Source organism: Oncorhynchus mykiss, chromosome 4, assembly GCF_013265735.2.
Source record: "Oncorhynchus mykiss isolate Arlee chromosome 4, USDA_OmykA_1.1, whole genome shotgun sequence".
Classification (NCBI taxonomy): Eukaryota; Metazoa; Chordata; class Actinopteri; order Salmoniformes; family Salmonidae; genus Oncorhynchus; species Oncorhynchus mykiss.
The window spans coordinates 10874474-11007500 of record NC_048568.1 but is presented as its reverse complement, the minus strand read 5'-3'; the positions used below and the strand labels follow the sequence as shown (position 1 = coordinate 11007500).

At 43.7% G+C, this 133027-nt stretch overlaps 2 protein-coding genes across 12 annotated transcripts; one reads left to right on the top strand and one right to left on the bottom strand.

Moving 5' to 3' along the window:
* Window positions 1-11343: 11343 nt before the first annotated feature.
* Window positions 11344-122015, top strand: arid1b (AT rich interactive domain 1B (SWI1-like)). Of its 11 annotated transcripts, none has more exons than XM_036975621.1 (23): window positions 11344-11550; window positions 11683-11768; window positions 28345-28548; window positions 39614-39769; window positions 60679-60789; window positions 89949-90192; window positions 91102-91191; window positions 94725-94904; window positions 98881-99250; window positions 99609-100124; window positions 103138-103304; window positions 103532-103653; window positions 105143-105307; window positions 105879-106088; window positions 106397-106610; window positions 111700-111838; window positions 111996-112171; window positions 112627-112783; window positions 113048-113164; window positions 113275-113368; window positions 116263-117070; window positions 117570-117700; window positions 118248-122015. In XM_036975621.1, the coding sequence occupies exons 2-23, from the start codon at window positions 11766-11768 to the stop codon at window positions 120009-120011; spliced, it is 6138 nt and encodes a 2045-aa protein (XP_036831516.1). In that variant the 5' UTR covers window positions 11344-11550; window positions 11683-11765; the 3' UTR covers window positions 120012-122015. The 11 variants fall into 11 exon arrangements, with proteins under 11 accessions (XP_036831516.1, XP_036831515.1, XP_036831517.1 ...); XM_036975620.1 differs by having other exon boundaries at window positions 11679-11768; XM_036975613.1 differs by having other exon boundaries at window positions 11345-11550; window positions 11683-13033.
* Window positions 122016-122231: 216 nt separating this feature from the next.
* Window positions 122232-129693, bottom strand: tmem242 (transmembrane protein 242). The gene is made up of 4 exons (XM_021600152.2): window positions 129359-129693; window positions 129049-129149; window positions 123349-123486; window positions 122232-123199 (listed from the first exon to the last, which is right to left on the bottom strand). The coding sequence occupies exons 1-4, from the start codon at window positions 129441-129443 to the stop codon at window positions 123074-123076; spliced, it is 450 nt and encodes a 149-aa protein (XP_021455827.2). The 5' UTR covers window positions 129444-129693; the 3' UTR covers window positions 122232-123073.
* Window positions 129694-133027: the final 3334 nt, after the last annotated feature.

Here is a 133027-nt window from a genome sequence, read left to right as displayed (position 1 = left end):
AAGGCACTGAGGGATGCCTCAGCAGGGGTGAACATGATGATCATAACTGATGAGATGTGCCAGATATTCAATCAGGAAGTTGGCTATAATATGTGTTTATACTCATGCTATAATAGGTGTCTAATTTGTTGTTTGTTCTAATTAGATAAATGGGATCATTGCTGATGGCATAAGTAGTTGCATGGTCAAAAGCCATTTGTTTCCGTCTTTATTCTACAACATTTGTTTTGGGTTGGTAATCAAGGAATCTGAAGTGAATGTAGCATAAACAGATGCTACATTCAGGATTGTCATGCAAATTGTTAAAGGGATTTAGAGAATTACATCATAGTAATATGATTGTTCTTTGATGTTTATGTGAACAACACAATGTACATGCATGGTATGGTAATTACATTTAATTATAAAAAAACATGAAAATGGCCTCCCAAGTGGCCGTGACTGGGAGACCCATGAGGCGGCGCACAATTGGTCCAGCATCGTCTGGGTTAGGGGAGGGTTTGCCCGGATGGGATTTCCTTGTGCCATCGAGCTCTAGCGACTCCTTGTGGCGGGCCCGGATGCCTGCAAGCTGACCTCGGTCTGCAGTTTTACTGTGTTTCCTCCGACACATTGGTGCGGCTGACTTCTGGGTTAAGCGACCAGTGTGTCAAGAAGCAGTGTGGCTTGGCAGGGTCGTGTTTCGGAGGGGGCGTGGCTCTCGACCTTCGCCTCTCCCGAGTCCGTACGGGAGTTGCAGCGATGGCACAAGACTGTAACTACGAATTGAATACCATGAAATTGGGGAGAAAAAATCAACAACAAAAAACATGAAAGCAAACCTAACGAAGTCTTGTCTTTAACAACCATATTTATATAATTTCAGCCATTTAGCAGATGCTTTTATCCAAAGCGACTTAAAGTCATGCGTGCATACATTTTACATATGGGTTGTCCCGGGAATCGAACCCATAACCCTGGTGGTGCATGCACCATGCTCTCCCAACTGAGCCACATTTAGTGTATGAAAAGGTTGAAGATCAAAGTAGCTCACACCACCCTTAATGAACGCTTCCATTTAGGTTGCTCCATAGAAATGTTATTACGTTGCTGTGTAATTAAGACTAACTTAGTTTCAGCCATTGTTAGTGGCTGCTGCTCAAGGTTGATATTTCTGCTAAATTCTTACTTGTTTTGTGTTTGACTGATGGAAACCCATTAGGTACCATCGTCTTTTCTTTTGTGGAATACATGACCTTACCCAGATGAGGACCCCATTCCATTCTTAGCCACGCTAGCACATCTCAACTACTGACCTGCCTTTTTGTTTGTCTCTGGTTTGGTCCGACTGCGCTCTGAGCTGTGCCTGGTGACGGATGCTAAGCACTCGGCCAACATGACGGCGCTGACTCTCTGCCGCCTCTACAGCCTGTCCATCCAGGCCTACTGGACCGCGCTGCAGAGGTTCCCTAAACTGGAGGCCCTCATCAGCCACGTGGCCCTCCAGCACCCCACATCCTGCTCCAACCTTCTCTGTGACAGTCACTAAGTCCTCCGTCTGTCCACACTGCAGCATCTGGTCTTTGTATACACAGCTGACACAATGGAAAACTCTTCTGTTTCGTACATTTCAAGGTGTATTTTGTTCTGCACATTTCCTCATAAATTGGTGTCTTGATCTGTTCACACTGCAGCACACACACACACTTTTTTCATAGCAGGTGATGGTGATGATTTTGGTTCAATACTGAACAACTGTCACTGTCCAGGCTTCCTTTTAATCAGTCCAAAATCGAAGTTGGTGTAAGGTTGGCAAAAAAAAAACGTGGTCTTTTGCTCCTGTGTATCTTTTTGGTATATATACGCATAGGTTGCACTTGGATTACTGATACAGTGTTATGTGGGTTGCTAACTGGATTCGTCCTGTGATTTTTGTATTTTGTTTGCTTTTGATTATTACTTGTGTACTTGTTTGATATTTTTGCTGCATTGTTAGGAGCTAGTAAGATGAGCATTTCGCTGTACCCGCGATAACAACCGTGTGCGCAACCAATCAACTTTGATTTGTTCTGTTCTTGTTGCGTTGTCTCTCTCTTAGTTGGTGACACAGAGCCTGCTGTTTCTACCTCCACCGACACTGAACCATCTGCGGAATTCAAAGGTCCATCCTCAGGCCCTTTAAGGGTGCATCACCCATCACTATCCTGCACTAACTGCCTACTACACTACTGCACTAGAGGCATCACAGACATCCTGTGGCCAGGCCACAAACACCCAGAGAGACTATCCTCTAAGCCTTTTTCTCTTTGAAAATGTGGTTTAATTGTGCTAATAAAGGCACAGCAAATAGGAGTCCAGGGAAAACAGAGTGGAACACTTCGAATTAAAAATGTCTAAATGACTGGCAGGGCAGGGAAATGCAAGCATAAATGTCAGATGTTAAATGTGAGTTGTACATAGCTAACAACATTCACAGTTTGTTTAATGGAAATGTTTGAGTTGTTGAGTAGTTTTATACAGCTTTCAGACGAGAAACACTAATACGCTTGCGTCCAAGAGTAGACTGACTCAAGTGACTCAGGCAATTTCCATTGTTTTTTATGAAAATATGTATTTTTTTTGTTACACACAATAAATCGTTTTTTTATAAATACATTCTTGCTTAAAAACTAATAGTCCACCGATCTGTTAGTGGAAGTGTGCCATTATATACAATGTTTTACCTTATTGTATTTATACTAATTTAATACCACCATTTTTTTTTTACACATTTACCTACTGAGATGGGTCATTGATTTTGAACCTCCTTCCCCCCTCTGTAAACACATGCTGCTATTTTACAGCCGTACAGTCGATGTCCGTGACCCTGCGGAAATCGAATTAGCATAATTAAAAAAATACCCAGAAAAATGTGTCTGTTAAAAACTAGTGTTCAGACAGAATCTATAGATCATATCCCAGACTTAGTGAGAACAGTGTGTATAAGTCTGCGTCAATACATCCCCAAATGGCACCCTATATCCTTTATAGTGCACTATGTTTCACAAGGGCCCAAAGGGCAATGGTCAAAAGTAGTGCACTACAGGTGTTGGATCTTCATTTGGCCAGTTTCTCAAGAAGGAAAATAATCTTACAGCAACCGGAAATGTGAATTATTGTGTGGATTATAATTAGTGGACATTTTTGTAGGGGTTAGATACATTGTTTGTTAGGGCAAATCAAGTCTGACATTTTTAAGTGATAATTACAAATTTTACAAGCCTTTTTAAAACTTTGAATACACTACACATTTGCATTTCCCCCAGCAACAGTGTGATCAAATTAAGATCCTACATCTGTATATGGTGAACAGAGTGCCATTTGAGACTCAGCCTAAGGAGCGGTGAGCAGAGGGGGGGACGTCTCGTCGAGGGGTTGTTTTCCTTGCCAAGCATCCACAATCAACCACGACACGTGTATACATCTGTGGAACAGCTACATAGTACGCTACTTTTGACCAGAGTTTTATGGGCCCTGGTCAAAAGTAGTGCACTATAAAGAGAATAGGGTGCCATTTGTAATGCACAGCCCCATTTCACTGTGTGCCAGGACAAATTAACCCAGGTCTTGACTCGCCAATCTGCTGGCTAAATGATTAGTGGTGATCCCTAATGGATTGAAAGACCTGAATTGTCGGGACATAGGCTCTGTGTCTAGTGGCTCTGTGTCTAGTGTGAGAATGCTGTCCCTGACACTAAGGGTTTAGTCCCAAATGGTACCCTATTCCCTATAATGCACTGCTTCTGAAGAAAGCGCTATGGGACGTATCTTAAATTACTCTAGAATAGGGTTTCCCAACCTAGGGGTTTACAAATTTGCAGTTGTATAAACCGATCTATAACTCTGCGTTGCGTTAGGCTAGAAACAAGCTATAAAATGCCAGAGGAAGACACAACTCCTAAGCACATGGAGAAATCTGAGGCTGACCTAATGTAGTGGAGTAAAAAAAAAACAAGACTTTGCTTGGGAAGTAATCTCATACAATGTGTGACTCTGTCGCTATCATTTGATCTATTCACTTTCTGTGAAAGAGAATATGTATCATTAAATTAAGGGTTCATATGGATTATAATAAAACAATTTGGTAGCTAAATAGCATTTGGGGAAATCAGGTCTAGAGTTTACTTTCCTTCTCCATTATTATTATTGTTATGATCATTATTAAATAGCCTACCTAAAAGATGTCATGAGAATTGTAGGAAATGATCTTAAAAACAAACAAAAAATCCTAGGTCCCTCAAATTAAACAAAATCAAGCTTTTGGTAGTGTATTTAACATAGGGTATCTCAATGAACAATTCTAAAAAGGGAGGGGGTGACATTTTTCAAATGTGAAAAAGGAGGCCCTGTGAAAAACAAGGTTGGGAGCCCCTGCTGTAGATTACTAATACTATTACACACAATTGTTATATTTCCAACCTACAAAGGGAGATTATTATTATATTAAACCTGCTGGCGTCAGTAGTGTAGCCATGATGTGCTCTACTTCAGGCTGCTTTGTTCTTTGTTCTTCACTGTCTACTACAGCATGGTTGGCGTGTTTCAGAGGAAATTAAGTCACGCCTATTGTGCCTACCCTGTGGTAAAATTGAATCTCAGCAATGATTTTGCAGACCACAGCATTTTACGTTTTCACCCTATTAATCTGACTTGGATACATTTCACACACTCCCCCCACTGGGCTCACGTTTTCTGACTTATTTTGAAGGTCACATTTCTGAAAATAATGCTACATGGTCAGCTTGGTCATTTGAATGAAAGAGATTGGATTGATTCAGCCATGAATGATGTCACCCAGTGTGTAATGGTGATTGCTAGGCAACCCCTTAGTTCAGTAAGACAGCTGCCAGTAAGAAAGAACACCTTATTACTAAAGTAATTAATTACTAATGATGCAAGTAATTCCCTGATTATCTTTTTTTTCTCGGTTATGGGCTGCATTTCAAGTGATGTAAACTCAAATGGCTCTCTCTCGCTATGGTTGAATATTCTTCAATTAGAGTGTTGTTGGAAGGTAAGACTTGTTTAGAAGGGTTGGCCCACAAAATATGTGCTCTGTGGTTGCTTATCTGTACCGTATGTATAACTATGCCCCAATCATGCAATCCCTTTGGCTTGCAAACCACTGTCCCTGAGTTTCTCTGACATTGTCAGCGTGTATTTTCTTTTTGCCGTGGCCTGAGCTACGTCTAAATGCAAATGGAGGTCCAATGGAGCATAATTGCGGCCGTGTGATGATTACAACGGGGAACTAATGATTTACCTCTGCCAAGGTCAGGTGAGGTTTAATTTGGGGAAACGCAATCAGTGTCACTCGTCTCATTGTGGCTACATCCCAAATGGCACCCTATTCCATTTCTAGTGCACTGCTGTTATGTAGAGAATTGGGTGCCATTTCAGACCCAGACCCAGAGACCAATTCCTGCTTGGGTCCCTGCCAGCTCCAGCCTAAGGCACATCAGGGAAATTGTTCATTAAAAGCCAGCTGTCACATGGATGCTTTAAGTGGGGTGATAAAAGGGGTCTGGGTGGTCGAGAAGTAGCTGTGGGGTAGAGGGTCAACGTGAAAGAGTCAAGTGATGATGCTCACAGACAGTAGACCATAGAATTGGGAATTAGAATACTGGAACCTTCTTATGATGGTCCAAAGGTCAGCCATGTTGGTCAAGGAGTTGGTAAACCATGATTTGACAGTGCTGTGATAAACTCTTCACATTCATTGTTTAACACAATATCTTATCTGCAGTGTATGTGTGTTAGCTAGCTGGCCAAACAGTTTTAGAGGGATGATTCCAATTATTTTTTATTTTTTATTAACTGCCAATATGCCAACATTCCATTCAAACAATCCAAAGCCATACACTGGCTGAAATCAGTTGATGATAGGACTTCGACAACTTGTAAATGCAACTAGTACTGATATTGTATCATATAATAGCACTCATAGCATACACAATTTATGATACATCATGTCATACTTTTATTTTCTTGCAAAAGTAAAAGCTGGAAATGCCTCTACTGCCATTAATTCAAATTAGACTGGTTTTGGATTCTCCCTGACCAAAATGGGAGCCATTTTGGCCCCCTTATGGAACTTAGAGGGTTTATGACATAGTCCCCCTTTAACACTATAATAGGCTCTCTATGCAGTAGACTGGACTGTAATGGACAATGGGTGAACATTGTAATTGTGTCATGGGCTGAGTCTATTCTCTATGTAAGGCACTACTTTTGACCAGGGCTCATAAAGTAGGGCACTATATAGGGAATAGGGTGCTGTTTGGGATGCAGGTGGTGTAATTCCTTTGTTACATGGTTAGTGCTGAGTAGGCTACATCCCTGTTTCTGTTCTATGTACTTCAACCTTACATCATAATACATTTATGGACTAATTGCATGCATAGACCCTGCCTTATTATGCATTAATGGGAATGATTATGCTTTCCACTATGAACAGTCACTGTTCAGCTGCTGCTCATTAGATTTGTTCCATAGGTTTCACTGATTTGTTGATGTTTGAAGCAATCATATTATAAGCTGTTATTGCTAATGTGCAAAGCATTGAACACAAGGTTGACACAACATTTTGTTGAATCATAGTGTTATAGTGTTGGTGGAATTATGCAGTGAGAGACCTATAATGTAACATTCTATATTATGTAATTATATTCTGTACTCGCATAATTTCAGCAATGCATTGCGATTTGAGATCAATAAGTGTGATTTACTCTTATCTCTACCTCCATCCACAAAGTATTTGCTGTCAGAGGTTTGAGAAGATGCCCTTGGTTGCTTACATTTATCCAGTGAAATAGGCATGAACTTGGATGGAAAATACACAGCCTGGTCTCATAGACTAGACGTAACATAGTACATGTAAATCCAGGACACTAAAATTAGTATATGTTACATTTGGTATGGTTACATAAGACAGATGGTTACTTAAGGCGGGCGTATAACGCAAACGTCTAACAACCCAAAGACTGCGTATTCAAATCTCATCACGTACAACTTTATAATTGTAGTTAATAAGCAACTACATACTAATTGTTAGCCAATTTGAAATATCTTAGTGTGTTAGCTAACCATAACCCTTTTAGCCAACCCTTGCCCTAACCCTAAACTTAACTCCTAGCATAACTAACGTTTGCAAAAACGATTTGAATTTTGTAACATGTTATTAATTTTACAAATTCGTAACATATTGCACACTTTGCAAATTCGTAACATATTGCACACTTTGCAAATTCGTAACATATCATACAAAATGGATCAGTTTAACTTGAGGGGGTCAGTCTTCAAGACACATTTGGGAATACAGTCAGTCTTTTATACACTGCATGTTGAGAAACCTGAAGCCATCCTAGTAAACAAATCAATTGTAAAACTGTTATTTACTCCACCCTGAAATTTAACACATTGGTCTGGCCAGTGTCTGTATAGCAAGGTGTGTTTAAATTTGGCTCTTTTCATTGGGTGCGTCCCCAATGGCACCCTATTACGTATATAGTGCACTACTTTTGACCGGGCACTGGCCGAATGTAGTGCACTATCAAGGGAATATTCTTGCATTTGACTCACAATTACTGTGTTAGAGCAGCATTTTTCCTTCCTTGTACAAAAAATACAAGGCATGTGGTGTCAGTGTGTTACTGAGAGCTGTGTTGTACTGCTTTCTGGGGGTTTTCTGTCTGACCCACTTTCCCTGCTTGACTTGACTGGGCTGCTGCTGCCGTTGCTGGGGGAGGGCCCAGTCGATTCCCCTTGAACAGGCCACTGAGTCCCTCAAGTGAGTCAATCCCTCATCTGCACACAGACTAACAATTCGCTCATGTATATTCGCTCTCATTTAGGCCTACGTGGAAACACACAGACGTTCTCATATGGCCTGTTTCCTTTTCTGTTGATCCTTTTCTTTCCATTCTTGTACTTTATTAATAACATAATAGCATATAGAGGAATGAGTACCGTTACAGTCAACAATTGTCCCACATATGAAATGAATTCAATCAGACAAACTGTAAAGAAAGCAGGAAAAACAATGGCTCAATTCATCACAAAAATAGGTCTGTGCCTCTCATACTCAAACACAGGCCTATTTCTAATGAATTGAATACATCTACTGATGATTAAAGGGGTAATATGGGATTCAGCGCGTTTACCCCGCCACTTTTTTGGTAAACATTTAAATTCCACCTGGTATGATAGTGTGAAATACATTAGGATCCATTCCTTGTTTTCCAATTCAGGCATTCAAATTGTGCATTTCAGTTTCACAAAAACGACACTTAAGAACGGGAAGCATGGAAGTACCTTACATAGAACAGATCTACCGCTTCTTAGACTTGCTTTCAATGAAAATGACAGAGCTATAACATATGTTTCTATGTGAATTTGGTTGGGTCGCCAAAAAGTTACATATTGTAGCTTTAACTTGTATGTATTACCTTTGGTTGTGTTTATGCCACAATAAGTTGTTCAGATCATCAGATTCTCAAACGATCACTTGCCTTTTGGTAGGCTGTCATTGTAAATAAGAATTTGTTCTTAACTGACTCGCCTAGTTAAATAATAGTTTAATAAAATAAATCAAATGGGCTCCTTTACTAGGCTACACGTGCACATTCATCCACTCACAAAATATCTCCAGCCTCTAAACAGTGGTGAATGGAAAGAGACATCTTGTACACCAAACACCAAAAAGTGTAATGACATTTGGCGATTGGCACATTGCATTTTGGCTTGTAGGTTGGTATACCACCCGTTTAAGTCCATTTTTCATGTCTCTGACATGTGGTAATTCTAAATAAGGGTGTAATAGCTTACAGTTTTCGTGACATTTTGTTTTAATTATTGTGAAAGGCTCATGTCGAGAGCATGGTTGCATCACCGCCTGGTATGGCAACTGCTTGGCATCTGACCGTAAGGCGCTACAGAGGGTAGTGTGTACAGCCCAGTACATCACTGGGGCCAAGCTTCCTGCCATCCAGGACCTACAGTGCCTTGCGAAAGTATTCGGCCCCCTTGAACTTTGCGACCTTTTGCCACATTTCAGGCTTCAAACATAAAGATATAAAACTGTATTTTTTTTGTGAAGAATCAACAACAAGTGGGACACAATCATGAAGTGGAACGACATTTATTGGATATTTCAAACTTTTTTAACAAATCAAAAACTGAAAAATTGGGCGTGCAAAATTATTCAGCCCCCTTAAGTTAATACTTTGTAGCGCCACCTTTTGCTGCGATTACAGCTGTAAGTCGCTTGGGGTATGTCTCTATCAGTTTTGCACATCGAGAGACTGACATTTTTTCCCATTCCTCCTTGCAAAACAGCTCGAGCTCAGTGAGGTTGGATGGAGAGCATTTGTGAACAGCAGTTTTCAGTTCTTTCCACAGATTCTCGATTGGATTCAGGTCTGGACTTTGACTTGGCCATTCTAACACCTGGATATGTTTATTTTTGAACCATTCCATTGTAGATTTTGCTTTATGTTTTGGATCATTGTCTTGTTGGAAGACAAATCTCCGTCCCAGTCTCAGGTCTTTTGCAGACTCCATCAGGTTTTCTTCCAGAATGGTCCTGTATTTGGCTCCATCCATCTTCCCATCAATTTTAACCATATTCCCTGTCCCTGCTGAAGAAAAGCAGGCCCAAACCATGATGCTGCCACCACCATGTTTGACAGTGGGGATGGTGTGTTCATGGTGATGAGCTGTGTTGCTTTTACGCCAAACATAACGTTTTGTATTGTTGCCAAAAAGTTCAATTTTGGTTTCATCTGACCAGAGCACCTTCTTCCACATGTTTGGTGTGTCTCCCAGGTGGCTTGTGGCAAACTTTAAACACCACTTTTTATGGATATCTTTAAGAAATGGCTTTCTTCTTGCCACTCTTCCATAAAGGCCAGATTTGTGCAATATACGACTGATTGTTGTCCTATGGACAGAGTCTCCCACCTCAGCTGTAGATCTCTGCAGTTCATCCAGAGTGATCATGGGCCTCTTGGCTGCATCTCTGATCAGTCTTCTCCTTGTATGAGCTGAAAGTTTAGAGGGACGGCCAGGTCTTGGTAGATTTGCAGTGGTCTGATACTCCTTCCATTTCAATATTATCGCTTGAACAGTGCTCCTTGGGATGTTTAAAGCTTGGGAAATCTTTTTGTATCCAAATCCGGCTTTAAACTTCTTCACAACAGTATCTCGGACCTGCCTGGTGTGTTCCTTGTTCTTCATGATGCTCTCTGCGCTTTTAACGGACCTCTGAGACTATCACAGTACAGGTGCATTTATACGGAGACTTGATTACACACAGGTGGATTGTATTTATCATCATTAGTCATTTAGGTCAACATTGGATCATTCAGAGATCCTCACTGAACTCCTGGAGAGAGTTTGCTGCACTGAAAGTAAAGGGGCTGAATAATTTTGCACGCCCAATTTTTCAGTTTTTGATTTGTTAAAAAAGTTTGAAATATCCAATAAATGTCGTTCCACTTCATGATTGTGTCCCACTTGTTGTTGATTCTTCACAAAAAAATACAGTTTTATATCTTTATGTTTGAAGCCTGAAATGTGGCAAAAGGTCGCAAAGTTCAAGGGGGCCGAATACTTTCGCAAGGCACTGTATATAATAGGTGGTGTCAGAGGAAAGACCATAAAATTGTCAGAGACTCCAGTCACCCAAGTCATAGACTGTTTTCTCTGCTACCGCACAGCAAGCGGTACCGGAGTACCAGGTCTATGACCAAAAGGCTCCTTAACAGCTTCTACCCCAAAGCCATAAGACTGCTGAGCAATTAATCAAATGGCCACCGGAGGATTTACATTGACCCCCCTTCCATTTGTTTTGTACACTGCTGCCACTCGCTATTTAATATCAATGCATAGTCATTTCACCCCTACCTACATGGACAAATGAACTCAACTAACCTGTACCCCCGCACACTGACTCAGTACCGGTACCCCCTGTACATAGCCCCCTTATTTTATTGTGTTACTTTTTACTTTCATTTATTTGGTAAATATTTTCTTAACTCTTCTTGAACTGCACTGTTGATTAAGGGCTTGTATGTAAGTAAGCATTTCACAGTAAGGTCTACACATGTGACAAAGTTGGATTTGATTTGATGTTTTACCAGTATAGCTTACCCTGATATGTATTTTGCCTTACTTTCACCCATGTCATTACAAGACATCTCCACCCACCCGTGACACCTGGCCATGCAAACCGAACTCCACCATTGGTCTCACGTGGGAAAGCATGCTCACGCGAGAGAAGGAACACCCACTTACACAGACAGGAAGCTTGACCATTTTTTCAAACGGTAAACTGCTTGAGTAGACATCTTCATTTATCCACCATCGTTGGCTAGAGCCCTTGATTCTCAACGCTCGCTGTTTTCGCTGATGCCATGCTGGGCTAGGGGCTTCGGAGAGAAAAGGCATTTGCCTGTATCCGGGTTAGACATGGAAGGAAAAAAGTTTCATGTCTGTCTGAAAACGTATAACATGAGCTTGCTCTAACAGACGGTATTTATGCGGATATTCGATACTCTTGCGCTTTTTCATTTTACGCTAACGTCGTTTTCTTGTTAGCTAACGTTAGCTGTCTGGCTTCTTTTGTGTTCTGCTTTTCTTCCTCTCTTTTTTTTCATTAGCCAGTTAGCTTGCTAGCTCGACTGGACTTTATGCCTGAGATGTGGACTTGATCATGGCCGCACAAGTGGCAACAGCCCCAACATCAAATGGTAAGAAAAGGTCGAATTTAGCTAGTAGCTTGAGTCAAGATTTGAAATCTGGCAAGTCTGGAGTAGTTGGTGGAGCTGTGCTCGGGGTAGGAAATGGGACTAGCGTTCATGCTATGAATAATGTAGAACGCCATGAACTGAACCCGACCAGTAGAGCTCGAGCTTCTTCTGCAAACAACGATTCGAATCCACGTGAGAAGGAAAGTAGAGATTCTAGATCTGCGTCTTTTTCGACTTCAAATTCTAGCATGGAGACGGGAATGTTTGTTAATCATAAAGTGAAAAATGTTGGTGGTGAAGATACTCCATCTCTCCACCACACACCTCCTCAGCAACAGCCATTCAACCAATTCCTTCAGCACCAACAACGCCAAATTCAGAACAACAACCAGCAGTCGCTACATGGAGAAAGTGGAAACCGCCAACATGGGGAAAGTGGAAACCGCCAACATGGGGAAAGTGGAAACCGCCAACATGGAGGAAAAGGGAATGTTGTTTTAGGGAATACAGTCGAACGCCATCAGCAACAGGAAATGCTGAATAAAAATGAGGACGACCAACCGAGCAAAACGGAAGACCGGTTGGACAGCAGGTACGAGCATGCCAGTTCGGGACCAACAAATAACAACATCAACCCGGCCCAAAGTGGTACCAGCTCGGTTTCGGAGTTTAATAGTTATTATGGAAATGGTAAAGGTGGGCCTTGCTTTGATCAACATGGCGGACAACAAAGCCCTGGGTCTGGGATAATGCATTCGGTACAACAGAATATGGATCAAGTTCAACAAAACTCCCACGAAGGGTACCACAACAACCCGTACAACCACTACCCGACTTACCGACCTGGCTACGGTAATAGTGGATATGGGATGATGAGTCCCTCTCGGCAGGGGAACAACATGATGGGCCTAGGCAGCAACACGGCTGCTGCTAATCATAGCAAAGCTGCCATGGCCGCTGCCTCTTCTGGTGGTGCTAATGTTGGAGGGTTTCAGAGATTTCCAGGGCAAACTCAGCAACATCCTTCGGGGGCTACCCCAACTCTAAACCAGCTACTGACATCCCCGAGTCCTATGATGCGGGGCTATGGCGGTGGCTATCAAGATTACACTAATCCCTCTGCTCAACAACAACAATCAAGCATGGGGCTGACCAAAGACATAAACCCACAATACGGTTCAGTTACACATGTTTGGGGAGGACAACAAAGAAATCACCCTGCCATGAGCCCTGGAAACAACGGACAAGGAAGCGGCAGATCACAGGTAAAGGATACATTCATATGTCACTTTTTTTTACTAATTTGCCAAACTAACTAAGCTTTCCATGCGGTTTTGTAGTTAACTAACGTTACCCTAGCTAAATTAATGTAGCTATGGTCAGAGAGACAAGTTAGCGAACGTTATGCCAATATGTCAGTCAGTGCGGCTAGGATGAGAGATCTTCTCTGAGTCTGGCTGTATATTTGTGTAGCTACATTACAGTACCTACCATTCTACTGTATAATATATACACATGCAGGCGGAGATAACATCCACGTTGTCATTTTATGAATTCAGCAGCCATATGGGCAGTTAGCAAACTTATGTTTATGGCTGCTTGAAGTTGGCATTAAATGTGGCTTCCGGTTGGGGACAACAAAGTGATCCGTTTCAGTTAGTTTGCGTCCTAGTTTCTATAGTCTATGCTCCAACATTTTACAACCACTAGCTAGCTATACATAGTTCCAAGTAAACTTATACATTCGCGTGCTGATTTAATTTAAAAACAATATTTGCAATTTAACTTGTGGACTTACAAATAATATCGTCGACCCTTCCATCTAATGGACCATTTTAACTAGCATGGACTTGCTATCTCGCAAGGCTGGCTCTATCTAGCTAGTAGTCAGGTCAGAATGTGTGCAACTGCTGAGCTATTGAAGTATCCATTTCAAATCTCAAAAAGCATATCAACGTATGTTGAACAAGCACAATTCTTACTAGCTAACGCTAGCATTCGTTTGTTGATATCCAGCGAACTATTTATGATACACTCTAAATTGTTATATGCTAGCTATAGCATAGCCTGATAACATTTAGCATTGTAACACTAGTTTGAGGGCCTCGCGTTGGCTAGCTAGATATGCTCCGTGGCCCATATTGTGCATAAAGAGTTGCCAACGCCTTTAAGGAATATATTATGCTAGTAGCTAATCTATGTTCCCATGTTGCAATCAATTGGTTAGAGAGATTTCAATAGCTGGTGTCCAGCTAGCTCTTGATCATGACTTTCAGTTCCATTACGAAAGTCATTGGAGGAAGGCGTCTTCTGTATTAAGAGCTGTGACGCTTGGTCTGGACATTGACACGCATCGCCTGTGGGTACGGTTTTGGTAGCATAAGGACCTTTCATATGTTGACAAAGAATAATACATTAAATTGATACACACATTTTTAGGGTTAAGGTTCACACGTTCATATTTCCATGTTATAGCGCTTGTTTACAGGAAACGTAATGTGCTAATTGGCTGTCTCTGAGTCCCCGAACACCTGTGTGTAAATGGCATACATACACCACAAACGTGTTGTCAGTGGACAATACTGTCGGCTGCAAATCTGTTAAAACGGTGTATAGTATGTGTATTTTGCATTTATGAAATGATTGTGAAAGTAGAGGGATTTATGTTTCTAGAACAATACCGCAATTAAGACTCGATTCACATTTTAACTTAAGAGTATTTCGCTGTTTTGGCTTCCAGCGCCAATTCTCACTTTAAACAGAACATGTAAGGTCCTTGGACTAAGGAGTAACGTTAGGCTCCTGTAGTCCAATATTTGGCTAGTATACAGCTTGCACTTCTGAGGGCACTTTGGAAGTTTTGAGAATTGGAGTGACATTTGACAGCTACTGCCTAGTTTACATAATATTGCATCTGATTGGTTCTCGCCATCTATCAAATGTGTGTATTTCCACTGTAGATGTAAATAGAGATGTCTACTGTGTTCTTGCCTAATTTCTTAATCCCTTCAGTAATGGTGTGGGGTAGGAATCAGGATTGTGTTCTGTTTACATTGTGTAATGAAATCTCTAACACTGGCTGCTTGCTTCATTTATCTAGTGATGTGATCCTGCTTTTTGGCAGGGAGCCCATTATGTGGTCTCACCTCCCATAGTGGTTGAGCCCTGACCTTCACACATGCAGATTAGCCATGTGCCTGATCCCACCATCAGCCAGCTATTTACCTCAGCAGGAGCATGTGCACACTCGTGCGTGCACTGGTCAGGCCTGCCCTGTGACAACCTGCTCTAAAAATCTGTTTCAAAGCATCGTTGTCTTATTGTAATGTGGGCATGCTTTCTTTCTGGGAAAAAATCTAATACAATTTCTACCTCACACCAGTGTAAAAAAAATAGGTTTCAGATAGACGCTTCTTTGTGTATTTACCAGCTCATACCCGCTGTCTCCATCAGATTGAGATTCTGTCACTGACAAGCCTACAGTAAATGTCTAATTTGGAAGTTAATGATCTTCAGAGGTATTGTAATTGAATCTTAAATTAGGCTTATTAAAGAGGACGTGCCCTGTTTTTCTAGCAGCTCGCTCTCATTCGGGCTTTGAGCACACAAACTTTGGAGCTTCAGAAGAAATACGGAGGAGCGACACCAAAATAGCTTTGATGCTCGCTTTGGTCTTTGACCATGCTATCAAACGATCTAGTTATGGTATATTTTGACAAATCAATTTGGTATATTTACAGCAAAGATGCCGTTTGTGGATATAGGCCTATAGCAAGATGCTCTGCTAAATGCCGATATTTAATGCCTATAATGTGCAGGATGGTTCTATTCATGACAAGCCTGGACGTCAGTGCGTTGGCCACTTCATTGTGGGTTAGAGAGGGTTCGTCCCCATGCCTTTTGGAGTCAGACAAATCTGACATTGGGTGTTCAAAACACTTTTTACACTGCTGGCATATGTATCATAGTTTTGTCAGAATTGCACTGAATTGCACTGGTTATCTGAGTTTTGTTTTGTTTTGAAAAGGCTTTGTCTAAAATTTAGGGCTGTTCCGGACCAAAGAATGATCTTATTCAACCGAAAGTCATCTGTTCTTTCGACCAATCGGTTGGTCAAAATTCTCAAATGTGTATTTCTCCATGAAGACACACCCTATGTATTTTAATAAAATTAACTATATATGCATTGAGCTTGTCTGATGCTTTACGCGCATTGTTTAAAATAAGACATACATTACTTGAGGGAGCCAGAGATCAAGATAAACCTAACCTGACCATCCTCCTACTGGTGTTTGCAGATTCTGCGGTTACTCTCCTGAAGTTATCGGTAATAGGCTACACAAGGAGTCAGCGACCTTTATCACGTGGCATGTCAATTTATCTTACCATTTCTACCGATCTGCGTGCCAGTTATGGTTTTCATATGCACATTTTCGTGGAAAGGTTTCATTTATGATAACATCTTTTGTATCTCAATCATTGTCATGTGGCTATTAACTTGGATCTGGCCTGAAGCTCATGCTAGCGAACTTGCAACACTAAAATATTCTGTGCCCTCAGTTTCCCACACCAGTAAGCTCAGGACAGACACAGCTGTAGACTATTTGCGCAACGGATACGAAGTAATTGGGTAGGTCTATTTTATGACGTTTCCACTGGATCAGAGCATGACATTTGTCCTTTTTCACACAGTTGTTTTTCAAATACACTGTGGAACTATTGTCATTCTCAATGGATGTAAAAACAGACTTTGCTTGCTTGCGGTTTGAGGTGAAGAAAACATTACTCTGGAGGTGTGTTTGTCCTGTTGAAAAACAAATGATAGTCCCATTAAGAGCAAACCAGATGGGATGGCCTATCGCTGCAGAATGCTGTGGTAGCCATGCTGGTTAAGTGTGCCTTGAATTCTAAATAAGTCACTGACAGTGTCATCAGTAAAGCACCATCACACCACCTCCATGCTTCACGGTGGGAACCACACATACGGGGGTCATCTGTTCATCTACTCCGTGTCTCACAAAGACACGACAGTTGCAACCAAAAATCTGGACCCATCAGACCAAAGGACAGATTTCCACTGGTCTAATGTTCATTGCTTGTTTCTTGGCTCAAGCAAGTCTCTTCTTATTGGTGTCCTATAGTCGTGGTTTCTTTGCAGCAATTTGACCATGAAGGCCTGGCACACAGAACTACATGGAACTCTATTCCACATCAAGTAACTGACACAAGCGGTAAAATTTGATAAAAAAAAAACGATTTAAAAACACCTTATGGAACAGCAGGGACTGTGCAGCAACCCAAACATAGGCACAGACACATGCATGTACACACACACACACACACACACGATAACATATGCACTATACATACACATGGATTTAGTAATGTAGATATGTGGTGGAGTAGAGGCTCGAGGGCACACAGTGTGTTGTGAAATCTGTGAAATGTAATGTTTTAAAATTGTATAAACTACCTTAATTTTGCTGGACCCCAGGAAGAGTAGCTGCTGCTTTGGCAGCAGCTAATGGGGATCCATAATAAATACAAATTCACGTCGTCTCCTCTGAACAGTTGATGTTCATGTGACTTTTGAACTCTGAAGCATCTGCACCATCGAGGGCATTCTGACTGGTTGCATCACCGCCTGGTATGGCAACTGCTCGGCCTCCGACCGCAAGACACTGCAGAGGGTAGTGCGTACGGCCCAGTACATCGCTGGGGCCAAGCTTTCTGCCATCCAGGAACTCTATACCAGGTGGTGTCAGAGGAAGGTCCAAAAAATTGCCAAGGTCTCCAGCCACCCTAGTCATAGACTGTTCTCTCTGCTACCGCATGGCAGGCGGTAAAAAATAAAAATGCTTAACTGCCTCGTTCAGGGGCAGAACGACATATTTTCACCATGTCAGCTCGGAGGAACTAATCTTGCAGCCTTACAGTTAACTATGACAACGTAATAACGATCTGCCTCTCTCTCGTTGCACTCAACAAGGAGGCTGCCTGTTACGCAAATGCAGTAAGCCACGGTAAGTTGCTAGCTAGCATTAAACTTCTTATAAACAACAATCATAATCGCTAGTTAACTACACATGGTTGATGATATTACTAGATATTATCTAGCGTGTCCTGCGTTGCATATAATCTGACTAAGCATACAAGTATCTAAGTATCTGACTGAGCGGTGGTAGGCAGAAGTAGGCGCGTAAACATTCATTAAAACAGCACTTTCGTGCGTTTTGCCAGCAGCTCTTCGTTGTGCGTCAAGCATTGCGCTGTTTATGACTTCAAGCCTATCAACTCCCGAGATTAGGCTGGTGTAACCGAAGTGAAATGGCCAGCTAGTTAGCGCGCGCTAATAGCGTTTCAATCGTCACTCGCTCTGAGCCTTGCAGTGGTTGTTTCCCTTGCTCTGCATGGGTAACGCTGCTTCGAGGGTGGCTGTTGTCGTTGGGTTCCTGGTTCAAGCCCAGGGAGGAGCGAGGAGAGGGACGGAAGCTATACTTTTACACTGGCAAAACTAAAGTGCCTATAAGAACTTTCAATAGTCAAAGGTTAATGAAATACAAATGGTATAGTGGGAAATAGTCCTATAATAACTACAACCTTAAACGTCTTACCTGGGAATATTGAAGACTCGTGTTAAAAGGAACCACCAGCTTTCATATGCTCATGTTCTGAGTTAGCTTTCTTACATAGCACATATTGCACTTTTACTTTCATCTCCAACACTTTGTTTTTGCATTATTTAAACCAAATTGAACATGTTTCATTATTTACTTGTCATTATTACAATTTCTTTTATTTTCTGATGAATCGGTATTGGCTTTTTTGATCCTCCAATAATCTGTATCGGCTTTGAAAAATCATATTCGGTCGACCTCTAGTCCCCACCCCAGCCCCCATTTTTATGCTGCTGCTACTGTTTATTATCCATGCATAGTCACTTTACCTCTACATACGAGTGCATATTACCTTGACTAACCGGTGCCCCTGCACATTGACACTGTACCGGAACCTCCTGTACATGGCCTCGCCACTGTTTATTTTATTGTTGCGCCTTAATTATTTGTTCTGTTTTTTTCTTCTTAAAACTTAAAAAAAAGTGCGCCTGCACTTGAAGAATCTTTCAAAGAGAAGTGTCTTACAATAATGGACTGTTGTTTCTCTTTGCTTGTTTGAGCTATTCCTGCCATAATAGGGACTTTTACCAAATAGGGCTATCTTCTGTATACCACCCTTACCTTGTCACAAAACAACTGATTGGCTCAAACAAATTAAGAAGTAAAGAAATTCCACAAATGTACTTTTATCAAGGCACCCCTGTTAATTGAAGTGCATTCCAGGTGACTACCTCACAAAGCTGGTTGAGAGAAAGCCAAGAGTGTGCAAAGCTCTCAAGGCAAAGGGTGTCTACTTTGAAGAATCTCATAAATAAATCAAAATATATTTTAACACTTTTTTGGTTACTACATGGTTCCATATGTTATTTCAGAGTTGATGTAGAATAATAGTGAAGACAATGTAGAAAAAAGGAAAATAAAGGAAAAACATTGAGTTGGTGTGTCAATTTTTGAATGGTACTGTGCTTACGTACGTAACATAACAACCATACATAACATATACAGATGCCAGGGTATATCTGGTGTGCTTTCTGGATTAAGAGCAAGCATATGCCATGGTAGATAGGCCAATAGCGGATAAAATTAGCTTCTTTCTCTATTTCTTCGAGGTCACAATACCGACCTGTTTCAATATGCAGAGGCAATATCCCTGATCTTACCTGTGCACATGGCTATGTCTTGCTTTTAGGTAGGTAATACATAATATATCTCACACACACATGAATTCACCCTTAATCAAACAAAATGTTCTCAATTTGGGTTTATTGCATCAAGTTGTTTTCTGATAATATCAATGTCTCCCTTAATTTGGTTTTTGTACAGATGTTCAGTCACGGTTGAAAAAGGTCAGACATTTCAGTTGCCCATGCTCCCCCTATGGATAGATCCCATTGATAAACTTTATTTATTTAAGTAGGCAGGTCAGTTAAGACATTCTTATTTACAATGACAGCCTGGGAACAGTGGGTTAACTGCCTTGTTCAGGGGCAGAACAACAGATTTTTTTTTTTTACCATGTCAGCTCGGGGATTCGATCTTGCAACATTGCAGTTACTGGCCCAACACTAATCAATGAATCTGAAATGATAACTTAAAACACAAAATATAAATATCCATTAATAAACTTCTTATAGCTTATTAGATACATTTCCACTTCCTGAACACATACTACAATTAAAACATACAGCCATTTCTTAGTAAAAAGTAAAAAAATATATTTAAAAAATACAGTAGTCTTTCCACCATATAGTCAGACACATTCTACCTACCTACTAGCTATTCTGGCAGTTGGCATATCCAACAGTCTATTCCAAAGTCTCACCTCACTGGGTTATTTTGACAAATAATTTATAAACATAGCGAACAAAGTCAGTGATAAGGCGTCTCCTTGTTTTACACCTGAGGGTGTGGGAAACCAATCTATACGATATTCATTAACACGCACACAAGCAATTGGTACTTCGTAAAGAGACTGGGTTGCATGATACAATTTCCCATCAACCCCTGTCTTTAACAAACTATAAGCTAAAAGGTTACTGAAACATGCAAAAGTGGGCTTTGTGTAATCTATGTCTGATTATTGTACAGATGGAGAAGATATGATCTATAGGCTCTGGATTTACCAAAACCATTTTATTCTTCCACTAGAATATTTTGATTCTCAAAAGGCAATTAGCCTATTGTTGAGGATGGATGAATATCATTTTATAGACTATACTTCATAAACGTATGCCTCTATAATTCAGTCACATTGTTTTGAAGATTTAAGAATGGAATTAACTATAGACTTATGGATAGCAGTGTACTGTACTCAAAACAAATTTGGATTTTAAAACTTAATTAGGCAGTTCATCAATGTCAAACACTTTCCCATTTTTTTGCAGCGTCAATCACCTTAACTTCTGCCACAGAAAAGCTCCTTTAAGTATGGGTTACACACAGTGCTGTCAGTTCAGACAACATTACTTTTTCCACATTTTGTTACGTTACAGCCTTATTCTAAAATGTATTAAATATTCCCCCCCCCTCATCAATTGACATAATACCCCATAATAAAAAGCAAAAACATTCAAATATATATATATATATATTTTAGAAACTTTTATTACAAATATTAAAAAAAAAACGTACTTAGTACTTACTTCACAGCATTGAGACTTCATGGGTATGATGCTACAAGCTTGGCACACCTGTATTTGGGGAGTTTCTTCCATTCTTCTCTGCAGATCCTCTCAAGCTCTGTCGGGTTGGATGGAGAGCTTTGCTGCACAGCTACTTTCAGGTCTCTCCAGAGATGTTCGATCAGGTTCAAGTCCGGGCTCTGGCTGGGCCACCCGAGGACATTCAGAGAGTTGTCCCGAAGCCACTCCTGCATTGTCTTGGCTCTGTGCTTAGGGTCGTTGTCCTGGTGGAAGGTAAACCTGAGAGCTCTGGAGCAGGTTTTCATCAAGGATATCTCTGTTCTTTGCTCCGTTCATCTTTTGCCTCGATTTTGACTAGTCTCCCAGTCCCTGCCGCTGAAAAACATCCCCACAGCATGATGCTGCCACCACCACGCTTCCCTGTAGGGATGGTGCCAGGTTTCCTCCAGATGTGATGCTTGGCGTTCAGGCAATAGAGTTCAATCTTGGCTTCATCAGTCCAGAGAATCTTGTTTCTCATGGTATGAGATTCTTTAGATGATTTTTGGCAAGCTTCAAGCGTGCTGTCATGGGCCTTTCCCGAGGAGTGGCTTCCATCTGGCCAGGAGTGCTGCAGAGATGGTTGTCCTTTTGGAAGTTTCTCCCATCTCCACAGAGGAACTCTAGAGCTCTGTCACAGTGACCATCATGTTCTTGGTCACCTCCATGACCAAGGCCCTTCTCCCCCGATAGCTCAGTTTGGCTGGGCGTTCAGCTCTAGGGAGAGTCTTAGTGGTTCCAAACTTCTTCCATTGATTGATTGAGGCCACTGTGGTCTTGGGGACCTTCAATGCTGCAGAATGTTTTTTGCACCCTTTCCCAGATCTGTGCCTCAACACAATCCTGTCTCCGAACTCTTAACGGACAATTCCTTTGAGCTCATGGCTTGTGTTGTCATGCACTGTCAACTGTGGCACCTTACATAGATAGACAGGTGTGTGCCTTTCCAAATCATGTCCAATCAATACTAATTTACCACAGATGGACTCCAAGATGTAGAAACTTCTCAAGGCTGATCAATGGAAACAGAATACACCTGTGCTCAGTTTTGAGTGTCATAGCAAAGGGTCTGAACTTTTGTAAAGCATTTCTATTAATACATTTGTGGAAGTTTTTGCTTTGTCATTATAGTGTGTTGTGTGTAGATTGCTGAGGATTCTGATTTTATTTTTAAATCCATTTTAGAATAAGGCTGTAACGTAACAATGTGGAAAAAGTCAAGGGGTCTGAATACTTTCCGAATCCACTGTGTGTTCAGTGGTGTGAAGTACTACTTAAGTCATTTTTGTGGGTTTTTGTACTTTACTTTACTAGTACTTCACTACGTTCCTAAAGAAAATGATGTACTTTTTACTCCATACATGACAATCAAAAGTTCTGATTACAATTTGAATGCTTAGCAGTACATGGAAAAAGGTCCAGTTCACACACTTATCAAGAGAACGTCCCTGGTCATCTCTACTGCCTCTGGTGATCTGGTGGACTCACTAAACATAAACGCTTCCTTTGTAAATTGTGTTGGAGTGTGCCCTTGGCTGTCAAAAGTAATAAAAAAGGAAATTGTGCTGTCTGGTTTGTTAAATGTAATTAATTTAAGGAATTCTACTTTACTTAAGTATGAAAATGTAGTATTTTTTTCCCCACCACCACTTAAGTGCATTTCAAATCTGATACCTTTTAGCCTTTTACTTGAGTTATTTTATATTAAGAGATCTTTATTTTTACTCAAGTATGACAATTGTGTACTTTTTCCACCTCTGTGTTGATCAGAGGGTTTTAACATTGCATTTTAGTTCTCAGGGAACATATGTCTTAATACAATTCTTCCTCTAAATATGCAGGTTTAAAAATATATACTTCTGTGTATTGATTTTAAGAAAGGCATTGGTGTTTATGGTTAGGTACACGTTGGAGCAACGACAGTCCTTTTTCATGAATGCGCACTGCATCGATTATATGCAACGCAGGACATGCTAGATAAACTAGTAATATCATCAACCATGTGTAGTTATAACGAGTGATTATGATTGATTAAGTTTAATGCTAGCTTGCAACTTACCGTGGCTTCTTACTGTATTCACAGAACAGGCGGGCGGGCTCCTTGTGAGGCAGGTGGTTAGAGCGTTGGACTAGTTAACCGTAAGGTTGCAAGATTGAATCCCTGCGCTGACAAGGTACAAATCTGTCGTTCTGCCCCTGAACGAGGCAGTTCAGGCCGTCATTGAAAATAAGGATGTGTTCTTAACTGACTTGCCTAGTTAAATAAAGATTAAATAAAGGTGTAAAAAAAATAGGCAAAACCGATTTCCGATTGTTATGAAAACTTGAAATCGGCCCTAATTAATTGGCCACTCCGATTTAATCGGTCGACCTCTAATAGAAAGTCATTTGGCACTTTTCTTTAATTACATTTAAGCCTGTATCGTTTGCTCCGAATGATGCACAGTAATACCTGGCTGAGAAAGTTTGTGGCCAACCAGAAAATATCATGGATAAAAGAGTAATCAGGAAGTCTACAAAACATCTGCATTCTTCAACCATCTGTGTAGGAGAACACCTTAAATGCCAAGCAAGTTTCTAGACAGTCGTGGAAGTCCATCACAGCTTTTCCTTTGACAGATACTGTATGGATGTAAAGTTATCGCTTAACGGGCATATCCTTCCATTAATTATACAAATGTTAGTCCCGATGGAATTCTAATAGGGTTTCCCCATGATGATTAACAAAGTAATCCAAAGCAACAGGCCATGTAATATCATCACTATAATTTATATAGTCATCTAACCTCCCAATTTGTTAAGATCCCCACAAACAGTGGGGAAAACAAGTATTTGATACACTGCCGATTTTACAGGTTTTCCTACTTACAAAGCATGTAGAGGTCTGTAATTTTTTATCATAGGTACACTTCAACTGTCAGAGACGGAATCTAAAACAAAAATCCAGAAAATCGCATGATTTTTAAGTAATTAATTTGCATTTTATTGCATGACATAAGTATTTGATCACCTACCAACCAGTAAGAATTCCGGCTCTCATAGACCTGTTAGTTTTTCTTTAAGAAGCCTGTTCTCCACTCATTACCTGTATTAACTGCACCTGTTTGAACTCGTTACCTGTATAAAAGACACCTGTCCACACACTCAATCAAACAGACTCCAACCTCTCCACAATGGCCAAGACCAGAGAGCTGTGTAAAGACATCAGGGATAAAATTGTAGACCTGCACAAGGCTGGGATGGGCTACAGGACAATAGGCAAGCAGCTTGGTGAGAAGGCAACAACTGTTGGCGCAATTATTAGAAAATGGAAGAAGTTCAAGATGACGGTCCATCACCCTCGGTCTGGTGCGCCATGCAAGATCTCATGTCGTGGGGCATCAATGATCATGAGGAAGGTGAGGGATCAGCCCAGAACTACACGGCAGGACCTGGTCAATGACCTGAAGAAAGCTGGGACCACAGTCTAAAAGAAAACCATCAGTAACACACTACGCCGTCATGGATTAAAATCTTGCAGCGCACGCAAGGTCCCCCTGCGCAAGCCAGCGCATGTCCAGGCCCGTCTGAAGTTTGTCAATGACCATCTGGATGATCCAGAGGAGGAATGGGAGAAGGTCATGTGGTCTGATGAGACAAATATAGCTTTTTGGTCAAAACTCCACTCGCCGTGTTTGGAGGAAGAAGAAGGATAAGTACAACCCCAAGAACACCATCCCAACCGTGAAGCATGGAGGTGGAAACATCATTCTTTGGGGATGCTTTTCTGCAAAGGGGACAGGACGACTGCACCGTATTGAGGGGAGGATGGATGGGGCCATGTATCGCGAGATCTTGGCCAACAACCTCCTTCCCTCAGTAAGAGCATTGAAGATGGGTCGTGGCTGGGTCTTCCAGCATGACAACTACCCGAAACACACAGCCAGGGCAACTAAAGAGTGGCTCCGTAAGAAGCATCTCAAGGTCCTGGAGTGGCCTAGCCAGTCTCCAGACCTGAACCCAATAGAAAATCTTTGGAGGGAGCTGAAAGTCCGTATTGCCCAGCGACAGCCCCGAAACCTGAAGGATCTGGAGAAGGTCTGTATGGAGGAGTGGGCCAAAATCCCTGCTGCAGTCTGTGCAAACCTGGTCAAGAACTACAGGAAACGTATGAGCTCTGTAATTGCAAACACAGGTTTCTGTACCAAATATTAAGTTCTGCTTTTCTGATGTATCAAATACTTATGTCATGCATTAAAATGCTAATTAATTACTTAAAAATCCTACAATGATTTTCTGGATTTGTGTTTTAGATTCCGTCTCTCACAGTTGCAGTGTACCTATGATAAAAAATGACAGACCTCTACATGCTTTGTCAGTACGAAAACCTGCAAAATCGGTGTATCGAATACTTGTTCTCCCCACTGTATGCAAATAGCATCTGCTTCTGAATATAGGTATACTTGACTTAACAAATGACTATAGAAAAGGATGTATCTCTAACCCATGTGGACTGTTCAGGTGGAAAATAGCATGAAAACACTCAACTTTATACACATTCCCACTCCCCCAGAGCCCCAAGGGGCACTCACATTAGTTTGTCTGCTGTGTCCGTACCATACATGTCTCTCTGGTTGATCTCGTTTCACGACCCGTCTGCTTCCCATGACGAAATAGTCCTTTCCTCCTGTTATTTCCCCAGGAGCGTCTTGAAGAGCAGTTCTATAAGGCGACCGGTGTGGGACTTGGACGATCGAAGGAAGACTTTGTCATGATCAGGATGGCCTCGCAAGCTTTTGTTTTTCCCATAACAGAGCTACTTTCTCCTCCACGGACAGACACTCCACCTTCACAACCCTGGAAACCTTTACCCCTCTCCCTCATCCTCTCAACTGCAATCACCTGTTTTGCAGCCTAGGCCAAACGATATCAACTGGTTCACTTTGGAGATTAGGTCCTCTTTTTCATCAGCTGGCAGTCCTGCCACTATGATAGACACGGGACTCCAGACGTCCAACTTCAAGAGCTATGCGGTCTTGTAGCTGCTTGTTATTATTCTCCAGTTGAGTCAGGATAGCTGTATGATTATGCTGAATGGCTTTCTCCAAAGATGCATGTAAGCTGTCAACTTTACTATTCAGTCCTTTTTCAATACTCACCTTCATTTTGTCAATATTTTTTCCATCTTTGTAGCTAGGCTCCTTATCTCCATGAGATTAGCCATGCTATTGGCACTTTCTTTCTTTGATAAATTTTGTTCCATGCTTTTCTCACCACTGCGTAGATTTCTACCGGAGTCCATATGTTTTAGCTGTTAAGTGTTTCTGTTATTGCCATTCAAGGTCGATAACCAGCTAATTTTATAGCTAGGCTAGCCAAACATTCACCAACACGTCTGTCAATTGACTCTTTCACCCTCACAGGATTCAGCCTTCAGCTGCCTCCATTTACGGGCTCATCTTTGTTTTACACTTTGAAAACATTTAAATGTAAAAAAAAAAAAAAAAAAATAGTTTTGGAAGAGTTTGGTCCCATAAAGAAGCAGCAGTGTTTTTCATCATATACACCGGAAGCACCCTCGGAAGTGGGTTACATGTTTCTTTAGCTTTCGACCTCATTAGAAGTGTTGCGTACGTGTTTGGTCTAAAGTGTAGGGTTTGGGTCTTTGGGATTATGTTTAGATCATGTTTAGTAGATGTTTTTCTTTTTCAACTGTTAGCCATTTGTGTTTACCATGCTGGTTTCTGGGAAATGGAAATTTGTTTGGTGGTTGCTTTGGTCTTTTTGTTTCTTAGTCCCAACAATAATTGATTTAATTTGGACGCTGCCAGATGTACAGTAATTTTACAAAAGACAATGTTAGTGCAACATCCTCCACATGCTTTCATTGACGAGAATCCCTTCTGAGTTTTTTTAGTGTTTTTTTTTTCTTCAGAATAGGCTGTCTACCTTACCCGTGTGTGTTAACTCAGGGTGCCCAGGCATGACTGCTGACACTTAGACTGCTCGTTTAAAGTGGCCTCTCAGGCTTTCTCGATTTGCTCAGTTTCTGTAAGTGGTGCTTCAATTGGCCTGAACTTGGCAGTGACATAAAAAGATTTGCTTGAATTGCGCTCTTTTTTTTTTTTTTGGCACAGCCTGCCGAGTCTCTCGAGAATAACCTGACTCTCAAAGCACTTGACGGCACATTAGCCTGGATATCTTTACCAACCACTAGACCCATGTCTGCCATCCTCATGCCAGTTGATAGGGCTCTGCTGAAGTGATGGAGAGTGCTGATTTCATTGAGATATATATAAAAAAATATATACTTTTGTAGTTTGCAGGACATGGGGAATAGGTCTACTTCAATACTGGGCAGCTTTCATACTGGAATTTGAGTATTGATAGCCAGGATTGGACCATGTTGCTATCATTTTTCTTTGGCAAGTCCTAACAGACTTCCCCCCCAAAAATAATGTGTGTGTGTGTGTGTGTGTGTGAGAGGTGAAGAGAAAAACAGCAACACGCACCTTGTGGACCAAGGTGATGGAAGACCGATTGGTGGCACTGTGGAGAGAACATGGCTGCCTTTTCAATGGGCGAGTTTATTTTACATTGCCCGGTGCCCCGGATGGGTGGCGGTTGCTCATTTTAGACCATTCCATAAACAAAATCTCCACCCACAAGGGGCACTGGGCCTTGCAAAACGAACTCCACCAATACTACATTTGCATCCTACCATGACAGAAACCAAAAAGATGATTCCTTATTCTGCACCTCGGGGCAGCAGGTAGTCTAGTGGTTAGAGCGTTGGACTAGTAACCGAAAGGTTGCAAGATCAAATCCCCAAGGTAAAAATCTGTTGTTCTGCCCCTGAACAAGGCAGTTAACCCACTGTTCCTAGGCCGTCATTGAAAATAAGAATTTGTTCTTAACTGACTTGCCTAGTTAAATAACGGTAAAATCAATAAAACCCCCGTCTCCTTTTGTGATATTTTAGCACATAATAATCGGCACACTAATAAAGCAGATCACTGTTTGTGTCTGCATTTATTTACTACGACAACTGAGAAACCAGGGCAAGATTAATTAGGGAATGTGAGCACCCCCGTCCTGGAGTTGAGGATGGATGGAATGAAAGATTTGGGACAAGGAAATCGGGAAATGTGAGCACATCGAAGTTAAGATTTTAGAAGTTGTGTAGTGTATGCCCAGTTTAAGAGAGACATTTTAAATGTGCAAGCTATATCTTCAACTGTTAATTGTTTATAACACAAGCCCTACCATGTTCCAACTCATCCTCTCTCTCTCTGTTAGGTGCCACCCATGGATGCCATGGCCATGAAGCGCTCTCAGCTCTACGGCATGGGCAACAACCCTTACTCCCAGCAACAACAGGGCGGGGGCGGGTCTTACCCTGGCCAGCCATACGGATCGCCTTCTCCTCACCGCTATCCAATGGGAATGCACGGGAGGGGTCAGGTGGGCATGAGTGGAATGCAGTATCCTCAACAGCAGCAGGTATGTTTCATTTAGTCATTTTACCCCTACCTAAATATCTGCCCAGAGTAGGCTACTCTTCTACAGACTGGGCTACTGCCAGCATGCAGTAGTTATCACATTACACGTTAACTAGAAACATCGGGACCCCTTTCATTGGTGACAACAGTCACTGAAAGGCAGAGGGCTCGTCAATCCCCAGCCTGCTGTCCCATCACAACCGGCACAAGGCATGGGTCTGTAAAATAAGACAGTTGGAAAAACATTCCAGGTGAAGCTGGTTGAGAGAATGTCAAGCGTGTGCAAGGCTGTCAAGCAAAAGTTGGCTACTTTGAAGAATCTCCAATATAAAATATTTTGATATAACACTTTTTGCTTACTACATGATTCCAAATGTGTTATTTCATAATTTTGAGGTCTTCACTATTATTACAATGTAGAAAATGGTAAAACATTAAACCCTTGAATGAGTAGTTGTGTCAAGTTTTGACTGGTATTGTATATCTTTCATAATATTTCCCCTAATGTTATTAGCCTGCCTACCTCTTTCTCTCGCTCTTGTTACTTTATTCCTTCCTCGATTTCAACTGTTACCCTAAATGAAATAAGTTTCAATGTCCTTATTCTAATGACATGCATGGGACTCTAAGAGCTAAGAAGGCTTTTTTTAAGGAGAGATGCAAGCGGAGCACAGGTGTGTGTGAATATTGCGCAAGAGACGGAGGCTATGAGTTCGAAGCTTATTATGCATAATATGCAACCATCATTAATTAGCTAAATATAAGGCTAATACTGGATAGCATTTGTTACCTTGGAGGTAGGCTAGGACATAGATGTATATATCTCTCTATTTATATATGAATATATCTGTGTGTGTATAGGGCTATATATTAATCTAGAACAGGATGATCTATTTTGCATGGAATTGATGGAGAGAGAAAGACGGAGTGCTCACACGTACACTGATTTTAAAGCAGCTATATTCAAGTGATGGGCTGTTTTAAAACTCTACAGCTGCAATAAAAAAAATAAATGCATCTTTACAACAAAATAATTAAGTTGGCCCCCGAAAGCTAGATGGAGATGGGTCAATTAGATGCGCATTCAGTTTTTAGATTACCGTAGCATAGACTATGCTGCCGCAAATGTAGGCCTACCTGTCACGAGAAATAAAGTTACCATGACGAGAGAGGTCTACATGCATTGTGAACTGCGCTCCGTACTGAGATGGGCTGTCTGTCCCCACCCTGAGCGTTGATGAGTCATCATGCAGAGGGCGTAGAGGAGCCAGGTTTAGACGTCGCATATTTTCAGTTACATTTTCACGCTATTCTCTTCATATTAATAATTTCTTATTATCATCCCGGGAAAAGGGAGTGGTTTTAGGCAGTAAATCTCGGTAAACGGGTTCCCGCCATTCAACCCTAATCTGTAAGGGTGTCCCAAATGGGACCATATTTCCTATGGCCCTAGTCAATAGTCGTGCACTATATAGGGAATAGGGTGCTATTTGGGACACAGCCCCTGTGCAGATGGACAGGGCTGTGAGTGAATGTGAGGGAGCTGTTGACATGCAGCATGGCTGTCAGAGCGTAGGACAGGCTGGGTTGGGTCAGTCTATTCTGGGTGCGGAGTCAGACGACCCTGCTGCTATATTTAGCCCCCAGACTGCTGGGTTTGGCTCTAATGCTCCTCCAGAGATGGCCTGGCAGTGGCACTCCCATGGGACTAGGCTGCCGACGTAGCATGTGTAATGGCCGTTAATAAGGACTTGGTCTCTGCAGTAATATTTATGTGTAGTACACACAATGCGCACACACTCCCATGCGAGCTCTCACACTCTACTCTCTCTTACACACTCACAACACACTGTTTATGCTATATCATCCTTTATTTGTTAGTGTTTTGCCGATTGAAGTAAAATGCCTGGACTTAGCTGCTGTTCTGTTTCACAATGGCCCCCATTTCATTCCGTTATCGATCCAACGCCAAGTGATGGGAAAAAGTTGTAATGAAAACCCATTTTGATATTAATGGATAATAGCTTACTATGCCCTCCACTTGCGTGACGAGCGCATGCACACAGACATGCCCTCCGAGTCCGTGTGATGGTGGTGATACACCATGACATCACGAACAGTCTTACGGTGTCCATTACTGTCATCAGTCCTCATCACCATGCTAGTATCTCTGTCACTGAAGTTGTCAGAAACCACGATGACAGCAAATACAATAATTTTCCCTCTCTTAAAGGGGAATAAACCTTCTGACTTGTTGTTGGACTGTCTGTCAAAATGTGCACCTCTCTCACTCAGCAAGACTAACCTTGCTCTCCCGAACACCAGCCTCTCTACGTCTCTGACTTGAAAGTCTGGAAAGGTTGCTTTGATGTGTCAGCACGAAGCGATGATAATGAAGGGGTTGTGCCCTCAGACTTCAGCAACACCCTACACTGGTTGGATATCCCCATTTCTAATTGTATGAATCATGATCTATTGTTTTCCGCTTCCAGCCAGCCCTGCCGGCATAAGCAAGCACACACAGTAGCTAGCTAGCTAGAACAAACTTTTGTAGTTCGGACTATGTTTGCCGATTTTTAAAATCATGGATAGGGCGCAAAAATCTTCGCACACATTTTCTAAACGTTATAACGACTCTTTTACACTAGGCAACTGCAACCTGTTAAACATTATGCTCTTGTGGCTATCAAGTAGCAACAAACATTAGCTAGTACAGCTAACATTAGCTAGCTTTGTTCAGCCCAAAGACAGCCAGCCAGTTAATAAACTTTAGCTTGCTTGCTATCAACTTGAAATTGGCTAGCTAGTCAATTGTATGTTTTTTTTTTTTTGTTAGCTAATTATAGGCTGAACATTTCCTTACCCCACTGAAGTTATTCATTTTCTTTATTGGCTGTCTTCTGTATACATAGTAGGGCAACGATATGAATCACCTATGCATTCCAGCTAGCTACTACTGTACTACCCATGTTCACTTCTGTCAAGTTTCCTCCCTGCCCCCTAATTTTGCAATGAGCATGAAGTACCCTAAAAAAATAATAGTTCATAGTCTGGCCCAAAAAGATCAGAGTACAGCGAGTATGACCAACCAAACCAAAAGAGAATGTCTATCTAATGCAACATGTACAATTGTAAAGATAAAGAAAAGTGTGCATAATTAACTATTTTGCAGGATAATATAATGCATGAAGCGAACATGGAATGTCTGCATCCCCACAGACACCTGCATGGGCTTCTGTTTAGTTAAACCACCTCTACCACTACTTCTTGCAGTCCTTGAGGAACACATTGTTTCCATAAAACATTGCATAGACATTCCCTTCCTAAACCAGACTATATAGTCACGCTCGCTCGCTCTTTCTTTCTCACTTTGTGTATGTACAGTGCATTCGGAAACTATTCAGACCCCTTCCCCTTTTCCACATTTTATGTTTCAACCTTATTCTAAAATCGATTTAAATAAAAAATCCTCATCAATCTAGACACACTACCCCATAATGACAAAGTGAAAATCTTAGCAAATTTATTTTAAAAGACAAATAGCTTACTGACATAAGTATTCAGACCCTTTGCTAGGAGACAATACATTTAGCTCCGGTGCATCTGGTTTCCATTGCTCATCCTTGATGTTTCTACAACTTGATTGGAGTCCACCTGTGGTAAATTCAATTGATTGGACATGATTTGGAAAGGCGCACACCTGTATATGTAAGGTCCCACAGTTGACAGAGCTCCGTAGAGCTCCGAGACAGGATTGTGGCGAGGCACAGATCTGAGGAAAAGATTCAAAAAAATGTCTGCAGCATTGAAGGTCCCCAAGAACACAGGGGCCTCCATCATTCTTAAATGGAAGAAGTTTGTAACCACCAAGACTCTTCCTAGAGCTGGCTGCCCAGCCAAACTGAGCAATCTGGGGAGAAGGGCCTTGGTCACGGAGGTAAGCAAGAACCCGATGGTCACTCTGACAAAGCTCCAGAGTTCCTCTGGTGAGATGGTTGACCTTCTGGACGGTTCTCTCATCTCTGCAGCACTCCACCAATCAGGCCTTTATTGTAGTGGCCAGACGGAAGCCACTCCTCAGTAAAAGGCACATGGCAGACTGCTTTGAGTTGGCCAAAAGGCACCTAAAGGACTCTGACCCTGAGAAACAAGATTCTCTGTTCTGCTGATCCTTGATGAAAACCTACTCCAGAGCATTCGGGACCTCAGACTGGGGCAAAGGGTCACCTTCCAACAGGACAATGACCCTAAGTAAACAGCCAAGACAACGCAGGGATGGCCTACTTATGGCTTACATTTACTTATGTAAATGTGGTATTTCATTTTTTTTTTATAATACATTTGCAAAAATGTCAAAACCTGTTTTTGCTTTGTCATTATGGGGTATTGCGTGTAGATTTGGGGGGGGGGGGGGGGTGGTGTGTATTTAAACCATTTTAGAATACAGCTGTAACGTAACAAAATGTGGAAAAAGTCAAGGGGTCTGAATAGCTAACGAATACACTGTAGATACCTCCTGATGTCTGTCATTTTTGAACATCATGTGCTCATCTTCCCTAACATCAGTAATCTCATCTTCTTTCAAATAATGCAGTGTTCCAAGCTTGCCGAAACCTGCCTTTCGGGAGAGTTTTCATTTTGAGCCTTGACCCCTACAGAAAGATACTGTTTGTACAGTCCCGACTGTTTTAAAAAGTAGGCTATAGATTCTTAATTCTCATTCAGACTAAATGTATAATTGGTAACAATATAAGAAAAGGTTGTGCGGGGTTCTCGTAGTTTAATCCAGTAAAAGTTCACTGAACAAAAATATACATGCAACAATTTCAAAGATTTTACTGAGTAACAGTTCATATAAGGAAATCAGTCAATTGAAATATATGCTTTAGGCCCTAATCTATGGCTTTCACTTATGGAATACAGACATGCATCTGTTGGTCACAGATACTTAAATATATATATATTTTTTAAGGTAGGGGCGTGGATCAGAGAACCAGTCAGTATCTGGTGTGACCTCCATTTGCCTCATGCAGCGTGACACATCTCCTTTGCATAAAGTTGATCAGACTGTTGATTGTGGACTTGTGGAATGTTGTCCCACTCTTGGCGGGAACTGATATTGGCGGGAACTGGAACGCACTGTCATACGTGTCGACCCAGAGCATCCCAAACATGCTCAATGGGTGACATGTCTGAGTATGCAGGCTATGGAAGACCTGGGACATTTTCAGCTTCCAGGAATTGTGTACATAGCCTTGCGACATGACTGTGCATTATCATGTTGAAAACATGTGATGGCTGTGGATGAATGGTACAACAATGGGCTGCAGGATCTCATCACGCTATCTCTCTGCATTCAAATTGCCATCGATAAAATGCAATTGTGTTCGTTGTCCGTAGCTTAAGCCTACCCATACCATAACCCCACCAGTTTTTACAGAACTTCTTTGGTTGTGCAAACCCACAGCTTCATCAGCTGTCCGGGTGACTGGTCTCAGACAATCCTGCAAGTGAAGAGGCCGTATGTAGAGGTCCTGGGCCGGCGCAGGTACACGTGGTCTGTGATTTGAGACCGTTTGGACTTTTGAGGCAGCTTATGGTAGCGCAATGAACATTTAAATTCCCTGGCAACAGCTCTGGTGGACATTGTTGCCTGCCAATTGCACATTTGCTCAACTTGAGATCTGTTTCATTGTGTTATAAAACTGCACATTTTAGCGGCCTTTTATTTTCCCCAGCACTAAGTGCACCTGTGTAATGATCATGCTGTTTAGTCAGCTTTTTTATGCCACACCTGTCAAGCGGCTGGATTATCTTGGCAAAGGAGAAATGCTCACTAACAGGGATGTAAACCGTTTTGTTTTTCACAAAATGTGAGTTTTGTTGTGCTTATGGAACATTTCTGGTCTCTTACTTCAGCTCGTGAAACATGGGACCAACACTTTACATGTTGCGTTGATGTTATTGTTCAGTGTACTTTCTGTAGTGCCTCATTCAGCCCGTATGCTGCCTATCACCCAGTCGTTGATGTTATTGTTCAGTGTACTTTCTGTAGTGCCTCATTCAGCCCGTATGCTGCCTATCACCCAGTCGTTGATGATACAGTTTTATCACTTTATTTGTTTTTAGGCCTGTCTTGCAAACAACCATTGATTTACTCATTATGTTTGTGCAAATACAAAAATGTTTCAATCATTCATGTGTGACATCTATAATTTCCATTTGGACATTATGTGTATCCACCGCAGTGCCGTTCTATACCGTTGAAGTACAGTTCTAGGTCATTGTACGTACCATTTTTCGGTCGTATGGACTTCATCCATTTTTTTTGGGCGCTGTATAGGACTGAGGCTCTTGCGGTCTTCCCCAACCAGTGGCCGCATATACCCTCCCATATAGCATTCTTGTCTTCTTCCACAACCGCCACTCTGAGACCCAGGACTGTTGCCTCTCGGATTTGATCATCTGTCCGCCACAGCTTTTAGCGCAGACATGATTGTCAGAAGTGGAGGCTGTTTTCCTATCTTCTTGAAGATTAGAACTAGGTAGCTAGCTGGTAAATGAGGCTTTCCCTCAAAGACCGCCGCCATCCTGCCTTCGCACAAATTGATTGTTACTATCTCCTTTTTTAGAAAACTCTGTCAGTTTTTCTCTCCACTGTTTTAGTTAGCTAGCCTTTGGCTTGGCTTGTTTACCTCCAGTGAGGGCGTTGCAAATTGACGAGGGAGTGTGGGGGGCGTTGCGCATGCAAATGGCGTGCTTATGAGAACCAATCAAAGTCACTATTTGAGCTAACCTCCCCTTTTACAAGCCGGAGTTAACAGACCAGTGAGTCATTTTACAAGGATAAGTTCGCTGTCAGCTGGCTACTGTAAGGAAGATGAGAGAATACAACCATTTTCTCTATCATATACCATATTCATATGCTTATCCAGTGCAACTAAGTCTGTATCTGCTAAATTACCGAAAAGTAAATATTCACAACACCAGCTTTGAAAATGACAAAAATTACGTTTCCCATAGAACCGCCATCACAACGATAGTAGAAAACGACCTATTACATCGTTAGAAATCGGCAGAATTTTCCTGTTTGCACTGAAGACTCTGTCAGTGTTGTCAGCTCTGCTTGCTTTTCCATCTCCAAGAGGGATGGAGCATGTAATGACTTTTATCTGCACCGGGCCCCAGATGGCCCTGAGACACCTTCTTTATTACCTCACGGATCCCGCCTGAAATTGGATGTTTCAACTGGTCAGATACCACTGGTACCCTGCTGTGCTGTTTTATAACGATTATGTTCCCCGCTCCCGTAGAACAAGTGGCCAAACGGGGGGGGGGGGGGGGGGAAGAGGATGGCCGCCACGGAGAGAAGAGATGCAACAGAGCAGACAAGACCGTATTAGAGATGCCATTCGGAGATCAACCTTAATATTTCAAGATAATTAGGAATTGATTTTCCTCTGTCGATTATGCAGGCTGGTTTTCCTATTCAATGTGTGTCTTCCCTCATATCCTGCAGTCTTTGGTCTGTCCTAAATGGTACCATATTTCCTTATAGTGAACTACTGTACCCTATAGGACCTGGTAAAGAATAGGTGCCATATGGGACTGAGACCTGGTGTCATCAGTCCTTGCTCTTTGTGGGGGGTCTGAAGGCGTTTCAGACCGTTAAAAACCTCAGGATTAAGCATGCTGCATCTGCCAAAACTCTTGATGGCCATGCTGATTTGGTTATAGATCATACACACTTTAGCTAAGATGTCTTTGAGACTTGTGTATGGTGTGTATGGTTTGGTATTGTAATGTCTCAGTGACCAACACTTAATTTAAGCAAAGGTCTTCCTAGTGCCTTTTTTTTGTTGGTAGTTGTCAGTCTGTTCTTAGTAAATGAGCTGCATTGAGAGACTGTGGCACTGGCAGCAGCACCTGATTTTCTAAGCCTACTGAAGTGATAGCAGGATTAAGCCATGCCTCCTCCATCTTTATACATATTGGCTAATCAGCTGCAGTCTTTTAGTATTTAAACCACGAGTCGATGTCCGCGCCCTAGCTGAAATCACATGGGCTTTAAAAAAAAAAAATCCCAGTTAAAAAATCCGTTTAGGCTAGATAAGTTTTTAATAAAAAAAAAAATTAAAAAACCTTTGCGTCTAAATCCACCGCGTCCGCCGATGTCGCACCTCCAGAGCTAGAGCGGTGTTTGTCAGACCATGAGACATCCCTAAAATCTGTCTTTTCACAACATTGTCTGTAGCCTCTGAACGGTTTGGCCTACAAACTATTATGACCCCTCTATGGAAAGAGAAGACTCTCACAAACACGATGGTGTTCTCAGTTTTGCTTTATGACACCCACAAGCGTCTCAGGACTCGTCTGATCTGCCAACCTCTGTCTGTAGCGTCCGAGCAGTTTGGGCTACACACTAATATGACATCTCTATAGTAAGGTGAGACTCTCACGAACACGTACTGTACATGTCGGTTGTTTTGCCCTAGGACGCCCACAGGCCGTGACTCTTCTGAATGTCCCCCGGTCCCGGTTAAAAAAAAATGTATGGAAGTTCAGAACATATGGAGATGGTTTAATACCAAAAATAAGGGGTTAAAAAAATAAACGTTTCCTGATCTTTCTCTTAGATATAGGACAGAATAACTTCCTTAGGTTTTTTGGGGGGGACTATCTGTTATTCAATGTGTTTGTATGGGCTAATAGCAGTAAGGCCAAATACCATTTTTCATCCATTTTTGGGGGGGGGTCTTAAAAATCAAATAGTAAAATGATCCTTGGTATGACCTTTAAACAATTCCATATAGCTTAGTAGAACCCCCCCCCCCCCCCCTAGAAATCCCCCCCCCCCCCGGGCTTTTATGGGTTTAAAATATCTGATGAGGCGCACTTTGAAGATGCTAGAACAGTCCATATGAACTTTTCATCTGCAAACAAAATGAGTAATGAATAGAAAAATCTGACAACCCCATAATAGAATAGATAATCTATTTACCTTGTGTGTTCTATGCAAGATAAATATTACTCTCGAGGCACATTTACATTACGAGTGGCACAGGGAGGGAAATACGCATTCTGACATGCAGTCAATGCACAACCATTTTTGCAATCATGGGGAAAACAGATTGTGATGCCCTCTGTTAAAAAGAAAGGGTTCCCAGCTCGGAGAGGAGAGCGAGGCATGGAGAGCAGCAGCGAGCTAGGGGAGGTTGAGTTAGGCTCCTAGATATCAGTGTCTCGGTTCCAGAGTGATGAGCTCATGTGTGGAAAAACAGCCTCGCCGCCCTCAGAGCTTAAGGAGCTCCTGGCTGGTTGGGCAATGAGCATTGCATACAGCTATTGGATTGTAAGACCGCTCATTGCTGCACTACAATACATTTATTTTATATGGGCCTCCTCGTCGGTGTCCTCCCTTTCGATGCAGTCGAATAACCATGTTTCTGGGGCTGTGTCCCAAATGGCACCCTATTCCTTATATAGGGTACTTATTTTTACCATGGGCCCTGCTGAATAGTAAAACATCTCACTGTCAATGTCCACACCTCTGCGAGTCGTTTTCGAGCTATATATCTGGGAGTTTGAGGCCTCTTATCGATCTGATCTAGTGAAATGCTGTTTTTTTTAACAGAAGAAAATTATATCTACATGGTGTGGAACTTAAAGGGCAATTCCATCACTTTATAACCTCATTCATTATCTCCAGCACAATACCAGTGTCTACATAAGTGATGGCGACATGTTTCTATATTCTATATTTTGTAGTAAACCCGATGATGACATTTTAAAAACAATGATTTTCAAATACTGAGATTCATGGTGACGTAGGGAGCAACAAAATTCCCTCCCTCTGGCTAAAAACTTGTCACAGAGTAGGATTTAAGACCCTTTTCAACCACTGTTGTGCGCCGTTGTCACATATGTAGACACTGCTTTGATGCTGGAGATGATGAATGAGGAATTGCCTTTTTAAGGTCAGGAAATGGAAATAACCCAGCTATATTTCATTGATTGCTCTTATGTGTGCCCCAAATGGCACCCTATCCCTTTTTATAGGGTGCTACTTTTGACCAGGACCCATACGACTCTGGTCAAAAGTAGTGCACAATAAGGTATAGGGTGCAATTTAGGACATAGACACACATTCCTCTCAGGTTTCCTAGATCTGTGATATTTCAAATATTGACAAGGCTAGTGTTGTTGTGCTCGGCTTTTGCATTGAATCATTTTATCACCTACACAGAAATTCAAATAAACGTCTTTCAAGCTGAATTCCGCCTCTAGCATAAATGTTATGATTTATTTTTTTAAACTTATTTTCGAGATGGTATACTCTAGAATAGATATCTCTCTTGCTGTTCTGTACATTGATCAAAAACCGCATTCTCATTTTCACCGCTGATGGTTTAGGCTTATTTATTTTTTTAAATAATAAAGACTTTGACACATTGCTGCCTAATGTAAGTGACTCCAGATGAGGCAGAGAGAGGGATGAGCCAATAACAGCTGTTCCCCAAAACGTCTTACATAAGACGCAGTGAAAGGAAGGAGGGAGAGCCTGTGGGTTGCGTCCCAAATGACACCCTATTCCCTTTTATAATGCACTACTTTTGGGCCCTGGTTTAAAAGTAGTGCACTATAGGGAATACAGTGCATTTGGGATGCAGCTGCTGTGTGTATTATCGACGTCAACACAACAGTAATGTCCCAAGGCTGGAAAAGAAGAAAAACCTGAGTTCCTGCTCGTCACTTCTCTCAGTGCTATTAGTCAACCCCAGACTCAAGGTGAAGAACTTAGTTAGCGTACTTGGGACTGAGTGCAGATCTTTTAGGCTATAGGCCTACTTCACCAAGGTGATTGTGAGTGTAGTTAATCAAATTCAGTTCTGATATGAATTGAGATTGGTGTTCTTAATTGACCGCTGATTAGATGGCTTAGTGATAGTGAACTAAAGGCCATTGGTCGAGAACGACTTGCAGAGTTGTGGACATTGACAGTGAGATGTTTTAAGGAGTATTTCTATGATACCTGACTTGAGGTCTCCCTTTACTGTGTCTCTCAGCAGATGGTAGCCCAGTATGGACAGCAGCATCAGGGGCAGCAGGGTGGGTACTGCCAGCCGCAGGGCCAGTCCCCGTACTTCAGCCCTCCCCAGCAACAGCCCACCGCCCCCACACAGCCCCCCTACATGCAGCCACGCCCACCACCACCACAACAGGTAAGACTACAACCCCCCACAATACCCTGCTCGTGAGGAAGTTGAGCAGCAGTTTGTGAGGACTTGGGTTTGACAGACTTTTCGGCAGTGCTTATTGGTTAGTTCATGTCCGTGTCCTTGATACCGGTGTGGGAGAGTGTAACCAAAGTAGTGTTCACTCTATAAGCATGCATAATACACAAGTGGAGACCTTCCTTTTTGGAACGTTGGGGCTCATTGTTTAGGGTTTCAAGTTCACTAGGATCGTCTGTTTTCATTTGTTAGCTAATGGACCTGGGTGGCCCCTGTTTATTCTAGCTAAATTAAAAAACGAAAAGAGCAATACATTAAACTAATTCTGCGCTGTAGTGTTCTCCAGAGATTAGAGTGGGCCGGTATCTGTTCCATCTGCACTTCCTCTGTTCCATCCTCTCTGTACCTGCGTCCCAAATGGCATCCTATTTCCTATTGTAGTGCACGACTAGAAACCGGAGTGCGCTATATATTGAACAGGGTACCATTTGAGAGGCAGACCTTGGATCTCATACGGGGGCCAGTGGCTTTAATGAAGTCCACCCTCTCTGGTTGTTATATTGAGTCAGCGATTTGGCTGCTCATGTTTTTGAGGTGGAGGCAGCAGGTCAGCCGCAGTGCTTTGCATTCAGCGGAGCAGAGAGTTACCGTTCAGGGAGTCCTTGGATGAAGGGAAAACCCTGCCCCGTTTGTTTACCTGATTCACATAGATTTTCGGTATGTTGCCTGAAAAAAGTATTGGGCAATGTTTGTATGGTCCTCTTTCAAACAGCCAAATTTGTAACACATTCTTCTTGGAATTTGCTTTTTATAGCCATTGCTTAGCCACAACTGAGCAAGACATTCAACTTTGACCCTGTTGCAATTGTTGTCATGGTAACCTACCCTGACAGCAAGCTCTAAATTCCTCAGACAGAAATGCACTCGTTTCAATTCTTCACATTCACAACAGTAAGTTTGCAGATCGCCATAATTGTTAATAACTCTTGTAATGTGTTAAATTTTCCTGTTATGTTGAAAAAAACATTAGCCTACAGTTTAACTCAAAATGTTGTCAGATATGTTCTGGTAACTAAATGAGCTGGCTAGATGGCTAACAAGCTAGCAACAAACCGAGACATTGTCTAGAAAGTTGTTTTTAGTTACCTGGCTTGCTAGATTGACATATCCTAAATAAATGTTTAAAATGCTGTGGGTTTTTTGGTGCAAAAAAAAATAGAGCAGGTAACGTTGCTATTTGGACCAGGATGCTGCGATGTCATGCACACTACCGCTATTGTGTTTGTACTTTTTCATAATGACAAGGACAAGTTTGATGTCGTACAACAACAATGGAACGTTCATGATTTAATGCGTACCGAAGACGGTAAGATGAAAGGCGACGTTTCAGGAGCCCCTTTTTAGGTGTTGGTGGAAATAAAAGTACAGGCTTTGTCACCGGCAATACCTTTCAGATATGAAGAAAAGTTGTCGGAATGCCAAAGTTGATGGGGTTTTGTCTCATGTTTGAAAGGGATATTGATGTAATACCTGGGGCTCATTTGATGAGAGAGCGCCTCTGGGAAGAAATACAAAGCGAGCAAGGGAAGAGGGAGGGCGGGAGGGAGTGTATAGTGGTGCTGGCTGGATGGCGTAATGAGAGATTGACCTTGAGTAAAATTCTCTGGGGTTTCCAGTGTGATATCTGAGGAGAGCGGTACACGCACTGCAGCGAGCTGCTCCGTCATATTGCTAAGCTTCTTTTTTATTCCCACACCCCTAGCTGTATCATTTTCATTTTCTCTTAGATGACGGTAAGATTGCTAGAGAGAAACATTTTCAATTTCTGTCCACTCCCACTGTTTTTGACAGGGAGGATGGGGGAAATATGCAGGTGAAATGAGACTGTTGCCCTCGATTGCCACGGTTCCTGCTAAAACCACAGTCCCAAGATGGCCGCCAGCGTGCTTGTTAGACCAGTGTTTATGGTGAAACTGGGGGTTGTAATGATGAAGCTCGGCTGCTAACAACAGTGTGTGTGAACTCTGTCGGGGGGCCACCAAACAAGACGAGGGGGCGCTTCTAAGTTATCTCCTTATAGGATCCCTACACATTGTTCCAGCAGCCACAAAACCCAATCAGATTCTAGACCCTGTGCGAGTGATGAAGAGCTTATCAGTGGCAGTCTGTACTGAGCTCTGCGTGTTTCCCCCGTGACTCAGTCTCTCTCCTCCGACAGCCTTAATTAGCTTTGTGTGTGTGTGTGTGTTGCCTTCGTGAGACAATGAGTCAGCGGACACCCCGGGAAACGGGTGTGTGTTTGATACAATGAAGTCGGGAGAAAGGAAAAGAAAGAGGGGGGAGGCTCCCCTCTCGGACATGGGTTTTCATTGATGAGGAGTGAGTGTGAACGCGTCCCTAATGTTACCCTATTCCCTATAAAGTGTAGGGCTCTGGTCAGAAGTAGTGCACTCTATAGGGGATATGTTGTCATTTGGAACGCACCCTGTGTTTGGTAACTGCAGCCTGGCTGTTGTGTCTTATCTCTGTGAAAAACGGTCTCGAGTGAGGGGAGTAGGAAAAATCCTCCAAGCTAGCTGCCAGGGTCCAAGCCTTCCCCGGTATTTCACTGAGAATATTAATGCTACTCTCAGACAAGCCAAGGAGCCTTTTATCAGCTGTGATGGAGCTGGACTGGAGGTTACATTACACTCTGCAGGAAAGATGGTTTTGGCCTTAGTCGGCTTGAAAGTAGAGTAGCTTTTCTCCCTCAGCTCCATTTGACTAGATATTCAGTGCATTTGGAAAGTATTCAGACCCCTTGACCTTTTCTACATTTTGTTACGTTACAGCCTTACTCTCAAATGGATTAAATAAAAACAATTCCCTCATCCATATACACACAATACCCCATAATGACAAAGCGAAAACAGGTTTAGATTTGAATCAAATCTATAAAAAAAATGAAACGACCTTGTATACTGAAGTATTCAGACTTTGCTATGAGACTCGGAATTGAGCTCAGGTGCATCCTGTTTCATTGATCATCCTTGAGATGTTTCTACAACTTGATTGGAGTGCACCTGTGGTAAAATCAATTGATTGGACATGATTTAGAAAAGGCACACACCTGTCTATATACCCACAGTTGACAGTGCATGTCATAGCAAAAACCAAGCCATGAGGTCGAAGGAATTGTCCTTAGAGCTCCGGACAGAATTGTCTCGAGGCACAGATCTGAGGTATTGTTTGTAGAATGAGGGGAGGAGATGTAATTCATTTTAGAATAAGGCTGTAACAAAAGGTAGAAAAAGTAAAGGGGTCTGAATACTTTCTGAATGTGCTGTAGGCCTGTAGTTCACCAGAAGTCTTGAACCCGTTCAGGCAGCCCTTCTACTCTCATTGTCTGGGTCTCTATGGTAACAGCACAGCCTTGCAGACCGCTGCAACTTGACAAGTGTTTTCTTCTCAAACGATTCACTAGAATTAATTGGTGATTAAGTGTCGGCTCCTATTTTTTTTAACAAATAAAAAAATCGTATTTCAATTACCGGGGATGTAAAATGACCAGCATTCACCAGGCAGGGCAGGCACACACTGGTCAGATGAAAATCCCTTTTAAAATAGGCAAACTTTTTTTAGAGCTTTTTATTTTTTATTTTTTGGGGGGCTACTGCTTAAGAGACTGACTGCCTGGGCTTGGTAGTGCTCCAGTCCTCCCTGTCATAATAAGCAACAGAGGACATGGGGATTTTCAATAACCTAATCTATATTCCTTTAACTGTGAGGTCTGAGGGTATTGTCAGCAATAATCATATGCCCATAGAGTTTAATTCCACTGTTTGCACTGATACTGTGTGCCCTAGGAAGAAGCCCACTGTGGGTAGCCCACTCAGTACCATTGGCTCAAATGCAAATGTCACTGACATGTATGTCTTGGAACAGCCAATCAGAAAAGCACTCATAAATAAACAAGCAACCCAGAAAAAGGACAACAAAAATTCCATATTAGCATATACAGTTGAAGTCGGAAGTTTACATACACCTTAGCCAAATACATTTAAACTCAGTTGCTGACAATTCCTGACATTTAATCCTAGTAAAGATTCCTTGTCCTAGGTCATTTAGGATCACTACTTTTATTTTAAGAATGTGAAATGTCAGAATAATAGTAGGGAGAATTATTTCAGCTTTTATTTCTTTCATCACATTCCCAGTGGGTCAGAGGTTTACGTACACTCAATTAGTATTTGGTAGCATTGCCTTTAAATTGTTTCATTTGGGTCAAACGTTTCAGGTAGCCTTCCACACGCTTCCCACAATAAGTTGGGTGAATTTTGTCCCATTCCTCCTGACAGAGCTGGTGTAACTGAGTCAGGTTTGTTGGCCTCCTTGCTCACACACGCTTTTTCAGTTCTGCCCACAAATGTTCTATAGGATTGTTGTCAGGGCTTTGTGATGGCCATTCCAATATCTTGACTTTGTTGTCCTTAAGCCATTTTGCCACACCTTTGGAAGTATGCTTGGGGTCATTGTCCATTTGGAAGACCCATTGCGACCAAGCTTTAACTTCCTGACTGATGTCTTGAGATGTTGCTTCAATATATCCACATACTTTTCCTACCTCATGATGCCATCTATTTTGTGAAGTGCAGCAGTCCTTCCTGCAGCAAAGCACCCCCACAACATGATGCTGCCACCCCCGTGCTTCACGGATGGGATGGTGTTCTTCGGCTTGCAAGCCTCTCTCTCTTTCTCCAAACATAACTATGGTCATTATGGCCAAACAGTTCTGTTTTTGTTTCATCAGACCAGAGGACATTTCTCCAAAAAGTATGATCTTTGTCCCAATGTGCAGTTGCAAACCGTGGTCTGGCTTTTTTATGGCAGTTTTGAAGTGGTGGCTTCTTCCTTGCTGAGTGGCCTTTCAGGTTATGTCGATATAGGACTCGTTTTACTGTGCATAAATATACTTGTGTACCTGTTTCCTTTTTACCTAGAGCCTATTCTTGTAGGGTGTTGCTATAGACCACAGAGTGCTAAAAGTCAGTATTTTTATTATATTTGTGAAATGCTTGATAATGTATGTGATATCAACAGAGGTATATTTTCTGTGAGACCTTAATATTGACTGTTTATCATCAAGCTGTCCACTCAAAAATAATCTTCAAGCTGTGACCGATGCCTGCAATCTGGTTCAGGTTCAAGTCAACCTACTAGGGTATTTACAAACGGAACAGGAACTAAATTATCTTGACCACATATAATAGCAGTATCCACACCCATCGGATGTAGTGATCATAATATAGTAACCACATCTAGAAAAACAAAGTTCGAAAGACTAGACCTAAAATTGTGTATAAGCGTTCATGCAAGAGGTTTTGCAATGATTCCTATGTCGAAGATATGAGAGAGAAACAACCTGATGTTGCACTTGACGCATTCATTAAATAGCTTCTTCCGGTTACTGAAAGGCATGTGCCCATCAACAAATCCCCATGGGTAGATGATGACTTGAAAAATTGTATGGCTGAGAGGGATGAGGCAAAGGGAATAGCAAATAAGTCTGACAACACAGCAGATTGGCAAACATACAGTAAATTGAGAAGTCACGTAACTAAACAAAAATAAGGAACTTTACTTTGGAACGAAGATGGATAATATAAAGAATGATAGTAAAAGTCTCTGGAGTACCTTAAATGAAATTCTAGGCAAAAAAGCATTGAGGCAGATGGGTTGTTCGTAAACACTTTTTTTTTTTTTGACAAGATGACTAGCAAATTTAGGCATGACCTACAAACACAAGTACGGAGCCTTCGTATTCATGCATAACGGACCAAATAATGAAAGAAGAGCGCTGTAGTTTTGAATCCTGCAAAGCTAGCGTGGAAGAGGTGAAAGCATCTACAAATAAGGCCAAACCACCTGGTACCGACAACCTGGATGTTAAATTACTGAGGTTGGTAGTGAAATACACTGCGACTCCTGTAAGCATTTCATTGTAAGGTGCCACCTGTTGTAGCGGCGCGTGTGACAAATACAATTTGAATTGATTCCTATTTGCCACATCTTCAATTTAAGCCTTGAAGACGGTGTGTGCGCCCTCAGGCCTGGAGGGAGGCAAAGGTCGTACCGCTGCCAAAGAATAGCAAAGCACTCTTTAATTGTTCAAACAGCCAACCAATCAGCATCATACCGGTGCTTATCAAGCTGTTGGAAAAAAAATGTTTAACCAAATAGTGTTATTTTCCAGAAACCAAATGAAGACTTTCCGCATTCTTATAGGGAAGGGCACTCAACATGATTGAAGGGCACTGACACAAATGACTGATGATTGGATGAAAGAAATTGACTAAACCAGGGTGTACGCGGGTCCTTACATTCATTTATCTAAATTAAAGGCCTTAAATGTCTTATTGTCCTAAACAATGCGACCGGAGATGACTACGGTCTTTCAGCAATGTTGTGCGGCTGTTAAATTGTTGCCACCGCGGCTCAAATTATAGCCTACTCCTTTTCAAGATGCTACAGCGCTTCTCATGTAGCCTACGACTCTGTGTACAAAATGGATAGCCAAGTCTAAACATTGCTTGTAGCTCGGCTAGTTAGCTCACTCGTTAGCTAGCTAGTTAACCATTTAGCTATTGAATGATTTGGTCAAACAGCAAAGTGCATTATCTTCATAATTCCTCAAATGAAAGTGACTGCCCTGCCCATGTACCTGTTTTGCTGGGGCCTGCTGCAGTGATAATGAGCGAGACACTTTTTACTGCCTTTCCCGCTGCGCTCCTGTAGAAAGTAGGCAACTCGGGGGGGTTTGTGATATATGACTAATATTCCACGGATAAGGGCTGTGTCTAGGCAGTCCGCACTGCGTTGTGTGTAAGAACAGCCCTAAGCCGTGTTATATTGACAATATACCACATATACCACTACCTGCCAAGCGCGGGTAGATTTCGGCATTGGTGCGTAAGAAGGACTAATGTACCATCCACGATAGCGCGTGGTAACACTCTGGGCTCTACAATGTGAGCAATTAGGAAAAATAGTCAAGTATTGCCAAAAGTGAGTTGTGACTTATAGCAAAATAAATGCTGCAGTAGCTGTTTTCAAAGTATTTCTGTCGTTTTTGTTTCATATTTGAAAATGCACAAAGAAATCTGAATCCTACAGATTTGTTTTTAGAAGCAATGGACACAGGCATAAAAGTTGGTCTAATTTACTCAAGTCTACTAAAGAGACTTGTCCTCGTGTTTCTTGGCTATTTACAGTGGGGCAAAACGGTATTTAGTCAGCCACCAATTGCAAGTTCTCCCACTTAAAAAGATGAGAGGCCTGTAATTTTCATCATAAGTACACTTCAACTATGACAGACAAAATGAGAAAAAACATCCAGAAAATCACACTGTAGGATTTTTAATGAATTTATTTGCAAATTATGGTGGAAAATAAGTATTTGGTCACCTTACAAACAAGCAAGATTTCTGGCTCTCACATACCTGTAACTTCTTCTTTAAGAGGCTCCTCTGTCCTCCACTCGTTACCTGTATTAATGGCACCTGTTTGAACTTGTTGAACTTGTTATCAGTATAAAATACATACAAACTTGTATGTATACCAGCCACTGTGGCAGGTAGATTTATAAAAAAATATATATATATTAGGCCCTGGTAATAAACTCAGCAAAAAACAAAATGTCCTCTCACTGTCAAGTAAGTTTATTTTCAGCAAACTTTACGTGTAAATATTTGTATTAACATAACAAGATTCAACAACTGAGACATAAACTGAACAAGTTCCACAGACTAACAGAAATTGAATAATGTGTCCCTGAGCAAAGGGGGGGGGGGGGCGATTCAAAAGTAACAGTCAGTATCTGGTGTGGCCACCAGCTGCATTAAGTACTGCAGTGCATCTCCTCTTCATGGACTGCACCAGATTTGCCAGTTCTTGCTATGAGATGTTACCCCACTCTTCCACCAATGCACCTGCAATTTTCCGGACATTTCTGGAGGGAATGGCCCTAGCTCTCACCCTCCAATCCAACAGGTCCCAGACGAGCTCATTGGCATTGAGATCCGGGCTCTTCGCTTGCCATGGCAGAACACTGACATTTGTGTCTTGCAGGAAATCACGCACAGAACGAGTAGTATGTCTGGTGGCATTGTCATGCTGGAGGGTCATGTCAGGATGAGCCTGCAGGAAGGGTACCACATGAGGGAGGAGGATGTCTTCCCTGTAACGCACAGCTTTGAGATTGCCAACAAGCTCAGTCCGATGATGCTGTGACATACCACCCCAGACCATGATGTACCCCCTCACCTCCAAATCGATCCTGCTCCAGAGTACAGGCCTCGGTGTAATGCTCATAACTTCGACGATTAACGCGAATCCGACCATTACCCCTGGTGAGACAAAACCGTGACTCGTCAGTGAAGAGCACTTTTTTTTTGCCAGTCCTGTCTTGTCCAGCGACGGTGGGTTTGTGCCCATAGGTAAAGTTGTTGCCGGTGATGTCTGGTGAGGACCTGCCTTACAACAGGCCTACAATCCCTCAGTCCAGCTTCTCTCAGCCTTTTGCGGACAGTCTGAGCACTGATGGAGGGATTGTGCATTCCTAATGTAACTTGGGCAGTTGTTGCCGTGCTGTACCTGTCCTGCAGGTGTGATGTTCGGATGTACCGATCCTGTGCAGGTGTTGTTACACGTGGTCTGCCACTGTAAGAACGATCAGCAGTCTGTCCTGTCTCCCTGTAGCACTGTCTTAGGCGTCTCACGTACGGACATTGTAATTTATTGGCCACATCTGCAGTCCTCATGCCTCCTTGCGGCATGCCAAAGGCACGTTCGCGATGATGAGCAGGTGTTTGGTGTTTTTCAGAGTAAGTAGAAAGGCCTCTTTAGTGTCCTATGTTTTCATAACTGTGACCTTAATTGCCTACCGTCTGTAAGCTGTTAGTATCATAACGACCGTTCCACAGGTGCATGTTCATTAATTGTTTATGGTTCTTTGAAAAAGCATGGGAAACGGTGTTTATACCCTTTACAATGAAGATCTGTGATGTTATTTGGATTTTGATGAATTGTCTTTGAAAGACACGGTCCTGAAAAGGGGACATTTCTTTTTTTGCTGAGTTTACTTGTCACAGGTGAAGAGAGGATGTTCTCAGCTTTGTGCAGGTATATTTTACAACCAAGAAATTTATGGATTTGAGATATGGAGTGTGCGAAATGAGCATTTGCCATTGTGAGCGCATTGGTCTCTACGAGAACATCGGTCTCATTGACTCTCAGACTATCCCGCAGGTGAAGAAGCAGGATGTGGAGGTGTTGGTCTGCGGTTGTGAGGCCAGCTGGATGTACTGCCAAATTTTCTAAAATGCTGTTGGGAGACAGACATTCCTGCAGTCAGCATGCCAACTGCACGCTCCCTCAACTTGAGACTGTGTTGTGTGACAAAACTGCACATTTTAGAGTGGCCTTTTATTGTCCCCAGCACCTGTGTAATGATCATGCTTGTTTAGTCAGCTTCTTGATATGCCACACCTGTCAGGTGGATGGATTATCTTGGCAAAGGAGAAATGCTCACTAACAGGGATGTAAACAAATTTGTGCACACAATTTGAGAGAAATAGGCTTTTAGTGTGTATGGAACATTTCTGGTATTTATTTTTTGGGGGAACACTTTACATGTTGCGTTTTTATATTTTTGTTCAGTGTATATTTAGAGGTAGTGATCTAGCTAATGTTTTCTATAAATATGGGACTATTAGCAGGTTTGTGGCGCACACAGACCTCAATTGGTATTGAATTGCATTTCAAATGGTATTAAAGGTCTTACATCTTAAATTCTAAACCAAAATGATTTAATTTCAGGTGACTAAGACGAGACAATTATCTCTCTAAATAAATCTGACAAAGTGGACGGGACAAGAGTTTTTGGAGAGATTGAGAGCTTTTCAGTGATAAGCACAATTATTATTTGCAGCACAGATGCACAGTTCTGTTCAGCAGTGGGAAGGAAACTCCACACCTGGCACACACCGACATCAGCTAGTGAACTGCGGGGGAGCAAGCGATGAGTGTGGGCAGACAGTTTCCCCTTCCGATTAGACCCATTGCGCAGGCGACCCTTTCTTCTCCGTAGCTTACCAGTCACCACCAGCCTTCTAATTAGCTGCCCTTTACATGGTTAAGAAACACATGCTGCTATACTAAATTCAAAATAATAGCTGCATTGAGTTTATTAGTAAAACCACTGTCTCGCTATGTTTCTCTCCCCTGAGTATAGAAAAGTATGCGGTCTTTGAATTTGTAGTCTCGCTCAACCCTCCCACTTTCTGTACGGCATTTCATAGCCAGGTTCTGAAGCCAACATAGCAAAGTCTCCCTTGTTTCCTCTGTGAAGACGGCTTGATTCTAGCCCTTACCATTCAAAAGATATGACCCATAATACTGACGCGATGTTTTTTTCCCTTTTCTATCATGCATTAATAGACCGCATTTTTACATTCATGAAGCATATTGCGGGCTGTTCTAAAACTAGGCTACTTGTTCAATAATTTTACCACGCTAGCTATAGCTAACAACCTGGGGCGGGTTCAGCTGGACGCAATGATTTTGGAACATTCAGATAGAAATATGCTATGTAGAACACACGTGTGTCTCTCTGACATGTTGATTAAGGAGTGGCGTCTCTTCATGGACGTTCGAAAACGTTTTGCAACGGAACGTGGCCCTGATAACATTACCAGTATCCTATATGCAAACATTTGGTGGCACAGAAAGAAAGGAAAAGGGTTGGCAAGCAATTTATTGACAAAATCCTTCTTGCCACTACACTATATCTGACTGGGTAAATCACTTTATGTTGAGTTAATGTGGACCCAGTGACTCCGATTTGAGCACTTCGACCAGGACTCGAGCACCGGGGCATGGACTTCAGCCATAGGTAGTTACTCGTGTCTCTGACTCGGACTTGAGCACAGGGGGCTCGAGGTTGTGACTCAACTACATCACTGGGTGAAACGGTCATTACCCAGTGGGCACACACTGGTTGAATAAATGTAATTTCAATGAAATGACGTTGAACCAACGTGGAATAGGCATTGAATTGACGTCTGCCCAGTGGGTAGCTCTCGTTCAGTCATTAGACACCAATGTGGCTGCGGTGCCTGTGGAACGTTGATAACAGTGGCAATGACCGAGTGACGGAGGGGCAACCCACACTGCTTTGCTAATACTTTTTTGCTGCACCGTCTGGTGATTGTGCTACCTCTCTCTTTCGTTCACTCGTTCTGTGTGTCTGTGCAAGATCTACAGTATTTAGGCTGGTTTAGGTATTTACATGACCAGATAATTAATATATTCTTGTATATGTCATATTTCTGCTGTTGGAAAAGAATAGGATGCTATACAGAAAAATATGTTGCTAGGACAAGGCTATGTATATTTGTGTACATGGAAGTCGTTGAACATTCAGATAGCATATTTCTATGTAGAACAAACATGTGTCTCTCTCTATGTTGATTAAGGAATTACGTCTCTATTCAAAGATGGCGCCGAGAAACATGGCTGAAGTTTTTCATTCTCCCAACCAATTGTGCTATTTAGTTTTTTTTTGTAACTTGTTTTTTTAACTTATTGTGTAGATAATGTTGCTGCTCTTCTGATGAAAATAACTTCTGGATATCAGAACAGTGATTACCTGACGTGGACTGGAAGAAACTTTTTCCTTTAACGAGTCCAACGAGAAGGATATCCTGCTTTCACTGGAACAGGCCCAGATCCACACCTTTTGTGTGAAGAAAAGACGCAGGAAAAGAGGCCGCAGATCGGGCAGCCTTCTGAGAATCCGTAGGCGAGCGAGTGAACTCCCACTGCCATCTCTTATTTTTGCTAATGTGCAATCATTGGAAAATAAAATTGATGGATGACCTACGATTTAAGATTATCCTACCAATGGGACATCAAAAACTGTAACATCTTATGTTTCACCGAGACGTGGCTGAAAGACGATATGGACAATATAGAGCTAGTGGGATTTTCCATGCATCGGCAGAACAGACGCTACCTCTGGTAGACGAGGGGTGGGGGTGTGTGTCTATTTGTCAACTGCTGGTGCGCAATGTCTAATATTAAAGAAGTCTCGAGGTATTACTTGCTTGAGCTAGAATGCCGTATGATAAGCTGTAGACCACACTATCTACCAAGAGAGTTGTCATCTATATTATTCGTAGCCGTCTATTACCACCACAGAACGAAACTGGCACTAAGACCGCTCTCAATCAACTCTATAAGGCCATAAGCAAAGAAGAAAATGCTCACCCAGAAGTGGCTGGGGACCGTAATGCAGGCAGACTTAAATCAGTTTTACCAAATTTTTATCAGCATGTCACATGCAAACCAAAGGGGAAAAAAATCATAGACCATCTTTACTCCACACACAGAGATCCATACAAAGCTCTCCCCCGCCCTCCATTTGGCAAATCTGACCATAATTATATCCTCCTGATTCCTGCTTAGAAGCAAAAACTAAAGCAGGAAGTACCGGTGACTCGCTCAATATGGAAGTGGTCAGATGATGTAGGTGCTACACTACAGGACTGTTTTGCTAGCACAGACTGGACTATGTTCTGGGATTCATCCAATGACATTGAGGAATACACCATCCCAGTCATCGGCTTCATCAATAAGTGCATCGACGACGTCGTCCCCACAGTGACTACATACATATCCGAACCAGAAGCCATGGATTACAGGCAACATCCGCATCGAGCTAAAGGCTAGAGCTGCCGCTTTCAAGGAGCGGGAGATTAATCCGGACGCTTATTCGAAATCCCGCTATGCCCTCAGACGAACTATCAAACAAGCAAAGCGTCAATACAGGATTAATATTGAATCCTACTACACCAGCTCTGACGCTCGTTGAATGTGGCAGGGCTTGACAACTTTTATGGATTACAAAGGGAAACCCAGACGCGAGCTGCCCAGTGACGAAAGCCTACCAGACGAGCTAAATGCCTTTTAAATGCCTTCGAGGCAAGCAACACTGAAGCATGCACAAGAGCACCTGCTGTTCTGGATGACTGTGATAATGCTCTCTGTAGCCGATGTGAACAAAACCTTTAAACAGGTCAACATTCACAAAGCCGCTGGGCCAGACAGATTACCAGGGCGTGTACTCCGAGCATGCATGGACCAACTGGCAAGTGTCTTCACTGACATTTTCAACCTCTCCCTGATGAGTCTGTAATACCTTTGTTTCAAGCAGACCACCATAGTCCCTGTGCCCAAGGAAGCGAAGGTAACCTGCCTAAATGATCACCGCCCCGTGGCACTCATGCCGGTAGCCATGAAGTGCTTTGAAAGGCTGTTCATGGCTCACATCAACAGCCTCGTCCCGGACACCCTAGACCCACACCAATTCGCACACCGCCCCAACAGATCCACATATGACGCAATCTCAATCGCACTCCACACTGCCCATTTCTCACCTTGACAAAAGGAACACCTATGTGAGAATGCTGTTCATTGACTACAGCTCAGCGTTCAACACCATAGTGCCCACAAAGCTCATCACTAAGCTAAGGACTCTTGGACTAAACGCCTTCCTCTTCAATTGGATCCTGGACTTCCTGACGGGCCGCCCCCGGGATGGTAAGAGTAGGCAACAACACACTGATACTTAACACTGGGACCCCTCAGGGGTTTGTACTTACTCCCCTCCTGTATTCCATATTCACCCACGACTGCGTGGACAAACATGACTCCAGCACCATCCTTAAGTATGCTGATGACAACAATGGGTAGGCCTGATCACCGAAAACGATGAGACGGCCTATAGGGAGAACTAGCCAGGTGCCAGGACAACAACCTCTCACTCAATGTGAGCAAGACAAAGGAGCTTATCGTGGACTACAAGAAATGGCGGGCCAAATAGGCCCCCATTAACATTGACAGGGCTATAGCGGAGCGGGTCGAGAGTTTCAAGTTCCTTGGTGTCCACATCACCAACAAAATAACATGGTCCAAACATACCAAGACAGTTGTGAAGAAGGCACGACATAATCTCTTCCCCCTCAGGAGACTGAAAAGATTTGGCATGGGTCATCAGATCCAAATGACAGAAATGTAACTAAGACGTAACGATATTTTTGTCAAAATGACTAAGACTAGGCTAAATCTAAAGAAGTGTGGTGTACTGGCTTGAGCCATTGTTTTCTGTTTTTACTAATGACCTCCCACTGACCTTGAATAAAGCTTGTGTCTATGTACACTGACGGCTCAATAGTATACACGTCAGCTAGGACAGTAAAATAAATAACTGACACCCTTAACATAGAGCTCCAGTCAGTTTTAGAATGGGTAACTGCCAATAGGCTGGTGCTAAATATCGCAGAAACGAAAAGCATTGTTTTTGGGACAAATCACCCGCTCAACTCTAAACCTCATCTAGATATATTATTCAATAATGTGACGATTGAGAAAGTTGAGACTAAACTGCTGGGTGTAATCGTAGATAGCAAGAGGTCATGGTCAAAACATATAGACTCCATGTCTGCTAAAATGGGAATTAGGTCTGCCCATGATAAGATGTTGCTTAAGGCGACCAGTCCTACGGGCCCTAATTTTGTCGTACCTGGACTACTGCCCAGTTGTGTGGTCAGATGCTGCAAAGAAGGACATGGGAAAATTTGCAGTTGGTCTAGAACAGAGCAGCGCGTACTACACTTCGATGTACACGGGGAGCGAATGTCAGTAATATGCATGTCAATCTCTCCTGGCTCAAAGTTAAGGAGAGATTGACTGCGTCACTATTGGTCTTTTGTGTGAGCTGTTGAAGGTACCGAACTGTCTGTTCAAGCTTTTGGCACACAGTTCGGGCACTCATTGGTACCACACAGGACATGCAACCAGAGGTCTCTTCACAGTCCCCAGGTCCAGAACAGAGGCTGGGAGAAACACATTATTCAATAAAGCCATGACTAAATAGATCCCTTTGCCACCCCAGGTAACTCAAGCCAGCAATAAAACCAGATAAACGAACACAATACGGCACGACGACGATGGGGACTGTGAAGACAGACAAACGTTTATGTATTTTGCATTGTGTTATGTAGTAATATGTGATACGTGGTTGTCTCACCTGGCTATCTTGAGATGAATGCAGTAGCTGTGCGTATCTCTGCAGAATGGCTAAGTTGTAATGTAAATGTACTGCTACGTATTTTATTTGTCGAGTTTCCTATTCAGACCCCAGGAATAGTAGCTGCTGCCTCTGCAGTAGCTAATTGGAGAGCCTAATAACTACTAAATACTTCAGAAATGATCACGATTAAAGGATGAACAGGGCGCTTGCTTATGACGTATTCTTGAGCACCCAGAGGACAGTTGCTTTGGGGAATAATAGCATGTGTATTTTACACTTCTTATTGCTTATACATTTCTAATGTATGTCCCCTTTACCTCAAACGCATAAAGTGCCCGTCAGCCAGAGTTACTGCCACGTTTGGCCATGGCTCGGCATTGCCGCTTTGATGAGCTTGCATCCCAACTGGCACCCTATTCCCTACACCGTAGACTAATTTTGGCCAGAGCGTTATGGGTCCTGGTCATAAGTACTGCCTGCCCTATGTCGGGAATAGGGTGCCATTTGGGATGCAGCCATAATCTGTGATGCTGTTGCCACAGGATGAATTCTGTTTAATTCCCTTACATCATGCATCCCTCGCCGTACTTCAAACAAATTCCCTCTGAACATATTTCATTACTGTTGCAGCCAAGCCTTTCAAAAGCAAAGGAATCATCTTTCATGTGTAAGCTATGAGTAATATCGCTCTCTGCCAGTCTGCCTGGTAAAGCTAAGAGCTTGTAGAGTACTTCTATGCATTTACACAGTACGAACATCTCAAATGACCGGGAAACATTAAAATAATGGAAACAACTGACACGGCTGAATTTCATCTCTATTTTTTTCTATTACGCGTGTAAACCCCAAATCCAGCGTATGATGCATCTACAGCTGAAACCCATATTCATCCCCATATATGCAGAACTCCAGTAGACATTGGGGGTAGAGTTGGCCTCTTGCTGGCTGCATACTTTCACTATGATGCGTTTCCCGCGTGCACCCGGACACTCACTCACTCACTCACTCACTCACTCACTCACTCACTCACTCACTCACTCACTCACTCACTCACTCACTCACTCAGACACAATAACACTGCCTGCTCCTCTCCTCTGGTCTTTCCTGCCTGTTAGTGTTCTTTATCATGCCAGAGCAGCTGTTCCATACGATCGGCGTGTCAGCGAGCACACCAGAGCACTGATATCGTCAGTGTTAACACTGACCTGGCCGTGACCCAGCGATCACGGCATTCCACTTGAGTAAACCTCGCCAGCCAGCCCTCGTCTGTCTGTAAACATTTCACCTGGCTAACAGCCCCACGGCACTAGTTTGTACTTCACTTTTTCTCCGCACCCCATTTCAAACAGACTCGGATTCTCGATGAACTGGCTGTGGGTTATTGGTTAGGTGCAGTTTCAATACACACGCACATTTTCAGATGTATGCTAAGCATAGAAAGCCCCCAGTCATACTTTTCAATACATTTTCCCCCCTCCTCCTGAGTATTTGCTTACCTCAGGAAATGGTGGGCTCTCGTTTGAGGAAATCCTACAAAGTAAATTAACCGCAGAAGATTTAATATCCTCTAAGTCACTGGGTGGCAGGCCAGCTCATATTAATCTGTAGATTTACATAAACAAAAAAGTACAAATCATCCCTTCTCTGTTAAATGTTTGAGCTCTTTGGGATTGAAGGCAGTTTATTTTGGTGGGTTGTAGTCACCTTCCTGGCTGAGACCACAGTGCTTAACATTTTAACACAGCATTTACCATTTGAATCCAATATTTACTATTGATGGGGGGGGGGATCTCTACTTCCATATCGTGATCCTGTGTGGCTTAGTTGGTAGAGCATGGCGCTTGCAACGCCACGGTTGTAGGTTCGATTTCCACAGGGGCCCGCTTTGAAACAAGTAAGAATGTATGCACTCACTACAGTAAGTCGCTCTGGATAGAAGACTAAAGAGTCTCTGCTAAAAGACTCAAATGTAATAATGTGATATTTTTTAAATACCGTAATTTCCGGACTATAAGCCGCTACTACTTTCCCACGCTTTGGACCTCGCGGTTTATACAATGACGCGGCTAATTTCTGGATTTTTCCCGCTTTCAAAAGATTCATGCCGCCAAAAAACTGAGCACCGTCACATAATGTGACGTAAATCGAGCGCGCTCAAACTTCCCATCATTCTGATTACGGTAGTCATTTTGTCACCCTCATCATGGCAAAGACACGGAGAAATGCATATGATGCAGCTTTCAAGTTGAAGGCGATCGATCTGGCTTTTGGAAAAGGAAATAGAGCTGCTGACAGCGTGGAGCATTGTCAAAAAATCCACTATCATCAACGGGTTTCGAAAGGCTGGACTGCTGCGTGTTGAAGAGGGCAGCGATCCAACATCGGATGAAGCAATTCTGAGGCTATTCAACTCCGACACCGAAGGAGATGACTTCAGTGGTTTCAGTGTACAGGAGGAGGAAGATGGTGACCAATGACTTTCTTGGAAGGCTACTGTTTACTGCTATTTAAAAAAAAAATGTTTTGTTACAAGCCGTGTTTCGTTTAAAAGCCTATTTATTTTTTGTTACAAGCCGTGTTTCGTTTAAAGGCTGTGTAAAGTTCATTTGTTTCAATGTACCGGTAGGCACCTGCGGCTTATAGACATGTGCGGCTTATTTATGTACAAAATACTTTTTTTTTTTTTAATTCAGTGGGTGCGGTTTATATTCAGGTGCGCTTAATAGTCCAGAAATTACGGTATATTTCCATGGCTGATCCAAACTGGTTTTCTCATGGCTGTTTCCTGTCCCTCTGCAGCAGACGTATGGGTGAGCTATATGTTTCCCAAATAAAATCCCAGTATCAAATGGCAATACAGTGCCTACAGAAAGTATTCACACCCCTTAACTTTTCCCACATTTTGTTGTGTTCCAGCCTGAATTTAAAATGGATTGCATTTAAGATGTATCACTGACCTACACACAATACCCCATAATGTCAAAGTGTAATGTTTTATAGATTTTCTTCTCTCAAAATAATACAAAATGAAATGCTGAAATCTCTTGTCATTAAGTATTCAACCCCTTTTGTTATGGTAAGCCTAAATACTGTTCAGGAGCAAACATTTGCTGAACAAGTCACATAAGTTGCATGGACTCTGTGTACAATAATGGTGTTTTAAACATGTATTTTTTAATGACTACCTCATCTGTTCCCCACACATACAATTACAGTATCTGTAAGGTCCCTCAGTTGAGCAGTGAATTTCAAACACCGGTTTTCCAAAGCCTCGCAAACAAGGGCACCTATTGGTGGCTGGGTAAAAAAAGGAAACATTGACTAGACCATGGTGAAGTTATTAATCACACTTTGGATGGTGTATCAATGCACCCAGTCACTACAAAGATACAGGCGTCCTTCCTACCTCCGTTGCCAGAGAGGGAAAGCTGACAGCTGACATGTCCTTCCACATTTAACCCCAACCCTTCTGAATCAGAGGAAGGAAACCCCCTCAGGGATTTCATCATGAGGCCAATGGTGACTTTAAAACAGAGTTTCATGCCTGTGATAGAATTGAGGATGGATCAACAACATTGTAGTTTCTCCACTATAGTAACCTAGTTGACAGTGAAATGGACGACGCCTGTACAGAATAAAGATATTTTGAAAACATGCATCCTGTTTGCAACAAGGCACTAAAGTAATAATGCTAAAAAGTGGCAAAGCAATTAACTTTGTCCTGAATACAATGTTATGTTTGGGGCAAATCCAATACAACAGAGTACCACTCAGTTTTTTTTCAAACATAGTGGCTGCTGCATCATGTTATGGGTATGCTTTGTAATTGTTAAGGACTGAGGAGTTTTTCAGGATAAAAAAATAAACTGCATGGTGCTAAGCACAGGCAAAATCTTAGAGGAAAACCTGGTTGTCTTTTTTCCACCAGACACTGGGAGATGAATTCACCTTCCAGCAGGACAATAACCTGAAACACAAGGCCAAATCTACACTGGAGTTGCTTACCAAAAAGACAGTGACTGTTCCTGTGTGGCCGAGTTAGTTTTGACTTAAATCTAAGACTAGAAAATGGTTGTCTGGCAATGATCAACAACCTGTTTGACACACGTTTTGAAAATAACGAGTAAATATTTCTCAATCCAGGTGTGCTTAGACTTACCCAGTAAAGTCTCACAGCTGTAATCACTGCCGAAGGTGCATCTACAAAGTATTTACTCGGTGTGAAAAATTTGACATTTTGTTTTTCATTTTCAGTAAATTTGCAAACATTTCTAAAAACATGTTTCACTTTGTCATTATGGAGTGTATATTGTGTGTAGATGGTTTAGAGGGGAAAATACATGTTTAATCCATTTTGAATTCAGGCTGTAAAACAACTAAATGTGGAATAAGTTGATGGGAATGAATACTTTCTGAAGGCACTGTACATATACACCGAACAAAAATATAAATGCAACATGAAAAGTGTTGGTCCCATGTTTCATGAGCTGAAATTAAAGATCCCAGAAATGTTCCATACACCTTATTTCTCTCAAGTGTTGGGCACACATTTGTTTACATCCTTGTATGTGAGCATTTATCCTTGGCCAAGATAATCCATCCACCTGACAGGTGTGGCATGTCAAGAAGCTGATTAAGCCACATGATTGTTACACAGGAGCACCTTGTGCTGGGGACAATTAAAGGCCACTCTAAAATGTGCAGGTTTGTCACAACACAATGCCACAGATGTCTCAAGTTTTGAGGGAGCGTGCAATTTGAATGTTGACTGCAGGAATGTTCACTAGAGCTGTTGCCAGAGAATTGAATGTTAATTTCTTTACCATAAGCTGCCTCCAACGTCTTTTTTGAGAATTTGGCAGTACGTCCAACCGGCTTCACAACCGCAGACCACATGTAACCATGTTAGCCCAGGACCCCCAAATCCGGCTCGTATGCGACCAGCCACCCTGACAGCTGATGAAACTGAGGAATATTTTTGTCTGTAATAAAGCCCTTTATGTGGAGAAAAGCTCATTGTTACAGGCCCAGCCAGTCTCCCCAGTGGGTGGACCTGGCTCACAAGTGGGTGGGCCTATGCACTCCCAGGCCCACCAATAACTGCTCCCCTGCCCAGACATGTGAAATCCATAGATTAGGGGCTAATTAATTGATTTAATTTGACTGATTTCCTTATATGAACTGTAACTCTTTTAAAATGGTTGCATTTTGCATTTATTTTTGTTCAGTATTGAATCGTGAGAAACTCAATACATGTCGTATCGGCACCTAAGTATCGCGATAATATATCGTAAGGTCCCTGGCAATTCCCAGCCCTAGTATTTACCATGTTAAAACAGTATCATGATACTTGTGGCGTTAAATCCAGTGATTTTTCCTTAGACATGCCCAGACCCAGTTACAGGCTTTACACTGATTGTGCTGGAGACTATGGGATAGGGTTACCACCACTCTCTGCCTGTTCTTTGAGAATGGCATGCATAACCCAGTGTGTGTCCTGCTTACCGAACCAGAGGAAGAATCGTGATACATGCCTTCATAGGGAGGAGTGGGGTGGGGCATTTCAAATGTCAGCAGAAATGGATTAGGCCAAAGTTTTTAATTTCTGTTTCACTTCTCCCTCTCCCTGCAAACCCTCAACTCTCGTTCTCTCTTTACTTTTTCTATCTTACCCCCCCTCCTCTTCTCTTTCTCACGCTCCGTCTCACTCGCTCTCTCGCCGCCTCCCTATCTCCGATCTCGCCCCCCCCTTTCTCTGTCTGTATAGGATGTGTCACAGGAGGGCTATGGCAACAGGGGCCAGTCTGCTATGACCCCTGGGAAGCCCAACCATGAGGAGATGGGCCTCAGCCAGCAGGACAGACCTTCCAGTCTACCTGTAAGTCCACTTCACAGTATCTGGAAAAACACCAGAAAACCTCAGTCATACACACTGCAAAATCTGCTGTAATTCTGCTTCACAGCCACTGGAAAGGCATCTTGCGAAGCACAGCACCACAAAAGGTGCTCAATACTGAGGGAAAAGCTACGCACACACACACATACACACACAATCTGTGTGTCAGCCCACCCATTGCATATTTATTGCAGGGCAGGAGCCATGTCCTTGACACTTGTCTGGGCTGACATGACCTTTTGGGTCCTTGCCACTGCTTTAACAAGACCACAAGGCTTCAGCTTGGCCCAACATCAGGCTCAGTCTGTAAAACACCACTCTTCACGCTGTCACTTATTACTGAGGCACGGGCCAGATTCCCCCACAGTGACTGGAAACCTGGACTAAGTCTTAAATGACACCCTATTTCCATATAAAGTGCAGTACTTTTGAAAAGGGTGCATGATGTAGGGAATAGGGTGTCATTTGGGAAACAACCCTAGTCGTTCAATGCCAGTCTCCCACTGAGGGCTGGTTCTCCATGGCTTTTAAGCTGACTTTGCTAACACAGGCCTCATTTCAGGCCTTATTTGCTTTCTCATGGAGGAGCTCAGCTCTCAGCCTTTTTCCTCTAACGTTACTCCTCTTTCCCTGCTGCAGTCTCTCCTCTGCAGCTCTTCAGTGCTCCACTGAGCTGTCGGCACGCCATTGGAGCACAGGAATGTCAGTCAGGGTGGGCCCACGGCTCTCTGAGCCAATCGGCGCTCTTCCTCGTTGCCCCCCCCTTCTGTGTCATAGAACAGGACTAGTAGATTTTACTGTTCATTTCATTGCTAATGACCATGCTTAGTTAGCTGTTAATGTTTGGACTTGTACCAATAAGCATAGCTAGAATAGACCTCCCCCCCACCACTTTTCCTCTTTTGCTCCTGAGAGGGAAAAATCATTATGGAGGTCAACTTAAGAGTAATTTTAGCAAAAAAAAATGTAAGGCCAGTCCGGGCAGCCGAGGTGTACACTGGGAATCTCATCGCTGGATACGATTTCAAAGAGTAATTTGGATTGATTACAGTGTGCTATCCTGTTTTGGTCTCATGATTCTCTTGGGCAACATTCAGGCAGGCTTTAAAGATGCCCTTCTTTCTCTGTGCTCTAAATAGAAAGCATGGGAGTCCAACTGTGTTGATGGCATATCGCCAGCCAGCTCTTTAAAGATCTCCAGCTGAGACACAGGCTGGAGACACATTTTAGTATTTATTTATCATCTCACATTGGAGTCATGCACTTAGCGCCTGATAAACCTGTGTGTGTCTCAGTCAGTGTGTCTGTCTCTGTATGGATAGCTGATGGGTTAGCTGAGGACCGTAAGAGGCCTACCACTGAGTGTTGTAGACATGCTGCGTGACCTGCGGCTTTGGGCAGACTGATGACATGCAGAGTGTGTGCAGGCAGAATCCTTTTATTTATAAAGCACTCACTGTGTCATCACGGAACAATGGCATAGGGAACCCCGCCAAAGAATACCATTTCCAAGATTATTTTTTTTACACTGACTGTCCACTGTTGCATGCACGCTTGTCCTCGACTCTCACAGGTATTATTTAGTAGTGTTATATTACAGTAATATTCTTCAGAACAAAAAAAAATCTTGTTCGTAACCCTGTCCACACTTTCATATTTGTCTATGTCAGGGGTTCCCAAACTGCAGGCGCACCCCCCCCCATATGGGGCGGCAACGTTTGCTGGGGGGAGTGGAATTTTCCTTGATTTGACAAGCAAAACATTTGTTTTTTGCAACTCGCGATTATTTATACCTACAGTACCTGTCAAAAGTTTGGACACACCTACTCATTCCAGGGTTTTTCTTTATTTTTTACTATTTTCTACATTGTAGAATAATAGTGAAAACATCAAAACTAGGAAAAAACACACATGGAATCGTGTAGTAACCCCCAAAATTTTTATTTTAGCTTCTTCAAAGTAGCCACCCTTTGTCTTGATGACAGCTTTGAACACTCTTGCCGTTATCCCAACCAGCTTCATGAGATAGTCACCTGGAATGCATTTCAATTAACAGGTGTGCCTCGTTAAAAGTGAATTTGTGTAATTTCTTTCCTTAATGCGTTTGAGCCAATCGCTTGTGTTGTGACAAGGTAGGTGTGGTATACAGAAGATAGCCCTATTTGGTAAAAGTCCATATTGTGGCAAGAACAGCTCAAATAAGCAAAGCGAAACAACAGTCCATTACTTTAAGACATGAAGGTCAGTCAATACGGAACATTTCAAGAACTTAAAAAGTTTATTCAAGTGCAGTCGCAAAAACCATCAAGCGCTATGATGAAACTGGCTCTCACTCTTGGCAAGACGTGACTCTCCACATGGGAATATCTTTGGTTTGTCTCTAAGACATTCAGAAGCTGAGCTACGACCTAAAGTCGAAGAGTCAAAGAAATTGGACTTTGCTTGGGAAGCAATCTTCTACAATCTGTGACTCTGTCGCTATCAATTGATCGAATCACTTTCTGTAAAAGAGAATATGTATAATCAAATTGAGGGTTTATAATAATTATAAAACATATTTGGTAGCTCAACATTAAGGGAAATCAGGTCGAGACTTTATTTCCCTTATCCATTATTATCATTTAAATAACTTATCTAAAAGATGTCATGAGTCTTGTTAAACTACGTATAATCGCAGGAAATGAGCTTCAAAACAACATTTTTGTGTGTCCCTCAAATAAAACAAAATAAACAAGGCGGTGTTGTCTTTAATCCGTTGTGGAAAAAGTACCCAATTGTCATACTTGAGTAAAAGTATAGATGCCTTAATAGAAAGTTACTCAAGTAAAAGTATTGGGTTTTAAATATACTTAAGTATCAAAAGTAAATATAATTGCTAAAATATACTTAAGTATCAATAATTTAAAATTCCTTATTATTGGATAGCCAGGGTCACACTCCAACTCTCAGACATTATTTAGAAAAGATGCATTTGTGTTTAGTGAGTCCACCAGGCCAGAGGCAGTAGGGATGACCACATGTTCTCTTGATAAGTTCTTGAATTTGACCATTTTCCTGTCCTGCTAAGCATTTAAATATAACGAGTACTTTTGGTTGTCAGGGAAAATGTATGGAGTAAAAAGTACAATGTTTCTTTAGGAACATAGTAAAGTAAAAGTTGTCAAAAAATATAAAAAGTAAAGTACAGATGCCCCCCAAAAAATACTTAAGTAAAAATTATTTGAAGTACTACTTAAGTTCTTTACACCACTGTCTTTGATATACAAAAACATTTGTCATTTTTTAAATGTGATAACGGATGCCTTGGGGAACCCCTGGTCTATGACTACCAAAGGTCATTTTGTTGAAACTGGTTTGGACCAGACCTGCATGCTGATACTTCCAATGCTTCTGCTGATTTCTCATTGGGTTGTCTATGTGAAGGCCAAGCACACTGTCCTCCTCAGATATAGCGGTGATCCCACCCCCAGGGTAAGTGTAGTGTCTATAGCTGTATCGTGGTAGCTCATCCTGTCACTGCCACAGCCAGCCTTATTCCTTATATAGTGAACTATATAAGGAATAGGGTGCCGTTTGGGAAGCACACCCTGTTACAGCTACCAGCAACCCAGCTGGGTCTTTTAGTTAATCACCAGCTGCCAATCCAGGAACCACCGGCCTAGTGATGGGGGAAGAATCGCTCAAGTTTCATACCGCAGTATTATTTCTGACGATATTATATAGATACTTTGACTAAAAGTATTGATTTGTAAAAAAAACGATATGTATATTTTATTTATTTATGCTAGGTAGCGTTAGCTACAGTAGCACTAGTCGGCTGTACCTGCACCAAAACTCAGATATTTTTCACCCTATAGCTTGTTCTCCGTATTATTTTTTAAATAATGAGTCAACTTGTTTTCAGCACTTTTATTTCCATGACTGATAAACATGTTTTCTCACGCTCTCTCTCGTCTCTCTCTTGTCCTTCACTTTTTCCACATTTTGTTACATTAAAATAGATTGAATAGTTTTTCTTCCCTCATCAATCTACACACAAATACCCCATAATGATAAAGCAAAAACAGGTTTGTAGACATTTTTGCGAAATTGATTGAATTTATATTACATTTAAGTATTGATACCCTTCACCCAGTACTTTGTTGAAGAACATTTGTCAGCGATTCCATGAAGAACATTTGTCAGCGATTCCAGCCTTGATTCTTCTTGGGTATGACGCTACAAGCTTGGCACACCTGTATTCAGGGAGTTTCTCCCATTCTTCTCTGTAGATCCTCTCAAGCTCTGTAAGGTTGGATGGGGAGCATCGCTGCACAGCTATTTTCAGGTCTCTTCAGAGATGTTTGATCAGTTTCAAGTCCGGGCTCTGGCTGGGCCACTCAAGGACATTGAGACATGTCCCAAAGCCACTCCTGCGTTGTCTTGGCTATTTGCTTAGGGTTGTTGTCCTGTTGGAAGGTGACCCTTTGCCCCAGTCTGAGGTCCTGAGCGCTCTGGAGCAGGTTTTTACAATCAAGAATCTCTGTTCTTTGCGTCGTTCATCTTTCCACCGATCCTAACTAGTCTCCCAGTCCCTGCCACTGAAAATCATCCCCACAGTATGATGCTGCCACCACCATGCTTCACCGTAGGGACGATGCCAGGTTTCCTTCAGACGTGACACTTGGCATTCAGGCTAAAGAGTTCAATCTTGGTTTCATCAGACCAGGCTGGGTGGCCAGCTCTAGAAAGAGTCTTGGTGGTTCCAAACTTCTTCTATTTAAGAATTATGATTACCACTGTGTTCTTGGGGACCTTCAATGCTGCTGAATGTTTTTGGAACCCTTCCCCAGATCTGTGCCTCGACACAATCCTGTCTCGGAGCTCTACGGACAATTCCTTCAACCTCATTACTTGGTTTTTGCTCTGATAAGCACTGCCAACTGTGGGACCTTATATAGACAGGTGTGTGCCTTTCCAAATCATGTCCAATCAATTGAATTTACCACATTTGGACTCCAAGTTGGAAACAGGATGCATCTGAGCTCAATTTTTAGTCTCATTGCAAAGGGTCTGAATACGTATGTAAATAACGTATTTCTGTTTTATTTTTAATAAATGTGCAAACATTTCTAAAAAACAGTTTTTGCTTTGTCATTGTGTGTGTGTGTGTGTGTGTGTGTGTGTGTGTATATATTGATGAGGAAATGTTTTTATTTAATGGATTTTAGAATAAGGCTGTAACAAATTGTGGAAAAAGTCCAGGGGTCTGAATACCTTCCAAATGAACTGGAACATCAAATTGCAATAAAATCTAAGTTTAAAATCGCAATACATATAAAATAGTGAGAATCTAAATGCATATCGTATCGGTACCTAAGTATCGGGATAATATCGTATCGTGAGGTCCCTGTCAATTCCCAGCCCTTCGCATCCTATTCCATATAATGTGCACTACTTTTGAGCAGGGCTCCGCCTGCCCTGGTCGAAAGTAATGCACTGCATTTAGAATAGTGTGCCATTTGGGACTCAGTACTGAAGCAACACTCCGCTGCCTGCCTGTACCTCAGCTCTCCCTCTTCCTCTCTACTCTGCCCGCTGCTGCCGCTGTTACCACTCCTCCTCAGGCAGCCTTTGAAGTTAACCGCCACTGGTGTTGCCATGGCGACAGGGCTGAGAAAACAGCCCCCTCAAAAATATGCATATTAAAGCAACTGATTGATGTACTAATCACATTATTCTTCAAATGGTATTTGTTATTATTGACGTTGTCCCCCCACCCCGATTTGCTTGTTTATATGTTTGTGTATTGCGGCATTTGAGCCCAAATGTGGTATATTATATAGTTTGAAGAACATTTTGTACTGCCAGTGAATCATCTGGGCCAGTGTATTTTATCAGTAAAGCATTTCACCACCACCTAGTTTTCTTACTGTCGACAATATTCCCAATGGAAGTCTCTGATTGGATGTTGCTGACTTTGGACACAATGCAGAATATGATTGGTATTGGAGTTCCACAATGTTGAATTTAAATTACTAGTTGAAACCATTACATTTAAAATCAACAATTTCTCTGGAAAGGGTTGAGGCGTGTGTTCCACTTAGATATTTATTTACAATCTGGTTTTAACCAGTGTTGCCACGCTGCCCCTTGTTTTTCAAGTGTCACACATTTTAATTGAAGACATTGATGTTAAACTCTCTCGGCAACTGGGGTTTCATCTACGTTTTCTTTTCAAGGCCTAATCAAATCCACCTCGTCCTTTCTGGCACCGGTGTAAACAGGCCATGCTGGATGCTCCTTCGGGAACTGGGAGGCTTTGAACAGCACCCTTAAATCTTTTCCACCCCCCCAAGGCACAGGCACAGCATAGCGTGGGCTGATCTGGCCTCTCTGCTCTGGGTGCATCCCAAAATGGCACCCTATTCTCTATATTGCACGTTACTTTTGACCAGGACCCATAGTGCTTTGGTCAAAAGTAGTGCACTACGGAGGGAATATGGGGCCATTTGGGGGGGGTGGGGGCACTCTCTCAGCCTGGGTGATCATGGCTCCCCTTAAAACAGCACTAATAGAGAGAAAAATATGACACACACACACAGCTCAGAAACATGGCTTTCTGTAAACAAACAATAAAAGACAGCTGTGAGGATTTGGCATGGTTACTTCAAGTCTTAGGATGGTTGAAAAAAAAGGTTTTATGTTGTTTTTACTCAATTCGGCCTCCGCGTCACCTTTTTCAATACATCTCAAGGTGAGTTGTGAGCAAACAGTTTATGTGCAGTGCATTCGGAAAGTATTCAGACCCCTTCACTTTTTCCATATTTGTTTTACCTTCTAAAATGGATTAAAGACACATTTCCCTCATCAATCTACACACTACCCCATTATGACAAAGCAAAAACAAGTTTACAAAATGTATTATGAAAAAATACCTTATTTACATAATTATTTTAGACCCATTGCTATGAGACTCGAAGTTCTCAGGTGCATCGTGTTTCCGTTTCATCCTTGATGTTTCTAAAACTTGGAGTCCACCTGTGGTAAATTCAATTGATTGGACATGATTTGGAAAGGCACACACCGGTCAGAGCAGAAACCAAGCCATGAGGTTGAAGGAATTCTTGAGGCACAGATCTGGGGAAGGGTACCCAAACATTTCTGCAGCATTGAAAGTCCCCAAGAAGACAGTGGCCTCCATCATTCTTAAATGGAAGATGTTTGGAACCACCAAGGCTCTTCCTAGAGCTGGCCACCCAGCCAAACGAAGCAATCGGCGGAGAAGGGCCTTGGTCAGGGACGTGACCAAGAATCTGATGGTCACTGTTGACAGAGCTCCTCTGTGGAGATGGGAGAACCTTCCAGAAGGACAACCATCTTTGCAGCACTCCACCAATTAGGCCTTCATGGTTGTTTGGCCAGACGGTGGTCACTCCTCAGTAAAAGGCACATGACAGCCCGCTTGGAGTTTTCCAAAAGGCAACCAAATGACTCTGACTATAAGATACAAGATTCCCTTGGTCTGATAAAACCAAGATTGAACTCTTTAGCCTGAATACCAAGCGTCACATCTGGAGGAAACCTGGCAACATCCCTACGGTGAAGCATGGTGGTGGCAGCATCATGCTGTGGGGATGTTCTTCAGCGGCAGGGACTGGTAGACTAGTTGGGATCGAGGGAAAGATGAACGGAGCAAAGTACACAGAGATCCTTGATAAAAATCTGCTCCAGAGTGCTCAGGACCTCAGACTGGGGCAAAGGTTCGCCTTCCCACAGGACAACGATCCTAAGCACACAGCCAAGGCAATGCCAGTGGCTTCGGGGCAAGTCTCTGAATGTCCTTGAGTGGCCCAGACTTGAACCTGATCTAACGTCACTGGAGAGACCTGAGAATAGCTGTGCAGCAACGCTCCCCATCCAACTTGACAGAGCTTGAGAGGATCTGCAGAGAGGAATGGGAGAAACGCCCCAAGTACATGTGTGCCAAGCGTGTAGCGTCATACCCAAGAAGACTTGAGGCTGTAATTGCTGCCAAAGGCGCTTCAACAAGTACTGAGGAAAGGGTCTGAATACTTATGTAAATGTAATTCTCTACACTAGCTTGTTTTATCACAAGCTGAAATTAGGCAAACTTTTTGAATTTTAGCAACCAGAAAGTGATTTTCTGCATAGTGCATCTTTAATGATAAGAAGTGCCTAAAAGTTAATTAATGTTTTTAGGAGTGATCCCTGCTCAATCAAGTACAATCCTTTAGATGCGACAAAAATGTTCAGCTGCCCCTTTAAGGGATGGGCCGTTAGTGGTAACTTGGGCACTAGCTTGTCTATAATGAAAAAAATCTGACTGTGATTCCTTCCAAGTAGCAGGGAGTTGCAACAAACTCAAACTAACATTTGAAAAACAAGTGTGTGAATAAAATGGGATAACTGGACAAGAAACACTAGGACAAATTCACACTTTTATAGTAGCCTTTCTTGTCAATTTGGCCGACAGATAAATGTTCTAAAACTGTTCCCAAATGCTCTGTGTGAACACCTGCCAACGTGGCTGGTGAAATAGTCCTTACCTGCCAATCTACCCACTTTTGGCAGGTGTTCATTTCCACCCCTGGTTCCTACGTCATACTTCCCGGTCGTGTCCCATAATCTCTTGACTAGGATTATATAATCAAGATTATATCATCAAATTTAAGAAAACAAGGTAATGTAAGATGTATAAGATTTGTATTTGTGTATAAATTTGCTCATACTCAATGTCTTTTCTTAAAATATTTGAAGCTGAAGAAGTAAGACACTTCGCTGACAGTTAGTCTAATTTGAACTACATCTCCTGCATCCGTGTTGGTATGCTGGATCGTGCCTGCTCGAGTTGAGGACTCACAGGAGGGTAAGAACCTGTTAATTACAGGCCGTTTGTTTTATATTATTTTATATATATATATATTTTACTAAACGTTGCCAACCAGTAAAAATAAATTAAAGACTGGCAGGCTGTCTCAAGTGAGACTTTATACAGCTAGTGGGAATTAGTAGTTGTAGTTCATGTGTGTTCCAACTTTTTGGCTTTGTGCTTCTTCTTGGCCGTCAAATAATTATAAAACTGGCATATGGGAGGTAAATTCACTCGGAAACACATATACATTTTAATATCTTACATTTCTTTGATGCAAATTTGAGATTTGTTTTTGGCTTACAAAACCAGGATCCAGGAAGTGTCACTTTGATACTGTATTAGAACAGCTCCTACGCAGCACTGCTCTGGGCTATCAGACACACGCGGTAGGCTTTCAGACTCCGAACTCGGGAACCAAGCTCGAGCGCTGGACCACTGTGTGTGTATGTGTGCGTGTCATAGTAGTGTCTGAGTTTGCAAGTAGTACTGTGAGTTTGTTTCACAGCCTGAATGGTTTTCCTACCTCTCAGTGCTCTCTTTTGCATGTGATAACAATAGACAGGTCATGAAGCGTTTACATACAGAGCTGTAACAATTGATGTCGCCTTTCACCTTACAAGAGAGTTAACATCAATGACCATGATGGAATAGATATGCCACACCTTTTGGAGAGATAGATTGGATTTAACAGAGCTGAATAGTGGATCTAGCCCACAACAGGAGTTACAACCAGTGACACAAGACATGATGCAAGAGTCACGTGGGTGAGCTGCCAGTATAAAATATGCAGCAGGCAGCAACTGTCATTTTGGCTAGATTGCGGTGTCTACATAGCCACTTTAAACATGGCTGCTTTAGTGATAAGTCGGCATTTTGCCCCAACAACCAATAACCAGCCTTTTTTGTTCAAGAAAAAGCCCTGTCCCATTCCTAGTATCCCACAAAACACATGAGGAAGGATTATGGATCGTTTTATTTACTAGTGGTGTCTAAGTATAAACCAATGGTAAAAAGAAATGTCTGGCAACAGCACCTGATTCTCTATGGGAGGGAGCAGAGTGAGGCCAGATGGATCTAAGTGAATTACTCCTCTGTTTCCCTCTGGTTGTGTCCCAAATGGCACTACTTTTGATTAGGGAATAGGGTGCCATTTGGGACGCCGACACAGTGTTTCTCTGTTTTATGAAGGCAGGCAGCAGTAGCCACTAATCTAGTGGGGAGAGGGTACAAAGTGGCTTGTCTCACTGAGTGACTGATAGTCTCTCAGCACTAAGTGCATTTGCATCCTGCTAGTCCCTTCAGCCAACCTGAATGTCATCAGGCCTGCTTTATGCCTACTCTGGCCTCTTCATAAAGACAGACTGGTGGAAGCATGGGATGTAGCCCACTATGTTGTCCAAATGGCACCCTATTCCCTATATAGGGCACTGCTTTTGACCAGAGCACTATGCCATTTCATTTGAAGTGAGCTCGCATAGACGTAAGTCTTTTGTCAATATGGTGTGAAAGGTGGCTTCTATGTGTGTGGCTAGCAAGTCTCACTCATTCAAAATGCAGATCCTTGCAGATAAACCTCTGGCTAATTACACTCTGATCAATCAAATCTGTAGTTATTCAAGTGTCCTGAATAAAAAACTGCATAGGATACACATTCACTCACGGTTATGTCCCAAACGGTGTCCTATTTCCTGTATAGTGTGGGAATTAGGTGCGAGCTTAGGACGAGCTTCAACAGAACCCATAGCGTTAGGTGCCCAGAATAAGAACAGCTTAGGCTACACTTTCTCCCATGTTTGGTGCATTGTTCACTGGGTGAGAGAAGTATTCTGAGTTCTTCAGCTGATCTCTCATCACGGGCCTTCAAAGGCCTCTTCTATCCCTTTCATCTCTTTCTCCGAAGTCAGCTTAAGATGGGAGATTGATTAGTCATCCTTAACTGTAAGCTCGCCTGGAGTGATCATCAGATCCATTAGGGGAAAGAAACATTATTTCTCATCTGCTTTATGAGAGGCATTGGGAGTTCGCGCTGTACTCCATCGTTGTTCCAAATGGCCTCCTGTTCCCTATGGGCCCTGGTCAAAAGTAGTGCAATATATAGGGAATAGGGTGCCATTTGGGATACAACTGGCCCAGATGGAGATCAGTGGCGGTGAGGGGAAACTACTGACGAGGCCGAGTACGGAAGAGAACAGTGGTGGGGTGCTGGGATGGAAATGGTGACGCATTCAGCCATCTAATGCTGTAATGCATTAGTGGATACTCAGACTGGTCTCAGGGGAGGCCTGTCGGTTTTGACTAGCAGAAGTGACTTTTCATAGCAGGTTAGGGGAACTTGCGCAGCAGGTTAGGAGAATTCACGTGGCAGGTTAGGAAAAGGGTTCGGGTTAGCTAAAATTGTCCCCAACACGACTCAAACATATCTAGCTACAACCAGGTCTGCCCTGAGAACAGTCTTGGTTTCCACTAATGTGTTTCTGCTCCTCTTGTCTCATCAACCCTTGCTCTCTCTCGTTCTGTCTCTTGTTCTCTCTTTCATAAGCACACACTCATACATCCATACTAGGAGTTTCTGTTGATGTGTTGCCCTTATAACCTATATCCTCCAGGTTTCCATCTGTTTGTTTATCTCCTCTCCCTCATGTGTTCTGTTCTACGGCTCCTACAGTGAACACTCTTAGCCTTGGCTTTTGTGAACCCTGTACACTAGTGATGTGCAGGTTGACTCATAAGGGTTAACATATGGTTAAACTATGCAGTGTTCAGGGGAGATCTTGACAGCAAAGGAGTTACATGTCAATCTAAGAATATTTTGTAACTTTGCCAGGATTACAGTGGCTTGTGAAAATATTCACACCCCCCCTGACATTTTTCCTATTTTGTTGGAATTTTGGGGGGTTTGTATCATTTGATTTACACAACATGCCTACCACTTTGAAGATGCAAAATACTTTTTGTGAAACTAACAAGAAATAAGACAAAAAAATAGAAAACTTGAGCGTGCATAACTATTCACCCCCACAAAGTCAATACTTTGTAGAGCCACCTTTTGCAGCAATTACAGCTGCAAGTCTCTTGGGGTATGTCTCTATAAGCTTGCACATCTAGCCACTGGGATTCTTGCCCATTCTTCAAGGCAAAACTGCTCCAGCTCCTTCAAGTTGGATGGGTTCCGCTGGTCAACAGCAATCTTTAAGTCATACCACAGATTCTCAATTGGACTGAGGTCTGGGCTTTGTCTAGGCCATTCCAAGACATTTAAATGTTTCCCCTTAAACCATTCAAGTGTTGCTTTAGCAGTATGCTTAGGGCCAATTGTCCTGCTGGAAGGTGAACCTCTGTCCCAGTCTCAAATCTCTGGAAGACTGAAACAGGTTTCCCCTCAAGAATTTCCCTGTATTTAGTGCCATCCATCATTCCTTCAATTCTGACCAGTTTCCCAGACCCTGCCGATGAAAAATGTTTTCATGGTGTTCTCGGGGTGATGAGAGGTGTTGGGTTTGCACCAGAAAGTGTTTTTCTTGCTGGTCAAAAAGCTCAATGTTAGTCTCATCTGACCAGAGTACCTTCTTCCATATGTCTGGGGAGTCTCCCACGTGCCTTTTGGCGAACACCAAATGTGTTTGCTTATTTTTTTTTCTTGAAACAATGGCTTTTTTATGGACACTCTTCCCTAAAACCCAGCTCTGTGTGGAGTGTATGGCTTAAAGTGGTTCTATGGACAGATATGGAGCTTTGCAGCTCCTTCAGTCTCTTTGTTGCCTCTCTGATTAATGCCCTCCTTGCCTGGTCTGTGAGTTTTGGTGGGTGGCCCTCTCTTGGCAGGTTTGTTGTGGTGCCATATTCTTTCAATTTTTTTATAATGGTTTTAATGGTGCTCCGTGGGATGTTCAAAGTTTTGGATATTTTTTTATAACCCAACACTGATCTGTGCTTCTCCTCAACTTTGTCCCTGACCTGTTTGGAGAGCTGCTTGGTCTCATATATTGAGATCATGTGACAGATCATTTGACACTTAGATTGCACACAGGTGGACTTTAATTATGTGACTTCTGAAGGTAATTGGTTGCACCAGATCTTGTTTAGGGGCTTCATAGCAAAGGGGGTGAATACATATGCATGCACCACTTTTTGAATTAAAAATAAAAATATATATTTTTTAAAATGTTGTTTTTTCCATTTCACTTCACCAATTTAAACAATTTTGTGTATGTCCATTACATTAAATCCAAATAAAAAATCTGTTTAACCTCTCTGATCTCCCAAACCCGGATCCGGTATCGTGACTACAGCCTCAAGCTCATTACCATAACGCAACGTTAACTATTCATGAAAATCGCAAATGAAATGAAATAAATATACCATCTCGCAAGCTTAGCCTTTTGTAAACAACACTGTCATCTCAGATTTTCAAAATATGCTTCTCAACCATAGGAAAACAATAATTTGTGTAAAAGTAGCTAGCTAGCGTAGCATTTAGCGTTAGCATTAGCGTTAGCATCCAGCACGCAACATTTCAACAAAAACATAAAAGCCTTCAAATAAAATCATTTACCTTTGAAGAACTTCTGATGTTTTCAATGAGGATACTCTCAGTTAGATGGCAGATGCTCAGTTTTTCCAAAAAGATTCTTTGTGTATTAGAAATAGCTCCGTTTTATACATCACATTTGGCTACCAAAAAAAAAACGGAAATTCAGTCCTCAAAACGCGAACTTTTTTCCAAATTAACTCCATAATATCGACTGAAAACATGGCAAACGTTGTTTAGAATCAATCATCAAGGTGTTTTTCACATATCTCTTCATTGATATATCGTTCTTGGACACATGGTTTCTCCCCTATATCAAATGGAAAAGTACAAGCAGCTGGCAATTGCGCACCGAATTCCACGCAGGACACCAGGCGGACACTTGGAAAATGTAGTCTCTTATGGTCAATCTTCCAATGATATGCCTACAAATACGTCACAATGCTGCTAAGACCTTGGGCGAACGACAGAAAGTGTAGGCTCATTCCTTGCGCAATCACAGCCATATAAGGAGACAATGGAAAACAGAGCTTCAGAAATTCTGCTAATTTCCTGGTTGATGCATCATCTTGGTTTCGCCTGTAGAATGAGTTCTGGGGCACTTACAGACAAAATCTTTGCAGATTCTGAAACTTCAGAGTGTTTTCCAAAACTTTCCAAAACTGTCAAGAATATGCATAGTCGAGCATCTTTTCGTGACAAAATATCGCGCTTAAAACGGGAACGTTTTTTATCCAAAAATGAAATAGCGCCCCTAGAGATCTAACAGGTTAAATTACAGGTTGTAATGCAACAAAATAGGAAAAACGCCAAGGGGGATGAATAATTTTGCAAGGCATGGTACATTGCCAGTATTGAATAGAGGGGAATCCTTGCCAATTATGAGTGCTTGAGAGACTGTTTAGTTTAATCAACTATGCACCCGTATCAACTGTGTGATGGGCATATGCGGTTATACACGAGTGCCGGGGGAAAGACAATGACATGAATACATGCTAGTAGTTAACCAGCCAAACTACACTACGTTTTGAATTGGCCATCTAGTTAGTTTATTGTATATCCTTATTTTACCTGCTCTCGTTCTCTCTCCTTTGGCAACGGTCCACTGGTAACACACGCAGGTGATGCACACACCGTGACTTTTCCAGGATTAACTAACTGGGCAAATAACATGCTAACTGGTAATTAATACCGACAAATGTTTGCTGTAGCCTCGTTTTGATCTCAAAATGCATCTTGCGACTGCATGATTGAAAGATGCACTCTGCAGAGATTGGGATGACATTGCATCCGGAGAACACTTTTGATCCAATTCTGGTCCTACCCTGCCGCCCCATGAGTAGCCATGGGCGCCTATCCTAACACTGTCCTCTCTTCTCAGTCAGCTGGGTGTTCCCTATGGAGCCCAGACAAAATGGCCTCTTCTGCCCCCTTTATAGTGCACTACTGGGCCCTGGTAAAAAAAAATTTAAAAGTTATGCACTATAAAGGGAATTGGGAGCCATTTAGGACACGGGCTCTGTTTGACATGTGTCTGTTCAGCGGTAGGAAACCTGCCAGTTCTGTCTGAATACGAGGTACGTTAATCCCCCCCCCCCCCCCCGTAGGTGATCTCGCTGTCGTCTTGACACATCACACCGCACACACACACAGGATGACAAGCGCCCCACTGGACACCCACAAGGGGGGATTACTGTCATACACTGTGTGTGTGTGTTAGAGGTACATGTGGGGTCCTGTCCACACTGCCCTTATTTGTCAGAAAGCAGCATGAGAGAGGCAGATGAGAGGCAGCCCACCGACAGGGCATGCAAAGCTTTGCCCACGTATCACATCCCCTAATGACTATTGCTCTCTCATTCTGCAGGAGAAGACATTCAAACTGTGTGGTGTGTCTGTCTGTGAGAGAGAAACGGAGCAAGGGCTCTCACTGTCACACCCTTGAGCCAAGTGGCCCACGCGTTATTCACTACATCACCCCACATCCGACCGTGCCACATTTTAAACGGCTTAAGGAATTAAGGAACTATTACTGAACAAAAAATGTAAATGCAACAATTTCAACGATTTTACGGAGTTACAGTTGATATAAGGAAATTTGTCAATTGAAATAAATTCATTAGGTGCTAATCTATGGATTTCACATGACTGGGCAGGGTCACAGCCATGGGTGGGCCTGGGAGAGCATAGGCCCACCCAATCAATTCTCTGGCAACAGCTCTGGTGGACATTCCTGCAGTCAGAATGCCAAATGCACAATCCCTCAAAACTTGCAACATCTATTTCATTGTGTAGTGACAAAACTGCACATTTTAGGGTGTCCTTTTATTGTCCCCAGCACCTGTGTAATGATCATGCTGTTTAATCCGCACCTTGATATGCCACACCTGTCAGGTGGATGGATTATCTTGGCAAAGGAGATGCTTACTAACGGGGGATGTAAAGAGAAATATTATTTTTGAGCGTTTACGACATCTCTGGGATCTTTGAAACATGGGACCAACACTTTACATGTTGCGTTTTATATTTTTGTTCAGTTATTATTATTGGTGATGATTTTCTCCTGTCAGAGATGCACCACTTGTCTGGTTAAATAGTGGCGACGAGAGGGAATTTGGCCAGTAAATGTAGATTTGTTTGTGCTGGTGGAGAAAGTATGTTTCTGTATTAAAGGGGTAGCTTTGTTCTTACGACTCTGTGTTGTCCAGTTGGCCTTTGTCCTAGCTATTTTAAACATAGTGGGACAAAGTCTATACTGTCTAAGGGGAATCGTGTGTGTGTGTGCCCTGAAAGCGTAAGAGGGTCTAGGAAAATAAGGACATACATCATTAGCCATCTTTCTCTGACACATACACACACGTTTGTTTTACTATCCTCGTGGGGACCAAACAATTGATTCCCATTCAAAATCATTTTTTCCCTAACCCCTGAACCTTAACCCCAACCCCCCTAACTCCTAAGCCTAAAATAGCAATTTTCCTTATGGCGACCAGCTACACACGCATCAATCAGTGTAAATAATGAGTGAAACCTATGTGGCAGGTAGTTGGGAGTCTGCATGAGGTATTAGTGTGCATCTCAGCAGGAGAGAGGCTTAGTGAGCCTGGCTTTGGTTTCTAGCGCTAGCTCCATTAGCATGTGTCTGTAACCACGCAGAACAGACATCACAACCACACAGCAACAACAGGGTTCCCTTTGCTGCTTTCCCGCCCTTAAACCTCTGAGGCCTGGGCTGCAGCCCAAATGGCACCCTATTCCTTTTTAAAGTGCACTATATTTTAACTAGGCCCGTAGGGCTCTGATCTGAAGTAATGCACTATATAGGGAATAGGGTGCCATTTGGGACTCATCCTTCGTTAAGGCATAAGAAAAGACCACGAAAAAAAGAGAAGCCCATTTACCTCCAGGAGGCTAACCATGTTTATTTTATTTGTATTATTTTATTTAAAAAGACTGGCTGATGTTACATAAATACGAATGGGGGGGGATATATTTCAAATTCCCTTTATTACGGGGATGATCAAACACGGCCGGCTATTAATTACACTACTTGCAAGTGTACACATTCCAATCAAACACACTCAAGGAACACAGATAATACTTCCTCTGCACCAGGGGCTGATGGCGATGCTGGTGCCTAAATAAGGAATGACACCCTGAACACCAGCTTTCTCAGAATACCCATACTTTGCGTCCTAAAGTAGGCCGTTTGAGTATGCGCACATTTTTTTTTATTTTATAGTATGCAACGTTTAGAAAATCCAGTGTTGTTCCAATGCCCCGATGTCATACTCTTTTCGGCTGCGACAACAGCTGATCAATTTAGATATGGGGTTGTGCTACCGAAATCAACGAATAACGGGAAACGACGCAATCACACATGATGCGTTCTCAGTGTGCGAAAATGCAGTGTGCGTTTTCTAAACTTGAGTATGGTTTAAATGCCAGGGTGTTCCGCTCATTTTGGCTCTTCTATTAGAAATCGATGCACACTTTTCCACAATACAGATGAAGAGGTGGGCTGCGCGTTATAGGCCCTAGTTCTCTTCAAGTAGCCAAACAACGAAACTAGGCTACTTAATTGGTAATATGACGAATAGCGAAGATTTTGCTGTGGTGTTTAATTGTAGGCCAAGTAGTTTGAAAAGTGTTGGTGTTTAATTGATATACACTACCGGTCTAAAGTTTGGACACCTACTCATTCAAGGGTTTTTCTTTATTTGTACATATTTATTTTTTTACATTGTAGAATAATAATGAAGACATCAAAACTATAAAATACCACCATATGGAATCATGTAGTAACCAAAAAGTGTTAAACAAACAAATATATTTGAGATTCTTCAAAGTAGCCACCCTTTGCCTTGATGACAGCTTTGCATTCTTGCAACCAGCTTCACCTAGAATGCTTTTCCAACAGTATTGAAGGAGTTCCCATATATGCTGAACACTTGTTGGCTGCTTTTCCTTAACTCTGCAGTCCAACTCAACCCTAACCATATCAATTGTGTTGAGGTCAGGTGATTGTGGAGGCCAGGTCATCTGATGCAGCAATCCATCACTCTCCTTCTTGGTCAAATATCCCTTACACAGCCTGGAGGTGTGTTGGGTCATTGTCCTGTTCATTAACAAATGATAGTACCATTAAGCGCAAACTGTATCGCTGCAGAATGCTGTGGTATCCATGCTGGTTAAGTGTGCCTTGAATTCTAAATAAATCACTGACAGTGACACCAGCAAAGCACCATCTCTCCTCCTCCATGCTTCACGGTGGGAACCACACATGCGGAGATCATCCGTTCACCTACTCTGTCTAACAAAGACACAGCGGATGGAACCAACGGTCTAGACAGCTTTCCACCGGTCTAATGTCCATTGCTTGTGTTTCTTGGCCCACGCAAGTCTCTTCTTCTCATTGGTGTCCTATTAGTAGTGTTTTCTTTGCAGCAATTTGACCATGAAGGCCTGATTCATGCAGCCTCCTCTGAACAGTTGATGTTGGGATGTCTGTTACTTGAACACAACTGATTAGCTCAAATCCATTAACATGGAAAGGAATTCCACAAATGAACCTTTAACAAGGCACACCTGTTAATTGAAATGCATTCCAGGTGACTACCTCATGAAGCTGGTTGAGAGAATGCCAAGCGCGTGCAAAGCTGTCATCAAGGGCTGGCTACTTTAAAGATTCTCAAATCTAAAATACATTTTGATTTAACCCTTTTTTGGTTACCACATGATTCCATATGTTATTTTATAGTTTTGATGTCTTCACTATTCTTCTACAATGTATAAAATAGTCCAAATCAAGAAAAACCCTTGAATGAGTAGGTGTGTCCAAATGTTTGACTGGTACTGTATGTTTTAGCACTTTGGTTTCACAAAATAAATACTGTATATGGAACAAAATTATCTGTTTCTGTCTGCAGTCCTTCATCAATAGGATAGATGGGCTACGGTTTAGGTTGAATGTGATAGTCTGCCTATAACCAGCCTGAGTAAGCCTATAACTCCATTCCTCCCCTGTTCAGAGTTTAGAGACATTCGTTGAATTGGAAATGAGCTGTTATCAGGCTGGTTAATGCAACGCATGTCTGTTGAATTTGGAAAAATCCACCCGCACTCGGCCCCGCCCCACTTACTCAGCCAATCAGGAGCCGCTACTGTGTTGCGGCCCTGACATACTTTGCACTAAACGGTACATGTTAAATAGTATGCCGTTTTAAGCATGTGGTACGCTAGTATGGGTAGTCGGACACGGCCACTGGGTTAACTGTGAAGTTCAAAGGAATCCCTTATCGGGAAGAGCATCTACAATAACACCAGATCAGTTGTGTTACTAGTACACTGAGAGACAAATTATGAAATCCACTGTGTGACATAGTGGTTGACACTATTCACTAGCACCATCACCAGATTCTAGCAGCAGAGCCAATCAGGAGCTACAGAAGGCTTTAGGAGCACCTGATTTGTGTAGGTTGGTGCTTTTTGGGGGGGGACTTAGCCCCACACTAGGGTGTCGTCAGTGTTTTATGTTCATGTAAGCTCTAGTGTAATCGTGTTTCCATCAGGAGTGTGACACTAAAGACTTTGGGCGAGCGGAATCAACAACCTCTGCATCATTAAAGACTGTTGCTTTGTGAAGTCATTATGTAAGTGCCAGCTGAAAAGTACCCAGGACTTTGCCTTGGCTCCAAGTTCGAGCAGGACCTCTGGAGCCATGTCCCAGTGAGACACGGGTACCAGCCCACGTAGATGGAAATGCGACACACACAGAGACAGGCAGTGCCTCTTGGTGTGTATTTATTTGCCCACGCTGTTCTCTTTCTCTATCCAGAGCCCATTTTGTGAAAATGATAGGTTAAGGAAAAGAGAAATATTTGTATTACAAAACAATAGAACCGACTAATGTTTACTTGTGGGAGAATAGGAGCAAGCGCAGCTCAAAGAGTGAGTTGGAGAGGAGAGAGAGAGAGAGAGAGAGAACCAACAGAGAATATGAGGCATAAGATGATTAAAAGGTCTAGTGGGGGCTTTGAGCCCAGAACTCGTTTCAGAGGCAGAAAAATGCACCGCAATAAATAAACCAGCGAGGCAAGGGGGGAGGCTGCTGAGTTTGAAAGATTATAGCAGAGTAGAGCGGGAAGAGAACGCAAAAAGCCTGCATTCTGTGATTTCCTTCTTCTCTCTGCTCTGTCTTCGTCTGCTGTTCATTAGCTACATCCTGCTCTCTGAAACAACCAGCCTCCCCCTCCCTCTTTCCCGTTCCTCAATGATTTTTGTTCTTTCTGCTGTTTCCATTCCCCTTACACATACATTGATTTTTCTCCCTCTTTTCCCCCCTCTCTTTTCCATCTTCTGAATTTTTTTCTCTCCTCTTTCAATGTCTGGGCTCCCGTCCTCTCCCCTGTGCCCGTGCTTTGATAGTGGGGCTATGGTATTTGAGGGAGTGAAGGGGAGTGTGGGAATGCAGGGTGTAAATTAGAATACAGCGTATGTGTGTTTCCCTACACGCACACATACACTGCATTCTAATTTATTTGCAGGCTGAAAGGAGAGTGTTTCTCTTGAGCCCTAGAATGTATCCTCTCGCTCTCATTTCTCCTCTCCATTTTCTCCGTAGCTCCTTTGATTCTTCTCTCTCTCCTTCGTGCGCTGCGGCTCACTCCCCATAATTAGAATGCGCACAAGGGGGACGGAAAACGAGAGGGAGAGAGGGAGGAGGAAGGGAGACTAAAGCAGGCAGAGAGAGAGAGGTGGTTGGCTGAGCAGTTGGCAGGGGGTGGGGGATGGGCTGCCGTGCTGCCATTGGTTGGCCTGGGTCCCAGGGGCAGATGGGGGAGAGAGGGTTGGAGCTCCAGTGCAGTGTTCCTCTCCTATATTCTGCTTTCCTCAGCTCTCCTTCTTTCCTCTCCTCTCTTTGCTCTGCTCTCCTCTCTTCTGTGAGCTTCTACAGGGAGCCAAGCTCCGTTCAGCAACAGCTCATCAAGCCCGCCACAGCGCTGAGGTGGAAAAGCATCACAGGGCCTGTCTGTTTTTACCCACTGTGTGCGTACGTGAAGAATTAGAGGGAAAGATTCCCTCCCCACCATTTCTTGATCTTTACATCATTAGCACTCAATGTGCTGTGCTGTTAGATCGTAAACTGCATTGTAAGATGAAATATAAGCTGAAACATTAGTTGTTGGAGGTAAGGTTGTGCACAGACTACTACAGGATTGAAGCAGTATTTCTATCCATTATTAAGCCGTAGAGGCATGGCTCGGTTTAAGCTGTATAGACATATACTGAAATGATCAATGACACACCTTTTTACATTTGGTATCAAATCAACGTTTGTCATGTGCGCCGAATACAACAGGTGTAGTAGACCTTACAGTGAAATGCTTACTTACAGGCTCTAACCAATAGTGGAAAAAAAGGTATTAGGTGAACAATAGGTAGGTAAAGAAATAAAAACAACAGTAAAGACAGTGTAAAATAACAGTAGCGAGGCTACATACAGGCACCGGTTAGTCAGGCTGGTTGAGGTAGTATGTACATGTAGATATGGTTAAAGTGTCTATGCTTGTATGATGAACAGAGAGTAGCAGTAGCGTAAAGAGGGGTTGGCGGGTGGTGGGTGGGACACAATGCAGATCGCCCGGTTAGTCAACTTATATTTCTCAGTAAAAGTAACCCTCCCACCCCAAGTCTCCTATATGGTTATTTATATCAGGGAGATGCGGGATAACTTCGTACCCTCGCTTATGTGAATAAGAGTTTAGAGCAGTCTGACAAGGGTGAACGTTGATCGCATTCGCGCCAGGATAAATTGCATGTGGGGGAAAATCTCCCTCCGGTTACACACCGTATCCCCAGAATTTTTAAGACGGTCCTCTTCCAGACTCTTGACAGACAGGTGAGTCTGCCAATGAGATGTTGCCATGGGGTGAGACTAGGGCCTAAGCCATTCCACTGGAAAGTGAAGATTAACATGCGTTTTTTTATTATTATTTTTTTTAACCAGAGATCAGATTAGCGGGTCACAGAAACACCCTATTTCCTGTATAGTGCATAGGTTTTAAAAATATATATATTTATTTAACTAGGCAAGTCAGTTAAGAACAAATTCTTATTTACAATGACGGCCTACACAATGACGGTACTAGTGCACTATGTTGGGAATAGGGTGCCGTTTGGGATGCAGTCTGTGTTCTGCCGTCAGCTTTATCTGTCGTCTAGCACACGTTCTCATTCTCACACGCTCTCGCTAAAACCTAGGACGAGAAGTGTGTTCTCAAACCAGCTACTCTGTCTGTTCTACCTGCAGTCTATCCAACCCCCCACCCTCTCTTTCTTTTCTCATCTTTCTGCCCGTTCCTCTCTCTCTCTCTCTCTCTCTCTCTCTCTCTCTCTCTCTCTCTCTCTCTCTCTCTCTCTCTCTCTCTCTCTCTCTCTCTCTGTGTCTCTCTCTCTCTCTCTCTCTGTGTCTCTCTCTCTCTCTCTCTCTGTGTCTCTCTCTCTCTCTCTCTCTGTGTCTCTCTCTCTCTCTCTCTCTGTGTCTCTCTCTCTCTCTCTCTCTGTGTCTCTCTCTCTCTCTCTCTCTGTGTCTCTCTCTCTCTCTCTGTGTCTCTCTCTCTCTCTCTCTCTGTGTCTCTCTCTGTCTCTCTCTCTCTCTGTGTCTCTCTCTCTCTCTCTCTCTCTCTGTCTGTCTCTGTCTCATCTTTCTACCAATCTCATCTCTCAAAGCATCTGCTGAGCCAGTAGTTTCCATTTCAAAGCAAAGCTTCTTTCATTCGGAGCAGAAGTGATGCTCTTGAGGTGGAGTGTGTCCTCAACCCCCTCCTCTCTCTCTCTCTAGCCCTCAACCCCCTCCTCTCTCTCTCTCTCTCTCTCTCTCTCTCTAGCCCTCAACCCCCTCCTCTCTCTCTCTCTCTCTCTCTCTCTCTCTCTCTCTCTCTTTTTCCTTACCGTACTGCATCACCATGAGGATAAACCAAGAACAAAAGGTGTCCAGGGAGATTACAGCTCTGGGTCAAATTAAACATCCAGTCCATTTCACAGTGGAACACATGGGTTGTATTCAATAGTGTACACCATAGCAAAAATGTTTTGCAACAAGTTTCAAGTTCAGGTAGTCCCACGCAGTTTGTTGGTTTTCTTCCTTTCGGTGTCTAATGAATACAGCCATGGGCTGCAAACAGAAATGTGTTCATGGGCAAAATTATCAAACATGAAATAAACATATGTGCTTGGTTTGAAGGCTTGGGATGTCCTGGACGATCACTAGAATACAGTCAGACGGGCTTGTCTTCTCATCCTCCCAGAGTGGCTGTGTGTGGGGTGGCAGATTATAGGTTCTGTGTGTGGCATATTCCGTCTAGACCTTTTGATAAACGGAGGAATGGGCCATGATGGGGGCTAGGGATGTGTCCCAAATGGCGTCCTTTTCCCTATATAGTGCCCTAAATAGCCTAATCCCGATGTAGTGCCTTGGTCAAAAGTGGTGCACTAAATCGGGAATCGTGTGCGATTTGGGACTCAGACTAGAATATGGGCAGTCGTTGCGCCTGCCTGTCCATCACCAGACGGGCACTAACCGCTGCCACTGCCGGTTACCACGGTGGCAGACAAAGGCGCCAGCTGGCGCCGTGCCAACTGCAGTGGCAGAGCAGGAGGGGTGGCAGGATCAGGATCAGGCAGCCAGTGGTGACGTCTGCTGCTCCCTCAATCTCTCTCGCTCTCATCCTCTCTTGCTCTCATCCTCTCTTGCTCTCGGTCTTGTCCCTCACTCCCTCATTGATTAGCAGGAGGAAGAGAGAGCGAAGGGAGAAGGCAATTATGCTGACTAAATTGCGCTTTTTTTCCATCTACAACATCAAAGATAATGAAAGTCTTGGACAGGTTTCAAATTCGCCAGCGGGTTTTATTTTCGTGTTCCTCGCTTTCTTCCTTTGTTCCAGATCGTATTGGTAAATCTATTCTACACAAACTCCCATCTCCCTCAAACATGTCCCGCACCTCTATTCAAGCCAAATTAGGAATATATTGTTTTAATTGTACTGCTCAGCTATATTTGGTTTATACACACGCGCCCAGCCTCAATCACACACAGGCACCCTTAGAGAAATCAGTCAGATTGCTGCTGTCCCCGTTCCCCACTATTTCTCAAACGCTATCATTAAGTCTCAATTATTTCCCAGCACAGCCCTGCATGTTTGTCGTCTGACTGCTACTCATGATTGCAAATGCTGATGCTTCTCAACTCCTCCGAGAGAACTCCTTGGGATGGGTTCGTTTCATTCTATTGCTAGCGACTATTCCTTCCCCCAAGCCTCTCTTCTCCTTATGACGCCATTCCTCATTGGTGGTTGGCTAATTCAGGCCCGGAGCCGATTGGTTCTAGCCTGCCCGCAATATCTCCACAGAGACCGGGGCATCCAGAGCCACGGTGATGGGCGCCGTCTGAAATGGTGACACCACAAAAAGCCTCTGTTGGCTGTCAATATTTAATTGGGTGTGAATGTGAGAGTTTTCCCCCGGGGGGCGTACATGCGTTTGTTGTGTTGTGATGGCGGGAAGGAGAGTGACTCACTCATCACACTAACCCTTGGGCTAAATAGCAGACAGGATGAGAGGGGAAAAAGATAAGGAGTACCACAAGGTTATATTTCAGGCCCCTCTCAATTGATCATTTCTTTATTATGGTATTGCTAAGGCAGTGCTTATGGGGTATGCTTTGGAAGGTGCAGTCACAGTGGGCATATGAACTGTTTTTTCAGGAAGAACCTCATCCTCTCTCTTTCATTCTGGCATCTGTGCACATCACATACACTAAAACACACAAAAGCTCACTCTTGTTCACATTACCATTCTGCACCAGTGCTTGAGTTTGCTGTTTCTTCTGAACTCATCCTCAGAAGAATAGCCAGTCAGTCCTCTTTTGAACATGGCATGACTGTGCCTCTTCCTCATCCCAGAGAGAGTGTGTGTGTCTGTGTGTGCGTGCCCTCCCCTCTAGAGGCTGTCTGTCTAATCCCCCATCCATCACTCCGCACAGAGGCACGTTCCCACCGTCTCCAGACACACACACACACACAGCCTCCAGAGAGCGCTTATCAAACCTAATACGCCAGCGCTCCTTTCAGATTGTCAGATTTCACAGTAGGGGAGAGTCTGATTCCCCTCATCAGTCTTGTGAATGTCTCTGTGTGCGTACACACCACAGTTTTCTGCTCAGGGCTACCTCCACCACTGCTGCTGCCTCCTACTGCTTCTCAGGAGGCCCAATCAGGGACAATTTTGATAGGGGAGAGATCTAGGCGAGGCCCAGGCAGTCCCCCTGGCCTTCCTTGGCTTTCAGTATTTTCTCAATTGCATATTTTTCAAAGGCAAACTCTTTTCTTTCATCAAGCTATATGGACAGAATCAAAGGGCTGGGGGATGAAAAAGAAGAAAATGGCGGCTGCTCTGGTGAATGTGTTCATGGTCATAGCTAGTTTACATCCCTGGTTTTACCTAGTCTGTCCCAAATGGCACCCTAATACCTTTTTTTTTATATAGTGCACTACTTTTGACCAGGGTCCATAGGGCTCTGGTCAAAAGTATGGCACTATATAGGGAATAGGGTGCCATTTGGGAAGGCTTGTCTTTGATTATAAGTCCTTGGTCCTGGTGCGGCGTGTCCACATAGCCAGGGTATGAGTAGCGAGGACAGTAATGTTCTGGATGTACTTACTCCCCCACACTGCTGCCTGTGGTGAATCACAAGCACACACACACACACACACACACACACTCAGGCTGAGCCATTCTGAGTGCTGGGAAATCAGCAAGATACTATAAGAAACAGATTTTCAGCAGCTAAACAAAATGGCAACTTCCTCTCCTTCTGCACTGTGGTACAAGTGTACTTGGCTCCTTTAAAGTTGAGTTGTAAGCATTTCTGTAGAAAATGTAATGGTTCTCTGTTGTTGGTGTTTTCTTTTACATGGCTGCTGCCCAAACTCAAGGGTAACGCTGCATGGAAAGAGTGAACTGAGAGGAGCTGACTGCATGTGGGCGCTACTGCTGTGTCCGTCTCTCTCACTCTCTCTGCCCCAATGAGAACCCACATTCATTTATTTATCCTTCCCCTATTTCACTGCAGAGTCTAGAATGGAAAGGGGGATGAGGGAAGGGAAGGAGGTAAAAGCCCGAAAGACCAATGAGGCTGAATAATTATATTCATCAATTTAGTAAGCCGAGGCCCATAACGAATGTGAATAATTATAACCATAAATCATGCAAGCGGCACAAGTCTTGAGGAATATGTAAACAGGTTTAAGTGGCCCTCCAATGCCTTTCAAACTTTGAAATAAAGGCTTTTTTTTTTGCAAATGTGTTACACATACTGAAGAGAAAGGCCTTGGCTGAGTTCTTTTGACCAGGGCTCTGGGCTAATCCCCAACCCCCCCCCATGCCTCTAATGACGCAATCCGCTTCTGTGATGGTGAAGTAGAAAGACTTTTGGGACACATTTGGAGCTTTAGAGGAGTGCAAATGAGAGGAGAAGAATCCCACTGCACAGTAAGGTGCATTCAAGTATAATTGGCTGACGTAGGCTAAGATTGATAGCAGAATATATATATTTTTTATGCAGAGATGGTCTTCACTGCTGTGTGTGTGGTGTGTGTGTGTGTTAAGTTACTGATCATACATTCTAAGTGGTTGTTATGGCCTCAGATTGTGTCATAATGAAAGGTCGTAGGTGAGAGCTGCCTGTCAGCCAACTCCAGCTCTGAGTGGGGGCTGTATTACCACTACACCGGCAGTCACACGTCATGACCGCAGTCAAATTCCACGTGACGGTTTAGTCACAGTAATTAGGCTTCTCCAAGCTGCTGATGCTCATTTGTAGCCTACCAAACGTGCTAACTGCCTGGTACTCAGTACTGTTGTTCCTATAATCACTCGACATCAATGCAAATGTGTCGAAAATTAAATCAAACACTTCATGAGAGCCCATGAGCTCATGTTTGCCCAACATTTCTAGGCCTACTATATTTATTTCTCAACTTTTCTAATATTAAGCACATTGCTTTGCTTTCCAACAGGAGTATAGCCTACCTGGCATGAAAATGAACCAAGGGAAAAGCATCCTCCATTCGCTATTTAAGTGTATAGATGTGTATTTTATTCCCATGCTCCTGTTCCGAGACGGGCGCATGATAATGGTCCAAAACAAATGTCATTTTAGGACTAAGGAGGGGGGAGATACTAATAATCTATTATTGAGAAGAGAATTGTATTGGATTCAGCATTTGTGTACCATGTCTCCTAGAGGTCTGAATCAGGAGTCAGATATCAGACCATTTCTTACAAATCACTTTGATTTGTCTTGCCTTCCAGGTCACCTACTTGGTCATTTTGTAAATATACACTATCGTTCAAAAGTTTGGGGTCACTTAGAAATGTCCTTGTTTTTGAAAGAAAAGCACTTTTTTTGTCCATTAAAATAACATCACATTTATCAGAAATACAGTGTAGACATTGTTAATGTTGTAAATGACTATTGTAGCTGGAAACGGCTGATTTTTAATGGAATATCTACATAGGCGTACAGAGGCCCATTATCAGCAACCATCACTCCTGTGTTCCAATGGCACGTTGTTAGCTAATCCAAGTTTATCATTTTAAAAGTCTAATTGATCATTAGAAAACCCTTTTGCAATTATGTTAGCACAGCTGAAAACTGCTGATTAAAGAAGCAATAAAACTGACCGCCTTTAGACTAGCTGAGTATCTGGAACATCAGCATTTGTGGGATCGATTACAGGCTCAAAATGGCCAGAAACATAACTTTCTTCTGAAACTCTTCAGTCTATTCTTGTTCTGAGAAAATGAAGGCTATTCTATGTGAGAAATTGCCAAGAAACTGAAGATCTTGTACAATGCTGTGTACTACTCTGCAACTGGCTCTAACCAGAATAGAAAGAGGAGTGGGAGGCCCCAGTGCACAACTGAGCAAGAGGACAAGTGCATTAGTGTCTAGTTTGAGAAACAGACGCCTCACAAGTCCTCAACTGGCAGCTTCATTAAATAGTACCCGCAAAACACCAGTCTCAACGTCAACAGCAATGAGGCGACTCCGGGATGCTGGACACATTAATCTGCTTTGCAAGGGGTGCAGAGCCTAACTGACATACAAAGGTGGCGCGTGAGTGTCGAGTTTGGGGAAGAATTTTCACCATAAAAAAAGCACCTTTTTATAGTGAAGTATTTCATGCATAATCACATTTCTGGTCACTTTTGAGTGGTGTTTTCCAGCTAATTTATTGCCTTTTGGAACAGTCCCACGTTTTGCCTACTGCCGTGTGTGCATTTTCTGTGTTTATAATGTGAAGAAATAGCCTAATAGTTTATCAACATTTTAGGCTTATGTTCTGAGCTGTTGCATCAGCCTCATTTGCTTTTAACAGTTTTTTTATTTGTTGTTGATGCGAGTGGTTGTATTAATTTGGGATCTTAACGCATCCCACAGCCCTAGCATGGACTGCACAGTTTCCACAGGAATCGGTAGCTGAGTGGGAGGGGAGGCAAATGACTTGGTCCCATGCCACTTTGGAGGGCAACTCGTTGGCACTATTAGACATTGGCTCCACTCCTGATAAGACATTGACGCCGTTGCCATGGCTCTCTCATGGGTGTAATTTGGCCAAATTTGTCTAAATACCTGAGTTGTTTCTGCCCAGTTAGTTTTTCATCAAGTAGGGAATAGGGTGCCATTTGGAACAGACTGACAGTCTAGCCTGACAGCAGTGCTGGGATAATATTTTCCACCATGCGCCTGCCTGCCTGGTTTTACGGTGACTCAATTGGGTAAAGCCTTCCTGGACTTCAAGAGAAATTTCCAACACTCCAATGTCTCTCTGTCTATGTTTGACGTTATGTCAAGTCATCAAGTAACTGGTAAAGATTTGACTACCTACCGGTGGAGGTTCTTAATGTGTATTTCAAGGTGTTCTTGACCTTAGCAGACTGGCTCGAAGTCAGAATTTTTCCTGTGTCATGTTAATGTAGAGCACACAACGGAGCACGTTTTTAAAATGTTTTGCAACCGGAAACTAATTTGCGTTTGTTATTGGTCTCGTCCAGGTAGTCGCTCACTCAGTTTTTTTTTTTCTTATTTCTTTTGGTGTGTGTGAACACCACCCTGGCTTTCCCCTTGGTTTGCCTCACACTAACCTTCCTCTCTTGTCTCCTCTGCTGTTCCAGGACCTGTCTGGCACCATAGATGACCTTCCTACGGGCACAGAGGTGGCCGTCAGCTCAGCGGTCAGTGCTTCGGGGTCCACCAGCAGCCAGGGCGAGCAGAGTAACCCGGCCCAGTCTCCTTTCTCTCCCCATGTATCCCCGCGCCTCCCCGGCCTGCGCAGCGGCCCCTCGCCCTCCCCCGTGGGATCACCTGTTGGCTCCAGCCAATCACGCTCCGGCCCAATCTCCCCCGCCAGCGTCCCAGGTATAGAACGAAATCCTGCACCTAGTTCTAGGAGTAACCTTCAAACACTATACCCCATCTCACACACACACATATCATACTCCAGACAGGGAACAAGGGCCATTTTGCCAGGCTTGATACACTAACTGAATTTGTAGTATTTCAGCCATTTCTAGTTCAGAGAGCAGTTCTGAGACCTCCACAGTGGAACAGCACAGCTCTGGTTGTCATGACTGGCACAACTGTGGAGGAAAAAGAGCTCCTTTGTCTCATTACAGGCAGTTCTTTCAGAACTTCTTTAGCATTAGCGACTCTATAGTAGTTAGTCACAGTGGAAGAGAGAAGTCTGGTTCCGTACAGGCAGCTGGGGATTGGTTCCGTACAGGCAGCTGGGGAGGAGCTCTAGCCTCAGCTCCAAAACAAAGGCCTCAGTCATTAAAATAGTTTCTAAACTATGTTAGCAGTTCGGAGTCACTGTAATACAATTACTCTCCCACAGTGCAGCGCCTTGTTGCCCGTTTGACGCCAGGCTGGACTAGTTTAGGGAGATTTGTCCTTATTTGTGGCCAGAGTTACAGTTTATACCCCGACCCTTTCTCTCTCGCTACTCTGGGTGGTGATAACGAGGTCGACGGGAGACTATTTAGTCATCTACACACACACTCTCACCCCTGCTGGGAGAGCCGTCAGCCATTAGCCCCCACACTGAGGTACCAACGGACTTGTGATCGCCTCTGCATCCCATCGCCACAGAAACTGCTGCACACACACACATACACTGTAGGGCTCATTAAAGGGCACCAGGCACACAGCTCCCAGGGAGAGGGGTTCGTTTTGCTAGACACACTGCTGCTCTTCGGGCCAACACACTAACACGACAGATATGGATGTGTGTGTGTCCCACTGACGTTTGCTTCCCTCTTCTCCCAGGCACCCAGATGGCCCCCCAGACCCCTGGGAACATGTCTGATGTGGGCTCCCATTCCACCCTGAGCCAGTCCCCCATGTCTCAGGAGAGAGGTGAGATTTTCCTGCACATCACACCACCTTGGGAACCACGATCCTCCTCTCTCTCTCCAGGATATTTACCATGCGTGTGAACGATGAAGTCCGCGGGAATCGGTATACGCTCGGATAAGTCAAGTACGGGGGGGCTTTTTGCGCACGTCCACTTCGATGGTTTGATAAATGAGGTTCCCCTCTTGTACACAATCTTGACCCTATGAGGGAAATATTTGAACGGAATATGGGCAACTCAAGCTTTTAGTCCCTCCCTAATGATGTATACTAGTGAACCTATGTCCCTCTAGGAGTCAATTTCCCCTGCTCGGTCGCAGGTGTTTTCCATAGGATCATTAGTACAACAGATTAGCCATAGATCATCTTCCCTTCAATGCCTCTAAACCACTGGGCTGCTGTCAGCACTGGGCCAGACCTCTGGCTGTGTCCCAAATGGCACCCATTCCCTATATAGTGCTATGATTTTGGGCTCTGGTCAAAAGTAATGCACTATGTAGGGAATAGTGTACCATTTAAGACGCAGACTCCGCTTCATAGAGGAACCGTAACTCTGTCTCTCAGCAGCGGCTGCCAATATGGTTGTCAGTGATGTCAGGCCATGTCAATGAGGCTGTCCAGCACTGTGGCTGGGGGGGGGAGTAAAGGCCCAAATCAAATCATATTTGTGAGTAGTAGTCAAAATAACACCTCGCCAGCCAGCCAGACAGAAGCTTTTTCTCACTGTCTGAAGGGGATCGTTGTAACAGTGGTGGCATTAATACAAATGATCACTCACTCCAAGGCCCAAGCTTGGGGAGGGGAGTCAATTAAAATAGGTTTTGTGAGTGCTGTGAAAGCCCAGGGAAGGGGAAAGTCGTGTTTTTTTTCTTCTTTTGACCTCATAGAGACTATAAATAAATTGTTAAAGGGATAGTTCACCCAAATGAATTGCTGTCTTACCGTGTCCATAGACTGATTACAGGGCAGGGTTTTTGTTAGGAAAGGTCGGTACCGGACATTTGGCCAGGAGCATTTTAATTCAAAAACATTTAAGACATTTACCGGGTACATATGCATTGGTTGCACAACCTGATCAGGGTGTCCAACCACAGAGCTCTGAATGCCAGGAATCACATTTACTCTGAATAAAAATATAAACGCCACATGTAAAGTGTAAAAGATCCCAGAAATATTAAATACACACAAAAACCTTACTTCTCTCAAATTTGTTTACATCCCTGTCAGTGAGCATTTCTCTTTTGCTAAACTAATCCATCCACCTGACAGGTGTGGCATATCAAGAAGCTGATTAAACAGCATGATTGTTACACAGGTGCAACTTGTACTGGGGACAATAAAAGGGCACTTTAAAATGTGCAGTTTTGTCACAACACAATGCCACAGACGTCTCAGGTTTTTGGGGGAGCGTGCAACTGGCATGCTGATTGCGGTAAATGCGCTGTTGCAAGGGATTTGAATTTCTTTCACCATAAGCCACCTCCAACGTAATTTTAGAGAATTTGGCAGTACGTCCAACCGGCCTCACAACTGCAGACCACGTGCAGGGTGGCATGTGGGCGAGCGGTTTGCTGATGTCAACGTTGTGAACAGAGTGCCCCCATGATGTGTACATATTCACTGTCTTTATCATTGGGTCAGTGCCACTTTTGTTAGTCCCAGAGTAGTCTACCCTGTAAATTGTGTGGAAAAACATTCTGCTAATGTGTCCAGTCATTTAAAATGTAGTAGAATTGCATGCAATTTGTTTAAGAAAGGCCAACATTTTCCTGTGATATAGCCTGCTTACTGGACGCCACTACGTACTACATTGAACAGTCTTTTTTTGATTGAGTTATATTATTAGCCTATTATTAGCCTATTATTAGCCTAAATTATGACTATCTTACATAGGTCTACAAATGTGAGGTTGCATGGAATGCTTTTTTTTTAGAAAGGTGCATTTTTATGCTGAAAATGAGCTTCCCCAAACATAAAACCCATACGCACAGCAATGCGCACAAGGCAGTAGGCTACGCTAATTGCGTTATGTTTGTTCCGTAATGCAATTAGTGGGAAAACACAATTTGTGAGGGGTTTCATGTGACAGAGAGAGAAAATATCAGTTGAAATTTAGAAAGGATATGTAAATATGCAACATGGAGCACGGGTTGCTAATATGACTAGGAGTGTGCCTTTGGTTACTGGACAATGGGGAAAGAAAAAGTTGATTTGGAAACCAAAAGGCTACTTGTTTCAATGGCATATGGAAGTGTTTCTAAGATAATCGCCTGCACGTTTGGTTAGATTTTGGCTAGGCTACAATCAAGGCAAGGCGTGCCTCAAAATAGTTAGAAAACCGTTCAGGTTTTAAACAATTAAGTATGTGTTTTCAAAATGCATACTGCCTCCAGCTCATTGCAACGTGACAATCTGAAGCCTGCCTAGTTGCCAATGCACTTGAATGGCGAATGGGAAGCGTGCTTCAATTCACCAGTTGAGAAGAAAGAAAATTGTAGGCCTCTTTTTAATTGTGACCATGTTTGTTTTTTTCTTCCTTTTTTTTTTTTACATGCAATTGCCTTTAGAATTTTTGCGCACTGATTGGGCTTATTAAAGCAAACGTTTCACTCCAGCAGCAACAAACTTCTGTTTGATGAGCTGTCGCAGCATCTCTCGTGCTACATCAACTGGTATTTCAATCAATGAATTGGCTAAAATACATTTGAACATCTTGGCCATGTTCTGTTATAATCTCCACCCGGCACAGCCAGAAGAGGACTGGCCACCCCTCATAGCCTCTTTCCTCTCTAGGTTTCTTCCTAGGTTCTGGCCTTTCTAGGGAGTTTTTCCTAGCCACTGTGCTTCTACACCTGCATTGCTTGCTGTTTGGGGTTTTAGGTTGGTTTCTGTATAGCACTTTGTGCTTCTACACCTGATGTATGAAGGACTTTATAAATACATTTGATTGATTATCTCGCAATGGGCTTTTTTAAAATTTATCTTGGACAATTGACCGGCGGCAATTTTATTTATCGTCTTTTCATTTTTTTGAACGGAAAAGCCGGCTAATACCGGCTAACGGAAACATTGAGACAGGGTAAGGAAACAGTATGTAATTTGGGTAAACTATCCCTTGAAGTGGTAGTGAGGTACTGTATTCAAATGATTGTCTCACTACTATGCCCTTAGATGTGGTTTTGATCAAGATGAAAAGTTCAAATTTATAACAGATGAGACCTTTTCTGCAGTGGCCGGGCGGATGTATTAGCTCTTGTGGTATTTGTCGCCCTATTCAGATCAATTTAAATGTTTATTTGGTCGTTCGCTGTAGCATTTTAGTAGTGCTTTTCAACAGACAAGGCTAAGTGTTACCATTCAATTGAAGTGAGTTCACTTACATTGAACAGACTTGCAACATTGACAATTGGGTTCTCATATCATTGAGTGCGTGAGAGATTATTAGAAATGTCTATTTTTTTAAGTACCCCCATTCTAACCTTCCTTTAGTTCGGGTCTCAGTTTGAATGCATTTAAGATTCTCTCCCTCCCTGCAGGGTTCCCACCTGCCACGCAGCGGAACACCCCAGGCCCCCAGCAGTCGGGCCAGGGGCCCCCCGTGTCCCCTCACCCCTCCCTGGGGGGCTCCATGCACCCGGGCTCCTATCATCAGCAGCAGCAGCAGGGGGGCCCTGGCCCCTCGTACGGATCCCAGACCAGCCAGTACGGCCCCCAAGGTAATATTCCGCTCCAGGGGGAAGTTTCCCCGAAGTACAAAACTAGGATCAGCTTCCCCACCCCCAATCCTAACCTTAACCATTTAGTAGGGGAAATGCAAAGCTGACCTAAGATCAGCATCTAAGGGCACTTCCCCACAAGGGGATACAGCCTCCGTGCTAGGGACTGATGAGTATGTCGGTGCCCAGTAAGACAGTCCAGCCCGTTTCTTCACCCTAGTCTGGCCTATAGAAAGACTCAGTCTTTACTTAACTCACTTTATTGTCCACTTGGGAAATGTGTTGCAGTGTGATGTACACATTTAAATGGTGTTTAAGAAACAGGACAAGAACCATGCATACAGTACACAACGAATTCACAATAACAGTTATATACAGTATGAGAGAAGAGCGGCCTGCTGGGGTTAGTGGGTGGATAGGGGGGACACTCTCGCCCCTGAAGCAGAAGGCTATATTTGACATTTACATTTAGCTCTTATCCAGAGCAACTTACAGAAGCAATTAGGGTTAAGTGCGTTGCTCAGTGGCACATCGACAGATTTTTTTTCATGTTGTTGTGTTGGGGATTTGAACCAGTGACCTTACGGTAACTGGCCCAATGCTCTAACCACTAGGCTACCTGCCACCTAGTGGAATGGTGCCAGTGCTATGACTATCCTATGGCCCAACTCCAACACGTTTCTACAGGGTTGGAGAGAGCTGGGCTTTTTCCGCAGCTAAGTAAATCTCCAATCAACCTCCAAGTTTTCCATTCTCTACATATACTGTACTCTCCCTCCCCTCCCGTGTGTGTGTGTGTGTGTGTGTGTGTGTGTCAGGGCTGGGGTAATGGAGGAGAGCTGTGTGGCTGGCTGTGCTATCCAGCAGACCTGGGTTCAAATACTATTTGAAATAATTTCAAATACTTTATCTGGGCTTGATTGAGCTTGCCTGGCTCAATGGAACCAAAATAATAGTCCCAAAACTCTAAACCCCTCCAACCTTGCACTCTACAGGGACTAAGGCAAATGCTCGAAGTATCTGAAAGATTTCAAATAGTATTTGAACCCAGGTCTAGTGTGTGGTGTTCAGAGCCTACTCCAGGCCTAGCAGGGCAACAGAGCAGAGCAGTGGCACACACACACAAGCAAGGACTATTAATCAGGCTTCTGGAGCGGGTGGGGGCGAGGACCAGAGCTATGAAAACACACACACATCGGCCACGCATTCATCATAAAGGCACAACGCATGAGATGGATTACCATAATGACCCAATGTGTGTGTGAGCCCCCGCTCCAGATGAGTACACACAACCCAGCACACACACACACACATTGGTTCATGGGTTGGTTTTCTTCCTCAGCTGAAACAACAGAGTAGCTTGATGAATGCTGCACAGCAGGCTTTCATCCAGTCAACCAAAGGGTTCTCGACGCGCCGCATGTCTCCAGTAATTCAAATAACTACATTCCAACGTCTCAACCCTAAAGAAAGCCTAAAACAGAGGCCCCTTCACAACTATCTATAAGCATCTATGCAACAGCCCTGAGCAGTACAGATCCCTGTGGGCGCTGGTCAAAAGTAGTGTATCATAAAGGGAATAGGGTTCTATTTGTGACTCCATAGACTTTCTGTGGACACTCAGGGAGGTGGAGGGGGGTTTACCTAGTCTCTGATCCGTGTCACACCCAAAGATGTATACAGTGAACAAAAATATAAACGCAATATAAACATGTAAAGTGTTGAAGTTAAAGATCCCAGAACTGTGCAAATACACACGAAAAAAAGCTTATTTCTCTCAAATTTGTTTACATCCCTGTTATAGTGGGAGCGGGCAATTGGCATGCTGACGGCAGGAATGTCCACCAGAGGTGTTGCCAAAGAATGTAATGTTAATTTCTCTACCATAAGCCGCCTCCAATGTTGTTTTTGAGAATTTGTCAGTACTTCCAACCGGCCTCACAACCGCAGACCACTATGGCGTCGTATGGGCGAGCGGTTTGCTGACGTCATCATTATGAACAGAGTGCTCCAAGGTGGCGGTGGGGTTATGGTATGGGCAGGCATAAGCTAAGGACAATGAACACAACATTTTATCGATGCCGATTTGAATGCACAGAGACACCTTGATGAGATCCTGAGGCCCATTATGGTGCCATTCATCCGCCGCCATCATCTCATGTTTCCGCATGATAATGCACAGCTCCATGTCACAAAGATCTGTACACAATTCCTGGAAGCTGAAAATGTCCCAGTTATTCCATGGCCTGCATACTCACTGGACATGTCACCCATTGAACATGTTTGGGATGCTCTGGATCGACGTGTACGACAGTGTGTTCCAGTTTCCTCCAATATCTAGCAACTTCGCACAGCCATTGAAGAGGAGTGGGACATTACAAGGACACAATCAACAGCCTGATCAACTCTATGCAAAGGAGATGTGTCACGCTGGATGAGGCGAATGGAGGTTACACCAGATACTGACTGGTTTTCTGATCCATGCCCCTACTTTTTTTTTTTTTTTAAGGTATCTGTGACCAACAGATGAATATCTGTTTTCCCAGTTGTGAAAAAACTGTAACTCAGTAAAAATCTTTAAAATGGTTGAATGTTGCATTTACGTTTTTGTTCAGTGTATAAATCAAATTAAATCGGTCACATACACATATTTAGCAGACGCTATTGCGGGTGTAGCGAAATGCTTGTGTTCCTAACTCCAACAGTGCGGTAGTATCTAATATACTATTGTCTTTTATATATATATATATATATAGAGAGAGAATATATGTATATATATAGAGAGAATATACACACACACACTAGAATGACTGAAAAAAGATTTAGGAAGATATAGAAATGCATTTATTAATGTCTACATTTAGTTTTTACAACATGTATTATATTACAGACACCTTAATGCAAACTTCTAAATGATGTCTGAGCTATAAAAACATTTTTAAGTCATGTTATTTTCCCCACTACAACAAAAACTACTTAAATACATGTAATTTTGTCCTTGAAATATTGTAGAATTCCTATGGCGGACTGCACTTTCTGGGGAAGGTATGGCCGACCCAGTGGTTTCACAGCCTCTCATTGACCAATACATAGCATCAGCAATCCAGGGTTAAAAACATCACTGGTCACACCCTCTGTTCCCCAGGGGGATTCTGGGTATAACATGACTCTACAGAGGAGCTGTCGCTGCCAGATCATTTCCATATACACTGAGTGTACAAATCATAGACTGACCAGGTGAATCCAGGTGAATGCTATGATCCCTTATTGATGTCACGTGTTAAATTCACTTCAATCAGTGTAGATGAAGGGCAGGAGACAGGTTAAAGAAGGATTGTTAAGCCTTGAGACAATTCAGAGGGTGAAGACAAAGATTTAGGTACCAGGCGCATCGGTTTGAGTGTGTCAAGAACTGCGACACTGCAGGCTTTTTCATGCTCAACAGTTAGTCTGGCTGCCAGGACTTAGGCCTACACTTCCCCACTCCTATCCTCTCATCCCCCTCTTCTGTTCTTCTCTCTTCTATCCCTCTTTCCTCCTCACATCATCTCTTTCTCTCATCCTCCTCTGCCTTTGAACAGAGCTCGTTATAGGGGCAGACCTATAATAACTCCAGGAAGAGCCAAAATGGCAGCTCTCCCTCCAATGCCATGGCCGAGAGTCTTTTTGGAAGTCTCACGTGACAAAAGCATCTCTGTGCCCCCCCCCCCACTCTTGTGAAATACACTATAACAGATTGTGAAAGTAACCGGTCTGGCTGGAGTGAACATCCAGTGTCACAGAGGAACATGAGGCAATGCTCTGTTCACATCACATTGCTTGCATCCCAAATAGCATCCTATTCCCTATGTAGTGCACTACTTTTGACCAGGGCCCCTGCTTTTGAAAGTCTTAACATAGATAGAAGAATGAAGTGTCTGTGAATCAAGCTGATGATTCTCAGTCCTGATGAGTTACTGTATTTCTCTGTCTCTAGGTAACTACCCCAGGCCCCCGAACTACGGCGGGGCTCCCAGTGCCAACTACAGCGGCCCCGGCCCTGGCATGAGCAACAGTTTGGGCATGAACGCCAGCAGCCCCATGCATGGCCAGGGCCCCGGACAGCCCTGTGGCTCCATGCCCGCCGGGCGAGGCTTGGGTCCAGGGGCCAGCGGGCGCCCCTACCCCTGTGCCACCACCAACACCATGGCCCCCACCTCTCCCAGCATGCCGCAGCCTGCCGGACAGGGTCAGGGCATGAGACCGCCCCTGCCCAACGTTAATCGCAAGCCGGGCCACGAGGCAGGCCCCGGCCCCAACGCCATGCAGGGTCCAAACGCTGGTTCCAACCCCTCTGCCCAGGGCCGGTGAGTCAAGACAGGGGCCAGGGAGGGCCACAGAAGGGTTATACATGCTAATAGTGCACGTCCCAAATTACATACTACCCCCTATTTTCTTTTACCCCCTTTTTTTTACCAGGGCCCATATGGCATTTTACCAGAGCCATAGGGGATATTGGGGATATTGTGCCATTTGGGATGCAACCAAGGGCTATACTGACACATAAGTTAATCATGTTCACATTCACTCCTCCACACCCCGCATCCACCCATCTTTCACACACTAAGGTTATGAGGTGTGTACTAAAGAACGCTACATACTTTTTCCTCATGTCTCTGTGTGAGTTTGGAAACCAAAGACTTCTCCTTCCGTCCTTCACTCCAGGCCTCCCTACACGCGCTCCCCTGCCTACCCCAGCCAGGCTTGGCCTGGGGTCCGTCCTCCCCTCTCTCCCTCCCCCCATCCCCACCCACAAACCTCCCCACACCCTCAACCTCATCCCCAATACAGCCCCCATCCTCACCCTCAACCCCATCCCCATTATCACCCCCAAACCTCCCCACACCCCCATCCCCAACACAGCCCCCAACCTCATCCCCAACACAGCCACCATCCTCAACCCCATCCCCATTATCAGCCCCAAACCTCCCCACACCCCTATCCTCACCCCCAAGACAGCCCTCATCCTCGACCCCACCCACATCCTCGACCCCACCCTCAACCCCATCACTCTCCCTCCACCCACCCCCATCATCAGCCCCACCCTCACCCCCAAACCTCCCCACACCCCCATCCCCGACCCCATCACCCTCCCCACTCTCCTTCCTACCACCCCCAGGTCAGCAGTGCAAAGAGCCATATCCATCCCATGATGCAGCAGCAGCAGGCTGAGCAGTACGGGTAGGTGTCAGTGTCACGGCTGCAGTCTGTAATACAGACTCTGCATGCTGCTGTCCACTGGTCACATCACTAACCTAACCCTGGGCTGCATTGGAGACACTTTCCCCCCGCTCACTCAGACAGACTAACCCTGGGCTCCACTGAGGCTCTGCTGCACAGGAGTCCCACTCCTCAACTGTGGGTTGTTGAGACTAACCTGGCCACTGGCCAGTAAACACGGGCATGTTTTCTCTCCTGCTACTGCATGGCTTCGTCAGAGACCAGCGGATGTGTACAGTACTTTATTTGCACCGTCGAAGAAATCCCTTGACAAATCAGAGAAAAGGGCCAAGCAATATTATGACCCTGCAAAGTCAAAACAATGCTGATTAGAAATTCAGAACTTGATTGAAATAAAACATGGGCAACGCAAAAGGATTGGATATATTATTAGCGAGACTGCCAGTGCTCCCTCTAAGCTGCGCGCGTGTGTGAGGCGCGCAGCTCCCCCAGGACTGCCGCACAGAAGAAATATCAGCCCATGCAGAGAAGCATGAGATTGAACTTTTCCCCCTTAGTTAACTATCAACGTTTCCCTTTACTGTGGGAATTGCGATAGAATCAACGCAATGTTAGCCACTTTCAATACAACCTTCTGAAACAAAAGGAACTATGCAAGACTTAATCTCTTACATAGTTAATATGTAAAACTTTCTTGTAGGCATAACGCATCGGAGTAGGATTCTATTGCATTGACAGGCACCACTCAGCCCGTACTCTACACACTAACCGGTGCGGCATAACCAATCAGAGCTACGGTAGGCCTGTATGTAAATAGACCATTGCCATATATGGATCTGTATAGAACAAGCAGGGCCCGCACACTGTTAAAGCTCCCCAATTCACCAATTCAGCGTTTCCTTCCGAAACGGATCTTCATCAGGTCAAACACACTGAGGGTTCACATCCCAAAATATACACATTTCACCTCACATGACCATTGCGTACATGGTGAGTGCAAAAAACATATGTATATCTCTAATAATTAAATAACAACGAGATGGGTGCATGTAATGGTTCCAGAACATAATATATATTTGCAAAATGACCAAGTAGGTGACCTGGAAGGCAAGACAAATCAAAGTGACATGTTCATGAAAGAAATGGTCTGATATCAAACTCCTGGCTCAGACCTCTAGGAGACATGGTACACAAACGCTGAATCCAATCCTATTCTCTTCTCAATAATAGATGTTAGTTAGTGAGTTATTAGCCCAGTTATAGATCATTTGTAGTCAGAAATTGGGGGAGTCATAGCTTTCTACGAGAACACAAAACGTGTACATTTCTAGACATCTTTGAGAAGCCAGAAAAATAGCTTTTTTTGTTTTTAAGGGGCAGTGTTGTATTTGAGACAGGCTTGAATAAGCTAAGTAGCCAAAAGGCAGAGGGCAGGATCATTGTCCTGATTCTCTGTAATAATTAATGGTCATGTGGTTTCTTGCACCAAACAACACGACAACATGTTCAGTCAACTCCTTGTCTGAAGGACAAGTGGATAAACGAGTTCATGTCAACCTCTGCATGGTTTTTTTTTTTTTCTTCTTAAAGTCTCATGGAATGTTGGCCTACATTGAACACCACTCATTGGCTGGTACTGTAGGCTGAACGATAGAACAGCTATTTCCGTGTTACCATATTATGGGATGCATTTTCTACATTGTTTTTGACAGTAGGCCACTCTGGTAGGCCTACATTATGATCAAATAGCCACAGTATCCTCTTTGACCACTGTCTGAAACTGTAACTTAAAGCGGGTACAGCCTCAGTGTTCACAGTAAACGCGTGATGGAAGTTGCACAGACCTGAAATTTGCTCAGTGGCCCCCCAAAAATTGAGGGACCATTTCGGCCAGACCGAGTGAGAGAGGGAAGGTAAATCCAATCCCCTGTAGCATTGGTTGGATTGTTCGCTCCATTAGTTTAGTATTGATTTAATTGGTCATGTAGATGGTCTCATTATTAGCATCAGTGGATTGGGAGAGGAATGAATGTTGGTACCGGGGGTGGGAGAAGACAATGGTTGTATCCCAAATGGCACCCTTTGGGCCCTGGTCAAAAGTAGTGCTCCATGCAGGGAATATGGTGCCATTTGGTACTGGTTGGGTATGGACGTGTTTCTCCAATAGAGGTCGGGGACGTTACTCATTTAATTTCCCCTCTAAGGGAAATGGAAGAGGGAGGAATCGAGGCGTGTGCTGTGTTTGAGTACTTCCCAATAATCTTTCTTTTCTCCTGAAGTGTGCACTCCTTCACTACTTCCCACAAATCTAAAAGCATTGGATTTGTGTAGGCATGAGCTAGAAGGAGTTTCCACTATATTTCTTATATCGTTAATTTCCCTTTGAATCGGTGAAGGGAAGTGAACGAGTGCACACTTTTGGGGGGAAGGAGACATTATTAGGATGCACCCTCTGTGTGGCGCACAGGGAGCCTGACGGTGGGTGGGAGCAGTGAACACAGGGGGTTTCTTCTCACTGCTCCCCAGCCTTTAGATGTGCATATTATTCCCCCCCCCCCCCCCCCAGGATTTAGTGTTGTAAATGTTCGCTCTCCTTCCTCTGTTTTAACAGTGCGTTTTCTTTGAGGCGTTGAGAAAAGCTGCTGCCGGACTGCTTTTCATTACCGACATGCACTATTCATATTGTCTCTTGCTCACAACTAAAATCCCTCAATCTACCAATACTTCCATCTGTCCGTCAGTTCAACTTGAATGTACTGTATAACAGCGGAGACTGGTGGCACTTTAAACCGGAGGACCGACTCCTAGTAATGGCTGAACTGGAATGAATATGGATTCCCGGTGTTTGAGGCGGTTCCGTTCATTCCATTCCAGCCAGAACTGTGAGCTGTCCTCCGCTCACTAGCCTCCACTGATAGTTGAGTGGACTGTATGAATATAATGCCTTTGGTAATGATGTTATGTATTAAGGTGATGGTAAATGACTAATCCAAACTCTTGGTCTGGTTTTCAGGCAGGGAATGACCCCCATGCCGCACCACCCAGGCATGAACCCCATGGGCCCCGGAGGTGTGGGCCCCAGCCCTGGAGGCCTCTACAGCCAGCAGCCAGGGGCTAACACCTCTGGAAGGATGACTCCACAGGGGCCCCACCCGCTCTACAACGCACCCCCACCCTCAGGTATGCCATGCATTCTGACAAGGCAGCTAACTAATAGCCTGTTCCCAGATCTGTTTGTGTTGTATAGCCAACTCATATGATCATTCATGGGCATAGGAGTTGTCTGTAAAACACAAACAGATCTGGGTTGAAACTCGCTAACTAGCCCAATGTCTTTTTACATGTATACCAGACAAGCCCCAGTATAACAGTGAACAAGAGCCTAACCCCCTTTCCCGTCGCCACAGGGCCCATGCAGATGGGAGGAGAGGGGATGGTGGGTCCCCCTGACCCCAAACGGAGGCCTCCAGAGCAGCACAGGGAGGGCAGCACTCCTGCCCCTGCCGTCGAACCACCACCTAAACCCAAGGTACCAGCTATCGCTCTAACAGAGGCATCCGCTTTTCCTCTCCGTCTCTTTTACATGTACTCGTTTCCTGCCAGTGCCTCTGAAAGCATGTCCTAATAATGCATGTGTTTGGATGAGGAACCTGAATGTGGCAAAGCGCAGCAAACACCGCATCTAACGAGGCAGCAGACAAAAAGGAACACAGAACTGAGAAAAACATTCTTGAGTCGTTGTGAGGATTTTCTAAAGGAAGAAGCACTGACATCGGTTCGCTTTCTCCATCTCTATCATAGTCTTCTTCTGTGCCCACTGGGAGAGAGAATGCCAAAATAAATACTGCTTTATAGCGGTGCCATTTTGTATTAAAAAAGGCTTTTCATGCTCTCTTTTCAGCATATTGTTCATCATTATTACCCCACTCATGACTGTGTGAGTGAGTGTCTTTTTTTGACTGATTGTGGATGTGTGACAGACAGGCGTACCAAAATAACCTGTCTCCAGTCAACTGCAAAGAACTTGTTACTGTTCACAATGCTCTCTCTCTCACGGGCTCCCATTTCTCTTGTCAGAGCTTCTTTTGGGGTTTTCCTGTTTTTTTCTCTCTCTCTCTCTCGTTTCACCCCCCTCCCCTCCCTTGTTTCAAATTCCCCTCTCGCTGGTTTAGTTTGGTATTTGTACTCCTCTTAGTTCCAGACATAGTTGTGTGAATGTGAACAACTTTTTTTTTTCTCTCCTTCCCGCGTTCATTTGAGTCTGTTCACCTCATTACTGGCTGGTGAGAAAGGCCTCTTGATCACAAACTACTGAAAGAGGTCTGTCAGCCCAACTCGTCTGTGAGGAACTTCTGTTATTTCTGTTCTGTCTCAGGTCTAGTTAATGATCACTCCTCCTATATTTGCCTGGCTTTGTGCGTTTCTGCTGTCAGGGCAAAGACCGCAGCAGTAGCTAGCACGGCTTCATGTTTCAACTCGTGAGAACATAAGAGTACTAGTAATAACGGCTTGTGGCCTTTGGTGCTAAAGCTCCTTGCCTGCTCCTGTTTGGCTGCCTGCCCTAGAATGCTGTTGCTCAAACCCGTCTAGTATGGCTGCTCTCACCGTGTAGTTTCCACCGTGTGATTTTCCAATTGTGTTGGAATATTTTGAAGCCAGTCAAACCTGCCTGAAAGACTCCAGGTGTGACTGAGAGAAGGGCCATCGGGGAGAAGAAAGGGGGGGGGGGGGGGGGGAACGCAGAGAAAGAGCGAGCGAGGCAGGCGAAAGGTTGCATACTGGCTCGGGTTTCTCTGTGGGGTTTCTCCGTAGTGTAGTTACACACACACACGCGCGCGTTGGCTTCAGACCGCTGAGTGCTCACTCACAGGATGCCTTTGAGGAAAGGTTTTGCATGATTGTTTGACTCTGTTTTTGTGAGAAAGTGTATGAAAGTCCGACCTGAAATCTCTCTCATCACGTGTGCGTGCGGCGTGCGTGTGTTTTATGTTTTTGTTTCCGTCTATTCCCCGTCGCAGGACCGCTACAGCTCCTCTCAGTGTATGTCCCAGCCCCCCACCCCGTGTCCCCTGTCCCCCAGCCCTGCTAGTCTGTCCTCTTGTCACGGGGCGCAGGACAGCAGAGATATCATTAGCAGCCACCCTGCTGTCGCTGGGGCCTGGCCAAAGACCCCCACCAGCCCTGTAAGTGCCTCAAGCACTTTTACTCAGCTTGTTGTTTACAAAAAAAAAATGTTACATTTTGTTTGTCTTTGTTTTTTGACGCCTGAAATGTGATTGTGTTGTCGTTATTTGTGACCGAGACTTTCTTATTAAGACATGCATGCAATTGGAGCTGGACAAAAGGATTCCCTTCTAACACTCTCTTTCCTCCTACCTCTTTCCCATACGGCGCTGGTTACCTGGCAGTCCTGCTGCCCCACAATATCTCAAATGCTTCTCTTGTCACATGAAACTCTCTAGTTTGTATTGCGTATTATTGTTAGGATGATTGATTGTGTTAATGAGAAAGTTCTCCAATCCTGTGAGTGGACCTGTGTCACATGCTCCGTTTCTGTTTGACAGCCGTGGGACCTACCTGGCTGTATAGCTGCCATTCAACTGGGTTTGAATGGAATATACAACAACAACAAAGTCTAATAATGTAAACCTGGATGTTGATCACATCAGTCTGTATGAAAGCGTCCATAACCAATGACAACAGTGGTAGCCCTGACTGACCTCCCCACCTCTACTATATGTCCCACCCCTTTAGAAGCCCAGCCCGGCCACCATGACCAATGAGAAGATCCGCATCCTGTATGAGATGGGTGGGGAGCCCGAGAGGAGGATGTGGGTGGACCGCTACCTGGCCTTCATGGAGGAGAGGGGCACGCCCGTACCCATGCTGCCTGCCGTGGGCAAGAAGCCCCTGGACCTATGCCGCCTCTATCTGTCTGTCCGAGAGATAGGAGGCCTGGCTATGGTGAGTCTTAAGTGGCTTCCCCTAGGTACAGATCTAGGATCAGCTTCCCCTCCCCCAATCTGAACCGTTAGTGGGGAAAATGCTGGCTGATCACAGGAACGATAGGCTGGAGACTTTAAGCAGTAGGTGTGCTGCATCTACACCTCAAATTCGTATTTCCATCAGACAGCGCCTTACGTCACCAATCGCTATTTACGGCCGATGTCACCCATCCATCCTAGTGCTACCAGATCATATACGCTTTCATACCCAACTCTGGTTGCTCAGTCTTCTGTTGGCCATGCCCTCCACCCCCCTTCCCTCTACAGGTGAACAAGAGTAAGAAGTGGAGGGAGCTGTCTACCCACCTCAACGTGGGCACGTCCAGCAGCTCCGCCAGCTCTCTGAAGAAGCAGTACATCCATTACCTGTTTGCCTTCGAGTGTAAAGTGGAGCGGGGAGAGGAGCCGCCGCTGGAGATCCCGGGAGAAACCAAGAAACAGGCCCAGGCGCACCAGGCTAGGATCCAGCCGCCCTCACCAGGTGAGTAGAGCGATGGAGATATGTATATCGTGTGTTGTAATTCTGTTTGAATCAGTGAAACGGTGGGCGTTGTCCAGGAGGTAGGCTCATGCCCTCTGGGTCGTGTCGGCTCGGACAAGGCTTACTTTACTAGGAACTGTAGCCACGTCACTGAGCTGTGACCTGTTGCTTGTGACACAGGCGGGTTGGCTGACAACGTCACGAAAACTATGGGCGCGCATCGATGTGGCCCGGAAGGCCGTGCTGGTGTTATGCTTCTGAGCGGCCAGATGGCTAGCAGCAGTGACAAGAAGCTGCCGTGTGGCGTATCGTAGGTGGCTCGTTTCAGCCAGTCGTATCTTGTTCTTGACACCACGTCTTGTTTTGAGGTGTTTTGCTAATACGGCTAAAGCGTATGCTAATACGGCTAAAGCGTTTAGCTAGCTAACCGACAACTGTAACGATGTATTTGAGAGACAACAAGTGCTCATGGTGCAAATGTATTTATATTTTCAATTAACATTTGGAGACGAAATCTAGTTTTAAACAGCCAACCCCATCTGTTTTGCCCCATAGTTGCACGCGTGTCCTGTTTTTGTTGTTGCTAAACAACCAACCCGTCCATGCAGTGCAATACAGACCTGTAATAACGCATTCATCTATGCTATGTCCCACATGCGGTGAGTTTACCGCCCTTCACTCATTCCTCTGTAGATATAGGAACATTACAACAAGTCATTGTGTGTAACACCTGCTGTACGTCCAAGGTGTGAATGCTGTGTGTGTAGACGAGAGTGATAAGCTACCTGCTGCTGTGGTTGACAAATATGTACAGCCGTGCATAGTCATCATACACAGGCATGAACAGGGGGACATGCATACATCCACAGGCAGCCCCGTACGGTGTGTCTAATCTAAGCACATCCTCTGCTCACTCATCCGGCCCTCCAGTTAATCCATCTCCATTCTCCCTGGGCGCTACTCCCTCCCAGCACGTGGGTCTATTTCTGTCTGACAGGTGATTGTGTCAAACTGCGAGAGGGAGGGAGAGGGGAGAGCTGTCAGACAGCCAGCTGTAGGATCCCCCCCCCCCCCCCCCCCCCCCCAGGCGAGATGGTTGATGTCAGAGGGAGAGCGAAAGAGGGGGGGGGGGAGAAACACAGTTAAGACCGGGGGGGTGGGGGGGGGGGGGTAGAGCTGTCAAGCAGCGGTTGAATTACCCTTCCCCCTAGAGAAGATGAATAGGGGAGGGAGGAGTGTGGTGTGGCTGTCTGGGATATAAACAACAGTGACCTCCGTCTGACCTAGTTTCCCACAGACAGATGGACCAGTGAGGCAGCATTTTTTTTTTCTCTCTCTCTTTGTCTCTCTCTCCCTTGTTCTCGCTCTCTCCCCGCCTGATTATGGTGGGGTCATGTGGGTTCACGCTCAGAGAGAGAGGGGGAGAGGGGGAGAGCGATGGCGTGTGGCTGAACCACTTCATTGTTTACTTTTGAAACACCTCTCATTTACAAACACATTGACCTGGCCAGCCAATTCTCTCTGCCTCTCTCTCTCTCTCTGCCTCTCTTTCTCTGCCTCATATTATTACAGACAGGGTTTTTAATAATTTCCTGAATTGTCAGGTTTCTTTTATTCTGGTCTTGTATCGTTAATGAGAACAGTCATTTTGATATAAGGAGATGCCAGAATGTAAAATTCTGAATTAATTGCATGCATCCCAAATGGCACCCTATTCCCTATATGGTGCACTACTTTTTGGGAAGCCGACGTTATTGCTAGACTAAGCAGTCGTCATACATAGCAGAGCCGGCTTGAGGATCCATCTAGCCTGAATCAGAGAGGTAACATTGTTGTACCAGTGGTGTATTGTACATGTATCATAGATTTTTTTACATTTAAGTACTCATATTCATCTCGTACAATGTTGTTCTTCTCATATATTGAGTTCGAAGCATCTTTCTTTCCCAAATTCCATATATACAACACAGATTTAGATGCATATCTCTACCTCTAAACTTGCGTTTTGTCCAGGGGGTGTCCTTGTACAAGCTGCCTCATGCTACACAAACAGAAGAGGGGCTCCTTCCCTCTGGGGCGTTCTGGTTCTGACGAGGCTTACTTATACTGTACATACAGTATTGCAAAATTGTTCAAGCTCAGTCAAATTGCATGGTGACCGCTCATGGACTGCACTCTTCAAGTCATCCCACAGATTCTCGATGGGATTAAGGTCAGGGCTCTGACTACGCCACTCAAGGACATTAACCTTCTTGTCCTTCAGCCACCGTACGGTTGCTTTGGCGGTGTACTTTGCGTCATTGTCATGTGGAAACGTGAGCCATCGCCCCATTTTCAACTTCCTGGCAGAGAGCTGCAGGTTCTCCTCAAGAATCTGTCGGTATTTTGCACTGTCCATTTACCCTTCTATCCTGACAAGCGCTCCAGTCCCTGCTGAAGAGAAACACCCCCACAACAGGATGCTGCCACTGCCGTGCTTTACTGTAGGCGTGGTGTTCTTTACTGTAGGCGTGGTGTTCTTTACTGTAGGCGTGGTGTTCTTTACTGTAGGCGTGGTGTTCTTTACTGTAGGCGTGGTGTTATTTACTGTAGGCGTGGTGTTTACTGTAGGCGTGGTGTTCTTTACTGTAGGCGTGGTGTTCTTTACTGTAGGCGTGGTGTTCTTTACTGTAGGCGTGGTGTTCTTTACTGTAGGCGTGGTGGTCTTTACTGTAGGCGTGGTGTTCTTTACTGTAGGCGTGGTGTTCTGTACTGTAGGCGTGGTGGTCTTTACTGTAGGCGTGGTGGTCTTTACCGTAGGCGTGGTGGTCTTTACCGTAGGCGTGGTGTTCTTTACCGTAGGCGTGGTGTTCTTTACCGTAGGCGTGGTGTGCTTTACCGTAGGCGTGGTGTTCTTTACCGTAGGCGTGGTGGTCTTTACCGTAGGCGTGGTGGTCTTTACCGTAGGCGTGGTGTTCTTTACTGTAGGCGTGGTGTTCTTTACTGTAGGCGTGGTGTTCTTTACTGTAGGCGTGGTGTTCTTTACTGTAGGCGTGGTGTTCTGTACTGTAGGCGTGGTGGTCTTTACTGTAGGCGTGGTGGTCTTTACTGTAGGCGTGGTGGTCTTTACTGTAGGCGTGGTGTTCTTTACCGTAGGCATGGTGTTCTTTACCGTAGGCGTGGTGTTCTTTACCGTAGGCGTGGTGTTCTTTACCGTAGGCGTGGTGGTCTTTACCGTAGGTGTGGTGGTCTTTACCGTAGGCGTGGCGTTCTTTACCGTAGGCGTGGCGTTCTTTACCGTAGGCGTGGTGTTCTTTACCGTAGGCGTGGTGTTCTTTACCGTAGGCGTGGTGGTCTTTACCGTAGGCGTGGTGTTCTTTACCGTAGGCGTGGTGTTCTTTACCGTAGGCGTGGTGTTCTTTGCCGTAGGCGTGGTGGTCTTTACCGTAGGCGTGGTGGTCTTTACCGTAGGCGTAGTGGTCTTTACCGTAGGCGTGGTGGTCTTTACCGTAGGCGTGGTGTTCTTTGCCGTAGGCGTGGTGTTCTTTACCGTAGGCGTGGTGTTCTTTGCCGTAGGCGTGGTGTTCTTTGCCGTAGGCGTGGTGTTCTTTGCCGTAGGCGTGGTGTTCTTTGCCGTAGGCGTGGTGGTCTTTGCCGTAGGCGTGGTGGTCTTTACCGTAGGCGTGGTGGTCTTTACCGTAGGCGTGGTGTTCTTTACCGTAGGCGTGGTGTTCTTTACCGTAGGCGTGGTGTTCTTTACTGTAGGCGTGGTGTTCTTTACTGTAGGCGTGGTGGTCTTTACCGTAGGCGTGGTGGTCTTTACCGTAGGCGTGGTGGTCTTTACCGTAGGCGTGGTGGTCTTTACCGTAGGCGTGGTGGTCTTTGCCGTAGGCGTGGTGGTCTTTGGGTGGAAAGATGTATTGGGTTTTCGTCAAACATATAGTTTTGCGTTCAGGCCAAGAAGTAAAATTGGTCTCATCTGGCCACAGAAACTTTTGTCACTTGGTCTCGGAATCTACAATGTGCTTTTCGGCAAAGTTCAAACAAGACGTGGCTTTTTGGGGGGAAGTGGTTAGAGGCCATATTTGTGGAGCGCTTGTGATATCGTGGTCACAAGCGCCTTCAAAGTCGACATTGGTTTCTTAGCCACTCTGATCAGTCTCCTCCTCCTCCCGGTCATCCAGTTTGGAGGGAGGGCCTGATCTATGCAGGTTCTGGGTGGTGCCATACGCCTTCCACTTCTTAATAATGGTCTTACCTGTGCTCAGAGGGATAGACAAAATCTTTTTATATCCATCCCCTGACTTGTGCCTTTCCGCAACTTTATCTCCTAGATAATTTGAAAGTACCTTTCCGCCCATAGTGGATTCTTTGCTTTGAATTGAACTACTGCTTTTATTCTGAACTAATCTGTCACTATAATTGATCACAGATGGAAGCCAATTAGCTTGATTTGTGATCTGGAAGGTGGTTGGTTAAACCCCAGCAAGTTTGCAATTGCAATTGTGGGGGGGGGGGGGGGGGGGTTCACTTATTAAAATAGGGTATTTTACAGTTTTACTTTCAAATACATTTTTAGAGTTTTCATATGTATGTTTTTCCACTTGGATATTGTGGGTTACTGTGTGTAAATAAAGGGGAAAAGGCAACAAAAGGTGAACATTTTGAAAGGGGGTGGTGACTTTCTATACCCACTGTACATATCTCTGTACGGGGCAGCAGGTAGCCTAGTGGTTAGAGCGTTGGGCCAGTAACCGAAAGGTTGTTAGATCGAATCCCCGAGCTGACAAGGTAAAAAAAATAAAAATCTGTCGTTCTGCCCCTAAACAAGGCAGTTAACCCACCGTTCCTAGTCCGTCATTGTAAATAAGTATTTGTTCTTAAAATACTTGCCTGGTTAAATAAAAATATAATGCAAAAAATATGCTGTATGGCTGTGTCTTTTCCCTCAGGCTCCCTGTAGAGCCCCCATGTTTGTTGTATAATTCAGTCAATATTTCTTAAATACAAAGTGTTCAGTATCTTACTCCATTAGTTGGCTGTTACATTTACCAGAACTCTGTTTATTTAGTTTTACAATTTTGACTGCCGTTGCTCATTTTCCCCCCAGCCAACTCCGGCTCCCTACAGGGACCCCATACCCCCCAGTCTACAGGCAGCAGCTCCATGAGTGAGATGCCAGAGGGTATGAAGCGCCCCACCCCAGCCACCACACCCCACGGACACATGACCCCACAGCCAGGAAACAGGTAGAGGCCAGGGCCCGGGGGCCACTCAGTGTGTTGTAGGGATGTCCGTGTTTCTGTGTATGTTTGTGTGTGTGACTTAGTCTTACTGTATACACACATGGATACCCTTTGTATCATCCTTTCTTGTCCTCACCCCTCCTGTATGTGTCTGCCTCAGGAACAGTGGTGGAATCCGTGTCCAGGATCCCTTCTCAGAGATCAGTGACCCTGCCTTCCACAAGCGAGGGCCTATGCCCTCTGGCGCTCCCTACCAGCAGAGTGGCGGTAGTTCAGACCCCTCCGTGAGGATGCAGTACGACGCCAACAAGGACCTCTATGGAGGGCCCCAGAAAGGTGAGTGGACCAGGCGATCTTAAAACACGTAACATAACACAGTGCACTCATACATACACTGGTATTATCCCCATTGCTTGTGTGCACTGTGAATTAGATGAAAATCTACATAATACACCTATTGTCTGAATAGGATATGGTCTGGTACTTTTTAAATGTCTTTTTCGTCCTTGTTTTTGGTTAGGCCATCAGAGCCGATGTAAAAAAAACGCTCTGTAGGGATGATTGTTTCCTTAGACTATGTTGCCACCCAGTGGTCAACTGATGTACTACACACCCTTGCCTTGGATAATGCTTGATATGATTATGATTGCTGATGACATCTGAATCGCCTGTATTTGCAAAGTGCATTTACACGTACCAAGGAATTTGACCTGGTGAAAGGGTGCTGACTTAGTGTTGACACGTACTCTACATACAGTATATACAATACCATGTCTATTCTCCCTCCACAGGGCCAGGGGGAAGTGAGTCCTATGGACCAGGTCAGATGCCCAGCGGTGCCGTGCAGGATATGTACCCCCGTGCTTCTCCCTCAGGAGCCATGCCAGGGATGGGCATGGGCCCCGGCCCGCGGCCACAGTACCCCTACGGGCCTGGCTATGACAGAAGGTGTGTATTCTGCTAACCATAGTAGATGCGTCGCTGGGTGTTATACCTGTAGGAAAAGGGTTGTTTCGTGCTCAAACAACTGGAGTAGAGGTGCCACCTTCAAATCGAATGCTGGATCAAAAGTTGAGGCACGGCACTCTCTTATAAAAAATATATTATTAATTGTAAATCACGAGTCATTAACATGGCACGACGTTTCAGTCAGAGACATTGATCAGAGAGTTCTATAAATGCCCAAAATAATTGTTTCCTCCTACCTTCCAGACCAGACCATGTGATGGGTCCAGAGGGGGGTATGGCTCCCCCTGGGGGTCAGAACAATATGGGACCTTCCAGCGGTGACCCCAGCATGTACTCTGCCAACAGATACCCTCAGCAGAGGTAAGACGTCCGTCTAGGCTAATGGTGATCATCAGTTTAGCATTGCGCAGAAACACGCCCTTGTCCCCATCTATCTGTGTTCTAACTGGTGTCATCCTCCTCCGCCACAGACCACATGGACATGAGAGTTACGGGCAGCAGCAATACCCTCACGGCCCCATGCCCTACGGTTCTCACCAGCCTGGAATGTATCCACAGCAACAGGTCAGTCCCAGCCTCCCGTTCCTAGAGGGCATTGTGCTTAAGCTACTGAATCTATTGGAAGTGACCTGGGAAAATAGACTAACTTAGCCATTTCAATGCAAAGTGAAGTTTAAACTCAACTCGATTAGCAGTCTACTAAGAAATGGTCAGCACATCATGCAGGGGGAAAAGTAAGGTCCGTACCGGTAAAACATGAGCCCTATCAGAATAATTACAACTAAATGTCAAGAAAACTGTCTAGTACAGCATGATTTAAAAACAAACAAAAGACGGGACTCTGACGCGTGCGGAGATACAGTATATTGATTAGTCTCTGACATTCTGAAGCTGACATTCTTCAATTATTGTAGGAGACCAAAAAAAATTGCGCTTTTCACTTTCTGAAAACAGATGTTTAAACCCAGGCAGGTTTCAGGAAAGCGCTTCAGTTGTTGGGTCCAGCAACAGATGAATAGCCAGGAAGCTTACTTTAAAAAAAAAAAAATTGAATAGAGACATTGCTGATTTTATCAGTGTAATCAGATTGAATATATTAGGATATGTTATTGACATTGAACTGACTTCTATAACCTACTAACCAGATGCATTTGCCTTTGAATAGGGAATAGCGTCATGTTCTGCCAACTATTAGCTGAGAAAAAAATTGCCACAAGGCCAAACCTATTGCCGACCCCTGCTGCACACCATTCTAGTTTAACGGGGATAGGAGTTTTTTTTGTCTCGCCTAGGGCGGCAGAACGTCCAGGGCCAGGCCTGTTAAATATGCCCATAAATGTTTTTGGGGAACGCAAGTGCACACAAAGACGTCCCGTACCGGGAAGAAATGAAATATTTCACCCCTGACGTGTCTTGTTGCTAGTGATCTTAGGCTTGTGTGTGCGTGCGGCTGCTCGGCCATCGAAATCCATTTCATGAAGCTCCAGAGGTAAAAGTTATTGCGTTGACATTGCTTCCAGAGGCAGTTTGGAACTCTGTAGTGAGTGTTACAACCGAAGACAGATGTGCTTCAGCACCCTCCGGTCCCATTCTGTGAGCTTGTGTGGCCCACAACTTCCCGACTGAGCCGTGGTTGCTCTAGATGTTTCGACTTCACAATAGCAGCCCTATCAGGGCAGAAATTTGACGGACTGACTTGTTGGAAAGATGGCATCCTATGACAGTGCCACATTGAAAGTCACTGAGCTCTTTAGTAAGTCTATTCTACTGTCAATGTTTGTCTATGGAGATTGCATGGCTGTGTACTCGATTTTCTACACCTGTCAGCAATGGCTGTGGCTGAAATAGCCAAATCCACTAAATTGAAGGGGTGTATCTGTGTGTGTGAATACAGTATATTCGGAAAGTATTCAGACCCCTTCTCTTTTTTCACATTTTGTTACATTACAGCCTCTGTTTACATGCGATATCCCCACCTATGAGTGAAAAGTATGTGTTCTATAGCTATAAAGTGTAGGGAGGAAGATGAGCCATGGTTGGCTTCCATGCAGTGTTGCGCAATGGCACAGTCCATGTTTTTATTGCAAATAGCAGCCTTGTGTTCTACGACGCAAAGTTGCTATGCTTGTTTAGTTTGACCGATATAAGCAGCCCCGCTGACGCATTTGAGCATGTATATGATATTTGTGGTGCTACAATAAAAATTTTAAAAATATAGTATTGCTCGTACTGTCACATTGTACACAGTGGCCACACTTGTAATTGCCATTGGGCGAGCTCGGGAGCCAAGTGACACGCTTCTTGGGTAGCTGCATGCTGTGCATAACGGAATCGCATAATCGTTAGCTTTGCCGGTATGTTCCGCGTAGACCGGGTGGTTACTGTCTGGGGGTAAAAGTGTATTCCTACTCTGTGGAAGATGGTATACTCCAACCTGTAGTCTTTATTTTTGTGAATTGTAAGATCCAAGAAGTCTATTTTCTCCCGATTTCTCTCTGCTGTGAATTTATATATACACTACCGTTCAAAGGTTTGGGGTCACTTAGAAATGTCCTTTAAAATAACCTCAAATTGACCAGAAATACAGTGTAGACATTAATGTTGTAAATGACTATTGGAGCTGGAAATGGAATATCTACATAGGCGTACAGAGGCCCATTATCAGCAACCATCACTCCTGTGTTCCAATGTCACGTTGTGTTAGCTAATCCAAGTTTATCATTTTAAAAGTCGAATTGATGATTAGAAAACCTTTTGTAATTATGTTAGCACAGCTGAAAACTGCTGATTAAAAAAGCAATAAAACTGGCCTTTTTTAGACTAGTTGAGCATCAGCATTTGTGGGTTCAATTACAGGCTCAAAATGTCCAGAAACAAAAACGTTCTTCTGAAACTCGTCAGACTATTCTTGTTTTGAGAAATGAATGCTATTCCATGTGAGAAATTGCCAAGAAACTGAAGATCTCGTACACCGCTGTGTACTACTCACTTCACAGAACAGTGCAAACTGGCTCTAACCAGAATAGAAAAAGGAGTGGGAGGCCCCGGGGCACAACTGAGCAAGAGGAAAAGTACATTAGAGTATCTAGTTTGAGAAACAAACGCCTCACAAGTCCTCAACTGGCAGCTTAATTAAATAGTACCCGCAAAACACCAGTCTCAATGTCAACAGCGAAGAGGTGACTCTGGAATGCTGGCCAGTTTCCATGCTACAATATTAATTTACAACATTAACAATGTCTACACTGTATTTCTGATCAATTTGATGTTATATTAATGGATAGCATATATATATTTTTTTTTTTTCAAAAACAAGGACATTTCTAAGTGACCCCAAATTGTTTGAACTGTAATGTCTGTGTATGTTTGAGTGAGGTACGGCTGCAAATGAGAAGCTATCATTTTTGCAATGCACTGACTACCGTATCTAACGTGTAATGTTCTGTGTTCCCTCTCAGGGCTATAAGAGGCCAGTAGGACCAGAGGTTATGTACGGTCCCCCTGCTAAGCGCCATGAGGGTGAGGCCTACGGCATGCAGCAGTATGGAGGACAGCAGCCAGGCATGTACAGCCAGTACGGAGGGAATTACATGGGGCCAGAGCGCAGGCCCATGCAGGGCCAGTACCCTTACCCCTACAGCCGAGACCGCATGGGGGCCACCCAGGGGCCACAGCAACACGCCATGATGAGTGGTGGGCCCCCTGCTTCTTCCGGAGCCTCTGCAGAGGGCCCACAGCTTAACATGTGGCACCCCAGGACAGACATGGGCTACCCCGGGCCTTACCGTGGCCAACTGGGCCAGGGGCCCCCTTACCCTGGTTTGGGACGGGGCCCGGGGGATGACCCAGAGGGAAGGAACTCCCCAGATGGGCAGTGGCCTCCCGGACCTCCAGGCCAGCACCAGCCCCCGTATCCACCCCACTCCTCCTCTGCCTCCTCCATGCCCCCAATGGCATCCAGACAGCCCACCTCCTCCTACCAATCCAACCCCGCCATGGCCAACCACATCTCTAGAGCTCCCAGCCCCTCGCCCTTCCCCCGGCCCATGGGGGGATCCGGACCCCTGTCCCCCAACAATGGGGGCCCCTACATGGCATCTCTGAAGAAGGCAGGGATGCCCGGATCCATGCCGGGCTCACTCGGCGGAGGGATGTCAGGGCAGGGCATTCTACCTCTCCACAGAGATATCAGCTTCCCCGTGGGGTCAGTGGAGGCCACCCTGCCCAAACTCAAGGCCCGACGCAGACTTACCTCCAAGGAGACCGGTAGGAGAATGAAGCATACTAACTAAATTCATAATGGCTGCTTCCCAAATAGCACCTTATTCCCTTTATGATGCTCTACTTTTCACCACAGCTTTATGGGCCCTGGTCAAAAGTATTGCACTATGTAGAGCAAAGCTGGGCGATATGGACAAACATCCATATCGTGATAAATTGCCTAAATTGATTCAATAACGATTAATAGAACTATATATTTATAACAATCTGCACCATGTTTTTTTTTTTCATCTAAAATACTACGACTAGTTTGACTGTTGTAAGCCGTCAATTGTCTCATTAACTATCACCCATATTAGCAAACTTAATTCATTTATACTTGACATTTCTCTAGTATAGGCTACTTATCATAATGAACGATATCAGCAAAATGCCTGTGATAAGTGATCGGTATGGTCGGTGTTGATTTATGTTTATTTTATAGTCCCAGCTCTAATATAGGTCGCTCCCCTCCGACCTCTGTACTTTGACCTCTTACCCACAGGAACTCCGGAGGCGTGGCGCGTGATGATGTCCCTTAAGTCAGGTCTGCTGGCGGAGAGCACGTGGGCCCTGGACACCATCAACATCCTGCTGTATGACGACAACACCGTGTCCTCCTTCACCCTCGCACAGGTGAGACGGTGCTACACAAACCATATCCATTATCCACGAGACGGGACTAAACCAATGATATCCATTATCCACGAGACGGGACTAAACCAATGATATCCATTATCCACGAGACGGGACTAAACCAATGATATTCCCTCCGATATCTATACTATACCATGTCGAATACAGGCCCACACCATGGCTTCATTCTAAGTGGTGTGGATATTTGACAACCTGCACCCCCCGCACATTGACTCGGTTCCAGGTACCCCCTGTATAACGCCTCGTTATTGCTATTTTGTATTACTTTTTATTTTACTTTTTACTTCAGTTTATTTAGCAAATATTTTCTTAACTCCATTTCTTGAACTGCACTGTTGGTTAAGGGCTTGGAAGTAAGCATTTCACGGTGAGGTCTACACTTAGTTATATTCAGCGTATGTGACAAATATAATTTGATTTGACCATGACTGGATGAAGGACAAATGATTAAGCTATTGTCTATGGTCTTTCACACAATCATTTCAGAATGCACCCAACTAATATGTTGTTCCCTGTGTTATCCCAGTTGCCTGGCTTCCTGGAGCTGATCGTGGAGTACTTCCGCCGGTGCCTGATCTCCATCTTTGGGATCCTGGATGAGTATGAGGTGGGCACAGAGGGACAGAGAACGCTGCTAGGACCAATCGCAGACCAGGAGGAAGAGCCTACCGTTCCAGAGCTCGGCAGCCAATTACGCAAAGAGCAGAGGGATAACAGGCCAGAAGAGGCGGAGATAGAGAAGCCCACAGCCAACGGCAGCACAGAGGAGGCGGTCCCAGACGAAAAGACGGAGGAGCCTGTCGAGGTGACTGTGAAAGAGGAGAAGGTAGAAGGGGAAGAATCTGAGGTGGGGGCAAGCACGGATCAGTCTGAGCCTCCCCAGCCCGAGGGGCCCCCAGAGCCGAGGCCCAAACAGGCCAGTAAGTACGACAAGCTGCCTATCAAGGTGGAGGAGAAGAGTGCGGAGGAGGACCAGGTGGAGGAGCGCCAGGGACTCAGCCTGCCCAGGGGCTTCAGCTCCGGCCTGCTGCACTGGAAGGCTGGAGGGGGGGACTCCACGGCCCACATCCAGACCCACTTCGAGAAACGCAGCGAAGAGACAGACAGCAAGCATACAGAGGAGAGGAAGGTGGAAGAAGGGGCCGTTGTAGAGAAGACCATGACTGAGACAGCCACCGTGGACGATATGCTGAGTGCCCGACCAGGCTCTCAGTCTCTGTCAGAGAGGAACGATCTTACTGGGACGTTCTCCTTTGGAGAAGGGGCGCAGACCCAAAGCCCTATCTTGACCCTGCTGGAGGACGAGCCTCGCTGCTGGGACGAGGCGCCCCTCTCCACGGCCGAACCCTGGCAGGACGCCCTGGCCCGCCGCTGTGTCTGCGTCTCCAACATCGTCCGCGGCCTCTCCTTCATCCCAGGGAACGACAACGACATGTCCCGCCACCCAGGCCTGGTGCTGATCCTGGGGCGGCTGGTCCTTCTGCATCACCTGCACCCCCAGAGGAGGAGGACGCCCCCCAGCTACCAGAGAGAGGAGGAGCAGGGCCGGGCCTGCAGCAAGGACGAGTGGTGGTGGGACTGTTTGTCAGCCCTCAGGGAGAACACTCTGGTCACCCTGGCTAACATCTCAGGTCAACTAGACCTGTCCCTCTACCCAGAGAGCATCTGTCTGCCCATCCTGGACGGGCTGCTCCACTGGATGGTGTGTCCCTCTGCCGAGGCCCAGGACCCCTTCACCACGGCGGGCTGCTCCTCCTCCCTCACCCCCCAGAGATTGGTGCTGGAGTGCCTGTGCAAGCTGAGCATCCAGGACAACAACGTGGACCTCCTGCTGGCCACGCCGCCGTTCAGCCGCCAGGAGAAGCTCTACGCCACCCTGGTGCGCCACGTGGGTGAGCGGAAGTCCCAGGTGTGCCGGGAGATGGCGGTGGCTGTGCTCTCTAACCTGGCGCAGGGGGACCCGACGGCGGCGCGTGCCATCGCTCTGCAGAAGGGCAGCGTGGGAACACTCATCGGCTTCCTGGAGGACTGCGTGGCCATGGCCCAGCACCAGCAGGGACCCCACAGCCTGCTACACCCAGCACCAGTCCCCCACCCCGAACCCCCCAGCGTTAACATGATGTGCAGGGCCGCCAAGGCTCTGCTGGCCATGGCCAAGGTGAAGGAGAACCGGCCAGAGTTTGTTCTCTACGAGAGCAGGCTACTGGATAGCTCTCTGTCCTCTGTGCTGAGCTCTGCCGTGGCGGCCATCATGTGTGAAGTACTGTTTAAGATTGGACGCTCCTCGTGACAGCCACAGGCAAAGACACAGAGGGAGGGGGGGTGCTTGGTCTGACAGCCAAGCTACAGTGAACATGAACATGGGTGTGCGCGGTATAATATTTTTATTTAAATAAAACAAAAATGTTTTTACATACAAATAAATATATAGAATATATATAGCTCCTATGCCCCATTCGCAACCTTCATTTGGGATTTTTAAATCATTTTAATACAAATATTTAATACTTTGTATTTTACATTTTTATCTATTATTTTTATTTGTCGGTTCTTTTTGTTTTAACCAAAGTTGGCACCCGATGATAGAGAACGTACTTTAGTTTTGGGGTCTCTTGCTCTTAAAAAAATGTTTGGTAATTATCCGTGGCTGTTTGTCTGTGTGGGATCTTTCTGATGGTGGTTTTCTGCAGGAAGAAGCAGACTTATTTAAATTGTGAATCATGTTGTAGATAGACCTCTTATGTATTAATGTAAAGGAAAAAAACACTGACTCAACTCTGAATATACAGATCATCATGTATCCTGTTCTGGGGGGGAGAAAGTATATTGTGCAAAAGGATTAAGGGCCTGACTCAATCAGAACCACTTTAGCCGACATCCGCATAGCTGATATTTTGATGGTGGAACTGCGTTAGAGCTGTCAAATCAGCAGGATTCCACCCTGCATCCCACTGCTGGCTTGCCTCTGAAGCTAAGCAGGGTTGGTCCCTGGATGGGAGACAAGATGCTGCTGGAGGGCCAGTAGGAGGCACCCTTTCCTCTGGTCTAAAAAACAATTTCCCAATGCCAGTGATTGGAAAGGGGGATACCTAGTCAGTTGTACAACTGAAATGTGTCTTCCGCATTTAACCCAACCCCTCTGAATCAAGAGAGGTGCGGGGGGCTGCCATAATCGACATTGCCCTGTGTAGAGTGTGATGTTAAAGGGGTTCTGTGGTCACTAAAGATCCCCAAGTACTTATCGTAAGAGTAGGGGTGTTAACGCTGGTGTCCTGGCTAAATTCCCAATCTGGCCCTCAAATCATCCCCAGCTTCCAATTGGCTCATCCCCCTCTCACCTGTAACTATTCCCCAGCTCGTTGCTGTAAATTAGAAATTGTTCTCAGTCTACTTACCTGGTAAAATAAAAATCTACAAGCGGCTCCTGGCATTATACCTAAAGTGAACATTGCCATTGGCTGCATGGAGTCGCATTAAGAAAAATCCCACGCAGCCTTGTTTACAAGTTTGAACACTGGAATGTGAGAGAAAATTCCTCATTTCATTTGAATGATTTTCAATTCGATGGGTGTGGCTTCATGACAATAACCACAAGAGCAGCTGCTCACCAATTTGACAGCACCGACACAGTTCCACCTCCGGCACCGCTAAAACATGAGCTATATGGGTGTCTGCTATCGCTGGTTAACGCTTGATCAGATTGTAATTAGGCCTTAGTTGGCTTGTTTGGGAGAGATTATGAAATAAGCATTGCATAATAATATTACAATACCAGTATGAGGGAGACATGAGTAACCATAGCAACAGACAGGTAAACTCTCAAACCCACGTGCAGTACTTCCCTCAGTCTTATTTTTTCTTTATATATATATAAAAGCCCATTTGTATATAGAAGTTGTATATTCAGACAGCCCTATTTGGTATCTTCTCTGAGAGATGTGGTATAGAGAAGTGATGGTAGTTGATCATTATAATGGATGTTATGATTACTTTGTATTTGAATAATGGATATTTGGTGACTCTTCAACTGGAGGTCAGTCATTTTATGTATTTAAAAGAATGTTGACTGACACAGGTCTCTTGACATATAGGGATGATTTCAGTCTAGTTTTGACACATTTAGATTGTACAGTCAGCTAACTAATAGATCACAATGGGCAGAACTGTATTCCGAAATTGAATTGTTTAAAAAAAATCATGTCCGATTGACAGTTAACATTTGATGAACATTGTTTTCAGTAAAATGTTTATACTATATGTTCCACATGTTAAGAATAAATGTACATGAAATCTGGTTGAGCACTGTGAAGGGTGTTTGACTCTTTTGTCCAGCGATTGTAAACTGGAGAATCGTGGCAGAATGAATATGGCCAAACGTTTTTATTCACTTCCATTGTCCAAGAATCTCCTCTACAAAGTATCACAACCAACCATGTAAAAAAAAAAATGCATGCATTCATGACTAAGTCGCTTTGGATAAAAGCGTCTGCTAATTAACTGCAACCTATCAGACTGTAGATAAGTACAGAGGTTTATTGATCATATGCACGACAGATCACATACAGAGAAGTGTCAGTTCAGCTGTGCTCCACGTCACAGCTGTGGCATCAAATGTTTGCATGACAACATCGGGGGCGGCAGTCACAAGCACATTTAGGATGACGCACACGTATTTCTACGGCTAGCCAGGACAGTTTAAAATAGTTCAGGTCTGTTCTCGCTTTGATACTTGTCTTTCATGGGAATAGCTGACGGCAAACACTTAAATAGGTGTTACATTGGATGATGGGTCTGTTTTAAGTGAAACCAGACAGGTGCCTCACATTCAGCTGGCCAGCCTTCACTGTAAACACATTTAGCTTTTTTAGTTTCATAGAACAAAAATAGAAGTGTCAATTATATCATGATGGCCTATGAAGAAATCCAAACAGCCAGAGATTACAATATTAGAAAGCAGTTGCTGCCTAGGAATACTGTGCTAGTCTGTTTGTGCTATCATGTTAAGTTGTCACTCATTGGCTTGACAACGAGCAATGGAGTTGGCAAGAGCACACAGACTGGCACTAAGCCTAACTCCTATACTAGTACAAGACAGTCCTGTGCTTTTAAATATTAAGCCTCAGATCAGAAATTAAGATTAACCATGAAGCCTCAATCCATTAGTTTAGTTTATGATTTCTCTTCCACACAAGGAGTACTCTGCATGGACTTCAGATGAGCATCGGTGAATGAGCCCAGTAACCTGCAAGTACAGCTAGTGGATGCCAAGTTCCTTTCCTTCTCAGCCCATGCCACAGTAATTGTTTAAATCAGTGGTTTATTAAGGCTGCCCTGAACCAGACAGGGAGAATGTCAGCTAGATCCGTTGTCCTCTTTAGACTTGAAGATGGAGTCCCATTCCTCCGAGTTGGCCGGTCCTTCCTCATTTTTGGGAATAGCTGGGAAAACAGACTGCATCTTCTGCCTGAACTCTGTTAGCTGTGAAGATGAAGTGGAGGTTTCTTGAGCAGTACATGCATGGACTTTATTTGTTTACATTTACTGAGTGTTAGTTAAAAGGAGTTGTTAGTCTTTCATGCTTTTCCGATGGAATGATAAGGGCAAGACCATGATGGTTAAATACGTACACTATGGACCCCCATGGCTTTCCAGACTGAGACACTGAGCAGGCCCATTCCACACCAGGCGCAGAGAGAGCCCCACCCCAGGGCACGGAGAGCCAGGGACGCCCCAGTCTCCGGTACTGCAGCAGTGGCCATTGTTCCCTTGAGAGAACACATACATACACACATGAGGTACACAAGAGTTGCTCTACACATGGTTCCAAACTTAAGGTTACTTTCGTAACCCCGGTTCTCTAATGAGTGAGCTTTATCACCAACTCGAAGGACCTATCAAAAGCGTCTGTTGGAGACAGATGGGTAGAATGGCACTTCCTTATAAGGAGCCTCTCTCACGCTCTTGCAACCAGGGGAATGCGGTGCTACATCTCACTCAGAGAACCGGAGTTACTTGTTTCAATGTATCACTATGGGGATATGGCTGCAAAACATGGTCTTCGAAGCCTGGGTAGTCCCAACCCTCAGAGACGCCAAAACAGGGAGTATGCACCAAGAGAGAGGGGGGAGGGGTGATTACAAAGTGAGGGGAAGCCCAATTCAGCTCACATAATCTTAGTTTAATGAGATGTACCTAATAGGTTAACTCCTATAGGAGAGGGCCCTTTCTGTTCAGTCATACCACTTCTCAAAAAAAAACTGTAAAAACAGAGCGTGCTGGCACTCTTCCTTTTTCCTGTCTATGTCCCGAGGGCGAAAGCATTCCGGTGAGGGTAGAGAATTGCTTTGTTGCTTGTAGTTACTCCACATGATTAACCTAAATGCCAGAGTGAAAAGAATACGGAATACAAATATTCCAAAACATGTATCCTGTATGGAACAAGGCACTAAAGTAATTTTTTTTAAAGCAAAGGAATAAACTTTTGGGCCTAAATGCAAAGCTTTGTGCTTGGGGCAAACATCCCATCCCTGAGTAACTGCCTCCTTATTTTCAAGCATGGTGGTGGCTGCCTCATGGTATGCTTGACATCGTCAAAGACTGGGGAGTTTTTCAGGATAAAAATAAACAGGATGGAGCTTAAGAACAGGCAAAATCCAAGAGGGAAACCAGCTTCAGACTGCTTTACAGCAGACACAGGGAGAGGACTTCACCTTTCAGTAGGACAATAACCTACACTGGTTGCTTACCAAGAAGACTGAATGTTCCTGAGATTTTAAATCCGCATGGGAAGACTTAAATTGCTGTCTAGCCATGATACCCAACACCATGACAGAGCTTGAAGAACATTTTTTTTTAAATTGTTCAAAGCTCGTTATAAAGACTCACAGCCCTAATCGCTGCCAAAAGGTGTTTCTAACATGGGGTGAATTCTTAGCTTATCAAGGTATATTAATTAGTATTTTATTTTCATTAATTTAAAAAACGATATCCACGTTTTTATTCTACTTCAACAGAGTATTTTGTATAGATCAAAAAATATTTTAAAAAATGTTTTATCCAACTTTGTAACAAAATGTGGAAAAAAATCAAGGGGGTGAATACTTATGATACCCACTGTACATGAGTTGATCTACACATGGGCCCAAAGTGAGCAGAAAACAACATCTTAAAGGAGGTGAAAACTGTTAGCCACCCTGCAAACAGAATTGATCTAACTGAAAGAGAAACTCTAAACCTACCCTGGAAGAGGAGCTGTCTTTCAAGGTTACGTCGCAAATGGCACCCTATTCCTTATATAGTGCACTACTTTTAACCAGGCCTCTGATCAAAAGTAGTGCACTATGAAGGGAAAAGTGTACCATTTGGGATGCAGCCAAGACTGAAGAAGCGGTTTAGAAACCAGACGCAGTTCACTAATATTATTACCTCTTAATGTAATTATTGTGCATGTGGCCTGCTCATTAGATTAGCTATTATTAGAGTTTGGCCAGACTCACTGTAGCTCTTCCTAGATGGTTAAAAGGCTGCCTGAAGAGATTTGATTTGGTGTAGGCTAGTCAGTGTCCATCAACATCAGCTGCCTATCCCTAGTGTTGCATATAATGTTACCAACGGTCTTATTTTACGTCTGATTCTTTACGAGTTGTTTTGCTCTGATGGGTATGAGCGGTCCTGTGAGTGTGCTACAAACATGTCTTATGGAGTTTGGTCACTAATTTGCAAACTCTCTCCTCAAAATAAGTCATAACAGCATGAAATCTACATATGCGAGTTGCCAGATTCATGTATGAGATACCAGAGACAGCCCTGGTTCCATGACAAACAAGCCTTGAAATCTGCTCTTTACAGTGCCTCCATTAACACAACAGTGACATGTTAACTATCTAGCAATCTCGTCAGGTTCTGGACAATCTCTACAGTCCATCTCTGTTCTCTGTGAAAGAAGCACTCCAGCCAGCCAGTGTGACCTCACAACCGCATACCTCTCACAAAGCACTAAATCTAATTTGACCACTTTACAAGGCATATTCGGCTGAGATTGATGTTTACAAAGATGGCCCTATGGGCTTAAAAATAGACTTAAAAATCCAACAAAGGCACCACTATGCTGCTGGGCCAAGTATATCTTCATAACTAATATCAGCTCAGAACTTGTGACGTCCCAAATGGCACCCTATTCCCTAAATAGTGCACTACTTTGTCCAGAGCCCTGGGCCTGTATTCACAAAGCATCTCAGAAAAGTTCCTAGGAATCCTGTTAAAGCCTGTTTAAAGACGTAATCAGAGTTTGAGGTACCACAAAGGAAAGATGGCAATGCCTCATTGTGAATGTTGCAAATTATGGGGAATAACCAATCACGATGAGGCATCGCCAGCTGTGAACTCTATAGACCCCTTTCCAGTACACAACACACTGACGCGCTCGACTCTTGCTGGTAGTAAAAAAGCCATCTCCATCTGCACCCATTCAACATAGATTTACAACTCTTTACTTCAACAAAATACATTGTTGGAGTTCTCATACACTTACAATGATGTTTAGATTTCTGTTTTAATAGTCGCTAAGATTATATTTGTTTGATCTTTGCAAAATAACTATTTTGGGTGTAGCAATTGTTAGCTCGAATGCTAACGCTCATTGATATAGGCTGTATCAAAAGCTAGCCAAAGAGATTTTACTGGTTGAAGTGTTTAAGTATAATGCAGTTGATTTGCGGTGATGACACAAACATTATATTAAGCAGGACTAGGGCGGTCACAAACCTTTGTCAGCCAATGATTGTCAGGCAAATAACGGTTGGTCTCACGGTAATTGACCGTTAATTAACAAACACATTTAGCATCTCCTGGCTTCGACACAAGCCACTGATGCAGACCTTTGGAACATCTACATTTTTAAAAGTCTAACAAATCCATGTAATATAACCTTCACAATAAATCCATGATTTATTTTAGACACGTTTAAAGAGGCATGATATGAAGAAAATGTAGTCTATTTCAGAAGAATAGCATACTCTTGAGTTGTTCTTATGTTAGGTCCTGGTGTGGCTATGCCAAATGGCTGTGGGCTACACAAGTTAATTTAGCTGACAAAATTGGCTTAGAATTCCGTGGCATTATTTTAAAGTATAAAGAATAAAATTGAACAAAGCTGAATAAAATAGAAAGGATATTTTCTCCAAACAATTTGAGGAAGTGCGCACACGCGGCTACTCTAATGAGCGGTTAACAAATAAATAGGTACTTCTATATGCTTAATTTTGAGTTATTAATGTAACTTTAGTTGTTCTTCAAACGTTGGGCTATATGTTTTGATTTTTAATACATTGTAAGGCTGAATGATGAGACTAATGATGATTTGAAAAAAACTTGCTTGAAAGGCATGAGCTCTGCTTTGTTTTTTTTGAGTAGGCTGTACATATTTCAATAGTCTCTCATTCACAACTTGACAAGCATGTGATAATGCCTGGAATTTTACGGTGGCATCCCCTTTGTGGCTGTAATGCTCAATTTAGAGTGGACCATCATCATGCACCCGTCTCGAAACAGGGGCAGTGGGAAATAAAAGACATGTCATCTATGCTTTTAAATAGCGAATGGAGGACTCTTTTCCTGTGGGTTATTTTCATGCCAGCCAGGTTGGCTATACTCCTGTTGTAAAGATAAACAATGTGCTTAATATTAGGAATTTGATAAATAAATAAATATAGTAGGCCTAGTCTATAGAAAGCTAATAGGACGACCCTATTTTTAGTAGAGGCCATCACTCTGTTTTCTCGCACAATTGCATAGCCTATAGAAATGTTGCGCAACATGAGCTCATGAAGTTTGATTAGATTTTCAATTACATTTGCATTGATGTCAGGTGATTAGAGGGACAATAGAGTGCTGAGTACCAGGCAGTTAGCAAGCTTGGTAGGCTACTAATGATCAGCAGCAGCATCAGCTTGGAGAAGCCTAATTACCGTGACTAAACGGTCACGTGGAATTTGACTGCGTTCATGACTCGTGACCGCCGGTGTGGCGATAATTTGGTCATAGCAACAGCCCTAAGCAGGACATTCATACGAGCCTTAAAATCTAATTGTAATCCAAAAGTAGTGTGAAATGCACTCATAAGCAACATGTAAATAGAGCCTTTTTCTTTGCTGCTGTTCTGTAAGAACTCCCTCCCCCTTGTTCTGCCACCAACTTGCGTGCATCGTCCTAGTGTGGAAATCTTTGCAAACACAGAAAGGGGTCTATACAGCATGCTTCAGACCACGACAGTGAATGTGAGCATATATCAAATGTTGTAATGGTAAAACATTTTATAAAACATTTGCCTGACAGGATCTTAATTATTGCCATGCATAGCCTTTTTTAATCACATGTTTATGGTTGTTAAAAGTGTCATTTGCACAATATTACCGTTATCAACACACTCATCGTCACTCCCGTTTAACAACTAAATTGCTTTGGCACGGTAGGCATCAAGTCACTTGCCGATAATGTTGCATACAACGTTGACAGGCCATCATTTTCATCAAACACTATCACAGTTAACATAAGCACTATAGATGCCTTCAATTGCATAATTTATATGCATGCCCAATTGAGGGATATTTGTAACAACGTGATGTGGCGTTCCAAATGGATAATTTGAAATAACATGAACTAAGTAATTAAATAATCCAAAGAAAATCATGTATTTATTAGCCTAGTAGTTATAAGTATTTAGGCATGTCAGGTAAAATATGTCTTGTGAAATTGTCAAGAGATACTACTGTTACATGTAAATCTAGATTATTTATGGATTAATAAAATATCAAAACATTATTAACTCAAAAGCAATTGCATGTCACAGAAACCACTGACTCGCTGCAATTTTCTATTATCAAGACACCTGCTGGTAACTTAACTGGTTAGGACAGCTTATTGGGTGTCCTAAATACTGTAACTGTTTGAATCCCCAAGCAGACTAGGTGAAAAATCTGTTGATGTGCCCTTGAGCAAGGCATTTAACGCGGATTGCTCCTGTAAGTCACTCTGGATAAGAGTGTCTACTAAGTTACCAAAATGTAAACATTATCCCACCAATGTAGCAATTTTGTAGAACAGCAGTTACAGGGTAAGCACACTTGCTACCAATTGTGCTGTGCCGTAAAGATACAGTTGTGCTTGCCTTGCATACATGGAGGTCAAGGAATGCAATTAATGCCTTTACATTTCAGACATTGTCATTATGTAGCCCAGCCCTATATAATATCACTTCGTCATGGGTCAAGACTAACATGAATGTGACTTAACCTGTATGTAATGCTGTAGCTATATCAAATCATAGCTACCTTGCTAAACCAGCCTGGACTCTTTTTCTTGGCCAAGGCTAACGTGGAGCCGAATCCTGCTATCATCCCAGCAGATGCGACAGTCGTCAGGAAAGCTGCACCTGAAAAAGGTCGATGGGACGTTGGTTATGGGTCTCAAAAAATGATCAGGTGAGTAATCAACTATACTAGCTACTGTACTAGCTAGCCAATAATTCAATACTTTGCAGTGAGTCTGTCAGGGTCAAGCTAATGTAGCTAACAACAGCAATACAAAAACCGAATTAACTGTGCAAACAGTGAAACAATTGTTAAATAAGCAGTCGCTTGCCTTTCATTTGCTGTAGTTTGTCGTCGTTATCTGTCACAATTGCAGTAGTGACATTCAAACTCGTGTTTTCTTTCTCAGCTGTCATTTTGTAAAAAGGCAAGCCTCTGTCCGTCACTTAAATAATTCCGGTGGAAACATGCTAGGAACATTTAATTCGTTTTTAACGTTCTGTCACGAAAATCTAAGCCATTTTAGGACTACTGAATCAATACATCGTAGTATAATGATTCAGTACTGTGCATTTGCACATGGGAATGTATATTTCCATTTGAGAGTTAAATACATGTACGGGTACAACGATTCCCATGACACTACGTCAGTGGTGTAAAGTCCTTAAGTAGTACTTTAAAGTATTTTTACTTAAGTATTTTGGGGGGGTATGTACACTTAGCTTTACTATTTATATTTTTGTTAACTTTTACTTCACTACATTCCTAAAGAAAATAAATGTACTATTTACGCCATACATTAACACACAAAAGTACTCATTACATTTCGAATGCTTAGCAGAACAGGAAAATTGTCAAATTCACAGACTTAATCACGAGAACATCCCTGGTCATCCCTAATGCCTCTGACCGGTCTGACTCACTAAACACAAATGACTGGGTGACTTTCACTTTTGCTTGAGTCATTTTCTATTGAGGTATCTTTACTTTTACTCAAGTATGACGATTGGGTACTTATTCCACCACTACACTACTTGCGTGCGCTCGTATCTGTCCACTAACGTGTGCTCGCTCACATGTGTTTGTAGGAGCTGCATTACAATATAGGCAGCGGCATCGTGAGACTGTCCTTTTAGTCATATAAATGTCCCATGGTTTCAAACAATGAACACAAAAATGCGCTCCACAACGAGACTATGATATTGTACTATAATAATTGGGATGATGTGAGATGTATCAAAGCATCCTGCTGGACATCACTAGCCCACTACCTGTAGCGTCTATTCATGAAAATACAGTATCTTCTGGTCGGGGGAGTTTTCTGAAGAGCCAGTGACGACCCTTCATTCAAGCAGGTGGGGCAGAGCCTGTTTTGCATGTTATTTTGGCATTAATACTTGCCACATATCAGTTTGCAAACAATGTAAAATAATATATACAGTGCCTTGCGAAAGTATTCGGCCCCCTTTAACTTTGCGACCTTTTGCCACATTTCAGGCTTCAAACATAAAGATATAAAACTGTATTTTTTTGTGAAGAATCAACAACAAGTGGGACACAATCATGAAGTGGAACGACATTTATTGGATATTTCAAACTTTTTTAACAAATCAAAAACTGAAACATTGGGCGTGCAAAATTATTCAGCCCCCTTAAGTTAATACTTTGTAGCGCCACCTTTTGCTGCATTTACAGCTGTAAGTCGCTTGGGGTATGTCTCTATCAGTTTTGCACATCGAGAGACTGACATTTTTCCCATTCCTCCTTGCAAAACAGCTCGAGCTCAGTGAGGTTGGATGGAGAGCATTTGTGAACAGCAGTTTTCAGTTCTTTCCACAGATTCTCAATTGGATTCAGGTCTGGACTTTGACTTGGCCATTCTAACACCTGGATATGTTTATTTTTGAACCATTCCATTGTAGATTTTGCTTTATGTTTTGGATCATTGTCTTGTTGGAAGACAAATCTCCGTCCCAGTCTCAGGTCTTTTGCAGACTCCATCAGGTTTTCTTCCAGAATGGTCCTGTATTTGGCTCCATCCATCTTCCCATCAATTTGAACCATCTTCCCTGTCCCTGCTGAAGAAAAGCAGGCCCAAACCATGATGCTGCCACCACCATGTTTGACAGTGGGCATGGTGTGTTCAGGGTGATGAGCTGTGTTGCTTTTACGCCAAACATAACGTTTTGCATTGTTGCCAAAAAGTTCAATTTTGGTTTCATCTGACCAGAGCACCTTCTTCCACATGTTTGGTGTGTCTCCCAGGTGGCTTGTGGCAAAGTTTAAACAACGCTTTTTATGGATATCTTTAAGAAATGGCTTTCTTCTTGCCACTCTTCCATAAAGGCCAGATTTGTGCAATATACGACTGATTGTTGTCCTATGGACAGAGTCTCCCACCTCAGCTGTAGATCTCTGCAGTTCATCCAGAGTGATCATGGGCCTCTTGGCTGCATCTCTGATCAGTCTTCTCCTTGTATGAGCTGAAAGTTTAGAAGGACGGCCAGGTCTTGGTAGATTTGCAGTGGTCTGATACTCCTTCCATGTCAATATTATCGCTTGAACAGTGCTCCTTGGGATGTTTAAAGCTTGGGAAATCTTTTTGTATCCAAATCCGGCTTTAAACTTCTTCACAACAGTATCTCGGACCTGCCTGGTGTGTTCCTTGTTCTTCATGATGCTCTCTGCGCTTTTGACGGACCTCTGAGACTATCACAGTGCAGGTGCATTTATACGGAGACTTGATTACACACAGGTGGATTGTATTTATCATCATTAGTCATTTAGGTCAACATTGGATCATTCAGAGATCCTCACTGAACTTCTGGAGAGAGTTTGCTGCACTGAAAGTAAAGGGGCTGAATAATTTTGCACGCCCAATTTTTCAGTTTTTGATTTGTTAAAAAAGTTTGAAATATCCAATAAATGTCGTTCCACTTCATGATTGTGTCCCACTTGTTGTTAATTCTTCACAAAAAAATACAGTTTTATATCTTTATGTTTGAAGCCTGAAATGTGGCAAAAGGTTGCAAAGTTCAAGGGGGCCGAATACTCTCGCAAGGCACTGTATCATTGAGTTAATAAAGCTGCATACAAACATGGTCTCTTTTGTGTTTCCTTGAGTAAGGCAGCTCCAAAATGCAGGTGTTTCAGCCTAGCTCGGTGCTTTCTGTGGTGTTGGGGCAAGTGAGCAGAAAATACAAAGCGTTGTGCTGTAATTAGCTCAGTGTTCTGTCACTCATGGGGACTTTATGTCACTGCCAAGTGTAAGAGGAGACATTGAAAATTCTAGCCCTTAGGCTGCTGTCATGGAAGGGCCAATCCAAGAAGGCTCAAGGTCATTGGTCACAGATAAAATTATGTCAAATCATGTTATATGTACAGTAGCTTTGATTGTGAAAGTATGATGTTGACATGATCAGTCCAATCTTAGCTAGCAGTCATCATCATGAATCAAATTGACAATCTACTGGCAAATCCTTTTTAATCCTTGTCATATGAAGAGAAATTAAGAGAAATGATAGATAAAAACTTGTCGGTGCTCATCGGCCATTGGACATAAACATTACACAACAAGTTGGTAATCGCAAATTCAACGAGTGGTTTTGAAGGAATCAGTGACAGTGGCTCTGTGGTCCCAAATCTGGGATTAAGAGGCTCTTTTCCAAATTTAAAATGATAAACATTCCCATTGGCCATGCTGTCAATGAAGCATGATTTGTGCCACACCCAAAACAACTGTTAACTCAGAAGGCCGAGATCCTACGTTTTGGACTTGGTGAACACTGTAGAAATGGCCCATGTTCTGAATTTGGTCGCTGTACAATTCAAAAGTGCTAAACAAATAGTTTACATTGAATAACATTACGTCCGTCCAAACTCGCTCATTGTCTTAATCAAAATTACTGATGGCCTCTTATCCACTTCGTCCCCTTATGCCATAGTTTGCACATCTCAATTGGCATTAGAAACCACATTGGTTTATTAAGCAAGTCAGCCA

Coding starts and splice junctions, on each gene's coding strand:
- arid1b (XM_036975613.1), top strand. CDS start 11,732: ATGGCCGCACAAGTGGCAACAGCCCCAACATCAAATGGTAAGAAAAGG. Junction 105,308..105,878: donor CAAAGACCCCCACCAGCCCT/GTAAGTGCCTCA, acceptor CCACCCCTTTAG/AAGCCCAGCCCGGCCACCAT. Junction 117,701..118,247: donor CCTCCTTCACCCTCGCACAG/GTGAGACGGTGC, acceptor GTGTTATCCCAG/TTGCCTGGCTTCCTGGAGCT.
- tmem242 (XM_021600152.2), bottom strand. CDS start 129,443: ATGACAGCTGAGAAAGAAAACACGAGTTTGAATGTCACTACTGCAATT. Junction 123,487..129,048: donor GTCCAGGCTGGTTTAGCAAG/GTAGCTATGATT, acceptor TGTTCTCTCAAG/GGAACAATGGCCACTGCTGC. Junction 123,200..123,348: donor AAGCCATGGGGGTCCATAGT/GTACGTATTTAA, acceptor TCATCTTCACAG/CTAACAGAGTTCAGGCAGAA.